This window comes from Scardinius erythrophthalmus (assembly GCF_964197995.2).
Source record: "Scardinius erythrophthalmus genome assembly, chromosome: 1".
NCBI classification, from domain to species: Eukaryota; Metazoa; Chordata; class Actinopteri; order Cypriniformes; family Leuciscidae; genus Scardinius; species Scardinius erythrophthalmus.
Genome location: NC_138221.1, coordinates 34,908,168 through 35,011,506, shown reverse-complemented (window position 1 = coordinate 35,011,506; position 103,339 = coordinate 34,908,168). Strand labels below are relative to the sequence as shown.

The 103,339-nt window shown below is 38.6% G+C and overlaps 6 protein-coding genes and 2 long non-coding RNA genes across 12 annotated transcripts; 4 read left to right on the top strand and 4 right to left on the bottom strand.

Moving 5' to 3' along the window:
• Positions 1 to 3,335: 3,335 nt before the first annotated feature.
• On the bottom strand, positions 3,336 to 4,725 carry LOC308699799 (hemoglobin subunit alpha-like). The gene is made up of 3 exons (XM_081380839.1): positions 4,042 to 4,725; positions 3,656 to 3,863; positions 3,336 to 3,561 (listed from the first exon to the last, which is right to left on the bottom strand). Exons 1-3 carry the CDS (start codon positions 4,134 to 4,136, stop codon positions 3,433 to 3,435), a joined length of 432 nt encoding a protein of 143 aa, XP_081236965.1. The 5' UTR covers positions 4,137 to 4,725; the 3' UTR covers positions 3,336 to 3,432.
• LOC308699789 (hemoglobin subunit beta-2) lies at positions 4,297 to 5,929 on the top strand. The gene is made up of 3 exons (XM_081380818.1): positions 4,297 to 5,251; positions 5,355 to 5,577; positions 5,685 to 5,929. Exons 1-3 carry the CDS (start codon positions 5,160 to 5,162, stop codon positions 5,814 to 5,816), a joined length of 447 nt encoding a protein of 148 aa, XP_081236944.1. The 5' UTR covers positions 4,297 to 5,159; the 3' UTR covers positions 5,817 to 5,929.
• Positions 5,930 to 24,967: 19,038 nt separating this feature from the next.
• On the bottom strand, positions 24,968 to 26,505 carry LOC308699812 (hemoglobin cathodic subunit alpha-like). The gene is made up of 3 exons (XM_081380866.1): positions 26,197 to 26,505; positions 25,893 to 26,100; positions 24,968 to 25,695 (listed from the first exon to the last, which is right to left on the bottom strand). The coding sequence occupies exons 1-3, from the start codon at positions 26,289 to 26,291 to the stop codon at positions 25,567 to 25,569; spliced, it is 432 nt and encodes a 143-aa protein (XP_081236992.1). The 5' UTR covers positions 26,292 to 26,505; the 3' UTR covers positions 24,968 to 25,566.
• Positions 26,506 to 27,163: 658 nt separating this feature from the next.
• On the top strand, positions 27,164 to 28,504 carry hbba2 (hemoglobin, beta adult 2). Its single transcript, XM_081380826.1, has 3 exons — positions 27,164 to 27,870; positions 27,975 to 28,197; positions 28,290 to 28,504. The coding sequence occupies exons 1-3, from the start codon at positions 27,779 to 27,781 to the stop codon at positions 28,416 to 28,418; spliced, it is 444 nt and encodes a 147-aa protein (XP_081236952.1). The 5' UTR covers positions 27,164 to 27,778; the 3' UTR covers positions 28,419 to 28,504.
• A 4,308-nt stretch (positions 28,505 to 32,812) lies between these two features.
• LOC308690802 lies at positions 32,813 to 34,301 on the bottom strand. Its single transcript, XR_014030196.1, has 4 exons — positions 33,431 to 34,301; positions 33,250 to 33,349; positions 33,089 to 33,156; positions 32,813 to 33,007 (listed from the first exon to the last, which is right to left on the bottom strand). It is a non-coding gene; the product is annotated as an uncharacterized lncRNA (long non-coding RNA).
• Positions 34,302 to 44,221: 9,920 nt separating this feature from the next.
• nprl3 (NPR3-like, GATOR1 complex subunit) lies at positions 44,222 to 78,433 on the top strand. Of its 5 annotated transcripts, none has more exons than XM_081365994.1 (14): positions 44,222 to 44,908; positions 45,124 to 45,193; positions 47,198 to 47,236; positions 48,091 to 48,223; positions 49,195 to 49,269; positions 52,378 to 52,531; positions 52,634 to 52,715; positions 53,355 to 53,492; positions 53,928 to 54,084; positions 73,718 to 73,824; positions 73,989 to 74,118; positions 75,929 to 76,118; positions 76,224 to 76,416; positions 77,179 to 78,433. In XM_081365994.1, the coding sequence occupies exons 1-14, from the start codon at positions 44,713 to 44,715 to the stop codon at positions 77,342 to 77,344; spliced, it is 1,830 nt and encodes a 609-aa protein (XP_081222120.1). In that variant the 5' UTR covers positions 44,222 to 44,712; the 3' UTR covers positions 77,345 to 78,433. The 5 variants fall into 5 exon arrangements, with proteins under 5 accessions (XP_081222120.1, XP_081222122.1, XP_081222124.1 ...); XM_081365997.1 differs by lacking the exon at positions 47,198 to 47,236 and having other exon boundaries at positions 44,255 to 44,402; positions 44,532 to 44,908; XM_081365995.1 differs by having other exon boundaries at positions 44,255 to 44,908; positions 52,637 to 52,715.
• On the bottom strand, positions 77,569 to 82,954 carry mpg (N-methylpurine DNA glycosylase). The gene is made up of 3 exons (XM_081366043.1): positions 82,367 to 82,954; positions 79,243 to 79,447; positions 77,569 to 78,942 (listed from the first exon to the last, which is right to left on the bottom strand). Exons 1-3 carry the CDS (start codon positions 82,577 to 82,579, stop codon positions 78,530 to 78,532), a joined length of 831 nt encoding a protein of 276 aa, XP_081222169.1. The 5' UTR covers positions 82,580 to 82,954; the 3' UTR covers positions 77,569 to 78,529.
• Positions 82,955 to 89,965: 7,011 nt separating this feature from the next.
• On the top strand, positions 89,966 to 90,413 carry LOC308691704. The gene is made up of 3 exons (XR_014030274.1): positions 89,966 to 90,023; positions 90,096 to 90,208; positions 90,300 to 90,413. It is a non-coding gene; the product is annotated as an uncharacterized lncRNA (long non-coding RNA).
• The last annotated feature ends 12,926 nt before the right edge of the window (positions 90,414 to 103,339 follow it).

Here is a 103,339-nt window from a genome sequence, read left to right as displayed (position 1 = left end):
CTGTTCAGGGGAAAATCTAAATCAGCTTTTGGAGGTGGTCACATCAGAAATTAATAAGTTAAAAATATGGTTTGACTTAAATAAATTATCATTAAATCTAGATAAAACCAAATTTATGCTGTTTGGTAATCGTAAAACCGACACACAAGTAAAAGTTATGATTAATAATGTTGAAATAGAAAGAGTGTATGAAAATAAATTTTTGGGTGTGATTCTTGATCATAAAATTTGTTGGAAACCACATATCAAATATGTTAGAACAAAAGTAGCGCAGAGTATTGGAGTAATGGGGAAAGCAAGTATGTATTGAGTAAAAAAGCACTTTTTATTTTGTATTGTTCACTTGTGTTGCCGTATTTAAATTATTGTGTTGAAGTATGGGGCAACACCTACAAAACCACCTTACAAACATTAAGCACAATACAAAAAAAGAGCAATTAGGATAGTAAATAAGGTAGGATATCATGAGCATACTAATTTACTATATTTAAAATTGCACACTCTAAAGTTTAATGATCTTGTTAAATTTAAGACCGCTCAATTAATTTATAAAGCAATAAATAAACAGTTGCCTGGAAACATACAACAGTTATTTACAGATAGGGTTGGGGGTTATAACTTGAGAGGGGATTTAAATTTGAGTCAACATAGGACTTGGACAAAACTCAAAAGTATGTGTATTTCGATTTGTGGGGTGATTTTGTGGAATTGTCTGAGCAGTTCGATCAAACAAAGTGTTAATATGTTGCAATTTAAAAAAAGGTACAAAAGTTTTATTTTTGATAAATACAGAAGTGGAGAGGGTGAATGATAATTCATTAAGGTTGTAAATACTGCTTGAAATGGTATTTGTTTATGTTTTTTTTTTCTTAATATTAAGATAAAGCATTATTTACTTTTCTTGTTTAAATGTGAATTGGTATGTGTAGTTACTGGGGGTAGGTCTTGATAAGCCTAAGGCTTCTACCTATCCTTTTTCGAACAGGTTTATTATCATGCTAAAACTTGTTTATTTATTTGTATGGATATTTCATACGCATTGCTGTCTTTTTTAATTTTATCATTATTATTATTTTTTATTTTATTAATTGTTCGAAATAAAGATTTCATTACTCGTTACTCATTATTCTGGATTCTAGCTCAGTTGAGAATGTCAACCATGAACATTATCTCTGAGTTGAATGAACTTTTCTGGCTGCATTTTTGTAACTGATAAATGTAAGTTAACCCTGCTTTACCCCTAGATTCAGGTCATTTTAACCCTCCGATGTAGGGATGGCCCGATACCGATACTGGCATCGGGGATCGGGCCGATACTGTCCTCATATACTCATACTCGTACTCATAAAAATTCGCCGATACCACGTACATTTTGCAAAACGAAACTGGCCGCCGCGAGTGCTTTGTGGAGGTGAACTGAGGCATATGAAAGTATAATGTAGGCGGTTTGGGCTCATTTCACAGGGTTCGTACAAGGTGCGTGTGTATAGTAACAAAGCTGTGGTGCGCGAGCTGATAAGAGAAAAACGCGCAGTGGATTAAGTGCGCAACGGCACAGACGCGCGAGCTGGTCGAGCACATCACTTTAAACAGACATCAGTGGAAAGTTTGTTCAGTCGGATGTCAATGGCAAAGAAAAGAAAACGAGGCATGTAGCTTATTAACGTTAACTGACCAAAGAGAGAGAGAGAGCGAGAGAGAGCGAGCGAGAGAGAGCGCACTTCTGTTGAATGCTCTTGATTGCTGATCGTTCACTCAGCACATGTTATTTGGATGAAAACTAAATCGTTTAAGTAAAGTAAAACATGAACTGTTACCTGATTTAAGTATAACGAGTATGAATTCAAACATCCAAAGCGCGCGTAAAACAAAGTCGGTTATATCTCAAATGAACGTAGCATGTTCAAATGCGGTCCGTGCGTTCGGTCTTAAATGGGCAGCAGTTTAATAAACCTGCTTCTGTGTTTTAATGTTAATCACACAAAGGACAAAGAAATTACTCACTGCTCTTGACTAAATAGGCTACCCTTTTCAACTTTACAAAAATATCTATCTATATATAATTTATACAGTAATGAATATGCTTTTTTCACATTTGATTACTTTATTCAAATTTCTGTACCTGTTAGATCTACCCGAAAAACTCTAAAAACACTGTTTATTTCATTTGTAGCCTTTCTTTGCTCTATTTTATTTATTTGTCCTATTTCTAATTCGATTGTTTGTTCTTATTTTGTCACTGACTGCTTGACTTGTTTTAAATTCACATTAATTAGGATGGTAGTTTTTGTTGTAGGATCAAGATTGGATTAAATAATTGATATTTCACTGGTTTTGACAAACATCTGAATATTTGAATTTGATGAACAAATTAAGCCAACTAATATGATGTATATTCTTTTGGTTTATCAACTAATACATTTAAAAATTACAAATGCAGTGTAAATTCAGGTATCGGTTACGGTATCGGCGAGTACCAAAAATCAAAGTATCGGTATCGGACTCGGTTCTGCAAAAAGTGGTATTGGGACATCCCTACTCTGATGGTCTTCGTTTGGAATGACACTCGTGGTCTTTGGGGTCTCCAGGGATTCCAGACAATAACATGTAATTTTGTAACATAATAACAGTTTTTTTATATATATATATAGTTTATTAATGTTTTTAATCCAACTGGAAAAACTTGTGAAAAGATATCTTTCAGTTAGTCAAATAGCAAATAGCAGTGGAGCTCTATAGCCATCTAGTGGATAAAATTATAATTTTTTACTTTTAAAACTACATTTTCCAAAAAAAATAACACTAAACCATGTCAAATTATCTATGTTATCCCATAAATGAAATTTAGAAATTTGGGTCTTTTTTAAAGTGAATTATACATTAAAAAAAACTGTTTTTGTAGCCTATATTTATTTATATAAATTTAAAATATATCATCCTCCAAAAACAGCACAAATGTGGAGTAAAAACATTAATAATTAAATAATTAACAAAATTACATTTTAGATTTGACCCCAAAGACCACGAGTGTGACTATTTTTTTCACGCTAACATAAAAACAGATATCATTACAATTTATTCATTTTTTGTTGTAGATCTAGAAAGGGTTGAGAGCCGTACAAATTTTTTTTAATTCAAAAAAATGAATAAAAAAAAATGTCATCATTTATTGATTGATTGATTGATTGATTGATTGATTGATTGATTGATTGATTGATTGATTGATTGATTGATTGATTGATGTCATATTGAGTAAGCCTATATCTGTAGCGTTTACACTTGGGAACACACGATCGACATTATCAAATACATGGATAAAAACAAGACTCAACTCATTCAGTTCTGTGCCTTTTATTGAGAAATGTTATTCAGACATCATGCATGAGTTGGTTAGGGATGCCGCACAGTCTTGCCCGGATGCCCACTGGAAGTTTAGCGGTACTTCTCAGCAAGAGCCAGGGCCAAGTTCTGAAAAAACTTGTCAACTGACACGTGAACATCTGGGCTGAAGTCTCCAGGGAAGAGCATGGCGATGACCACTATGATGTTGTGTGCGAGGATCTAGAAAAGTAATAAAGAGAAACACATTACCATGAGTAGACTATTACTACATGTCAGTGTTGAGTAGACTTGTAGTGCTACTGTTTTGGTGTACCTTGAAGTTGGCCGGGTCGATACGCAGCTTGAAAGCATGAAGTTCGCTCAGGGCGGCCAGACCTCCCACAAGGTCGTCTATTTTTGAAACGGCATCGCCGACTGCACCCATGATAACCTTGCCGTGCTTCCTCACTGGAGCAGAGCCGGGGCTCAGGTCAGCCCAGTGAGAGAAGTAGGTTTTGGTCTGAGGGTAGACGGTCAGCATTCTGAAGAAGAAAATAATAACAATAATCATTTGGGTAATCTAAACATTAGGCTATACTTGAATGTAGAAGAGATAAAAACATTAACTTTTCATGCTGTTTAGCAAAGTTATTTAACAAGTTTCTATAAAACTCCGTTAATAATCTTAACTTAAATAGAAAGACAATAGGTCAGTATTACCTGCCGAGGGCTTCAGCGCCAATCTCATCGGCCTTAGGGCTGATCTTACCCCAGATGGCCTTCACCGTAGCCTTGTCCTTATCAGAGAGACTCATCTTTTTTTCTCAAGTTAGATCGTCTTCAGAAAAAACGGTGCTGGCGAAAACGGGATTTTGTTCCACTTTTTATATAAAACTAAAGACGGGCACACCCATGCAATCGATCCAAACCACACCTCTTCAACGCTTTTCTGCTGATCTCTAACCTGTGGTGTCCAATCAAAAACGTGCCAATTTTGTGCTTCTTTTTTAATGAAGATAACGATTTTCAATTTATTTGAATAATGGTCACATATTATTCATATTATGGATTTAGAATTTTAAATAAAAAAATTAGAGATAAAGCTTAATAAAACATTTTTTTTTACAAATCTTAATGGAACAAGGGAATGGGTTTAGTTTATTCATAAATTAAAAAAACGAAAATGTGTTTTATGAATTTATGAATAAAAATCACATAGCCTACACTAAATGGTCCGTTCTCTTGTTCCATTAATATTTATACAAAATGTTTATTTAAGCTCTGCTTAACGGATTTAAAATTCTTAATCCATAATATGAATAATATGTTGTTCAATTAAATTAGATGGAATTTTACTATACAATTGAAATTCGTAAATCTTAAAAATGTATAATTTTTTGGAGTGTAGGTATTTCACCGAAAACAACATTTTATTGAAATTTATGAACGTTTGTTTGTTTGTTTGTTTGTTTGTTTGTTTGTTTGTTTGTTTGTTTGTTTTAAAAACATTTTTTTTTTCGTTTTAACCCTATAACAGTGGGGCATATTTGGGGAAAGTAATTGCATGATCATTGTTGGCACGACCAAAATTATGCATTTTTTTTTTTATTTAAAAAAATGCTTGTTCATGTTTACTTACTAACTTTTTGGACGGGGTCCGATCAGTAAGGTCCAGACACATATGCGTCACCTGCCGAGAGAAATTATCCAATAAGATTTTGCATATTTTAATGGGCGGAGACATCAGACATCAATAAATTGTACTTCGGTTTCTGAATTTCTACTAGTGATTCCTATTGGACTTAAACAAGCACCTAAGGACATCCTAAAGCGTAAACATGGTTGAGTGGACAGACGCCGAGCGAACTGCCATCCTTGGCCTGTGGGGAAAACTCAATATCGATGAAATCGGACCTCAGGCCTTGTCCAGGTAAAATAACTGCACCAGATTCTTAATAGACGCATTCTATCAGGACTCCCTCTGTTAGATGATCTCAGCTACGCAGTTTGATAAATGCTTCTGTTCTTTTAAGGTGTCTGATCGTGTATCCCTGGACTCAGAGATATTTCTCGACCTTTGGCAACCTGTCAAGCCCCGCTGCAATCATGGGTAACGCCAAGGTGGCAGCTCACGGGAGGACTGTGATGGGAGGTTTGGAGAGAGCCATCAAGAACATGGACAACATCAAGGCCACCTATGCCGCGCTCAGTGTGATGCACTCTGAGAAACTGCATGTGGATCCAGACAACTTCAAGGTAGGTTTGCCCACGACATTTACAAAACTGTTGTGCTCATATTATGTTGAATAGGCCTATTCATGACCGAAAAAAAGCAGCCACTTAATAGATCTCTTGCTCTGCAGCTTCTCGCTGATTGTATCACCGTGTGCGCTGCCATGAAGTTCGGCCCCTCTGGTTTCAATGCTGACGTCCAGGAGGCTTGGCAGAAGTTCCTGAGCGTGGTCGTGTCCGCTCTGGGCAGACAGTACCACTAGAGTCTCATCACCAATGAACACCAGCTGTATTGCAGAAGATCGCACCCCATGGAGCTGTTCACACAAAGATCTAACTCTTATACAACAAGATCAATAAAATAATGCTAAAAGCACTTTAATGTTGTTTGCTCCCATTTATTCCACAAAACATGCTGATCATAGTCTATGATCGTACATATAAACTCTTAAAAATAAAAATAAAATATTGATGGCAAATTAAGAAAAGAATCCCGTTCTTCAACAACATCATATTGGGGTTTTAACCATTTCTTAGTAAGTTTTTCTACAAGAACTAATGAGTCAGAAACTTCTTACAAATAAGCCTTTCAAAGACAGTTGTAATAGATTTGCAGACTATGGGTGTTAACCGCTTGAATTCGTTGATAAAAGAAATTAAATTTATCTCAGCCTCCATAAGCTGACACTCTTATCTAGTTTTATTAATATAATTATTTATTAGTCAGTTAGTTTCTATTTGCAAATGTGTATGCAATTTATTTTAATAGGAGAAAACAGCAAATTACCTGCAATATGCTTGAACAATATTTTTGCAGGGAACGGAAGAGTGCCTTCTTATTAATATGAAATAGTAAAAACAACATTCCAAGTTCCAGCAGACCAAGTTCTATTATGAGCCATTTTGTCATAAGTTAAAAAAATAATATGCCAAATAACAAATGTAACCCTTGTTAAATAAGATTTACAAATATTATTTATTTGTATGCTGCTTGAATATAATATGATTATTCATATATAAAAAATACATCTATATAAAAATACATCTATATAAATATATGTATATTTGATTGGAGTTCAGAAGTAACAAACAACAAATGAGAGTGCTGGGTTGTTAGCCCCGCCTCCTTGCTTACTGATCGCGTCGCGCAGATCACGTTAGAAAGCAGATGCAGAGTGACGGAGAAATGTGATCTGACGCGAGAGAGAAAAAAATAGAAACATATGTTCTTTAAACTGTTCAAAGTTCACAAATTCCCCCCGAATAAATCGGAGGGTAACCACGAGATATTAGAGGATCCAGTGTGATTGTGCCGATCGGGCATTTCAGAGGTTACATGTTAACTCGTGTGGTTGTGTCAGACCGCATGGTGTATTAAGTGTTCACCGCTGACGCCATTTTGAGTGCGTGTGCCTGTGAAAAAAAGAGAGACGTGAGTGAACAGGCCAGGTTTTTTTTTCTGTGTGAATGTTTTTGTTCAAGATGGATTTCATTAATTGATGGCGAGCCTCCCACTTCGATTGAAAGGATCACGAGCTTAGAGGAAAGGACCGTTTTCAGTTCTATTATTTCTTCCTGAGATAAGTAAGAGAACCCATTTACAGAGACTGATATTTTTTTTCTGGGACTGAAACATCTCAAGAACCCAATTGAGAGTAAAAGACTGATCAATATTCAAATTGTTATTTCATTTGAATTTGAAGTACTGATTTCAGTGGGTTAAATGTACAGCCACTGCTGATTGTTTCTCCAATTTGTGTTTTATTGAATACCTTGATTGTGATTGTGATTACTGATTTATTCAGAGGGTGCACCCAGGGTATAGTTATTTGTTTTGTTTGTTTTGTTTGTTTTGTTTGTTTTTATATTGTACCTTGTTTATGTGATTGAGGAAAAAAATAACACTAAAGAAAATCACTGAACTAAAAGTAAAGTGTTATTGGTTCAACTTACCTTCTGTCTCCGCCTGTTACTCAGTATCACCACTACCTCCTTTTACGTACCGTGCAGTCTTCTGATTTTATTTTTTTCTGGTCCGATAGTGAGTTAATACCTGCTACAACTGTGGCGAGCCAGCCAGGAGGTGGCGCTGTTGCTGAGTATTAACAGTTGAAATTAAATTAGCATCTTTTGGTCCGTAAAAAAAAAAAAAAAAAAAAATGGAGATAGTTGAGGCAGAGGGTATTAAGGTTCCAAACTCTGTGATTGTTAGTGGCTTGACTAAAACCGAGAGTGATGATGAGTTAATTGACATCTTGAAAAGCTATGGTTCTTTTGGCAGAACCATTTTCATTAGTGACAAACAATCAGAATTTTACCAGAGCGCAATAATTGAATATAACAGTGGTCAAGCGTTGGAAATGCTAGAACCCCAGCTACCCTATACTCACCAGCTGTCCAGTGATCCAGGTATCACTTACAACGTGAGGGCATTATCTAGTGTCTTTACACAGCAATTGGGCAGTAGTGTCACTCAATCTTACCTTGAAGGACTGAAAGAAATAGCTAAACTGAGTGGAACCAATTTTGAAGCAGTGTTGAGCCAAATGCTTTCTCAAATGAGTGCAGAACTCACACCAGCATCCACTGATCTTGAGGCTGGAGACGGAAACCCTAATGGCCATTCACCTCGAAAACTCCCTGGCGTGTGTGTTGGAGCAGCACCTGTTAAACCAAGTCAGGTAGATGAACCACAGTCACAGCCCATGCCTATTAAATCGAATGCCCCACCTCTCCTTACCTCTCAACAAATACTAAATCCACCTGAAGTTCAGAAATTCATTGTTGAACACGTTGTGAGGAGTGGTGAAGCGGCTGCCCAAGGGCCTGTACAGGCAAGGCTCAGGGTGTTCTCTGGTAAATGTCCTAGACCTGGAAATGAGGTTGATTATGACACTTGGCGCTCCAGTGTTGAGCTTGTTCTGAAAGACCCTGGCTTATCTGATCTGCATGTGTCCAGGAAGATAGTGGACAGTCTTCTGCCACCTGCCTCCGATGTTATAAAGCATCTAAGCCCTGAAGCTCCATCCTCAGCTTACCTTCAGTTGCTAGATTCTGCTTTTGGCATTGTTGAAGATGGGGATGAGCTCCTTGCGAGGTTTATGAATACCCTACAGGATGCTGGTGAGAAACCATCCGCTTACCTTTATAGATTGCAGACAGCCTTGAGGGCGACTATTAAAAGAGGTGGAATAACTCCTGAAGAGGCAGACCGGCACCTCCTCAAGCAGTTTTGTAGAGGTTGCTGGGATAATGAATTGATTACTGATCTGCAGCTAGAGCAGAAGCGCAACCGTCCTCCTTCTTTTGCGCAGTTTCTGCTCATGCTACGTACAGAAGAAGACAAACATACAGCCAAAGTCACTCGTATGAAGCAGCATCTTGGGTCTTCTAAACAGAGAGCTCTGATGCATTCCCAAAGAACGTGGGTCTCAGCAGAACTTGAGCAAAGGGAAGCTCCGGGAGTGGTTTCACTTGCAACGGAAACACAGGAGCTCAAGAAACAGATTGCTAAGCTACAAAGTCAGTTAGCCAATCTTATGACCAAGCCAAAGACCCAGAAGAAATTCCTACCACAAGAAGCAGTAGACAATCAGTGCAAACTGAAGATAGGAACTGCTGGCAATGTGAGTGCAAATCCAGTCAATAAGAAACCAACAGGCAGGCCGAGACCATGGTACTGTTTTAAATGTGGCGAAGATGGCCACGTTGCATCTTCTTGCACTTCTGAACCTAACCCTGCACTTGTCACTAACAAACGCAAGCTCCTAAAAGAGAAGCAGCTTCAGTGGGACGCTCAGAACCCCACTACCAATCCTGATTTAAACTAGAGCCAGCTCTTGTTGTGGGACAGACAGGGGCTGAAGTTAAAGCAAATCGTCCCACTACTAAACATGTTTCAAGCAAATGTCAATCTTCTAGTAAGCAAAGTTGTAGCCTGCCAAAAGGTTTAGTCGGTGCTAGGTGCATTGCGAAGGTCAGCATTGCCGGTGAAGAGTGTCATTGTTTATTGGATACTGGGTCACAAGTCACAACAGTCCCCAAGTCCTTTTATGAGCAGCATCTCTCAGAGTACCCCATTAACTCCATCAATGACATCTTGGAAGTAGAATGTGCCAATGGTCTGTCTGTCCCATATGAAGGCTATATAGAAGTAGACATTACCTTTCCTGAGGAGTTTCTGGGTGCGAGTGTTGAGGTGCCTACCGTAGCCCTAGTAGTACCTGATGTGAAATCTCACAATCAACCCTTGGTTTTAATAGGGACAAACACCTTGGATGTTCTCTATGAACAACTTTCGAATGCAAATTCCCCAACATACCAACCAACTTCATTTGGTTACAGAGTGGTTTTGAAGACACTTGAAACAAGATGGAAACAAAACACAAATGGTATTCTGGGTCCTGTGCGGTTGAAAAGTAAGGTGCCTGAGGTCATGGCTGCAGGTCAGACAGTAGTTGTGGAAGGTTCCGTTGCAGTGCCCTGTGGAGCTGAAAAGTGTGTTGTGGTGGACCATCCATCTAATTCATCTTTGCCTGGTGGAGTATTTGTGAAACGCTGCCTACTCTCCCTCTCTAAAACTCGGCCTTACCATTTACCAGTGGTCCTCACAAATGAAACCGAACATGAGATAGCTATCCCACCAAGGTGTATAGTAGCAGAACTCCATGCGATCAAATCAGTACTTCCTCTTCCAAACACCTCTGTAGATAAGCACCTACCTGCTCAGGAGCTCAATTTCACCTTAAATTTTGGTGAGTCCCCATTGCCACAGGAATGGAAGGACCGTATCACTAAAAAGCTCAGAGAAATGCCAGAAGTTTTTAGTCAGCATGATTTAGACTTTGGGCACACCCAGAAGGTAAAACATCGCATAACTCTGAACAATGAGACTCCTTTTAAACACAGAGCACGGCCAATCCACCCACAAGATGTTGAGGCAGTCCGCAAGCATCTTCGTGATCTTCTAGCAAGTGGAGTCATACAAGAGTCCGAGTCACCATTTTCCTCACCCATAGTGGTGGTGAGAAAGAAAAACGGAGATATCCGGCTGTGTATTGATTATAGGAAGTTAAACCTCCAGACAGTGAAGGATGCGTATGCACTCCCCAATCTTGAGGAAACTTTTTCTGCTCTGACCGGTTCTAAATGGTTTTCCGTACTAGATTTGAAATCGGGATATTATCAGATAGAAGTTGAGGAGTCTGACAAACCCAAAACTGCCTTTGTCTGCCCATTGGGGTTTTGGGAATTTAATCGTATGCCCCAAGGTGTCACCAACGCACCAAGTACTTTCCAAAGATTAATGGAGAAGTGTATGGGGAACATTAATCTGAAGGAAGTGCTGGTCTTTTTGGACGACCTGATAATATTCTCTGACACTCCAGAGGAGCATGAGAGGCGGCTATTAAATGTTCTATCTCGCCTCAAAGAGTACGGACTGAAACTTTCTTTGGAGAAATGTAAATTTTTCCAAACCTCCGTTCGCTATCTGGGACACATTGTGTCGGAGCATGGAGTTGAGACAGATCCCGAAAAGATACAAACTTTAAAAACCTGGCCGAGTCCCCAGAACCTAAAAGAGTTGAGGTCATTTTTGGGATTTTCCGGCTACTATCGCCGGTTCATTAAGGATTATTCGAGAATTGTGAAACCACTCAATGATCTTACGTCTGGATATCCACCATTAAGGAAAAGTGGAAAGAAGAGTGACAAAAAGGGTCAGTACTACAATCCTAAGGAGCCCTTTGGGAGTCGTTGGACGCCCCTATGTGAGGAAGCTTTTCAGTCGATTATCGGAAAGCTAACTAGCGCACCTGTCCTGGGTTATGCTGATCCCAAACTTCCCTACTTTCTCCATACAGACGCCAGCACCAAAGGTTTGGGAGCTGCCCTGTATCAAGAACAAGGTGGGCAGATGCGTGCAATTGCATTTGCGAGCAGAGGGCTGTCGCACAGTGAGTCAAGGTATCCCGCTCACAAACTTGAATTCCTTGCTCTCAAATGGGCAGTAACGGAAAAGTTTAGCGACTACCTTTATGGCAGTCAATTTACTGTCATTACAGATAGCAACCCTCTCACGCATGTTCTTACCACTGCAAGATTGGATGCTACTAGTTATCGGTGGCTTGCAGCTCTTTCCACTTTTTCATTCAAGTTGCAGTACAGAGCAGGCAAACTGAACATCGACGCTGATAGCCTATCAAGGCGACCTCAAGAGCCTTTTCCAGAAAATCCCTTGTCCCAAAAGGAGCACGAAAGGATCCAACAGTTCATACAGCATCAGCTTACAAACAGGGACGATTCTGTCAGTACCCCGGATGATGTAGTCAAGGCTATTTATGAGAAGCACTTGGTTAGGCAGTCAGCTGATGTTGGTCCAGGCATTGCTCTCGTAAGCTCCCTTGCAATATGTCCCAACGCTGTTCCCGACTGTTATGAACAAGAGGGTAGTTCTGATTGTTTACCTGTTATACCTCACCTTTCAAAAGACCTCTATGACAAACAAAGAGCCGATCCAGTTCTTCGAGAGGTGATTTTGCATTTGGAGTTGGGAGAAAAACCTTCACCAACAGTAAGGAAGGAACTTCCTGGTCTTCCCTATTTCTTAAAAGAGTGGGACCGCTTTGAGTTAAAGGACGGAGTACTTTACAGGAGACGGAAAGACAAGGATTCCACCACTTACCAGCTAGTGCTCCCTGAAGAACTAAGATCCTCTGTGATGAGCAGTTTACATGACCACATGGGTCACATGGGGATGGAGAGAACTTTGGATCTGGTCAGGTCCCGGTTCTACTGGCCAAAAATGGCTTCTGAAGTGGAACAGAAGGTCAGGACTTGTGGCCGGTGTGTGCGAAGGAAGTCCTTACCTCAAAAAGCTGCACCCTTGGTTAACATCCAGGCCACCAGACCATTACAATTAGTTTGTATGGATTTCCTTTCATTAGAACCAGACAGAAGCAATACGAGAGACATCTTAGTGATCACAGATTTTTTCACTAAGTATGCTGTGGCAGTCCCTACCCCAAATCAAAAGGCGAGGACAGTAGCAAAGTGTCTTTGGGAAAACTTAATTGTGCACTACGGGTTTCCCGAACGCCTTCATAGTGATCAGGGCCCAGATTTTGAGTCGCGCACAATCAAAGAACTTTGTGAGATATCAGGAATTAAGAAAATTAGAACAACGCCTTACCATCCTAGGGGAAATCCTGTGGAACGTTTCAACAGGACCCTGCTGAATATGCTTGGCACATTAGAAGAGAAGGACAAAACCCATTGGAAAGATTTCGTCAAGCCATTAGTTCATGCATATAATTGCACGAAGCACGAAGTTACAGGGTTTACCCCCTATGAATTGATGTTTGGGCGCCAGCCTCGGTTGCCTGTTGACCTTGCCTTTGGGTTGCCATATCAGGACAGTCCACAAAAATCCCATTCCGAATATGTCAAGCATCTAAGGTCTCATCTAGAAGAAAGCTATTCACTTGCCTCCCGTAGAGCATTAAAGAGTGCAGAGCGGAACAAAACCAGGTTTGACAGACATGTGACAAATTCCTCCTTGGAAGTCAATGATCGAGTGTTGGTGAGAAATGTTCGGCTGCGTGGTAAGCACAAATTAGCAGACAAGTGGGAGTCCGAGGTGTATGTAGTAGTAAAGCGAGCAGCTGACTTGCCAGTCTACACAGTCCGTCCTGAGAACAAGGATGGTCCTCTTCGGGTGCTTCACAGAGACCTTCTGCTCCCTTGTGGGTTTTTGCCAGTACCAGAAATCTCAAGCCCTACCTTGACCAAACCTACTTCTAAACCCAGAACGCGTCAGAACCCTGGTTTTCCACCACCTGATGATGATGACTCATTCGCAGATTCGGAGGATGAAGGTTTTAATGGAAGGTATAATGCAATCCCAGTCGTGGAAACAGTAAGGTTCTCTACAATCAATGATAACTGTAGATCAAAGGAAACTGAGGATGTTTCTCCTGATGCTGACTCAACTAACCAAGAACCCCCAGATGTTGACTGTCCAGTTGACGACTTACCTGTTGATACTCCAGTTGACGACTCACCTGTTGATGTTCTAGGAGTTCCTGAAGCAAGTAATATACCTGATAAAGACCCAACTGAAACAGAAAAAGACCTACCTGTTCGAAGTGAAGATGAAGTTGAAGTGACAAACGTTGCTGAAATCTCAGATGTTCCTGTTGAAGGGAGAGAACAACAGTCAGAAACTGAGGGGCATAATTCGGATATTCCACTCAGACGCTCTAGTAGGCAGAGAGAGGAACCTGAGAGACTTAAATACTTTCAGCTTGGAAATCCCCTGTCTTATGTTGTACAATCTTTGTTTCAGGGGTTAAACACTGCCCTTGTTAGCTCCCTCAATGGTGTTGAAAATCCAGGTTCCCTTTCCATTTTACCTGACGGTTCACCCAAAGTAGTAACTAATCAGCCACTCAGAGCATGCAAAGGGACTTGCATGATTTCAGGGGGGGAAAGTGTAACCCTTGTTAAATAAGATTTACAAATATTATTTATTTGTATGCTGCTTGAATATAATATGATTATTCATATATAAAAAATACATCTATATAAAAATACATCTATATAAATATATGTATATTTGATTGGAGTTCAGAAGTAACAAACAACAAATGAGAGTGCTGGGTTGTTAGCCCCGCCTCCTTGCTTACTGATCGCGTCGCGCAGATCACGTTAGAAAGCAGATGCAGAGTGACGGAGAAATGTGATCTGACGCGAGAGAGAAAAAAATAGAAACATATGTTCTTTAAACTGTTCAAAGTTCACAAATTCCCCCCGAATAAATCGGAGGGTAACCACGAGATATTAGAGGATCCAGTGTGATTGTGCCGATCGGGCATTTCAGAGGTTACATGTTAACTCGTGTGGTTGTGTCAGACCGCATGGTGTATTAAGTGTTCACCGCTGACGCCATTTTGAGTGCGTGTGCCTGTGAAAAAAAGAGAGACGTGAGTGAACAGGCCAGGTTTTTTTTTCTGTGTGAATGTTTTTGTTCAAGATGGATTTCATTAATTGATGGCGAGCCTCCCACTTCGATTGAAAGGATCACGAGCTTAGAGGAAAGGACCGTTTTCAGTTCTATTATTTCTTCCTGAGATAAGTAAGAGAACCCATTTACAGAGACTGATATTTTTTTTCTGGGACTGAAACATCTCAAGAACCCAATTGAGAGTAAAAGACTGATCAATATTCAAATTGTTATTTCATTTGAATTTGAAGTACTGATTTCAGTGGGTTAAATGTACAGCCACTGCTGATTGTTTCTCCAATTTGTGTTTTATTGAATACTTTGATTGTGATTGTGATTACTGATTTATTCAGAGGGTGCACCCAGGGTATAGTTATTTGTTTTGTTTGTTTTGTTTGTTTTGTTTGTTTTTATATTGTACCTTGTTTATGTGATTGAGGAAAAAAATAACACTAAAGAAAATCACTGAACTAAAAGTAAAGTGTTATTGGTTCAACTTACCTTCTGTCTCCGCCTGTTACTCAGTATCACCACTACCTCCTTTTACGTACCGTGCAGTCTTCTGATTTTATTTTTTTCTGGTCCGATAGTGAGTTAATACCTGCTACACAAAGGCATAGCAGAACCTATAAGTTTAATTTTGCACCTCTTCTTCGAGTTAACACGTTTAACTCTAAATGTCCGACTGAAATGTGGGCATCTCTGCTCTGTCGAATTTCTAAATTCTTTAAACTACTTTTACTACACCGGACATCTACTAAAATGAGCCGAAAGCAAACCGTGTAGATCTATCAAATAGGCCTACCTGCAATGTCGAAAGTTAGGTTACATGTAAGTTAATAGCCTGTAATAAAAGCTATACAATCGCATTACTTCTTTTAGTAGGCCCTATACCGATAGCAAACTATGACATATCGACTGTAATTTGCTTTCCCAGTTTGATAACACAGCTGGACAACCACAGAAACAACAAACAACAGATGGAAATGTATGGATTATAACTTAACAGCCAAAATAACTGTCACAAAATAACTGTTAAAAAAAAAAAAAAAAAAAAAAAAAAAAAAACTTCTGAAATAGAAAGCTATATGTAGCCTATTAAAAACGAAATGGATAACCCGGGGCCTCATCTATGGTTCAGTAATTTCTTTTGCAAATTTAACACAACACAAAAAGGTATGAGGAAGGAACGAAAAGTCCATACCATAAATAACTTTTCCTTAGATGTACAAAGCACTTAGATGTAGCTACAAAGCATGTACAAAGCCAATTTAAATGTTCACGACTCAGCGTTTTAAGCAAATCTGTGTCCAAGACTTTATACACGGATATGACAGGCTACAAGACAAACACTACCCCGGTCAATATTATTGACAATTTATTGAAATGTCATCTTAACGTTTACTTATTTTTTATATAGCCTATTGTAATATCAATCAGGCCTATTTAATCCGCGAGATCGTGTCTAAAGTTTTGGTAGTAGCCTAGGCCTTCTAGAGAGCAGGTTGACAGTCTGATAAAAAAAAAAATAAAAAAAAAAAATTGATTATTGCTTGATTAAGTATACTCTTTCCAGTGTTGTCAGCTCCCTTTAATAGCATGCTGCACTTTTGCTGTACCATTTAGCCAAAAAAATTAAGACATAAAATACAAAATAATAATAATAATAATTTACTTTTGTTTCTGAATAATTAATTAATAAAATCATCACGACTCTGACTTTATTTGGTCATAATTTATCCTAAATTACGAATAACAAAATGATAAACATTACATAATGTATAATTTAATGATGAAATATTTGAATATAGGCCTATCTGCAATGTGATTTCTAACGGATGGATGAGGAAAGTAGTTCTAAAATAATCTTAGAATCGTTATCTGAGGCTAAACGACGAACGAGGCGGACAGTATTGTTTTATTTAATTAGTGTAGCCTACATAGAAATCTGTGAAATGCTTATAGATCATTAAATGTTTTTCTTTTCTAGACCCCAATAAGACACATTTTTCAAATTACAAGACATGATTAAATATATTGCTGTCCATTTAAAATGGAGAGACACTTAAGATATATTATACAATTTATATAAAGACACTAAGGCTTACTGTAGTGGTATGAAAAATAAAACAAACACTTGTGTTAAACTGCATGCCTATACCTATAGCCTATACCTTTAAGGCTCTTTTCCTTTTTAAAATATATTTCTATATAATATAATCAAAATAGCTCATAATAGAACTTGGTCTGCTGGAACTTGGAATGTTGTTTTTACTATTTTATATTAATAAGAAGGCACTCTTCCGTTCCCTGCAAACATATTGTTCAAGCATATTGCAGGTAATTAGCTGCTTTTTCTTATTAAAATAAATTTCAAATTTGCAAACAGAGAAACTAACTGACTAATAAATAATTACATTAATAAAAATAGATAAGAGTGTCAGCTTATGGAGGCTGCGCCTGCGATACATTTAATTTCTTTTATCAATGATTTCAAGAGGTTAACACCCATACCATATAGGCTACACTATCTAACGTTTTTTTAGAAATTAATCAGTCAATACATGATCAGTCCTTCTTCCAATACGTTTTCTTTTTGTCTTACCCTGATTCATATGGTAATAGACCTGGGCCCGGTTCCCCGATAACGCTCACTCTTAGCGCGCTAAGAAGACTCGAGATATATCTTACCAAAGTTGTTTATGTTCCTAAGTGTGTTCCCCGAACCATACCTTAGGAAGCTGCTCAAGATATACCTTCTTACGTGCGACGTTACCGGGTGCTGTCCGTGGCGATGGTGCTGAATTGGTTGATATCGATGGCTCGAGAATCAATTATTCTCTCGTGCAGGGGCTGTTTATGTGAGAAGTGTTCTTTATAAAAGAAGCACTTCAGAAATAGTTGAAATTGTATTTATTAGGACTCATGGGATATTATAAAAAAAATAATCCAAACTATAATAGCCTACAATAGCCTAGCTTACATATTTTTAAATTGTATATTGCTGCCATAATAACCATTTCAAATTTGTACGTGCTTTCTTCTCTTTCCCATTTTTGTTCGCTGAGGTGGAGCTGCGATGAAATATTGTTCTTGGAAATACTTTCCAGCATTTCAGTAACAAAAGTTGTTTACATGTTACTACGTACGGTGCTCGGCAGTGATCAAAAAGGGTTTAAACAGTGGATTTTGAATCTCTTCTTGTAAACTCAGAGATGTAGATTCAGACGGCAATTAAATTACCACATGACTTGTTTGTCAAAAAACAGTAGGTACTAATTTGGCCAGGGATTTTTACACGGGTTGGGTGAGAAAAAACACTGATATTATGGATCCAGACGGCACTAAAATCACCGACTCACCCCTAACAATGTTTAAAATACCATACAAGCCCATGAGAAACAATATTAGCGTCCGAATAGAACTTAACTGACAGTAGCCTATGCTTTCACTGGCCTTTAAAAGCGCTTTTTAATTAAAATAATAATATTGTATAATAATATAATTAAAAATCTAACAACAATCAGTGTAATGAGAATTTTATTCTTTGCATGAAAACACTTGAATTAGCCTAATTTAATACTGTCTGGGTGTATTAAAACTTCTGAATTATATAGACCTGGGGTGCGTTCTCCGAAACTACCTTAACGCTACGTCGTTCTTAAGTTGTACCTTAAGAAGTACCTTATCGTTAATACGTGGTTTCCGAAACCTTCTTAGTTAAGTATACCTTCTGTAAGTCATAGGATCTGGAGCGCTCTTAGCTATACCTTATCGCTGCTGACGGTTCATACCGCTAGTGGCCACCACTACGCAAAAAGCTTTTTTACATCGCAGTTTAATTACACATAGAAAATGTTATATGAACATTTAATATAAAATCTGATTTAGTATTAAAATTACATTTTTACTTTACTTTAAAATTTTACACATAAAATACTTAAGTTGTTATAGCCTACACCCAGTGTATGGAAGTGTTTTCATTAATAAAGTTTCCATACACTAATGGTTGTTAGCTTTTTTTAATTACTATCCTAAGGCACATCAGCTGCCGAACCATTTGACAGAAAAGGCTTAGGAGTCTATATAAAGAAAGATGAGTTTACACAAACTTTATAGCTATGGCAGCGAGACAGCGAGTACTCGTTTTAAATCAAAGACGGCGCCGTCCGCGGAGCCAGTTAGTGTATGTCAACTACATGGCTGGTGGATAATCAGCATACGTTGTGGAGAACATTAACACACTTATGGCCGTGAGGGTTTGGGATTGCACACTTGCTAAATTATAAACACATACTCATATTTATTTCTGCATGTACATATTTCAATGAGCCCCGATAAATGCAGTTTGTACTATTTCTAAAACGCTTCTTTATAAAGAACATTATTTTCTCAATACTTTACCTATACCGCTGTGAAGGAAAGAGCGCACAATCGATCATCGAGGCATCGATATCAACCTATTCAGCGCCTCCACCATGGACAGCGCCTGCTAAGGTCGAACTAAAGAAGGTTTACCTTAAGCAACATCCTAAGGTATAGTTCGGAGAACACACGTAGGAAAGGTATACCTGTAGTTAAGGTGTACCTTTTGAGTTTTCGTAGCGCGCTAAGAGACAACGTTATCGGAGAACGCACCCCTGCAACAGTGATAAGGTAAAGCTAAGAGTGGTCCAGACCAACCTTACGAAAGTGTGACTTACAGAAGATATACTTAGCGTACGAACGTATCGGGAATCGTGCCATAACGTTAAGAGAGAGGTTAAGGAATAGGTTAAGAACTACTTAGCGATAAGAACATTTTGGGGAACCGGGCCCTGATGGGATGGTTTTTGCGGAAGCATCATAAAATCATGAAACTGCTTGTTTGCTCAGAATCACTTGTTATCCATATCATATGTACAAAGTTTTGAGAAGTTTGGACTTTGTGTAGCCTACTCCAAAAAACCGCAGTAGCCAAATTTCATAAGGCAAGTCCTTTCAAGCCACCTTTATTTTTTATATAAAGCACAGATGTTTCAAAGCAGATTTACAGTGATAGACAGGAAAATATCGATTCAATGATGCAAAAAGAATTAAATTCTGCTCTGAAACAGCTCTAAAAAGACATTTGTAAAAAGTCACTATTCAGTTGAGATCAGTTTAATTAAAATCAAAATTCATCTGAATGCTTGCTTTAATCCAGAACATTAAATGCACAGAATATTACATTTCTAATTTTGATTTAATCTAATTTATTTGTCTCCTTGGCTGTTTGTGGTCCATTATGACGATATGGCTATGGCTATGTCTTTTTCTTGTGTAGCCTATCCGATTCATATATGGTAGGAAGTCCGAAGAAGATGCGTACCAAGTTTGCAGAGTAATTTTTATTTATTTTTTATTTTTTTTGCGCCACCTATAGACCCCTTTTGCGCCGACGTCACAGTTACGTCACGGCGCTAGCTGGAGGCAAAACAAACGGAAAACTGGAGGCGGCCAATACAAACCAGCACAGATTCGGCTACATAATAAGGAGCTTAAATTATTATTTTTATTATTAAAAGTCATCTTGTTGTGTTCTTGGGTGCAAGAATCGATGAAAAAATTAGTATGCTGTATCTGGAATTTTTATTTCTAGAAAATATTCATATCATTAAAATTGCACCGTAGTGTCACTCTTTACATTGTCGTCTTGGCGCTGGCTAGGCGGAACTGCGGATTGAACCACTCAAGTCTTTACATGACCATTCAGCACATAGTTATATTATTATAGGCATCTAAATATATTTATATGTCCTCAGTTTCTCTTTACCCTCAGTTTCTCTATCGGGTAGGTGTAGAAGTCAGGCCACTCAACCGGAGGTAGCGTTAACGTTAATCCTGTCAGTTCGTCCATTGACTGAGCGTGTACGGTCATCTGGTTCCGTCCGTTAAAATTAACTTTTGCAAATAACAATCGCGGTCCTGGACAGTGAGTGACCTTGCACATTAAGACAAAATCGGATTTTCTCCAGTCATTGTTAAAAAACAAGCTAACAAAACTTGCAAACTAACGTTAGTGAAGCGGCCAGAGGGATCTTTCTGCCTCCAGTTAAGCTCCGCCCACACAAATACGTCACCGTGTTTACCAACTGTAAAAGGGTCTATTGGGCGAGTTTTACGAAACTGCAGTGCGCAGGAAAAGTCTTAGCACTTACGAGCATTTTCTACGAGCGACTTTACGAACGTTCGTGTGCATTTCAACAAGTGCGTTTCACAAAAACGCACTTAACACGATCGCAAACAGCTGTGCTTTAAGTACTACTTCGCGGTATGTCAAGTGCTGAAATGTCACCTTGTAGAATAGAATTGTTTTAATCTGATGTGCATTTTCTACGAGGCCAATAAGCACAAACCTACGGGTGGAGACACCAGGGCTGCGTTTCCCAAAAGCATGGTAAGCCTAAGTTGATCGTAAAAACGATCGTACGACTGATCTTAATATTGTGGTCTGTTTCCCAAAAGCATCGTAGCTTAAGTAGCACTTAAAAATCTTCGTAGAACTACGAGTGCTCTGGAGTAATCGTACATCCCCAAGTGCATCGTAAGAAGACAGATTTATGAGGACACCTGCAGGACAACCGGCAGATTACACCTTTAGCTTTATTCAAATGCAATGTGATTATAATATAAGGTTTTGATTGTACTTTATTCATAGGCGGAGTTTGACATTCGAGCCAGGGGGGGCAAAAAAAAAAAAAAAAAAATCATTGTAGCAGCTGGGACCTGCATGGCCTATCAATTGGGGAACTCAGCACTAGCACATATGGACAAAACAAACATGCTAAATAAACACATAAATTGTTAACCCGATAAAAAAACAGTAGGCTACAACAATACAATCATATTTGTAAACAGGCCGTAGAACTTTGCATAAACAGACACTTGACTTCGCATCGCATCTTCGTTCGGACACAGTTAGGATCAATAAAATGTGGACCACTTTTGCACTGTTAAAATATTGTCTTTAACCAAAACGAAAAGATTTTTAAAGTGTTTCTTTCCTTTTTTCAAAACACATTGTTGGAAGCTTGTTTCTGCCACTGAATAATAAATAAATAATAGCGACTTTTTATCTCGAAATTCTGACTATTTTTCTCACAATTGCAGTCAGAATTGTGAGAAATAAAGTGGCAATTCAGAGAAATAAAGTAGCAATTGTGAGATATAAAGTCGCAATTGCGGGATATAAAGCAGCAATTCTGAGAAATTAAGTCTTAATTGCGTGTTATAAAGTCAGAATTGTGAGATATAAACTATTCTGAGGTAAAAAAAAAAAAAAAAAAGTCCGTCTTTTTTTCCCCTTAGAATTGGACTTTATATCTCACAATTGTGAGAAACGATGTCAGAATTGCGAGATATAAACTCGCAATTGCGTGTTATAAAGTCAGAATTGCATGATATAAAGTTGCAATTGCGAGAAAAAAAGTCCGAATTCTGACAATTATCTCGCAATTCTGACGGAATTGTGGCGGAAATACATTGTGGCAATGAGAGTGATTAAAAAACAAGATATATTTCGCATTTTGTTGTACTTCATAAAACATTTAAAACATTTTGAGACACGGGAAAAATGAACAGTCACTCAACACTCAATACTCTCCACTTTTGAAACATATTGAACAGCATATTGAAAGCAGTGTGTTGAGTTTCTCCAGCTTAAGCAGTTATTTGGAAGAGAAATAAAACTTACAGTTTTGGTGTAACGAGTCCGAGATAACTACAACGCTATTACATGCTATCTTTTTTTACTAAAGCAGTAGGCTATATGAAATCAGATGTATTACCTACCACCATTTAGTTGTTTTGTGTTATTTAAAATATGTATAATATATCTTTTTTTTTAAACAATGCAATTATAATTTTTTTTTTTGTTGAGAAAATGCAATTACGTTTCAGCCAACAGGGGGGGCAATGCTCCCCCTGCCCCCTCGCAAACTCCGCGCATGACTTTATTGTACACTTTATTACTCTTTTTTGTTGTTGGTTAAATTAATGTATAAATTAAATAATTAAAAAGGTCAGAAAACAAAACAAAAAATAGAAATAATTTAATCTAATAATTTTAATCAAAATTAAATGAATGAAAAAAAATCCTTTAAATCTGTTAGAAATTGCATCTTTGTTTCGCTCTATCTCCTCTAAAAGGACATTAATTTCATCTTTTTGAAAGGTATCTTTTCTTGTTTTTTGTTTTTTTGTTTTTTTTTCAGCCATTTTGTCAGTGCCTCCGCCTGTAGGTGCTTTATATATACTTGTCTTGATTGCTAATCCACAACAGATGACAATTATTAGGTTAAACATTCAAAATACGATTCCATGTAAGGTTATATTTCAGCACTTCGAGAATGGACAGCAACTCTTAAGTAGCACGTAGAGCGCGTTCTCGCGCGTTCATGTTAAGTGCATTTTTGGGAAACACTCGTGGAATTGCTGCGAGCGTTCGTAACCTTGCACGTAGAAAGCGCTCTTAAGAGCTAAGATACATCGTTATCGGGAAACCCGGCCCAGCAAAATGGCAGAACAAAAAAAAAAAAAAAAACGAAAATAAATTTTTCAAAAAGAGGAGATTAATGTAATTTTAGAGGAGGTGGAGCTACAAACATATTTTTTCAGCAGGTTTAAGGGCAGTCATACAAATAAACTAAAACAACTATAAATCTGGGAGGATATTGCTACAAAACTAACTGCAGCTAGGGGCATTAAAAGATCAGGGCCCGGTTCCCCAAAACGTTCTTATCGCTAAGTACTTCTTAACCTATTCCTTAATCTCTCTCTTAACGTTATGGCACGATTCCCGACACGTATATCTTCTGTAAGTCACACTCACCATGGTCAGGTCCACTCTTACCTTATCACTGTTGCAGATCTATATGAAAATAATTCTGAAGTTTTAATACACACAGACAGTGTTCATTTAGGCTAATTCAAAGGTTTTCATGCAAAGAATAAAATTGTCAATCACACTGATTGTTGTTAGAATTTTAATTATATTATTATTATATATTATATTATTAATTTAATAAAAGAGCGCTTTTAAAGGCCGGTGAAAGCATACTGTCAGTTAAGTTCTATTCGGACGCTAATATTTTTTCTCATGGGCTCGTCCGGTATTTTAAACATTTACAGGGGTAAGTCGGTGATTTTAGTGCCGTCCGAATCCATAATATCAGTGTTTTTTTCTCACCCAACCCGTGTAAAAATCCCTGTCCAAATTAGTACCTACTGTTTTTTGACAAACAGGCCGTGTGGTAATTTAATTGCCGCCTGAATCCACATCTCTGAGTTTACAAGAGATTCAAAATTCACTGTTTAAATCCTTTTTGATCACTGCCGAGCACCGTACGTAAGATGTACACTTTTATTACTGAAATGCTGGAAAGTATTTACAAGAACAATATTTCATCGCAGCTCCACCTCAGCGAACAAAAATGGGAAAGAGAAGAAAGCACGTAAAATTTTTGAAATGGTTATTGTGGCAGCAATATATGATACAATTTTAAAATATGTAGGTTTGGCTATTATAGGCTTTTATAGTTTGGATTATTTTTTATAATATCCAATAGTCCTAATAAATGTAATTTCAACTATTTCTGAAGTGCTTCTTTTATAAAGAACACCACTTTCTAGCATAAAGCAGTGAAACAGCGCCTGGACAAGAGAATAATTGATTCTCGAGCCATCGATATCAACCAATTCAGCACCATCGCCACGGACAGCGCCGGGTAACGTCGCACATAAGAAGGTATATCTTAAGCAGCTTCCTAAGGTATGGTTCGGGGAACAATCCTAAATGGTATAGCCTACCTTTAGTTAAGTTATACCTTATGAGTCTTCGTAGCGCGCTAAGAGACAACGTCTTGTTAAATTTAATTAATAATATTGCTTATAATCTGTTGCCTCAATTTTATTGATTAGATATAGCGTATTCATTTTTACAGACTTTTTTCTCTCTCTTGTTTTTATTTGTGCTGGAAACTTTATTTTTAAATATTATATAATTTATATTTTGACTTTTTTTTTTTAAGCCATACTGAGTAACATTTTCTCTAGGCTTTTATTTAAAGTCCCCCTGTAGTCAAAAAATGTATCCCTTAAAACTCATCTTTGATCACCAAAATTACATATTTAAACGTGTTTTCCCTTAAAACATTCCTCATGCCTTAAAATAGCTTGAATGTCACGCTACAACCTTGTCTCATTTAGTAAGCGGTTCTATGAATATGCAAATTAGCCCCGCCTCCACTGACTCACGCCAGCTCAGAGATCCAGTCGTTGATGATCAATTGGTTACAAGGTTTGTGACATCATAAACACCAGCGATTTCAAACCGCGTATTTTAGACGGTCTTTGGTTCGTTGCAATTTTAATGAGTAAATACTCAGCAATGCTGTTGACTTATGAATTTGTATATGGTTTGTCTTAAAGCATATTAAAAACACCACATAGACATATTACAACATAAAAAGCTTGACTTTCACCACATGGGGAAGTTTTTTAAGGCTACACCCCTGGATGTAGAATGTTTTTCTACATCCAGGTGTAGAAAAACAGAATAAAGAATGTTTTTTAAAGAATGTTTTTTAGAAATTAAATGACATCGATTAAATAGAACGAGCTTTACAATCACTGACATTTCTTTTGGTCATTTCATTATTGTCATCAATAAAATAAATGGCTGCTGATATTTTCAATGTGCTAAAATGAGAGTAACGGATTACCTTAGAGCAGCCATAATAAAATTAATAAAATGGAAAGATCCTGCTTTAAACTCCAAAGCACAATGAGAGGTGCTAAAGTTTTCCAAGGAACGTGTCTGAAAGGGTTAAAGGACAATCAATCATGCAATGTAACTTAGCATAGACTATTGATTTGGTTATCGTCCGGAAAAAATACAGGTATAAGAGACGTTTTGATTGTGGAAGATTTTATTGATTGCGTCTGATATTTTATTTTTCATTATTTGAGGTAGCCCCTGAATGATGATCTTATCTGTATTTATCGCCGATGGCTGAAGACACAGCCGCAAGAAACTTGTCCACGGCCACGTGCACTTCTGCCGTTAAGTCAGAGGGGAAATGAACTGCAAGAGTCACAAGGATGTTATGGGACAGAATCTGAAAAAAAAAAAGAACAGAAAAAAGAACAAATTATACACTATGAATTAATAATCCATATTTTATTTCACATCTTGAACGTCTCCTTTTAATTGAACTCAGAGTGCTCCACACCATGAGTGTGTCAGATTATTTTAACTCCCTAAATGTACACTCAAGTGAAAGGATTGAAACACTGCACATATAAATCATCTCACCTTGAAGGTTACAGGGTCAAGGCGAACCTTAGTGGCATGGAGATCACTCAAGCTGCTCATTCCACCAATAAGATCATCCATTTTGCCCACAGCATCAGTGATGGCTGACATCACAGATTTGCCGTGTTTCTTCACTTGAGGTGAGTCGAGAGAAAAATCAGTCCAGTCAGGAAAATATATTTTAGTCTGAGGGTAGACGATGAGCATTCTGTGGGAAAGAGAAAAATCCGTCATTTGGTTTGGCAAAACTCTTTGACATTGATTTGCTTGGTGTCAAAAAATAATTCAAATCTAGATCTCTTACCTTCCCAGAGCTTCTTGTCCTATGGCGTCGGCCTGACCAGAGAATTTACCCCAGAGGGCCTTGACTAAAGCTTTATCCTTAGCTGTCAAACTCATTTTTCGATTCTTTCTACTTCGGTATTAGGCTACAAGAGAAAAGTTTTAGTTGAATGATAAGGGGTCTTTTTTTATACTGCGCAGTTCTGCCACACCCAACAGCGCATCAGCTCCACCTCTCAGACTTCAGCCAACAATTAAAGACGCATTTTGTCAATTCATTTCATCATGCTTTAAAAAAAAACAGTGAATGCCTTATTCATTTATTCTAAATGAGAGAGAGAGAGAGAGAGAGAGCGAGAGAGAGAGAGAGAGCGAGAGAGAGAGAGAGAGAGAGAGAGAGAGAGAGAGAGAGAGAGAGAGAGAGAGAGAGAGAGAGAGAGAGAGAGAGAGAGAGAGAGAGAGAGAGAGAGAGAGAGAGAGAGAGAGAGAGAGAGAGAGAGAGAGAGAGAGAGAAGCGATGCCTATATATCCTAAAAGAATTACCAGAATACAATGTATTGAATGTCTTGGCCGTTTTTGTCTGAAAACATAAACAATACTGTCCTTGCTTTTTTTCTCCCCTTTTTAGTACTAAATTAACAACATAGGCCTATTTATCTGAACAATTTATATTCGGTCTGCTGTGTTTGCATGTAAAAGTTGCTGCCTTTAACTTGGTAAAAGGTTTAAGTAATTTAAGTAATTTAAGTAAGTAAAAGGTTTAAGTAGTAAAAGTACAATTAACTTGGATGTTTAATAATTTCAAGTTAAATTACATTAAACTGACTTTTTTGTTTAAAAAAAAATTGTTGAATTGAGTTGAATTTAGTATAACAAAAAAGGTGAGAATTGCTTATGTTATTACATTGCTTTAAGATGGTTCGGGGTCTTTTGGGGACACCAAATGGTACCTAAAGGGGTGGGTTAAATACAAAAAGAACAGGACATCCACGGTTATCGAGATTAAACAAATTAAGAACATTTTGAAATGGGAGGAACGGCTCTGAGTGTCCAGATAAAGCAAAATGAGCTGGCACTTGTTCAAATTAAAAACTTAAATTAGATGTTGAAAGCGATAATTTTATTTAATTTAACGTTAATTTAATATTAATAATTTACATGCCCGAGTTTTTCCCCTATACGGATTCAAATCTATGACATTGACTATGTGCCATCCACTGTTAATGGGACTCATGTGCCTAGTGTTTTTTAAACATAATGGCCAGCTATAGTTTTCAACATTTTCTGAGTATGGAAGACAAATTACAACATAAAGCCTTGATTAGATTTTGGACTCTTACACACAACAATACACACAATACGACATTCATTTTGATGATTGAATCCATATTTATTTTGAGATGTACGAAATGGGTTCAAATGGGTTCAATCTAAGTTCGCAGTTTCTAATCAAAATATAGCTAACTAGGATCGGATCCAAGTAGGCTGGGTACCAATCAGTCTCGGCGCCTGGTGTGGGTTGGAGAGTGCGAGTATAAAAATTCCGCGCGTATCTATCTATGTTCAGCATTCACACTTGTTGAAAAAGGAAAGAGATAATCACAATGGTGGAGTGGTCAGATTCCGAGCGCAAAACTGTTGCGAGTGTCTGGGGCAAAATCAACGTCGGTGAAATCGGACCCCAGACTCTGGCAAGGTAATGTGAAAGCGTGTCAAAGATTATAACACGCCGTTAATTCAATTATGTATTTTGAAAAGAGTTTGGATTTATAGAGCTATTTCCATTCCTTCACGTGACAGGGTGCTGATTGTATACCCCTGGACTCAGAGGTATTTCGGTACCTTTGGAGACCTATCCAATGCAGCTGCAATCCAGGGCAATCCTAAAGTGTCAGCACATGGTAAAACTGTGCTAAATGCGTTGGACAAAGCCGTGAAGAACATGGATAACATCAAAGCCACTTACGCCCAACTTAGCCAGCTGCACTGCGAGAAACTCAACGTCGATCCAGGCAACTTCAAGGTAAATGCTTTATTTTCTAAATTTGAGCGTATTAATAAGGATGTCACATACTGTTGTTGCCTAATAAGTGCACGTTTTCTTGACCCACGCAGCTGTTGGCCAATTGCCTCACCATTATCATTGCGACCGCATTTGGACCCGCTTTCACCCCTGCAGTTCAGGCCACCTGGCAGAAGCTCCTGTCTGTAGTTGTGTCCGCTCTCTCCAGCCAGTACTACTGAAGTCCTGCTCGACATCTCTGCCTCAATTCAATGATTCGATGCATTAAAGTGTTGAAAAGGTATATAAATAAAGCAATCAAACAAGGGCTGGATTGTGAGTCTGTTTATTCATCAAGTAAATTACTTTAACATACAGCATAATGATAAATGAGCATCAACATTTCTCTCCAAAATGAACAAAACTGTTGCCATCATATTCAGCATTATCAGTGAATAATTTTTCACCTTGCAATGGTTATAGGCCTAATATTTTCTTTTTCAATTTTTAAAACACTCAAAATGCTCTTAATTTGGTCACAATTGTATAAGCAGACTTTCGGACGGTAGTGATATGCTGCAAGTTGGGCCATATGAATGTGCATATAAATGATTGGCCATTATACATTAGGATGGTTCAGAGTTCTTTTAGCCTCAGGTTATGGCATGTGAGATGTTGCAAGAATGTACAGGATATGAGCCCCTCTCATAATTCTGCCACTATCCTTTTTGTTTTTTACACTCATTTTGGCACCAATTTTAGAACCTTGATGTAATTTTCCAAAACTGTAGACACAAAACTCAAAACAGTCATCACTTGTAGATAACACAGGCTGTCCGGTGTTCAAAACTTTGCATTGTGCATTCATATCTTTAAAGATGCCTTGCACTTGCAGAATCATTGCTTCAAATAACTAATTTATCATGAAATATCAGGAACATTAATTTAGCACTCTGTGGTTTATTTTTTTTTTAGTTTATTTTTAATAAAATGAGACACCCATTTATTGGTCAACCCTATCTCAGGGGAGAAGAACTCAAATACTAATCAATGAAAGTGCAAAAAAGGGGTCACATGGCCCACAGGGGTCCATTTAGCGTCTTGTTTCAGCACAAATGCACAGGTCACATAGGCCATAGCTAGAGGATTCAGGGCCCTCTGAAAAAATATTGATGTGGTGATTGACTCCACCAATATCATATATACTGTAATAATAATAATACATAAGTCTTATATAGCGCTTTCCAAGGAACTCAAAGACGCTTTACAAATGAAACAAACAAACAAACAACAAATGAGCATGGAGGCCCACATATAACAGAAGATGGTGATTTTGTTGTAAGACCTTTATTTTAAAAGTTAAATGTTTATATAAAAATTACAACTAATAAAAACTAACAAAAAGCAAGAAATTGTTAAATAATAATAAAAACAATTTTAAAAAGTAACCGCAAAATAATGTCCCCCCCCCCCCATTAGTCTGTTATAATTCATAAATCAAAAAGTAAACGTTTAGAAATTGACAAGAATGCAGTCAAATAAAAAAAAAATTATTGTCTTATTTTTAATAAAGATAATATGGAACTGGTATTATTATTAAATAAATCTAATAAATGTATGCATCCAAGTGCAGCGTGTTCCTGTTTTCTTGATAAATAAATACATCATCAGCCGACTGGCAGATGCATAATGCAATTCGTCCTGACTCGTGTACATTTTTTAACTCTATTTACAATAGTGTAAAAAGACGGATCTTGCACCCAGCGCAATTGACTTTGTACACTGACACATGTATCATTCCTATTTTGCACCCGCGCACAGCGGACTTTTCCCTCCACAGACACACGTCGGTTAACTAAAAAATACACTTGCTCGCGGGGCGGTTCAGCCAAAAAGGAGGCGTGTTCCGGCACAAACGTTCCCTCATGCTATTTTGCACGTTTAGAAAACAATTCCGCCACTATAACCGAAAAAACTAGTTTATAGTCAGTGGTGCCTTGCGCATGTTATTAATTATGCTATTTAAGGGCGCATGCGTAATCAATGTAGCGTGTGCACAACGCGCATACACTTTGAGGGCCCTATTTTAACGATCTGAACGCAAGTGTCAAAGCGCAAAGCGCAAGTAACTTCGTGGGCGGGTCTTGGCGCTGTTGCTATTTTCCCGGCGGGATAAATGACTCTTGCGCCAGGCGCAAATCTAAAATGGGTTGGTCTGAAGTAGCTTCATTATTCATAGGTGTGGTTTGGGCGTAACGTGAAATAAACCAATCAGAGCGTCATCTCACATTCCCTTTAAGAGCAGACGCGCTTTTTCTAAAGCGGATTCCTATTGTAACGGCGGATTTGCCAGGTGCGCGCCAGGAGCGGTTCACAGCCGAGGAGAGCAACACTCTCGTCAGGGACGTTGGGGATGGAGAAACCCACCCAAATTAACTTCGGTTAAAAAGGCGTATGATAATTTGGGTAAATGTGTAAGCTAGATGTATGCTTTTATAATAAATTGTCTATCTATCTATCTATCTATCTATCTATCTATCTATCTATCTATCTATCTATCTATCTATCGTAATAATGTATGATTTGCAAAAATGAAAACTGTTGCTTCTGTGTAGATGAGAGAATCAAAGTGTATGCGCGTTGTGCACACGCTACATTGATTATGGCCAAGCATGTGCCCTTAAAAATAGCATATGAATAACATGCGCAACGCGCCACTGACTTTAAACTATTTTTTCCTGGTTAGTGGCGCAATTGTTTTCTAAACCTGCAAAATAGCTTGAAGGAACGTTTGCGCCGTAACACGCCTCCTTTTTTGCGCTGAACCGCAGGGAGCTCAAGTTCATTCCCTGGTTTAGCGACGTGCTTCTGTGGAGGGAAAAGCGGCTTTGCGCGGGTACAAAGTCAATTGCGCTGGGTGCAAGATAGGGCCCTGATTCTCAGATAGATAGATAGATTATTATAAAAGCATACATCTAGCTTACACATTTACCCAATTATCATACGCCTGTTTAACCGAAGTTAATTTGGGTGTGTTTCTCCATCCCCAACCTCACTTCTCTGTGTTTTACGGCCCTGACGAGAACGTCGCTCTCCTCGGCTGTGAACCGCTCCTGGCGTGCCCCTGGCAAATCCGCCGTTATAATAGGAATCCGCTTTAGAACAAGCGCGCCTGCTCTTAAAGGGAATGTGAGATGTCGCTCTGATTGGTTTATTTCACGTTACGCCCAAACCACACCTATGAATAATGAAGCTACTTCAGACCAACCCATTTTAGATTTGCGTCGGGCGCAAGAGTCATTTATCCCTCCGGTATAATAGCAACAACGCCCAAAACCCGCCCACAAAGTTACTTGCGTTTCGCGCTTGATACTTGCGTTTCAGATGGTTAAAATAGGGCCCAGGGTTTTTACCGCGTAAAACAGGTAAAAATTCCCATTACAGGGAATGACTGCTTAATCATTCGCTAGATTATGGTGTAATCGAAAGTGACAGTAGGCCTACCCGGCAGGCTGTAGGTAGTTTTCTTATTCCCAGCGAAATAACAATGCAAACTAGCCTGGTTAAAACCAGACCATTCTCAGTAGTAACTGAGTTATGGTCTGGCAAAGCTTCATTAAAGGGATAGTTCGGCCAAAAATGATATTAAACCCATGATTTACTCACCCTCAAGCCGTTCGAGATGCATATGTCAATCATTTTTCTCAGACGAACACATTTTCAGTTATTTTAGAAAATGTTTTAGATCTTTCAGTGGTTATAATGTCAAGTTATGGGGTCCAAAAATGTGCATGCATCCTTCACAAAAGTAATCCATCCGGCTCCAGGGGATAAATGAAGGCCTTCTGAGGGTAATCCGTGCGGATTTGTCGTAAAAATATACATATTTAAAACTTTATAAATGAAAATAACTGGCTTCCGGCAACGGTCGACGCGCGTTCACGGGAGATGGATGCTGGCGTATGACGTAGGACGTAGCGTAGTAAGCGTTGTGACGTAGAACGAAGTATAGCTAAATCAAACGCTACGTCCTACGTCATACGCCGGTGTTACGGATCAACTGGGGATCATGTTAACTGGGGGAACGCGCGTGCACGCAGATAGTTTTACCTGGATTTCCAGCAGATGTTAGACGGCTACAGATTCGTCACAGCGAATTTTCCACTGAGTAGATTTAAAAGATTTTGGTAAATTAATGTTTGTATCATATCAGGCCTCTGTTGTTTCCTCTGTCGCTACTCCGCTGTATGTTTCAGAACGCCGTTTAAGGGAAGTTTTTTTGTTGTTGTTTTTTTAATTTCGCGACACACAGTCAGACCACGCCCACATCATTTTGTTACATTCGTTTCAATGGAATTCGTATCTAGATGACAATTGTTACATTCAATAAAGTATTTAAATTGTGTCTTTGCTGTGCGTGTGTATTCGCAGATTATTTTTGATGCATGGTTTGTGGCTTAATTTAAATTGAGCAGCAATGCACTGTAGTTAAAGGAACAAGTTATTTATTTAAGCTGAGGAATGAGTTAAAGCATACAGGACACTCCATAAATGTTCCTTAAAAGTGGAGAAAAGTGATAAGCCATAGTTATGCAAATATAATAATAATTTATAATGAATGACATACAGATAGGATCCAGTGAATTACCCACAGCATTTATTTAGGGGAATGTTCAATAAACATAACATATTGAAGAAACAATAACAGAAAATAAATAAATAAGGCAGGACAAATGCACTACATGCATGTAGGGCAGCTGTATTTGCCAACTGTGGAAGGTCTACCCACACAGTCCCAATGGTACCACCTTCCACATTCTGTACATTCAATCTAAGGAAGGAAGAACAAACATTAGAATAAATTACATGTTAAGTGTGTGTTTTGCAATGTATATTTATAAATTGTTCTTACCCATTGCACAGTTTGGCCTTCATGCCTGTGCTGCTCTCCACACGAACGACAGAGCTGTGAAAGGTCATCTATAATATGTAGAGGGAGTCATGTCATGCCCAGAAAACTTATAAACAAAGGTAGTCAAGGCTATAAAAAAAATTTAAAGGATTCTTTCTCACCAGTTTCTCTTAAAAGCCTTTTTGCAATTTCCAGACGCAGTAAAACAACGCCTTCATTTGAAAACGTCATTTCTTCCTCCATAAGAAGCAGCTCTGCTAGCTGATGTGAGCAGTTATGCCATACATGAATTATGTTTTATCAATAAAGACTGTAAAATTACTACAAGTACATATAGCTTACTTTGCAAACAAATGCACCACATGATGTGGAATCCTGTTGGGTAGGATGCACAACTGAGTGGCATCCCCACCTGGAAATGTTCAGACCTTTCATCCTAAGGAAAGATCTATTAAATAGAAGTGTGTGCAAGTGCACTCATCATTAAGCCACAATACATAATATACAACAGATAACTCAACGTTTTAAGAAACTTTGCATACAATACAAGCCTTGTAGCATCCTTGCATTTGGAAATTGCTGATTCATTAGCACCAAAAGGGTCAATATATATGGATTTTGACAATTGTGGGAACATTGCCTAAAAAAAACATTAACTGTCATTAGATAATTCATCTTAAGTCTGCATTACCATCAATTCATGTATCTACTTCTGTAGTAATTTAGAAAGTAACTTACTATAAATGTCCAATGGTTGTCGCTGACACAAACAGCCCCGAAAAGAACATAATAACTGGATGGATCAAGCTACAAACAATACATTAGCAGTTTTAAAAACTCTCAATATACTAAAACACTTTGAAGTTTGTGTTTAAATGAAAAAACCTTTTTCAAGCCCTTTTGGCTTCCTTTCCAGATTGCAGTCATCTGGTATGAATCAATGAAATATGCCTGTTTCATTCCTGACACATTTATTCGGTTTTTAAGATTGTGTAGGTAACCATTCACAACCTATTTACAAAAAGAATCAAAATAAGGGCTATTGAATTGATAAAACAAGGAACCAAAACAAAAAAAGGTAACCACACACTATTTGAGAATGCAACCCTACCTCACTTTCTAAACATTTACCTGGTGCCAGACCCATCAGGTTCTTGGTGAACAATTTGTAGGGGCCCATTTTGCTCCACAGCACTTCCTGTTTCTTGCCCTCCCATATATCATGTATCACTAAAATAAGCACAATAAATACAAAGTAAAATTCTGAGCCATGGCACAGTGAAATATAACCACACCACTTCATTTTTTACCTTGTTCTTCCGAATATGTTGACACAGGGAAGGTGTCTTGGGAGTGAGTAGTTGGTGAGCCTGGGTTAATTTGTGTTTGTGCCATTGTTGCAGGGTGAGGAGGATTGGCAGGTGATGGAAGTGTTGCAGGGTGAGGAGGATTGGCTGGTGATGGAAGTGTTGCAGGGTGAGGAGGACTGGCAGGAGATGGAAGTGTTGCAGGGTTAGGAGGACTGGTGGGAGATGGAAGTGTTGCAGGGTGAGGAGGACTGGCAGGAGATGGAAGTGTTGCAGGGTTAGGAGGACTGGTGGGTGATGGAAGTGTTGCAGGGTGAGGACTGGCAGGAGATGGAAGTGTTGCAGGGTGAGGAGAATTGGCAGGAGATGGAAGTGTTGCAGGGTGAGGAGGATTGGCTGGTGATGGAAGTGTTGCAGGGTTAGGAGGACTGGTGGGTGATGGAAGTGTTGCAGGGTTAGGAGGACTGGTGGGAGATGGAAGTGTTGCAGGGTGAGGAGGACTGGCAGGAGATGGAAATGTTGCAGGGTTAGGAGGACTGGTGGGTGATGGAAGTGTTGCAGGGTTAGGAGGACTGGTGGGAGATGGAAGTGTTGCAGGGTGAGGAGGACTGGCAGGAGATGGAAGTGTTGCAGGGTGAGGAGGATTGGCAGGAGATGGAAGTGTTGCAGGGTGAGGAGGACTGGCAGGAGATGGAAGTGTTTGCAGGGTTAGGAGGACTGGTGGGTGATGGAAGTGTTACAGGGTGAGGAGGACTGGTGGGTGATGGAAGTGTTACAGGGTGAGGAGGACTGGCAGGCGATGGAAGTGTTGCAGGATTAGGAGGACTGGCAGGCGATGGAAGTGTTTGCAGGGTTAGGAGGACTGGTGGGTGATGGAAGTGTTACAGGGTGAGGAGGACTGGCAGGCGATGGAAGTGTTGCAGGGTTAGGAGGACTGGCAGGAGATGGAAGTGTTGCAGGGTTAGGAGGACTGGCAGGAGATGGAAGTGTTGCAGGGTTAGGAGGACTGGTGGGTGATGGAAGTGTTACAGGGTGAGGAGGACTGGCAGGAGATGGAAGTGTTGCAGGGTTAGGAGGACTGGCAGGAGATGGAAGTGTTGCAGGGTTAGGAGGACTGGTGGGTGATGGAAGTGTTACAGGGTGAGGAGGACTGGTGGGTGATGGAAGTGTTACAGGGTGAGGAGGACTGGCAGGAGATGGAAGTGTTGCAGGGTGAGGAGGACTGGCAGGAGATGGAAGTGTTGCAGGGTGAGGAGGATTGGCAGGAGATGGAAGTGTTGCAGGGTGAGGAGGACTGGCAGGAGATGGAAGTGTTTGCAGGGTTAGGAGGACTGGTGGGTGATGGAAGTGTTACAGGGTGAGGAGGACTGGTGGGTGATGGAAGTGTTACAGGGTGAGGAGGACTGGCAGGCGATGGAAGTGTTGCAGGATTAGGAGGACTGGCAGGCGATGGAAGTGTTTGCAGGGTTAGGAGGACTGGTGGGTGATGGAAGTGTTACAGGGTGAGGAGGACTGGCAGGCGATGGAAGTGTTGCAGGGTTAGGAGGACTGGCAGGAGATGGAAGTGTTGCAGGGTTAGGAGGACTGGCAGGAGATGGAAGTGTTGCAGGGTTAGGAGGACTGGTGGGTGATGGAAGTGTTACAGGGTGAGGAGGACTGGCAGGAGATGGAAGTGTTGCAGGGTTAGGAGGACTGGCAGGAGATGGAAGTGTTGCAGGGTTAGGAGGACTGGTGGGTGATGGAAGTGTTACAGGGTGAGGAGGACTGGTGGGTGATGGAAGTGTTACAGGGTGAGGAGGACTGGCAGGAGATGGAAGTGTTGCAGGGTGAGGAGGATTGGCAGGAGATGGAAGTGTTGCAGGGTGAGGAGGATTGGCTGGTGATGGAAGTGTTGCAGGGTTAGGAGGACTGGTGGGTGATGGAAGTGTTACAGGGTGAGGAGGACTGGCAGGCGATGGAAGTGTTGCAGGGTTAGGAGGACTGGCAGGAGATGGAAGTGTTGCAGGGTTAGGAGGACTGGCAGGAGATGGAAGTGTTGCAGGGTTAGGAGGACTGGTGGGTGATGGAAGTGTTACAGGGTGAGGAGGACTGGTGGGTGATGGAAGTGTTACAGGGTGAGGAGGACTGGCAGGCGATGGAAGTGTTGCAGGATTAGGAGGACTGGCAGGCGATGGAAGTGTTGCAGGATTAGGAGGACTGGCAGGAGATGGAAGTGTTGCAGGATTAGGAGGACTGGCAGGAGATGGAAGTGTTGCAGGGTGAGGAGGACTGGCAGGAGATGGAAGTGTTGCAGGGTGAGGAGGACTGGCAGGAGATGGAAGTGTTGCAGGGTTAGGAGGACTGGTGGGTGATGGAAGTGTTGCAGGGTGAGGAGGACTGGCAGGAGATGGAAGTGTTGCAGGGTGAGGAGGACTGGCAGGAGATGGAAGTGTTGCAGGGTGAGGAGGATTGGCTGGTGATGGAAGTGTTGCAGGGTTAGGAGGATTGGCTGGTGATGGAAGTGTTGCAGGGTGAGGAGGATTGGCTGGTGATGGAAGTGTTGCAGGGTGAGGAGGACTGGCAAGAGATGGAAGTGTTGCAGGCTGAGGAGGACTGGTGGGAGATAGAAGTGTTGCAGGGTTCCATAAAGACATTGTGCGCCTCCTCGGGTGAAAGGACAACTTTAGCTAAATGATGACTCTTGTCCTTTTTTCTTCTGCAGATGTAATGCAGCTCTCCATCTAATGTAATAATGTTATAATAGTAAATAAAGGTCACAGTTGTATTACCTTTTTATGGCAAGACCAACTTAATACACCATTACCTTTCATTGTGAAATTTTCACATCTTCTCTTTAAGTAATAGCGCTCCTTTCCTGAGCAGCTATCAGGATATTGGTTATCCTGCAAAAAGTTTTTGATTTCTCTAACTTTAATTGCATCCATTTGCTGTGGCAGTATGTGGCCTAACAACAACACCAGTTGCAATAATGACATTTAAAGGCAGGGTAGGTAGGATTTTTCTAAAAAAAAAAAACATTCCAAATTTGTTTAAACTGTCTTTATATACCAATACATAATTAAAATGTAAGTACTCTGAAAAAGAGAGTATACAAATCGAGTGTCTGTAGACCTCTCACGACTGTTGTAAACACAGCTAATTATTTCCATTCACTCCACCCCCTCCCTTCTGAGCTCCTTCCAAAGCCACGCCCCCAAAACACATGAACGCGCGACGCCAAACGCTCAGGCTCAGCTGGAAGACGCATTTATTTACCTGAGAGGAGTGGAGAGGAAGGAGCGCAGTGCATGCAGTGACATCATGTCAGAATCACATGTAATAAAATACCTAACTTTATCACTATGAATATAAACAAGATTTCTTTTAGTACTCACTATCAAGCTAGCATATCGATACTGGTAAAGTTTAAAATATAGCCTACTTTGTTTGATTCGGTAACGAGCTATATTTATAGGTAATGAGCTATATTTATAAGGCAAAGCTAAAAACAGGTTGCACTGATACACGTTTTACCATTACCATAAGTTAAACTGTGATGAAGGTGAATTTTGTGTAAGATTCATAACATATACGGTGTTTTGCATGTAAGAGTTTTCATGATGAAAACATTGTTGACTCTAATGAGGACTACACTCCGGAGACAAGTACCGCATCGTCGGTTCGAGGACAGGTCCGGGGTCGAGGGCAACGCAGAGGAGGTCGTTCAAGAGTGTGGGCAACCAGGGTCCGAGGAAGTAGTTTTTGCCTTGTTTGCCTTCACTGACTGCATATGCAGGTGCTTTCAATTTTGAATGCTCTTTCTCTGCCATAATTTTACTCTTCGTAGGTTCCGCGCCTCTTGCACTCCTCAAATCAAACGGGTGCGCGCGCATATGGGCAGATCTAGCAACAGGGGTGGTAGCCATGTTTGCGAGAGTGAGTGACAGTCGCCCAAACCAATCAATTGTTTCGTCCCGAATGGAAATAATGAGCTGTGTTTATTGCAGATTAAAAGGTCTACTTTTTAAAAGATTATATGATTCTAAGAAGATGCAGTATTACATACAGAATTGTTCTCTTTTTCTATTTTAATCTTTTGGAAAAAATAAAACATAATTATAAACAATGTGATCTTATAATTCAGCCAAAATGTTGATTTAAGATCAGTAAAAAATCCAGGATGAAACTTCTCAACCATAAGTTCATTGGCATTATCACACACCTTGTATAATTCCAAACAAGCTCTGCAATCACAATATTAAAAGAACAATAATTATTCCCTCTTCAAGATTGAATTTTATCAAGACTTCTTGGCTTAATTCAGCTGGAGTCTGAAAAAAAACAAGGATAAAATAATTATTTATTGACCAGTCATTGAAAATGTTACAAGTTCATGAGATATTACCTTCATGACCCTATAAGCATAGCTGTTTTATGTCCAGGGAAATGGATACAAAGCTGGATTTTACACACAATCCAGAGCCCGAGCCAGAGCTGGTTGTACTCGCAAGAGATAGGTTAATATAATAAAATCAGCATTGTAAAATAAACTGATAAATGTTTTTATATAAATATAACAGATCCATTATAAAATTATAGGCTATGCAGGTCAATAAAAACAACTTGTTGAAAAAATGTAAATGAATTTGCAATTCACGTTTTCTTTAGGTAGCCTATGCCTATTGCTAATTTAACTTAATCTACATCTGTTGTTATTTGTGGGTCGAACAACACACTATAAGCAAGCAATATGATACATGAGACGTGTAAATTCTTACATTCTGAAGTGCGCTGACAAGTCCGCTCATCCAATGAAACCGAATGCCCCATGTTAACATAGGCGTGGTTTCTGAGCTTGACACTAAAGTATGTTAAACTTCTTTGAAATTGCGTCAAATACGCAGGAATATACACTACAAAAACAAATCGCTTTATTATACATACCAGTTTATACAACTGGTGAAACATACGTTTTTAATCATTGATCCGTGAAAAAATGGCAATTGACGAATCTGTAGCCGTCTAACATCTGCTGGAAATCCAGGTAAAACTATCTGCGTGCACGCGCGTTCCCCCAGTTAACATGATCCCCAGTTGATCCGTAACACCGGCATCCATCTCTCGTGAACCCGCGTCGACCATTTCATGGAGACTGTCCTCATGTACATGTTTGCAATTTGAATATAATGCATTTAAAAGTTGAACAGACATCCTCAAATGCCTCTGGGCGCAATTGGATAGACCTAAAACCAATCAGAGCGATCGTCATTGTGTAAAGCCCGCCCCAACGTTTCTGATTGGTGCCGCGATTTCGAGGATTAGAAATGGCCTTGAATCATAGAATGAGCTCTTTGCCAGACTACTTGCAGAGCAAATCTAAATTTGCCGGAAGTTATCTGGGTTTTCCCAGGCTAAATGCAAAGAATGCTTTAAGAATGTCTTGATCGACTGGGATACAACAACTCTCCTGGCCTCCCTCTCCTTCTTTTCATGGCGTTTCTGGTACCCTGATTTATGCTTTCTTTTCCCCGAAATTTTCAGTCAGTCAGTCTCCTGCTCTTCCACCAAGTTCATCGTTAACTTCAGGCACTGCCGCCTCAACTCTGATTGGTTCTGTTCACGAGCTGGGGAGGGACTTACAATGTTATTGGGTCCATCTGATGTTTGTCACTGACTGAGTAATTAATAAATACTTTAGATCGAACTAAACCATTTTTAGGGAGGTATGATTTGCATGTTTTTGTGGTTTTCATTTAAATCTCAGGCATATAACTGTTATAAATATTAGAATTATTCATACAACAGGGGCATAACTGCTGGATTTTTACCACCTTTCACCCCAGCGACGGCCCATGGCTCCATATTTTCCCCAATGAAAAGTGCATTTCACTAATTTATGTCCAGTTAACCCGCAAAAAAATATGAGCCACCTTCAGTAGTGAGTAAAGAGGTATTTTCAAGATCTTTACATTATATATCATCAAATGTTTTAAAAAAACTGAGGCAACATTATACCACAATGGAATCGCATAAAACCCCATACCAGGTTGGAATACAAAAATTCTAAGAGTTAGAATTATCTAAATATATATGCATGTTTGCATGATTTTGTAATGCACTCATAAGAATAGTAATTCATATACTATGTCTGATTGCACATATTATCATGATATGCACATATCTAAAAAGGTATAAAACACAACTGCCAGTTGATAGAATAGAATAGAGCTTTATTGTCATTGTAAACAAGATTACAAAAAGTCACATGCTCAGCAAACAACAAATATTAGAAAACAATAACTACACATGGGATTGACATCAAATTAAAATAAATTACAAAAATGTGGGATGAAAAAGAGTAGCAATATACAATGATGAGATTAACATGCTAGTCTCTGTGGACTTTGATTATTTAACTCTTGAGGTATGATGGATTGAGCAGAAGTGGTGTTCAGTAATGTCACAGCCCTGGGGAAAAAAAAAAACTATTTTTCTTCCTCGAAGTCCGAGCAGTGATATTCCTGTATCTCCTCCCAGGCAGAAGGTTAAACAGGTGATGGCTTGGGTGAGAAGGGTCTTTTATGATGTTTTGAGTCCAGGTCTCGTAATTGGGTCCCAGTGGTATCCTGTGCCGTACTTACAATTCTTTGCAGCATTTTCCTGTCAGCCTGATTACAGTTACCATACCATGACATCATACAGTATGTTATTGTAGTTTTGGTGGCACTGTAATAAAAGTTCACCAGCAGTTTCGGGTAGACCGGATCCTTTGAATGCCCTCAGGTAATATAGGCTCTGCTGGGCCCACCACTGTGGACATGTGAGTGGTCCAATTGAGCACCTCTGTGATTTGTACAACCAGAAATCCTCACTACATCTTCATTTATAAGGAGTGGGGCATGTTCAGTCCTTTTTGTTCTCCTGTAGTCGATGATAATTTCCTTTGTTTTCCTGATGTTGAGTGTTGTGTCCATCACACCATGTGTGCAATCTTTGTTCCTCTTATCTTTATGCTGTTTCACTGTTGTTTGTTATTAGTCCAATGACCGTGTGTGCAAACTTGATAATATGGTTTGTGGGGTTAGTAGCAACACATTCATGTGTGAAAAGAGTGTAAAGAAGTGGGCAAAGAACACAACCCTGCGGTGCTCCCGTATTCAGGGATAGAGTGGATGAGGTTTATTTTCCCAGCCTTACTCTCTGTGTTCGGTCTGTCAAAAATCCAAAATCCAATTGCATATGTGCATTTAGCCCCAGATGGTGTAGTTTCGTGATTCGTTTGTTTGGAACTGTTAAATAGTTCTATAAAGGAAATAAATCTCTTTATAGATTCAAAGAGAATCTTGGCACTGGCATTAGTCTACTTTAGATGCTCCAGAACAGTGTGTGGAGCCATGGAAAACGCATTACCGCTCGATCTGTTTGCCTTGTAAGCAAACTGCAGCTGGTCCATATTTCCAGGAGTGTAGTTCCTAATGAGTGAGAGGATCAGTCTCTCCAGGCATTTAGCTGCTATGGGAGTGTGTGCCACTGGCCTGTAGTCGTTGTGGCAAGTGATCACAGACTTTTTGAGAACTGGGATGATGGTTGATGTTTTAAACAGGCTGGTACCATGGCAGAGGACAGGGAGAGGTCCAGTCAGCTCAGTCAGCTCAGATCTCAGTCAGCTGATCGGCACAGTCCCTCAGAAGACGTCCAAGCACACCGTCTGGTCCAGCTGCTTTGTGTGGGTTGATGGTGCGCAAGGTGCATCTCACCTCGTTACCAGTGCTGTGCTTCCCTCAAGTGACAGGGCTGGCATCACTGTTCTTTTGTTGTCTCTGTCAAACCTGACAAAGAAACTGTTCAGCTCACATAGACTTCACCTCCTGCCTGGACAGTTTTGGTTTCCTTCAGCATATAACTTGTCCCACACACTCCAAAGGCCACACTCTAGATCTGATCTGTTGCTCTGGTGTCACTCCCATCAACATTACAGTTGATGAACTCCCCATAACGGATCATTTTCTCATCACATTTACAGCTGAACTTACCCTCTCAATCACCAAGACATCACGTCATATCACTTTTCACAATATAGAAAACATTAACCCAGCCACTCTACAACTATTGACTCGTCTGCCATCCTCAACATCCACAATCTCTTCACCCCTGATGATTTGGTTTCTCATTACAATATTGGACTTCTAAACATTCTCAACTCCCTCGCTCCGTTAAAAACTCGACCTGTTTCATTCACTGTCTCCGCCCCCTGGTTCACCGCTGAAAGTCGGCTCACATCCTACCTCTCTGGAGCACTCAGTTCATTCAGCTTAAGTCATTCAAATCCACTTCCTCTCCCGTCACTACAGGTGTGCCCCAGGGCTCTGTCCTGGGGCCCCTTCTCTTTATTATCTACCTTCTTCCCCTTGGTAATATTCTCCGTAAATTCAATGTTAATTTCCACTGCTACGCGGATGACATCCAGCTCTACCTCACCACAAAGCCCACAACCACTCTCCCACTCAGTACCCTCACCGATTGCATTGCTGAAATAAAATCCTGGCTTACCCTCAACTTCCTTAAACTTAACAGTGATAAAACCGAGTTTCTCCTCATTGGTACCAAATCCACATTAGCCAAAACTAACAGTTTCTCCATCACAATTGATAACTCCTCCGTCTCGCCTTCCCCTCAGGTTAAGAGTCTGGGTGTCATCCTTGATAGCACACTATCATTTCAATCACACATCAATAACATCACCCGTTCAGCCTACTTCCACTTACGTAACATTAATCGTCTCCGCCCCTCCCTTACCCCCCACTCTGCTGCCATTCTTGTCCACAGCCTTGTCACCGCCCATCTAGACTATTGCAATAGCCTACACTTCTTTTGGGCTTCCCTCACAAATCCCTCCGTAAACTTCAACTAGTCCAAAATTCAGCTGCCCGAATCATTACCCGAACCCCCTCCATCCATCACATCACTCCAGTCCTCCAGCAGCTTCACTGGCTCCCTATCCAGTTCCGTATCCAGTTCAAGGTCCTCTTGCTGACATTCAAAGCCATCCACAACCTCTCTCCCCCTTATCTATCTGATCTCCTACATGTTTCCACTCCATCTCGTTCTCTCAGGTCCTCCTCCACATTACACCTGTCTGTCCCACCTGCCCGTCTCGCCACAATGGGGAGCAGAGCATTCAGCCGCTCTGCTCCCCGCCTTTGGAATTCCCTTCCACTTCATCTCAAAAACATGGACTCTTTCCCTCATTTCAAAACTGGACTCAAAACCTTTCTGTTTAAACAAGCCTATTCACTGTAGTATCCATTCATCTGTAATTCTACTTGATTTTAATCTACTTTTTGTATAACTTTATTATTTGTTTATTGTATTAACTTTTATGTATGCCTGTACGGTGAACTTGAGTGTCAGAAAGGCACCTTTTTAAATAAAATGTATTATTATTATTATTAGTAGTAGTAGTAGAACAACAGTAAGATTATGACTTAATTTACATTTTAGGGTGAAATATCCAGGGAGTAGGGAGCATGTGTAGGGATCCTGACTCAGTCAACTTTAGAAGAAGAAAAAAATTCATTGGGGCAACTCTTCGTGGACAATAGTAGGCTATTTAGGCTACTTTTTGAATAACCGATATGAATAATTCAAACAACAGCATAAGTACTTTAGTATTATGTCAGTATTTGTAATTATATGGATTTGTAATAGTTTTTTTATGATGGATTTTCATAAGTAAAAATGTAAAACAATATAGGTTATAGCTACATGAAAGGCATTTAAAAATTGATCGAAAAAAATATTCAACGGTTTCATTTATTTATTTATGCATGCATGCAGGCATACATGCGGAACCATTGCATCCAGTCATTTGTATTTCTTCGGCGCACGTAGTGTAACACTAAACACTGCTCGTATGTTTCAGTAAAGAATTACGTTTATTTATTTAGCTCTCCGTTTTAAACTTCACTGTCAGATTAGTTGCACATATTCAATGATGCCAGCTGGTGACTGATGGACAAGCCATTTTGGTGAACTATATCTAATGAAACCATTAACTGGTTTGCGTCAGTGTTGTGCTTTTAGTTAGCTAGCAGGCTAACATAACTTGTTATACTGCCAGTATCTCCCATTTTCGTTTATGTCAGTTCTCTTTTCAGGTTATCAGAGATGCAGTTCATCAAGTGCATCGGATGTCTTACACTCATTCAGTTAAATTGTCATGCGGTACAACACTTGAGCTGTCCAAACTTGTATTGTAAATGTTACATTGCACGTTTTCAGCTCCAGATGCAACCTTAATTCGATTGAGATTATATATACTTCAGAATACGCGTCAGGATGTACAAGCAGTGGTCTCCAGATTTAAATGCAGATGCGAAGCTGATGTGGAAACAGTCTGAATCCAGCCTGCAGCCAAATGGTGAAAAGACAAGTCCCATAAGCGTTATACTAGTTAGCTCTGGCAGCAGAGGAAATAAACTGCTCTTCCGATACCCGTTCCAGAAGGTGTCTGAAAACACCTCATCAGCAGCATGTAAGTGTTCCTGCTTTCTCTTCTGTGTGTCATCCTGGCGTGGTTTGTACTGGGGACTGTAACATTTATGTCTGCATATGATAAGTTTTAACACTGCCACACCTGCTGTGATTGATACATTTCGACACATTTCTACTGTCAATCACATTACTTTACACATGCAATATGCACAAAGAATCAAACTTTTCAAGGTGTGCATTTTTATTTCATTAAAGCAAAACAGCGGAGTCCATATGTGTTGAATACATCAGGTGACTCCACGGAGGACCAGGATGGTGACTCAAGGTACTATGCAAAGCATTACTTTTCGACTTAAGTTGCTTTATAAGTGTGCATGTTGTCGATGTAAAATGTGCTTTCTGCTAATACACTACATATGACCCAAATTATTCTGTTGTTGTCAGCATTTTTCTGCATGGGATAAACCCTAGTGGCATGTTAAGAAATCACCAGTGTCACCAGAGTTCATGATGTCCACTGTTGGATGTTTCTATGTTGGATGATTTTAGACCACAATATATGTATGGCCTGATCCAGAAACGTCATTAAACTTGACTATAAATTTACATGTTATATGTGATAGTTTTAGGTATATGATTATACAATGTTTTAAGCAGCATAAACATAATGTAATAATGCATAATATTTGTACACATATTATTTAAATAATAATACATAACTTAATCAATGTGTTTAACAACATTATTGCGTGATATACATTGCCGTTTAAAAGTATGGGCTCGGCAGGTTTTTAAATGTTTTTCAAAGAATTCTCTTCTGCTCGCCAAGGCTGCATTTAGTTTTTTGTTTGATCCCATACTGTTGAAATCAGTTGTGAATTTTTTTGTTGATTTTTTGATTAATAGAAAGGTCAAAAGAACAGCATTTATTTGAAATACAATCTTTTGTAACATTATAAATGTATTTACTGTCACTTTTGATCAATTTAATGCATCCTTGCGGAATAAGAATATTAATTTCTTTCCAAAAAAAAAATTCTTACGGACCGTAATTTTTGTAATTTTCACAATATTACTGTTTTTGTTTTTTAAATAAAATAAATGCAGCCTTGGTGAGCAGAAAATACTTATTTTAAAAACATTAAAAATCTTACCGATCCCAAACTTTTGAACGGCAGTGTAGTAGGCTACATTTGTAGTATTATTATTATTATTATTAGGCTACTACTAATATTATTATTATTATTATAGGCTAAATTATAACCCTTTTATAAGCCATTATAATGAACAACAAATGCCTTATAACATCAGGTGTCCTTTGTGATAATATATTATCACAAAGGACATCTAAATGATAAAGTTAATTTATTATGTTAAATGAAAGGAAAAACAAATAATTAACAAATAATCACACTTTCAAAAGGCTATAATAGAATTCAGAAACCCTCGTTATTAGCGACACCGGTGGCCGTTAAGTGAACTGCAGCCAGCAACTTATTGCTCAGGCTCACGTTCGTGAACACGTAACGTACAAGAGACTGAACGTGACTCAAGGCTCTGATATACAGAGAAGTTGGAAATACCTTTTCAGCGATATCCTGACGCCATTCACGCTGCTGAGAGCGACGGTTAGATGAATATGTAAATATGTGCTGTACAAAAATGACAGCGGTGAGAAAGCAGCAGTTAAGAAAGCATCTAATCGTCGTGATTTGGAGATGTTTTCGCGACACCTGAAATTCACCGGCATCATGTCAACAGATGAAGAAAATAAAATTATAGTGTTATGATAGTTTGATAATTAAGTATATTTGAGACCATAGACTTTATAGATCTGGCTGAGACTATAGTTTGAATTAATCCCTTTTCTTTGTATGACACATTACAGTACAGAATGGCTCTTTTGGCATTATCCTGACACATTTGTTTCATGTGTCATAGAACGGAAGAGATTCTCTCGGGATCGTCACATCCTTTTGATTTTCCCAGAAACGTCCCGAGTCCATCACATAAAAATCAGTCAATAGGCTTTCAGAGACAACCTAGGAAGTCGGGGAAGGTTTCGTTAAAGGGCTGTTCATACATTGGCAATAAATAAAAGCGATTAATGCATGACAATTCGTACATATAGCCCCTTAAACATTGTAACCAGAATTAAATATGTAAAAAGAAACCAAACTTAGTGTCCTGGATGATCAATCTTCAATCTTAAAATTTGGTTTGTTTTTGTCACCCTTATGTCATGCATCCTGCCAACTTGTCTGCTGCATTTTTTTCTTTCTTTTTTTCCTTTTTTTTTTTCTTCTTTATGGCCCTATTCCCATTTCAGAGAACAAACTCCATTAACTGATGAACAGTTGGTAGCAGGGTAAGATTAAACCACCATTCTCTAAGTCTAAACCACCTCTCCTTTTTCCAGAGCACCACATCTTTGTTCATGTTTTCTTCCTGATAATTTTGTCTGACATGTATGTTCTATTTTGTTCACACTTATATGCATTTAAATGGCAAATGCAGTCTGTAAAATTTTGAGTAATTGTTGTGATAGCTTCTGTAATTTATGTCATAGATTATCAGCTTAAATCGGGTCATGGATTTGAATAAGTTGCAATGGTACGATTATGATTTTGCTCTTACATTCATTAAAATTAATTGAAATACAGCATAGCGGGAATCACCTGAGATACGTTTGCAATCAAGAAATGCTATTCAATCGAATGTGGGACAGGTGATTGGCCTGCATTAATGCAATGCTCATGAACTCAACACATTTCAAGACCTGTTTTCCTTTCTTTCTTTCTTTTCCCCTCACATAATTAAATGTTTGAATCAGACCACTGACTTTTGTGCCATGGGTCTTCTTGGGGTCTGTCTCACTCTAAAGGACGTTGTCTGAGTGGGTGAAATATATACAGTGAGCAATATAAACCAGCAGATTCATCACTCTGCCAGAGAGAGACAGTCACTCACTTATAAGTGCATTTTGAAGGTTTAGATCAGGGAAAAAAGTCCAGAGGCTTCACCAAATCATTTGCCCAAACACCCATCCCTTGTGAATCCCCTAGAAATATGTTTAGAGAGTGAATAATTCTCAGCTAGCTGCTAGTGTTAGCACTTGAAATCCTATCAGACCCTCTGCCGTAATTGCACCCACTGATTTTAGTTGTACTCCTCCTGTGATATCTTTTCTTTATTCCTCTTTTTATGCATTTACCTTCAAAGGTTTTCTGATATTATTCTCGCCACCATCTTGGCTACCAAGTCTGATATGTGCGGCAAGAAGTTTGAACTAAAAATAGACAATGTGCGCTTCGTCGGACATCCAACTTTACTGCAGCTTCCGCACAGTATTCAGGTGAGACGTACCAAATATCTTGTGAAATTTTATTGCAATTTAATATAACTCATTTCTGTTTTAATATATTTTAAAATGGTATTTATTCCTCCTGTGATGTTAAATCAGAATTTTCAGCATCATTACTCCAGTCTTCAGTGTCACATGATCCTTCAGAAATCATTCTAAGGATCTGTTTACTGCTCAAGAAACATTTCTGATTGTCAATGTTAAAAACTGTTAATAGTAATTAACTTAATAGTTGGTGAAAACCAAAATCCGATCAATAGACGTCCTTGATGAATAAAAGGATTCATTTCTTAAAAGTCTTTCTGACCCCTGAACGATAGTCTGTGCTGCGTTAGGTTAGGGAAGGATTTTGTGAACTGTGAAATTTGGCCATTTATTCCTCCCATAAATGGCTCAAATGTTTGAGCCGTCAGGAAGCTGCTGCATGTATGAAGAGCTGCTGATAATATTGCAAGGGCACTGACAACTACCATGATCACAGGCAAACAGCTCCACCTTCTGTTATTAGAGAGAAAATATGTTACTTAGGAGATCACTATGCATTTGTTCAATGAGAATTTAACTTGCTTTACTGCAAAGATTCATAAAAAATATAAACTCAAGCTGCAGATAAATTGATTATCACTTTTTCTGTAAGTTATCAACAAAACTCTTTAATACTAACCTGCACAATGAAAGTATAATCTACATGCACACATCACATTTATTTCTCAAATATAGAAATATAGTTGTCATGACTTATAAATAAGTCAAGATTGTACTTTTTAGAACTTGAACTGCAATACGCTTAATGCAACATTCAATTAAATTAATTTACTGTAATATACGTAACTTTAAAAGAAAACAAACATTATTTATCATTGCTCTAAAAATATCATCACGTGTCTACCTTTTGAAAGACATGTTTAATAATAAAATTAGCTTAATCTAATTCTACTTATTAATGATATTCTTTTCCCCAGGTCTCCAAAACCGACCCCTCCCCCAAAAGAGAACTGCCCACCATGATCCTGTTCAGTGTGGTTTTTGCTTTAAGGGTAAGAAAACATCATATTTAAATAAACTCTTAATAAAAACTGATATAATCTTACATATATATATATATATATATATATATATATATATATATATATATATATATATATATATATATATTGTGAGAAGTGTTTTCTTATCATTGCCACACTGCCCATCTATTCAGATCCTGACAAACACATTAATTATTATTTGAATCAATTATTATTAATTATTATCACTCAGTGACTCGTTTAACCATGCATTACTATGTCTCTTGAAGGCTATTGTCTTTCAAACACATGATGTGAATACAAATTCCCATAATTTCATATTTACATACAATGCAGGGATTCCCCAATTTTGTCATCAGCTTAACATCTTTCACCTAGTATATTCACTTGAAGTAACCCCTGCGATTTTCAGTTAATAAGTGCAATAATACAATTAAGTTCATGATTCTCTGATGTTGGATAATGGTGTAATGACATGCAGGTAAACAAACTAAAATATTTTTTTAGTAAGTGTTTTATTTTTATTTGGTTTTGTTTTTATTTTAGAATTATTTATTTTAATTTGATATTTTTACGATTGAATTACTTAATATCTTAAAACCACTGTTTGATATGTTGGCCCCCAAAGATATTAAGGTACACTTAAAATATGTGACTATCATGGCATTAGTGTTTTGTTCTAAATTAAGATTCAAAATGTCAGTGTCAGTCTCAGTGTATGCTTTATAAAGGACAGGACATATATGTGAACTAAGAGGGGAAAAAAAAACATCATTTGGATTGATCATTGTTTAATATGCATTGCAACAACAACAAAAAAGTATATATTTTTAATACAGAATACTTTTTGGAGCCCCTGCATAGTGAATCAGCTGTTTGTGAGGATATGTGAGGTCAAGAGTTTCTCAGAAAGGGTGTGGATTTTGATAAGCCTCCAGTGTGCTGTCTATCAGACAGCCTAACAGGGAGGCGGGACTCTGTTCTCCTCACAATCAGACCACACATGATCAGACCCACCCTGGTGCCACCATGACTTAACATGGCAGAGCGCCGAGTCAAAGCTCCAGCCGCAGAAAACACACACTCACGCTCCTATCAGTTCTCCAGCAATGCCCACTCCCTTTACTCGGGACCCTCCCTCTGTCACACTGCCCACCATTAGTCTGCAAATTTCCCATTTAATGCACTTCTGAAACAAGAAAATATTCTGCAAAATATTAGGTTGTTAAAGGGTTGTATTTTTGGTTGGGTTATTCTTTATGCCCCCTTAAAAATATCAAAATGCAGAAATGAAAAACATGTTAATCACACAAAAGGTATATTCAAGTCATTGTGTGCAATTTTTGCATGAATCAAATGAACAAAGACTGTTTTTATATATGCATCATGTACTGTATTTTTGTGGACTAAATAGTAATTTGTGGAATAATGTGTAAATTTAGATTTAAGTGGAACAGATTATAATTAGATTATATACACTTCAGATTTTAACTTTAAGAAGTTTAATAAAGGTTTCTTGTCATCTATAATCGTGTAACTACAGTACACTGCACATGCACATTGCAAATATTAGGGGAGAAAAAATATATTTATTTTGCTCCTTGTGAGAGGCATTGTAAACAGTAAATTAAAGATATTTGTCAAAGAAAAGTCTAGGAAAGGGATTTTTTTTAAATGTAATATAAAATACATGCTGATGTTTATATATATATATATGTACTATTTATATTAATATTTGTTTCATAGAGTTTTGAGAATTTTTATTTAAATTTAAAGTTAATGACTCAAAAATGTCATGTAGTGTAACCAAGCAAAAAGTACTAACATATTTTTTTCACACCTTGAATACATGTTGGAATACATGATTTTTATGGGTATTAAGGAAGCAGTGAAACAGTTTTATTTACATATACGATTATGCCAAATTTGTCTTTTTAAAAAAAATCTTCTTTTTAATGAGGCACTTTTTTTTTTATTCATTATGATTTCAGCATAGTTTGACATTTTTTACTTTGTCCCCAAAAAATCATCACCAGTGTGGGGGGAAGTTACTTTTTAAAGTAATTAATTACAATATTGTGTTACTTTTTAAAGTAACTCGTGTGAATTACTTTTTATGGAAATTAATATGTTACATTACTTAAGCATTACTTTTCTCTGCTTGTTTGGGTTTTTTTAATAACCAAAACAAAGAACAAAAGTTCTATTTTTGGCAAATTGGACACCAAAATTGGACACCCTTTAACACCAAAAGAGCAAATGCAAAAGGAAATGCAAATTTACTCCTGTAAAGTAGACGGCGCAGCTCAAACAAACCTTTCAGCTGTGCTGCCATTCTGGATCACAGAAGAATAGGACGCAGGAGAAGAAAGTTTAGCACTTTTACTTTAGCAGTAAAAAAAAAGAGAGAAATAAACACGTATGTGATGTTTTTGTGTTGAATTGGATCATCAGAGTTCAGCAGCAAAGACATTGGCCAATACAGTGAGATTAAATACATAAAGTATATTTGTGTTATTTACCAAATTTAATTATTGCAGGTTTGCGTAATATTCTTTTAATATTTTTAATATTCTTTTAATAAAAGTTTGCATTTTACTCTTTGTTCATTATGAGGAGTATTGAATCTGTTTTTGTGCATAAATGAGTAAATGCTCACATTTAGTCTAGTACTACAGTAAGCATCATGTTCACACACAGCGCACACAACGCCTCTGCACTTACTCCTGATTGGAGTAACTGAACATGGGGACAGGAGAGCTGTCAGTCAATACATGGGAAAACAAAGTAACTTGTGTTACTTGTTTGAAATAGTATAGTAATAGTATAATAGTAATAACTTTTAAGTTTAAATTTAAGAGCAATGTGTTACTTTACTAGTTACTTGGAAAAAAAATAATGATTACGTAACTTGCATTATTTGCAGTACGTTACCCCTCAACACTGCTCCTCATAGAAAAGGTTTATTACTATTGAAGTCATTGTACGTATGAATTGAATGTAATTTGGGACGAATTCATAGATAAGCACAAACAATGAGTGCCATGTCATTGCCCCACTCATTAAATAAATAATAACTGTTTATCTCTCTCTCATCTGCGTTTCCACCTTCTACAGGCCAATGCAGATGCCTCAGTCATCAACTGTATGCATAACCTGTCTCGTCGCATTGCCATAGCCCTGCAGCACGAGGAGCGCAGATGCCAGTACCTCACCAGAGAGGCCAAGCTCATGCTTGCAGTGCAGGACGAGGTCACCACCATGACTGAGAGTGAGACGTCCCGTCCCCTTGAGATGTGCAGTGTTTGTCCTGCTAATATATTCACTGAAGCTGTTATATGATTTTCACCATGACATTTACCTTTTAATATAGCAGACGGCACCCCACAGTCGCCGTTTCGCCAGATCCTTCCCAAGTGTAAATTAGCTAGAGACCTAAAGGAGGCCTATGACAGGTGAGTAGTGTTACGTCAACCGTCATTTACCCATTCCTGTCATCGGGTTGATAACATTCTTATCAGCAAATGTCCCTTTGATTTTTGGGGTACTAGGTTATGGTTAGGAGTAGAGAAAATGGATGTTTAGGGCAATAATTGTTCAAAAGGAACATGTCCTGCTGGGCTAAATCATGCAGCATGTTGTGTTTCAGCACTGTTATTGATGCTTTAACTTAAATTCTTATGCATGAAATACATCATTTTCATATATGAATAAATGTTGCATACAGTTGCATCCACCTTATTTGTAATGTAAGAGTGGATGCATCCATTTGTAACTGAAATGTGTGAGGCTTCCAGTTTCAGTCCGCTTTGCTGCTTGATATTGCAAAATGGTATTTATTGTCATATTATTTTAATCACAAACACGCTGGTTTGTAAACACACCATTTACTGCTCTTTGTTTGTTGTTGCTTTAGTTATTTCCCTATAGCGTCTAATGAATCAGAAGTCTCGCATATTTCACAGAATATCGCTTCTGCTTTGCAAAATTAGGTGGACCGACAAACATACTTGACTTGTGTCTCTATTCTTAACTGAAAGAAACACTCTTGTAATTTCTGTAATGTAACCTTATAGACTGTGTATTGTTTTCAGTCTCTGCACAACCGGAGTTGTTCGGCTTCACATCAATAACTGGCTTGAGGTCAGTTTCTGCCTTCCACACAAAATCCACCGTGTAGGAGGGAAACACATCCCACCAGAGGCTCTTGAGCGCAGCCTAAAGGCCATTCGGTGAGTTACAGCATAATCCAACACATTTTGCAACATTTTAAAGTCACAAATGCCCCCGTCATCATCATGTTGCATTTAATTCAGCAAGTTGCTGATATTTTCTTGAAAATAAAACGGCTAATTTGCTTTTTCTAAAACTCTTTTTCTTTCTTGTTTCATATTCACTATTCTTTCTTGGGATATAGTATTCCTCAGTGTGCTTTGTTATAAAGTGCTATTTTTGGCAAATATAGTAATTCATAAATCTATTCTTTGTGCACAGTATGTATACTATTTACTTCAGCAATAGTGTGGTAATATGATAATCTGACAATAGCCTTAGTCTCCCCTGCCTTTTTTTTTTTTTTTTTTTGCTTGCATGATCAAGTGCACTTGCTATTTGGCCAGAGTTTAGTTTGAACTGCAAGTATTGTTGTGGTGGTGTGCCCCCTGCAGGCCGTATCACGCACTGCTGCTGCTGGACAGTGAGAAGGCCTTGCTGGCTCAGCTCCCTCTGGACTGCTCTCCTGCTCTAGTGCGCCTCATCAAGACCTGCTCAGCCGTCAAGAACCTGCAGCAGCTGGCTCAAGATGCTGACCTGGCTCTCCTGCAGGTCAATGACTATATGACACTTTTATCAGCCATGTCCTTTTTTCATGTTTTCATCTTCTCTTTGGTTTGACAAAGACAAGCTCTAGTTTTAGTCCTGGCAAAAATAAAATGAAGAGTTACTTTCCACGTCATAGCATTTGTTTTTGTTATAGTTAGTCTTATACTGCCACCTAGTGGACAGAAAATAACTCTTTTGTAATAACATTATGTTCTGGATAGACTATATATAAAACAGTGGTTTTTAACCTTTTTGACTGTAATATTTATTGTCCACATCATTATTTAAAAGCCTGAGACTCATAGTTCATGGTTTACTGGTTAAGGATAAAATAAAATGTAATTATTATTATTACAAATTCTACTAAATAAAATATTTTAGAGCTTTGCATAACTAGAAAAATGTATATCCATTATAAAAATTGTTTTACGATTTATTAATTTACATGACCTGTAATCCAGGTCCAGAAATCACACTTTTACCTACAGGATACATCTCCACAGGTGTTCTAGTAATATGGGAATCCTGTTTCTTCGCGGAAAAGTAAAATAGTTTGAAAGGTTGAATTAAAGTAAGAAATCTCTTGATTTGTAGTTGTTTTGGCTTATTTAAAATCATTTAACCCTCCTAATGCATTCGGGTCCGTTTTGACCCGCAAGAGGTACATAATAAAAAAAAAAAAAAAATTATTAATAGTTTTTAGTACGAAAATTAACGAAAAATTGTGTTAAGACTGTCAAAATACACATCATTTATTTTTTAAATACAAAATGTAGGAGTAAATGTAGGTTATAAATGTAGGATATAACCATAACAACCATAAATTGTTACACCTTTTGCGTTCGGGTCCGTTTTGATCCGAAAGTGAACTGTGGCTTTGCATATGAAATTATGGTTATATATATATATATATATATATATATATATATATATATATATATATATAAATATAAATATAAATGATTTTAAATATATACAGTGAGGAAAATAAGTATTTGAACACCCTGCTATTTTGCAAGTTCTCCCACTTGGAAATCATGGAGGGGTCTGAAATTGTCATCGTAGGTGCATGTCCACTGTGAGAGACATAATCTAAATAAAAAAAATCCAGAAATCACAATATATGATTTTTTTAACTATTTATTTGTATGATACAGCTGCAAATAAGTATTTGAACACCTGTCTATCAGCTAGAATTCTGACCCTCAAAGACCTGTTAGTCTGCCTTTAAAATGTCCACCTCCACTCCATTTATTATCCTAAATTAGATGCACCTGTTTGAGGTCGTTAGCTGCATAAAGACACCTGTCCACCTCATACAATCAGTAAGAATCCAACTAATAACATGGCCAAGACCAAAGAGCTGTCCAAAGACACTAGAGACAAAATTGTACACCTCCACAAGGCTGGAAAGGCCTACGGGGAAATTGCCAAGCAGCTTGGTGAAAAAAGGTCCACTGTTGGAGCAATCATTAGAAAATGGACTAAAACATGACTGTCAATCTTCCTCGGACTGGGGCTCCATGCAAGATCTCACCTCGTGGGGTCTCAATGATCCTAAGAAAGGTGAGAAATCAGCCCAGAACTACACGGGAGGAGCTGGTCAATGACCTGAAAAGAGCTGGGTCCACCGTTTCCAAGGTTACTGTTGGTAATACACTAAGACGCCATGGTTTGATATCATGCATGACACGGAAGGTTCCCCTGCTTAAACCAGCACATGTCAAGGCCCATCTTAAGTTTGCCAATGACCATTTGGATGATCCAGAGGAGTCATGGGAGAAAGTTATGTGGTCAGATGAGACCAAAATAGAACTTTTTGGTCATAATTCCACTAAACGTGTTTGGAGGAAGAAGAATGATGAGTACCATCCCAAGAACACCATCCCTACTGTGAAGCATGGGGGTGGTAGCATCATGCTTTGGGGGTGTTTTTCTGCACATAGGACAGGGCGACTGCACTGTATTAAGGAGAGGATGACCGGGGCCATGTATTGCGAGATTTTGGGGAACAACCTCCTTCCCTCAGTTAGAGCATTGAAGATGGGTCGAGGCTGGGTCTTCCAACATGACAATGACCCGAAGCACACAGCCAGGATAACCAAGGAGTGGCTCTGTAAGAAGCATATCAAGGTTCTGGCGTGGCCTAGCCAGTCTCCAGACATAAACCCAATAGAGAATCTTTAGAGGGGAGCTCAAACTCTATGTTTCTCAGGGACAGCCCAGAAACCTGACTGATCTAGAGAAGATCTGTGTGGAGGAGTGGGCCAAAATCCCTCCTGCAGTGTGTGCAAACCTGGTGAAAAACTACAGGAAACGTTTGACCTCAAACAAAGGCTACTGTACCAAATATTAACATTGATTTTCTCAGGTGTTCAAATACTTATTTGCAGCTGTATCATACAAATAAATAGTAAAAAAAATCATACATTGTGATTTCTGGATTTTTTTTTTTTTAGATTATGTCTCTCACAGTGGACATGCACCTACGATGACAATTTCAGACCCCTCCATGATTTCCAAGTGGGAGAACTTGCAAAATAGCAGGGTGTTCAAATACTTATTTTCCTCACTGTATATATATATATATATATATATATAAAAAAAAATTATATATATATATATATATATATATATATATATATATATATATATATATATATATATATATATATATATATATATATATATATATATTGTCAAGTCAAGTCAACTTTATTTATATAGCGCTTTTCACAATACAGATTGTATCAAAGCAGCTTCACAGTATTAAATAAAATAGTACATCAGTGTTTGTTTCTGGTGTAAAACATCCACGTTTGGTAATGCAGATCAATAGCACTGGTGAATCGATTAATCAATTTAAGCATCCCCAACTGAGCAAGCCAAAGGCAACAGTGGCAAGGAACCGAAAAACTCCATTAGGTGACCTAATGGAGAAAAAAAAAAAAAAACCTTGGGAGAACCCAGGCTCAGTCGGGGGCCAGTTCTCCTCTGGCGTTTATGAAGTAGAGACCGGATTTAACTGTAAGATTAAAATATTATATGAATGCCTGGCTGAAGAGATGCGTCTTTAATCTAGTTTTAAACTGGGAGAGCGAATCTGAGCAACGAACAGTATCAGGAAGGCTATTCCAGAGTTTTGGTGCTAAATGTGAAAATGCTCTCCCTCCTTTGGTGGATCTGGATATCCTAGGTATGACCAGAAGCCTCGAATTTAGTGATCTTAAAGAGCGCGATGGATTATAGGGCGATAGAAGATCCGTTAAATAAACTGGAGCTAAGCCGTTTAGGGCTTTATAAGTCAGTAGCAATACCTTGTAATTAATACGGAACTTTATAGGTAACCAATGTAGTGATGATAAAATTGGTGTTATATGGTCAAACTTTCTTGATCTAGTAAGAACTCTAGCGGCGGCATTTTGGACTAACTGTAGCTTGTTTATTGAGGATGCAGGACAACCAGCTAATAAAGCATTACAGTAATCTAGTCTCGAGGTCATGAATGCATGAACTAGCTTTTCTGCATCAGAAACAGATAGCATGTTACGTAATTTAGCAATATTTCTAAGGTGAAAAAATGCTGTTTTTGTAACATATGAAATATGATTTTCAAAAGACAAGTTACAATCTAATATAACACCCAGGTCTTTTACTGTAGAAGATAAAGTAACAGGACACCCTACTATGTTAAAGTTGTATTGTAAGAGGTTTTGTGGGCGGTTTTTTGAACCGATAAGTATTACCTCTGTCTTATCTGGATTTAATAAAAGAAAATTGTGCGTCATCCAATCTTTTATATCTTTAACACACTCTGTCAATTTGGATAATTTAGCGTTTTCATCCGGCCGTGATGAAATATATAGTTGAGTGTCATCAGCATAACAATGGAAACTAATTCCATGTTTCCTTATAATATTTCCAAGTGGCAGCATATATATTGAGAATAATAGAGGGCCTAACACAGATCCCTGCGGCACTCCATAGTTTACTGGAGTTATGATCGATTTTTCTCCGTTTAAATAGACAAAATGGTATCGGTCAGATAGGTATGATCTGAACCAGCTTAATGCTTGTCCTTGAACACCGGTATAGTTTTGTAGCCGATCTAAGAGTATTGTGTGATCTATAGTATCGAACGCAGCAATAAGATCAAGTAAAACTAGTATTGAGATACAGCCTTGGTCAGAAGCTAAGAGTAAATCATTTGTGATTTTAACGAGCGCAGTTTCAGTGCTATGATGCGGCCTGAACCCAGACTGAAACTTTTCATAGGTGTCATTTTCTTGCAAGAAAGAGCCCAGTTGAGAGGACACAACTTTTTCTAATATTTTGGACATAAAAGGAAGATTTGAAATGGGTCTATAATTTGCTAGGTTATTTGGGTCTAATTGTGGTTTCTTAATGAGAGGTTTTATAACTGCCAATTTAAATGTTCTTGGAACATGACCTAAAGATAAAGACGAGTTAATAATATTGAGGAGAGGCTCTTCCACTATAGGTAACACTTCTTTCAATAGTTTAGTTGGTATGGGATCTAATAAACATGTTGTTGTTTTAGAGGAAATGATAAATTTATTTAACTCTTTTTGTTCTATAGTTGTAAAGCACTGTAATTGTTCTTGCGGGGTGATAATCGAGGCTGAATTATAAGGCGCGATTGAAGATTGAACGTTTACAATTGTGGATCTGATGTTTTCTATTTTCTCAGTGAAAAAATTCATGAAATCATTACTACTAAACTGTAACGGAATATTTTGTTCAGGTGACGCTTGTTTATTTGTTAGTCTAGCCACGGTGTTAAATAAGAACCTAGGATTGTTTTGGTTATTTTCTATTAGTTTGCGGAGATGCTCAGCCCTGGCCGCTTTTAGGGCCTTTTTATAGCGTGACGTACTGTCTTTCCAAGCGATTCTAAAAACCTCTAAATTAGTTTGTTTCCATTTACGCTCTAAATTACGGGTTTCTCTCTTTAGAACACGAGTAGTATTGTTGTACCATGGTGCTTTAATTTTCTCTCTGACCTTTTTTAGTCTCATAGGTGCAACAATATCCCATTTTCCAGAGAGAACGGTGCTCATAGTGCTGGTTAGTTCGTCTAGTTCATCGGTTTGTTTAGGTTCAGGCAGCAGCTGAGACAGATCCGATAAGCAATTTGAAAAATTATCTATGGTGGATGGAAGGATTGTTCTGCCTAATCGATAACGCGGCGCAGCATGATATATTACCGGGGTACGTAATATGCAAGTTACCATGTAATGATCAGTGACATCGTCACTTTGTGGAATGATATCTATATCGGTTGGATCGGTTCCATGTGATATAATTAAATCGAGTGTATGATTAAAACGATGAGTTGGTCCGGTAACGTTTTGCTTAACCCCAAAGGAGTTTAATAAGTCTATAAACGCAGCCCCTAACGTATCATTTTGATTATCTACGTGTATGTTAAAATCTCCAACAATTAATATTTTATCGACATTGACCAGGGTTTTTCCTGCATAGACAATTATGAGGCGGCCGCCTCCGTCAAATTTCGTGCCGCCTCCGCCTCTCGACAAAATACATACACGATACACTTTTTCCACTGTGACGGTTCTGTTGCGGTTCCCGCTTTTTCCACTGTGACGGTTCTGTTGCGGTTCCCGCTTTTTCCACTGTGACGGTTCTGTTGCGGTTCCCGCTTGTGTCCATAGTGCTGCACGGATCATAATCCGCGGGCCGAGCGGGCCAAGTAATAACAACATTCCATTTAATCAAAGGTGGAAGACAGATAAATCATTATAATGTGTTGAGTGTAATAAAGACACGGAACTCCCATCATGGTAACTTACCTAATGTACGGACGGTAACAGCGCTGTTGAGGTTCGCGCCGTTATTTATAACATATTAATTATAATATATTAGTTATATAGGCTACACACGACCAGGGGTGCGTTTCCCGAAAGCATCGTTGGCCAACTATGGTCGCAAGTTCCGTCGTTACCAATAGAGTTCAATGGACATTGCGATGAACTTGCGACCATAGTTGGGCAACGATGCTTTCGGGAAACGCACCCCAGAGTTCCGTTTTCCTGAATGCCATCACGATTGAAACCGAGATATTGATTTCATAACAGTTAAACAAATAGTTAAAATTAAGTTACTTACATTTTTAGACGCAATGACTGTTTTTGTTCTGTTTCAGCAGCGAAAATAGTTCCAAACAATAGAACCATAGCGCATCTCACAGCAACACGCATCTATGATTCATTACTGAATGATTCAGCGTTTTGAACTAATCACTCGAGTCAAAGATTCAATTACCCATTATTAAACCGCCTCATTCTGAATAAATCAGCCGTTTGAACGAATCGTTTAAATGAATGACTCAATGACTCGCTCATTAAGAGGGCCGCCTGCCGCCTCCTACTGGCGGTTTAGTTTCATAAAGTAGCATTCTTTTCAACATTCCTTAAAAAATATTTAAAACAATCTCTTAATCTCATTTAATACAGTTATAATTTTTCAATGTAAATTATTTAATTTGATTGGTAACAGCCTAGTGTCTTATTATTTTAATTGAATGTATTGATAAAATGTAAGCATTTGAAATGAAATTTAGAGCATACATTAAATAAAAGTAGGGGAAAATGCTCTTTATAAAAGGTACAAAAATTATTCCGATAAGAGTGTTTTCAAAAATGAAACATTGACAATTTAAGTTTAAAGGGAGTAAAGCCTCTGTTTAGGCTATAAAGGAAATGTAATTTTGCCAAAAGAACTTTTAATTTAAATAAATGTTAATTTTAAATCAGCCTACTTCAGTGTGATATGTTACCATATTATCATGCTTAATTGAATAATTGTAATGTGATGATCAGATGCAGATATCTAAATCAAAGAATATGGGTGGTTGGCGGGTGGATTATTATTCATTTTTAACAACAGATTCGAGTGACTCAAAGTGCACCAGATTAAGGAATTTATCTTTAAAATGTACAAAATTTTCTCCCGGGGGGGCATGCCCCCGGACCCCCCTAGTGTTACGATTTTACCACCTCCGCCTCATTTTGATCCAGGAAAAACCCTGGTGACCAATAGATCTGAGAGAAAATTTGCAAATTCTTTTAGGAAATCAGCGTAAGGCCCTGGTGGTCTATATACGGTAGCCAAGGCTAAAGATAATAGGGATGTTTTTCTATCATCTAAGAGCGTAACATTTAGTACAAGTACTTCAAATGAAATAAACTTATAACCCGTTTTCTGAGTAACATTGAGAATATCTCTATAGATAGTTGCAATACCGCCGCCACGACCAATCAGACGGGGCTCGTGCTTATAGGATTATCCTGATGGAGTAGACTCATTTAGACCGAAATAATCATTTGGTTTAAGCCAGGTTTCAGTAAGGCAAAGTACATCTATGCTATTATCTGTGACTATTTCATTTACAATAACTGCCTTAGGTGTGAGTGATCTAATGTTTAAAAGACCTAGCTTTAGAAATTGTTTTTGTTTACTAATAGCAACATTTTCTGTTTTAATAACAATTAGATTTTTCCTAGATCCTGCAGTAGATTTATTATTTGATCTCACTAAACGAGGAATAGACACAGTTTCTATGCAATGTTCTACACTAGTATTTATATCAGTTAATTTGGTGCAGCAGAGACTATGATTTGGACTTTTGGTTACTAGTCAAAAGGTATTTAACATTTTGGAGATGTTATCTGACAGAAGATCCGATCCGAATCTGTTTGGGTGTAAGCCATCAGCACGGTAAAGCCTAGGACGCTCCCAAAACAGATTCATATTATTTACAAAGAGCAGTTTCTGCTCATTGCACCATGACGTTAACCATTCATTTAGCGCGAATAATCTACTAAACTTGTCATGTCCTAGACGGTACGTGGGAAGCGGTCCTGACACAATGATCGTTATATCAGGCGATGTGCTGCGTACCGTATCGATCAGATTCCTGAAGTCTTTCTTCAGAACTTCCGTCTGGCGCAGCCTGATGTCGTTCACTCCCGCGTGCAATACCAAAGTTCCGACGCGCTCGTTATCGTTCAGAATCTCGGGAACGCGAGCAGCGATTTCAGAAACACGAGCACCAGGAAAGCAGTGACTGTGCACCTTATTTTTACCTGATGTAGCATGGACGTGCCGAACAATGGAATCACCGATGATCACAGCATCGCGTTCTGTTTCGCGAAGAGGGGAGAAGCGGTTTTGTGTGGATAACTCGAAAACCAGGAGGGTCGGAGAGGGTCTTGGTCTAGACCTGACTCGCGTCTTCCGCTGCGGAAATATCCAGGCTTCGTGATGGCATGTTGGAGCCGGAGTGAACGAGACCATGGCTGATCGCGACCTTGGCGCTCGGGACCGATGCCGAGTAACGCACGGAGTAGACGAGGTCGGAGTCAGCGGGTTAGTAACATTAAAGGGATAGTTCACTTTGAAATTAATTTTTGATATGTTTTAGCTTACCTCAAGGGCATCCAAGATGTAGGTGTCTTTGTTTCCGCAGTAGTTTCAATTTTGATATTTTTAGGTCAAACCGTTCTTGTCTGTTAGTCATATAATGCAGGTCTATGGTCACTGTCTCAAAACACAAGCACAGAGTCCAAATTAAAACAATTCCCCATCGTCCAAATGAAACAATTCCTCATCATAAGTACACATTGATGGCCTAAGACACGAAACGAGCGGTTTGTGTGAGAAAACGAACAGTATTTATATCGTTTTTATCTCTTGAAAACAGCACACGTCCAAATGGTCTGACGGCGCGGGCGGGTATAGATGTATACATAGATGTCGCCTTGGCTACTGCAGTTCATTGGAAACTATTGTAGCAAAGCGACATCTAGTGTATATATCTATGCGGGTATAGATGTATACACTAGATGTCGCCTTCGCTACTGCAGTTCATTGGAACGAAACCGTAGCCAAGGCGACATCTATGTATATATCTATACCCGCCCGCGCCGTCAGATCATTTGGACGTGTGCTGTTTTCAAGAGCTAAAAACGATATAAATACTGTTCGTTTTCTCACACAAACCGCTCGTTTCGTGTCTTAGGCCATCAATGTGTACTTATGATGGGGAATTGTTTCATTTGGACGATGGGGAATTGTTTTAATTTGGACTCTGTGCTTGTGTTTTGAGACAGTGACCACAGACCTGCATTATATGACTAACAGACAAGAACGGTTTGACCTAAAAATATCAAAATTGAAACTACTGCGGAAACAAAGACACCTACATCTTGGATGCCCTTGAGGTAAGCTAAAACATACCAAAATTTCATTTCAAAGTGAACTATCCCTTTAATCTCTGATTTGTGAGCAAGCGTGCCGCACAAGCCCTGAAAAGTGAAGCCAAAACGTCTCGATCGCCCCCCGGTGACTGGTCCTAGTATAGGTCATAAGTCCCGCCTCCCTGTGTTATTCAACGGGACGTGAGACCAACTAAACAATTAAATTACACTTCAAATATCTTTTTTCCAAATGCGGTTTCTTTCATTTGCTGTCGTTTTTATCACGCTGATGTAAGTTCAAGTGTCTGTTTCAAAAATAAGTTGTTTTTTAGTTAGTTACGTGATGCGGTGGTGTAACGTCATGATTGACAGCTGTGATTGACAGGTTCTCTGAGCAAAGTAGTCACTGAAGCACCAACGGACATTTTTTTCGGGATCTTCGGAGGACTGAGGAGATTGTATTTAATTTATTTTAACAAGCCTCTTGTCGTACTGCAATCAATTTTTTAAAAAAGTGTGCAGAATCCACTCTCCCTGAGTGTATTCTGCGAGAGTGAGGGCGGAGCGCTGATTTCGCGGCCTTACTTCCTGCTCGCTACTGCGCAGGTCTGGTCCCGAGATCGCTACTGCGCAGACTCAAGTTCCAATATGTCAGCGCCATATCGGGACCATAGACTGTAGATCGGGACTCTGGCGGCTTCAGTTCTCATCAATGGAAGAGAGCGAAGGGGCGTCGTCCATCTTTTTTTACAGTCTATGTTTGTGAGCATCAGCGCGTAGGGTGACCAGACGTCCCGAAAAATTCGGGACAGTCCCGAAATCTAAGCTGTTGTCCCGAATCCCGAATCCGGCCCTAATTGTCCCGAAAATTATAGCCTACTAAAGCAAATTCTTGAGTAGTTACCCAGTCAGCAAATTACCTTTGGCACAGATGTGGGCCAGATAAACAGCTGAGCTGTGGCCCAGATTAGTTTGTGTTTGCCGGCCCAAATATGGCCCACATCTCCTTTGCCAGAACTGAACCAAAGGACTGCCATAACTCCACCAAACATGAGCCAAATACTACAAATTCATGTGGCCCATATGTGGGCCTGGTATGCAACTTTATGACGGCAAATCAATGCCAATAATAAACGAGCGCACAACTGATGCGGGCGCGCGCGGTAAATGACTTCCGCGAGAGGATAACAGATCTACACGCGAAGAAACGGGAACTCGCGAGCTCATTCAAACCCTGCGCGCGCGCATAACATCATCTCTGCACGCGATACAAGCCCTCTCGCGCGCGCATGATCATTCCCCACGCGCTCGCGCTTGATCTGCTCTCGCCTGCTGCTTTTGCTCGCTCGAACAATTTTATTTTTGGCAGTCGAGGGGCGGGACTTACTGTTTTAATAACCTCAAATGTCATTGGTTACTTTTCCCCTTTTCCAGAAGTCAGTTGCGATTGGACGCCTGTCCAATGACTCGTAATTCACTTGACTTGAGACATGAGACATCACTTCATTTGTTTTATTCATTGTGGTTTATTGATGTGTGATGTGATTTAATGCATTGTTAATACAGAATAGATTCTTACCAGATAACTTTATTAACAGAAAGTGTTGTTGCATTGTATTGTCAAGAGATATTTAGGCTACAGACTATGACGCATTTCCATGGTTATTAGCATTGCAAATTGACCCAAATTTGTATACATTTTTACATTTTATATTTATAACACTGTGATTTGTGATATTGGCATTAAAATATCTTAAAGAAATTGGAGAAAAACGGGAATGTAAAGTCATACAAGTGAAACTCGAAAAATTAGAATAAGTTAATGTGCAAAAGTTCATTTATTTCAGCTTACAAGGTGAAACTAATTCAACCTACAAGGTGAAACTAATATATTATATAGACTCATTACATGCAAAGTGAGATATTTCAAGCCTTTATTTGTTATAATTTTGATGATTATGGCTTACAGTTTATGAAAACCTTTTCACAATATTCTAATATGGAATTTGTTTCTAATTTTGAACTATTGCATGATGTTCTAACTTTTCGAGTTTCACCTGTATTTGCTGTATATCACCACTACATTACCACTACTCTCATTCACCACTATTTACGTTTACCCAACCAAAATTATATTGGTTCTGTGAACCTCAGAAATGTAAAACGTGACCATTAAATAGTTGCAAATATAACAAGGGCTTTGGATGAAAGATACATTACTTGTTTATATCAATATTCAAGAGTTGTTGTGTAAGCTTTTTGTTATCATCCTGTGTATTACTATTATGTGAATTTTGAGTGGTTTATTATATTTTCTATTAAATGTAAAAGGGATTCTGGATTCTCAAGATACAGTACAAGGCATAAATAATTACACCCCTCTGAAACCCAAACAAATTCAGAATTTTTTTCTTTATCTAGGACATTTAAAAAAAAAAAAAGATATGTTATGTTCAGATGGGGTGTAATCATTTATATGGTGTACTGTACTTGCCTCATACTTTCTCTTATTAGGTTAATAGTTAGATGGTTAAGATCACTATATATTTTAATATCTAATTTGCTGGGTTTAATTTTGTTCCTCTATATTTTGTAGCAAATTCTGAAAAGGCATATGTAAGCTAATTCATGCTGTGTAGGCTACTGTATCTTAACTTGAAAAGCCAGAACCCCTTTTGCATTTAAAAGAAAACATAATTAACCACTTATATTACCTAAAAATGTATGTGTCATTAGTCTAGCCTAAATATCTCTTAACGACACAATGCAATAAGACTTTCTGTTAATAAAGTATCTGGTAAGAATCTATTCTGTATTAATAATGCATTAAATCACATCACACATCAATAAACCACAATAAATAAAACAAATGAAGTGATGTCTCATGTCTCAAGCATGGCCGTAACCAGGGTTTGAAAATTAGTGAGGTCCGGGGTGAGGTGCAGGGCCGGATTAAGAATTCGGAGGCCCCTGGGCACAATGTGTTGTAGGCCCCCCTTAGGCAGGCCAAATGTATAGTTTGTCGAAGGATATTTGAATTTTGCATTAACAGTTTTAGTTTACTGACTTAAAAGGAACTTTGTTATACTATGCTGGAGTAAATTTCATAAATGATCGTTCTTTCCCATAGGATTTTGTAAAACTATGATGGGTGGACCTCTGTCCCTCTAGGGGGGTTCGGGGGCATGCTCCCCCGTAAGAAAATTTTGTACATTTTAAGGCTAAATGCATCAATCTGGTGCTCTTTGAGAGCTCAAAATTAAGAGCTTCAACGGGCTTCAACCCATGAACTGTGCAAAAAGAAAAAACATTGACTTGTACCTGGACATTAAAGGGGGCTCAAACTTATTTTTTAGTTATGATATAGAGTTTGTCTACATTACATTATCACTGGTGTTTTAGTATGCCAAACAATTAGTGATATATATATATATATATATATATATATATATATATATATATATATATATATATATATATATATATATATATATATATATATATATATATATAATATGTATATATATATATACTGTATAAGAATATGACACATAGGCCTACTGATGATGAATAAAGTATAAGGCTATTAAATAGCAGTTCCAAAATAGTTTTTGTAAATACAAATAAGTTGGTATGTCAGACCACAATCATTTAGAAATATAGTGCAAAAACACAGTGAAAATAAGTGGCATTTTTGGGTTAAGGAAACAACAGTAACCATGGTAAATACACAATACTAACATGAGCTGTTAATGAACATGACCACTGATCCTGATGAATAGAATGAAAATTGAATGAACATAAACCTGCATGTAAATCATTCCAAACATGAAGTAAGTTGCGGAATTTATTGGCACTTTTTGGTAATTTCATGACTTACAAATTGACATCAACTACGATGTTGTTGCATCATGCTTGTAGTTTCTTTTGCGCTTTATTTATAATAAAGTGACATAAAGCGCTCTGCCGCATTTGCGCGTGTAATTGAAGAGGACGCGCAACGAGACTGACGGGACAGGAAAGTACGTTTTGTTTAGGTGAGAGACTTTTTATTTCGTAACAAGTTACAAATAACGTTAGAATAATGATACAGATCTGTATTATGCTATTGTTTTTGATAGTGTTGTAGCCTACATTTCTTACAGATAATCATGATCATTGCGTTTGTCTTACCGAATTTGGTATCTTCCTGTCAGCAATTACAGTTTGTCTAAGCTTCTTCTTTTTATTAATGCCACGAAAAACATTAAAAAAAAAAAACAAAAAAATAATAATAATGAGAAAAAAGTTCAAAGCTTGTGTTTTGGAAAAGAAAATTAATATATCACTAGCCCTAACATTCAACTTTCCACTTTATTAACGTCCTAAAGTGTCACAATAAATGGGAAAAACGAGTCCAAAAGACGTATAATAGGTGGATCTGGCAACACAGAGGCTGCACCCGCGCCCTCACTCACAACCATAGACTGTAAGCTCACAACGCGCTCTCAAGCCCCGTTCACTGTTCCTTCTCTCAGCGACATGAATTGCAAACACACATATGACGTAGCTTAAACGGCTAATTAATCATTCAGAGAGCTTGAAATTTTATTTTTGAATATAAAAAAATGACCGAGGTCCGGACCTCGGTGACCTCATAGCTGGCTACGGCCATGGTCTCAAGTCAAGTGAATTACGAGTCATTGGACAGGCGTCCAATCGCAAATGACTTCTGGAAAAGGGGAAAATAACCAATGACATTTGAGGTTATTAAAACAGTAAGTCCCGCCCCTCGACTGCCAAAAATAAAATTGTTCGAGCGAGCAAAAGCAGCAGGCGAGAGCAGATCAAGCGCGAGCGCGTGGGGAATGATCATGCGCGCGCGAGAGGGCTTGTATCGCGTGCAGAGATGATGTTATGCGCGCGCGCAGGGTTTGAATGAGCTCGCGAGTTCCCGTTTCTTCGCGTGTAGATCTGTTATCCTCTCGCGGAAGTCATTTACCGCGCGCGCCCGCATCAGTTGTGCGCTCGTTTATTATTGGCATTGATTTGCCGTCATACAACTTTAGTACGGTTGAGTTCTGTTAAAATCTAACGGCCCTTATGTGGCCCACATGCAGCTGACAGTATTTAAAGTCTTAACTCACAGGTAAATTAAACACTCAACAACAAATGGACTCAAAACTATTTATTTTGACAAGCATTTAAATAATTACAGCTAAAGTGTTGTACTTAATTACAGCAGTATTCAGTTGAAAACATTTCATAAAAATAAATATAATTACAGCAAGAGTTGAATAATAACAGTAGTATTCAGTTGAAAACATTTATCAAAATAAATATAATTACAGCAACAGAGTTGAATTTAATAATTACAGTAGTATTCAGTTGAAAACATTTAAGAATACATAGAATTACAGCTACTCAGTTGTACTTATTTTAAGTAGAATTCAGTTGAAAACATTCAAGAATACAAATTAATAATATAAATAGCATTCAAAGCTAATTTTTTACAACAAAGTTCGAAACACTCGATCAAAGCTTGTATTAATGTTATGTTTAATTAGTCCAATGAGAGTAATACAAATAAATCACAGTTGGTAAAGAGAACTTTAAAGAGAAATTGAGAAAGTTAAAGCAAACTTGAAAGGTAAAAAGTTGAGAAGTGTGTTGATGTGCAGAGAAGTCTCCAATGACGGTCGGCAATGTGTTGACCTTTTCTAGTATGGGGATTCTGCCTGACTGCACCTGCAATAAAGAAGAATTTAAATAATGTTAGCAGCAATACAACCTGGAAGCTAGAGCTGCAGGATAATACAAAAAATCATTAATGTAAATATCCTTTAATATTTTAATTGCAATTATTAACAAATTAAACACCTCTGAATTACCAGTGTATGAAAGTTTTTTTCCAGTAAATTTTCAAAAGGAATTGCAAATTGTATTTTTCAATATGTGGGCCAGAATTATACCGTAATTCCTTATGACAAATTATTTCGATTTTTAGAATACTTTTGCACCAACAACCGGATAAAATTTACATCACTGCATGTATTCTGCTTCTTTTTTTAAAAAAAAGACATGCACACTCTAATGTAAAAACACACCAACACAGATAGCATTAATGTCATGTTTGAGTCCAAAGACAGAGTCTACAAAAATAAGTGTTTTTACTAACACAAAATAATCTGCAATGATGCGAGACAATTTGGAAGCAGAAACACACAAACAATAATGGGCCAAGTACTGAATGCAAGGAGGAACATAAAGGGTTAGTTCACCCAAAAATGAAAATTCTATCTGTAATTACCCTCAAGTTTTTCCAACTCCTGGGTTGTACGTCAGAGCGTAGACTCACTATTGGCCGACGCTGGTCATGTGTGGAATGCTGGCCAGTCGTGAGCCTACGTTCTGACGTACAACACAGAAGTGCTGTGCTGTTACACTACATTGAATAAAGTCTTTATTTTAGCTTGTTTTGCGCACAAAAAGTATTTTCGACACTTGATAAACTTAAGGTTCAGCCACTGTATTCTTGGACTATTTTAACAATGTCTTTACTAACTTTCTGGGCTGGCAAGTTTCAATAACATAGAAGCCTATGGAGGAGTGAGACAGCTCTCAGATTTCATCATAAATATCTTAATTTGTGTTCCGAAGATGAACGAAGGTCTTACGGGGGTGGAACAACATGGGTGAGTAATTACTGACAGAATTTTCATTTTTGGGTAAACTAACCTTTTAAATACACAGTGATAATGAACTAAATACAGAAAGTTGTAGGCATGCGCTGGTATGAGACTTTGACAGAATGATAATCTTATATTGTGATTACAGCTTTAAAATGTATGATTGAAACAATATGATTCGCAATATATAAAAAATAACTTTCTTTAAAAACAAAACATAAAACTTCTAAATAAAAAAATGCAGTCACTTAGGCTAAGTGAGCCACGGATGTGATCAGGTAATGACAAAAAAAGTTGTTTGGTTCGATACTGAGATAACAGAAATAAAAATACAATGTTCTGTAAAGCGGTTTTGAAAAGTTGTGAATTGTGCAAAGTGCAATACAAATAAAAGTGACTTCTAAAAAAGGTCTCACCAATGACAACTTCCTTTACGACCAGGCGTTGGACACCAATCTTCCCATTGACTTCTCTCCGATTCATAACGTGCCACAGCAGTTGTAAAAGTGCCTTTCAGCACTCTCCACACGGTGTTATCCAGGTCAAAGCCACCAACCAAACCCACATAGGTAATCTGATACGAAAAAAAAAAAACATTCTGTAAGTGGTTGAAATATGCATTTAAATAGACCACCCTAAAATGAAAGTGCTTTTATATTCAAAAATGAACTATAAACTATTATTTACTCCATCTGAAACCATATTTTCTAGGTTTTTAATATGGAAATTATTGTCATTGCCCCACCCATACCACACATTAGGGCTGGGTGGTATGACAGTATACCATAGCATGGTATATAAACTATATCGTGAGAAATTAGAGTAATTATAAAAATGTCCTGCCTCTTCCAAGCTTTATAATGGCAGTGAATGGCTGCTCAATTAATTGATAGTTAACAGAAATACAGCAATTCATTGTTTGTTCATGTTAGTTCACAGTGCATACTAAAGTTAACAAGTACAATTTTTTATATTGAATGTGTTAGTAAATGTTGAAATTAACATTAACACATATTAATATATGCAGTAGAAGTGCAGTTCATTATTAGTTCATGTTAATGTTCAGGTATTGTATCGAAAGTCATAATTTTGGTATTGTGACTTGACACTAATAGCCTAACGTTAACATTACAACTTTAATTTTAAAGAGGGAAAGGTCATGAGAAAAAGTCTTGGTTGAATATCATTTCAGAGTTAAATAAAGATACATACAATAATGCACACGTATTAATGTGTTTATTCTTGTCATTTTTATATTATTATGATTAGTTGAATGATTGTGAACACAAATTAGGATTTAGGTTTTCTGACAAACAGTAACACCAACACCGACATTGGACCGCGTCGCCTTAATTCACAAATAGGCTACTACACAATGACAAACTATACTATTTTATTGTGTACGACAGTGAGCTGTTGATTTATAAACAAAAACATCTTAATTTAAAACGGCAAACCAGCGAACTGCTATAGCCTAAGTTAACGGTTAAGTTACATTAAACTTTATTGTAAGTTATAGCAGTAAACTGAAGAAAATATTAGCTAGTTCAAGCCCTTCCTCGATGGAACGAATAACTAAACGCATAATAACATGCAATATTGACACATAATGCTGTATATTTCATTTATATGACTTTAAAATGCCAAAACATCACTTACCTGAATGTACACAGTCGTGAGGAAAGCAGAGTAAAAGGCGTCAGCTGGCCAGCGTCGCAGTCAAACTCGTGCCGTAGTCTCACTCCACCAATAGGAGGGAAGATGCAGAGCAGCCTGAGGTGTGGAACGGCGGATGTTTGCCGCACTTGATTTCAGGATTCCTGTGTTTTTCCACGTATAAGCCAAATGTTTACCACAAGTCGGTGTTTCTCACTGTGTGCCATAGCTCAACCACATATGGTCCTCATGTGTTCGTTGTTATCTGGGCCATATACCTCAAAATCAGTTGTGAACCAAGAGAGCATTTCCCGCAGATTTTAAAGTTATGGCAAAACAAATATGGCTACGATTTGGCCCATATCTGTTCAGCCATGCCACATCTAGGCCATATGTGCCTGATAATACCCACATGTGGCCCACATGTAATTGCTATCTGGGTATATTGTCTGATAAAACATTAAAAACTGTCCGTGGAGGTTGAGTCGTCCTGCAGCCAGCCCCCGCCGGCTGCTTATTGGCTGCAGCATATTTTTCTTTTTCTTTTTTTTGAAGTTCAACAAAGATACCGTAGGCGCGAATTAAAATGCATTGATAAGCGAGCGCGAGTTGCCGCAACCGCGAGGACAGTGAATGTGCAGGCAGCCAGTAAAGGAGTGATTGATTGGTCGCGGCACTGTGTGCAAAAAAAAAAACTTCGGCCTAATGTCTGATGTTGGGTTACACAAAGCAAATCATCTACACAATTATTTAGTTTTCTTATTTAATGGCCGACAATTTCGTCATAATAATATTTTTGTCATAAGGCTTATTAGCGTTAGACTTTACTATAGCCTGAAATGTCTGATTTACGCACTGTTACAACAGTCTTTTTTTTTGGGGGGGTCACAATGACATTTGAGTTCATGATTTTAATATTGTTTTTTTGTGGCAGACTAAATATTAATGACAAACTGTTATTGATCTTTGAATAAAAATATGTTTGGTTCAGGTTTGAAAATTCATTTTATTATAGGCTATGTAGTCTAATATCATAGTAGGACTACCCCAAAACCTCCCCAAACAACGCCCCCCCCCCCCCCCCCCCCCCCCCCCCGTCCCGTCCCGTCCCGTCCCGTCCCGAATTTCAGCCAATCTCATCTGGTCACCCTATCAGCGCGTGATGTTTCAAGAGCCAAACGCCGGTCTCTCAGCTCGGCTTTTCTTACTAAAAGGTCGTGGATCTGTTTCTCAACAGCTTCCAGCTCAGACTGTACCGCGTGCAGCTCAAATGTGTCCTCACCTGCACCAAAAGGTAGACTACTTGCATCTGATATATTCGCCATTTTAACAGATGGACAGTAAGTTAGCAACGACACTACCAGTGATGCTATCAATTAATACTAATTTCTGACAAGCGTCTTAGATATAATCCGTCTTTTAAGTGGTACGGGTGTAGAGTGACGCACGATAGGTGAAAAATGTTTGTAAGTGAGTGTTGAGAAGACGCGTTCAGCCGTGATCCCCGGGAGTAACCTATAAGAGTATCCAGCGTAGAATCACTAACAGGCTTGAGACACGTCTGCTCAACAGTCCGCGTTGTAACTATGAGGTTTGAGCAGTAGTGCTTCTCAGTGAGGAAAAGTAGAAAATGTTTGTTGTAAGTAAGTTTAAAGAGTAAAATCAAGAATTATAAATCAAATCGATAGAGCTCCAAAGACAACGACGCGTTCAGACGCGACGCATGCGCATTCGACAACAGGAGATTTAGATTATTTGTATTATATATATATATATATATATATATATATATATATAAAAATAATATATATATATATATATATATATATAATTATTATTTTTTATTATTTTTTTATTATTTTTTTATTAGTCTAGACATTGATTTGTTAGATTTGTCTCAAATTACTTCTGTAAAATACATTTAACTTCTTTCCTACACTTACCTCTTACGCTGCATTTTGTTTATAAGCATGCTTGCTCGTACGCACACAATATTTCTGAAATTAAAATAAAATGACAAATTAATTTACCAACTGTATTTAGATCAGACACTAACACTGCCTCCCACAGGTCTTCCAGATAGCTGCGCATTTGGTGTACTGGGGTAAAGCCATCATTATCTACCCTCTCTGTGAGAACAACGTGTATATGCTCTCTCCCCATGCAAACATCTGTATGTGAGTATGTCCTTTCTAGAAAACCAATCAAAGCTCTTTTGCATTGTCAGTGTTAATGCACACACTGTAAAAAATTAAACTTTAATTAAATTAAAGTTCTTCTAATTCCTTCAAAATACCTCTCTGCAGACATTAATCGTGATTTTGTGTCTTCCTCCCTCCAGCTACTCTCCTCTGGCTGATGAGTTTGCCCTCCAATTTCCAGGTCATGACCTGCCTTCCATGTTAGCCAAGTTCTCACTTCCTGTATCTCTGTCGGAGTTCAGGAATCCACTGGATGCCCCTGTGCATGAGGTTAGTGTCGTAAGCCACAATTTTATCATCTCAGACAAACAACAAGCAGGAAGTCATTCCTTGTCAATGGGGAGTAGTACAGGAGCATTGTGGAGATTAGTACATATTCGAATGTGAAATTTTCTGACATGCGTTGAAATTTGGACTTTTACCCCATGCTTCTGCCTAGTCTGTATCAGAACTATCAGATTAGTAAATAAAATAACTAAAATGTTATTCTTTAAACTTTCAATTTCTGTAAAACAAATTATGAATAATTATGTAAAAAAATAATTGTTATAATTAATTATATACATTGATGAGTATGTTTTTCTTTCACATGTTTAGAGACTTTAGTCAGGGTAGGCCCCACATTGAATTTTACGTGGATGAAAATGAGGCTGTGAGGGAAAAACATAGTCTTTCCAATGGCGTGTGCTTTATAAAGGCCCTAGATCACATGTAACTTTCAAAACTTACCACTTTCAAAACTGTTTTTTAGAGTCTACAGATAGTCTTTTGGAAAGATGTTTCGTCAGCTGAACAATCTGTTATTGAATAATTACAGTCCATTGAACACTCTGCACTTCTATTCCTCAGCCTCATTTTCATTCCTGTCAAAAATTAAATATGGAGCTAACCTTACTAAGGTCTATTGGTGGTCAATTGTTTTGTGTGGACATGTTCATACTTTCATTATTCATCGGATTTAGTCACAATGGTCAGTAAGGGTCAAGGTTTATGTGGATAAAATGCAATTTTCAGCTTGTTTTGCACTGTTAAGAAGGTTTTTCAGCTTTTCCGTCGCAGCACTCTCTCCGTATTTACGATTCTTTGTAGCCTTTAGCCACTGCCTACAATGTGCTGGACCTTCACTGGAAACTGAAAGTACTTCACTCCCACTGAACATTTAATCTTTGAATTCTTGCAAAGGAAACAATACAAGTCGACACCATTGGGATTAAACGTTTGCTTAGAAGTATTTCCTACTAAAGCAAGGTGGCATTTGACTCTTGTCAAGCATATTTAGAATAGAATAGAATAGAATGAGGCATTTATATAGCGCTTTCATATGTACTACTGTACACCCAAAGCGCTTTACAATCATATCAGGGGTCTCTCCTCAACCACCACCAGTGTGCAGCATCCACTTGGATGATGCGACGGCAGCCACAGAACAACGGCGCCAGTGCGCTCACCACACACCAGCTATAGGTGGAGAGAGGAGAGAGAGTGATAGAGCCAATTCAATGTAAGGGGATTATTAGGAGGCCATGATTGGTAAGGGCCAATGTGTGGAATGTGGCCAGGACACCGGGGTTACACCCCTACTCTTTTACGAGAAATGCCATGGGATTTTTAATGACCACAGAGAGTCAGGTCCTCAGTTTTACGTCTCATCCGAAGGACGGTGCTCTTTGATAGTATAGTGTCCCCGTCACACTACACTGGGGTGTTAGGACCCACACAGACCACAGGGTGAGCACCCCCTGCTGGCCTCACTAACACCTCTTCCAGCAGCAACCTGGTTTTTCTCAGGAGGTCTCCCATCCAGGTACTAACCAGGCTCAGCCCTGCTTAGCTTCAGTGGGCAACCAGTCTTGGGCTACATGGTGATATGGCTGCTGGCTTTTATAACAGACTAGTGGGAGTGGCCTTGGACAGAAACATGCCCGGTGCATTATGGGAGTTGTAGTTATTCAATTTTTTTCACCTTTTTTACTGAATAGACAACCAGATTAAATTGAAAGCCCTTTTTGCCAGCAGGGAAGTACCCCTTTAAGGCTTGTAGATGAAGTAATTATTGTTACCATTATGTGTATCTGAGCAGGCCCAGCTCATTCAGATGGTGGTGTGGATGCTCCAGCACCGGCTGCTGTTTCAGATCCATACGTATGTTTATCTAATGGTCCCGCCCACTGAGGAGGAGCCTGGTTTGCGGGAGGAGGAGCCACCCATAGTCACACGCGTTACAGGCCGAAGTCTGAGCACTCCCAGTGCCCTGAGCTTCGGCTCTCCCAGTATGTAACCCAGTTAACCACAACACCACAGAGACTCACATCAGAGAAGAGACAAATAAATAATCAAATAAAGTCTCAGTAGTTTCTCTCATTTTATCTCTGCAGCAAGTAGCGATGACATGACCCTGACGAGTCCCAGTATGGAAAACTCCAGCGCTGAGCTGCAGACCGGAGGAGACTCTCCTCTCAATAAAAGAATGACGGAAACGCTTCTGGCCAGCCTGACCGAGCATGAGCGGCAGGCCATACTCCGTGTCCCAGCGGCACAGAACCCAGAGGATCTGCGCTTGTTTGCCAGGTGACTTTTTTCTTTTTCTTTTTTTTATCTCAAATGTGACTTTGTTCTGAACAGTAGGTACGTTTTCTTAAGTTCGCACTCATTTTCATTTTTCAGAATGAATCCATTCCAATTTCTGATTCTGAAAGTTGTTTATATTCACCCTTAAACACTGCAATTCGATTCACATATTTGTTTACGTGTGCATTACATGTATTTCAAACTAAATTTCAGCACATGCAGTGATCAGAATCAGACAAAATGAACCGATAATGTCATCTGAGCTACAGTACCGCCAGCATAAATGTAGTTTTTGCCTTGATGACACATCTAATATGAATGCTTGCACATGTGTGTTTTTTTTTGTAGCAAATATTTAGTCTCATCCTCTGACTAGGGCTGCATTTCCCAAATGCATCGTAAGCCTATGTAGATTGCAGAACTTTTTGGAAACGCAGCCCAGTTCATAAGTTGCGAGACATAAATAAAGATATGCACATTTATAAGACGTAAAATGTAAATGTGTATCACGGCACTGCACATGTGCACTTGGTAATTTTGAATCCGATTGAAAAAATAGTCAGATTCAAGCGTTTACGTGCTTATATTTGTCCTGTTTATTGGATTATTTATGGTCTACAACACCTTTTCCAAACCGATCAAGATTTACTTCGGATTGAGCTCAATCGCGTCGATTGAGCTGTTTACATGAAGTCCAATCAGTCTTATTTTATATGGATTATTTGGGTGCATATTAATGTAGATAGTGTTGTCATTCTTTAGGCTTCTGCATTCCTTCAGAGGCCATCATCACCTGGAAGAGATCATGTACAATGAGAACATGCGTCGCTCGCAGCTGAAAACTTTATTCGACAAGTTTCGCAGTGTTTTAGTCATAACCAACCATGAGGACCCCATCATCTCTCTGTTCCAGTCTCCACCGGAGTGAACGGATCAGTCAGCTCGCCGTGAGTCTGAGGACGGTGTGACGTGTTTGCTCATCATCAGTGGCTTAACCTAATTCAGGAGCAAAACGTGTTCTGCTGCAATAAAATAATGACCTGCTCAGTTTCAGAAGAGGCTTATGGAGCGAGCCTCGCATAATCTACTGTATATTAAATGAAGGTCTAATCGCTGTGTTGACCAAAGATTTTTATGTTGTCATGATTTTACCTCATAAGTGGTTGATTTCAATAAATGATTCAGGGGTCGTGATGTGCAGTTCATCTTCGGGCAGCCATTAAATGGATCGTTTAAGTATTCCACCCAAGCATCTCCTATTTTGATATCGTTCCCTGATGTGATATATCATCTCCTCAAGCAAACAAGACCAAAAACACATGCCATGATGGTAATTCCAGGCTATAAGACTGCATGCCCTGAAGACTCCAGTGCGGAGAAACCGAGATCGGGAAGAGAAAGAGAAAAAAAGGGGGTTGTAATTGCTATGAAGTGCAAATGGTTTTCCAAACATCTGTAAAATCAATGAGCACCAGGAATAACAAGACTATTTATTATATAAGAAACATGATGTTACAAAAACCAGACCTGTTCAGAAATCAAACTCCAAGGAATAGTTCACTCAAAAATGACAATTCTCATTATTTACTCGCCCTCATGTCTTTCCAAACCTGTATGATTTTCTTCTGTAGAAGCTTGTAATTTTTGCTGCTCTTTTTTTGTTCTCAAAACACTAAAAGTGAAGCTTTCAAGCTCCAGTAAAGACGAAATGATAACCATGATAGATTTATGTGCTATATTCTCAATCAGATGGCTTTGTGAGGGCAGTTAAGAAAATTATTGGTGAATAAAGACGTAAACTTCAGCCTTTTGCTCACACAACAATCTTAGAAGACTATAGAGAATAGCGTTTAGAATATACTTACATTATATAGAGAATATAAAGCACAACCACTTTGATACTTTTATGGTGCTTTTCATCGTTTTTTGCGCTAAACGATTCCTGGTCACCATTTATTTTATTATATGAAAAAGAGCAACTTGGACATTCTGCTAAACTTCTCCTTTTCTGTTCTCCAAAATAAAAAAAAATAAAAACATACACGTTTCGAACAACATGCGAGTGAGTAAATGATGACAATCTCTTTAAAGAGACCGAACAACATGAAGACCTTCAGGAGACTGTCTTTTGCGAATCAGTGGAGGATCGTGAATGCATCTGACGCTCTGCGTCTCTGTTCAGGACGCTCACACATGGGTGTCCTCTCAGGTAGAAGCGAAGCGGTTTGGTTGCCCATTCCCCATGAGACTCAACTCCAATCCGATGGGCCGACACCACCTCTCCAGCGGGAACAGTCTCTCGCTCTGGGTCTTTCTCAAGCCACACCTCGGCATCAGTGGCCAGATCCCTGCGGTCGAAGCAGCGCTGTACATTTAGCGCTTGGCACAACTTGGACGGGCCATTGCAGAGCTCTTTGTCCTTAAGGGTTTTGGCTCCAGCTTTGCGTTTGGCTGCTCGCAGGCCCCTCATGACGTCCTGACCGCTCAAAGGCTCCAGCGAGCGCAAAAGCACGGCCGCCCCCTCCCCTGCACACACACACACACACACATAGTAGAGTAGTTAGCAAGGCTCCTCACTGTCTCCTTCCTGTTGGCTTGTGTCTTTGTGCGTACGCTCCAACCTTTCTCTAGGTTTATGTAATGTGCCAACTCGACCTATAATGAGAAACAGTTGGAGAGAAGCAAAACGGCAGCAAAACAAAACACTTGTTTCTTGCTTAACTAGCGATGAGGGATCTGTGGTTACAGCCTTCCGGCTCCATCTCCGGCTCCAAAGCCTTTTTCCTACGTGCGTGTGGTCAATTAGAGTGGATTTTGGAGCCTCACCTTGGCTGGAGACGTTCATGCAGAGGTAGATGCCGTAGATGGGATAGACATAGATGGTTCCAGGCTTCATGAACATTGCAGTGTTCCTCTCTGTGCGTTTTCCCCCCGCTGAGTGGGACGCCTTGTCCTCCCCACCCAAATATGCCTCGGTTTCCACAACTCTTGCTCTGAGCTCAGTGCCGTCAGTTAGCTTCCTCACCAACACCTAATAAACAGAAACCAGATAACCTGCAGAAACACCATCTGTACAGTCATCTTATATCCAGCAGGTGGTGCAAATGTGACAAATTATAACGACTGAGGCTAGAATCACATGTTAACAGTTGGTGCTGGCTTATATGTAAAATCTTGTTGCTTTTTGAGTAAAGGTGGGCTATTGTTTTTCTAAACGACTGGGTCTATGATTGTTTTTGATAGTTTATAAAACAGGCACAAAAAAATTCATGTTCAAAAGTTTGGGGTCAATAAGATTTTTTGAATGTTTTTTAAAAAGAAGTCTCTTCTGCTTACCAAGGCTGCAAAAATACATTAAAACAGTAATTTTGAGAAATATTATTTTCTATTGTAATATATTTTAAAGTGTAATTTATTCCTGTGATCAAAGCTGAATTTTCAGCATCATTACTCCAGTCTTCAGTGTCACACGATCCTTCAGAAATCATTCTAATATGATGAATTGAAACATTTTTTGATTATTAGCAATGTTGTGCTGCTAAATATTTTTGTTAAACTGATCTTTTTTTCCCCAGGATTCAGAAAGTTGAAGGAAAAAACAGCATTTATTTAAAATAGAACTAAAATTGAACTTTTCTCTTTGACATTTTTCATGACAAAGCAAGGTTGGTTCAGGTCGTAAAATGTCATAGGTTGTGACTCCCCAAAAACCTAATAATATTGATATATATATATATATATATATATATATATATATATATATGTATTTTTAATGTGTAAAATGTTTTTAAAGGTGTAAGAGCAATATATTACATTATATTTTTTGAGTCATGTAAACTATGTAAAGCTTTTCAAAAACCATACATGAATACAAAGTCTAAATTTTTTAAGAACTTGACATTTGTGTTTTAAACTAGAAAACTAACCATCAAAGTACTAACACATTGTGTAACACTAAAGTCTGTTCATTCAAAGTGGGTTCACTTATCCTTTGAAACGTTGCTTAAAATGTGCTAAAAGATGCTGCAGCCAGTCATGCAGGGAGGTAGAGCAAATACAAGACAGCTGTGAATGATGTTTATGCAGTGAGCGCGACGGAGTGTGAAAGCCACAAGTGTCACCTTCTCCAATGTGGCTGCAGGCTGTCACGCTGGACGAGTGCTTGGTCACACCGAGCAACCTATTATGGGTCAGACCGGATACCCTTCAACATGATAATGGCTTTTCATGCTTCTCATTACACCCCCTTATTTACACACTGGTAAACTGAAAACAAACAAGGGCATACTTTGTGCTGGTGAAATCAACCTGAAACTCGGCACTGTCATGCAACGATGTGGCTAATTTTATTAGAGTAGCCTCGATGGTTTCAGCAGCCTTCTTTCCATTTTAAACCTCATTAAAATGCAAATTAGGCCTCTCTGTGTCCGGTCGAGCCTATTCTGTGCTCTGCATTCTGCATTTAACTCTGTCATTCAAATGGTTCCATGAGGTTAAGCTGTATTTCAAGTGTTGCACAATTGATATGCTGTCTGCAGTCGAGACAGGGAGTCTTTAAAAAACTCCTAGAAGCCAATATATCTATATTTATTGTAAAAATGGACAATTCTTATTTTTAATGGAATATTGCAGTGTTTATTATAACTGATTTATCCGTGCACATCACTTTTTTTTTTATACATGTGCCCTCATAATCCTTAAAACAAAATAACTTCCCCCTCCCTCTTGTAGTGGCATCTCTTCACTGATGACGTGTTTACTGACAACCTGTCACTCACATGAGATCGACCAATAGCAAACCACAACCATCCAATCAATTCCCAATGGACAAAATTAAATCCCGCCCTACATTTTTTCTTGTTTGGAGAGGCTGTTTCACTCTGATATATGTCACAATCGGAAAGAAAAAACTTTCGCAACTTGTTTCATGCCGATTTTAAGACATTTTTATAAGCATTAAAGGTAAATTGCGCAAGTCTCTGAGTTTTTGCAGAACTATGCCCCCTTCTGGCGACACGCGAAACTGCAACCAGAGTTGTGCACGCGGTTACGTGGAGTTTGCGTTGGGGTTTGGGATGAACTAGAAGCCGGTCTCTGAATCCATCTTCTACTTTTGCCAAAGTCGCTTGAGTTGTCTTCGCTGATGCGGATAATGGCGGCGAATACACAAACCTGCCAGACATAGCCAGGTGAGCGTGAACGCGCATGACGTCACGCCCAGTCGATTCCGTCCCGAATCCCTCTTATTTATTTTACTGTACAGGATTATAGAGGCAATCGCAGAGATCATAGAAGGGCTCATTCAGCCCATCAGGCAATTGTTTAAGCATGTATGGGTTAGAAAAACGGGTATTTTTAACATGAAAAGTTGCTTAATGCACCTTTAATGTATTAGTTCCAACTCAATTTTGTAGCATACAGATTTTTTTCTTCCATCAAGTCAGAATTAAGCTTCTGAACACTGACTCTTGCCAAGGAATGAGTATGTGCTTGGGATGCTGCTCATTTCTGGGTGTCACTCCATGATTTCATCAGTTTCTGTGAATAATTTTTTACAGGCTTGGGGTAAATTATTTTTGACAGAAGATGGCTCAGTTTTACACTCTTAACACTTTCCTTCATACTTTATGATAGAAATAAGATATGAAAATGATGATGCCATTTCTGACCATTTGAATGTAAAATAACTAATATTAAGTTAAACATTTAATGCAGGACTTTAATGCCATTTGTGTTCCATCTGCATTCCAGTGATCTAGTGCTGATATAATTAACAATATATGACAGAAAAAAGGCAACTAATAATATTAGAGAAAACTATTTTTTTTAATAGTTTTAGTTAACAATAACAACAATACCTGACACTTTAGGAACGTGATTTCTTGAAAGTTCAGCAGTAACCCTTTCATATGAGGTGATTTCCTGAGATCGGACCCTTCCCTCAGCTTACCTTGCCGAGAAAGGCCTTCGCCAGATCAACGCAGGACTGATGGAAGAAGCTGTCACTCAGTCTGACGGGGTCTTTCATTGAGAAATAAGGGCTGAGATGATGATGAAGATGATCCGCAGTGTTCGTGTCAGACTGAATGAGTCTCTTGCGAGGTTCATCATCGGCAGATTCTGACTGAGGTAATGATAAATTCTTTCTCTTCCGTGTTGTCATTATAAATATTACAAAATATTAGGCTATATTTTCCCCCCAAACCATAAGTTCATTCCAGTCTTTCTATCTATCTATCTTTTCTTTTTACTTTATAACGTTACTTAAATGCTAAATAAAATAAGACCAAAACAATGTCGCTTTTATAGGTGATATAGCCTATAGCAAAACTGCAACATGTTCCACTGTGCAGATTATTTTGAATAAGTGTAACTGCGGTCTTGAAGGGGGGCGGGGGGAACACTTAAGGCGTAACGTTATACTGTCGCTTCTGTGTTTAGTGGATGTTTGAATACGGAGTTGCAGCAGCTTTAACAAATTCATTCAGTTCAGTTTCAGCAGCAGCCCTGGTTTGTTTACCTTTAGCAAGCGCAAAGCACTCTGGGATACTTAAAGGGCCAGTGGCGTTTGTGTGACGTTAAGTTGCAGAACAACTGAGCTGTTGGTTTGTAGTTGTTTTGATTGATTTTCGGATGAAATAAGGTGCAAGTATGTTTCCCACTTCTCCCACAAAAGTTTATCACCCATAGAAATGAGTAGAACTTTTGGAAATGATTAAAATGGCAGTCACATTTCCCCTATTTCCTTGTCACCAAGAAGATTTAGGTGCATGAAAATTATGTCATGACATCACCAACACAGGTCCTGTTTACACCTGGTATTGAAATGCGTTTGGGTCGATCGGATCACAAGTAGACGAGGGAGACACATAACCGTTTACACCTGGTATTTTAATCTGTCTTTTTGTCCACTTTCAACCACTTCTGTCCTGGTTTCTTTGAGGGGAGGGTCTATGGACAGGTAAATGTATGGGCTTTTTCAGATATTTCGAACTAATGGACAAAGAAAGCTCACGCAATTTACATATGAACATGACCAGAGTCGACGGAAAAAATACGGAGATCAGCAGCTTTCGTTTCTGCTCTGACAGCTCTGATAACGCTGTGAATGTGTCAGAAATCAGGAATGGTGAGAGAACATTGTGCTTGGTATGTTTTTTGTCTTCAAACCAAACTTGGATCTTTAGCTGACAAAGCCTAAATCCTGTCTGGCTAGCGCGCTTCCCATAATGTTTATGCGTTAGGGCAGTAGGCGAAGAGCAGTCTTTTGCTGTTCGAACACATCGACCACATGAGCATTTACACTACGAAAACAATCCGGTCAATGCGTTTTCGACTTCCTCTGGAAGTGGTCGAAAGTTGACAAGCTAAAAATGTGTCCACTTGTGATCCGATCACATCTTAATACCAGGTCGCAACAGGGCCATAATCTCATGGCAATTCATAACTATTTTACATTTTGGCAAATTGGTGGCTAATTTATATGAATTATACCATCTCATTCATACATTTTCATTCAAAATCAAATTGCGCCCCAGTGACGGGTATGTTTAGGGGTGGGGTTCATGCTTACTTTTTTTACACATCATACAAATTCATAAGAAATCACCACCTCGTAAGTTACACAGATACGTTTTCCCGCGATATCAGTTTGGACTGGCTGGCTCGAACAGTCCCAAATTCATCAGAGACTACCTAAGCTGTGACATGGAAAGCTTTTAAATAACAGTTCACCCCATAATGAAAATTCTGTCATCATTTACTCACGCTCATGTCATTCCAAACCCATAAGACTTTTGCTCATCTTCAAAACACAAATGAAGATATTTTTCATGAAACCTGATTTCTGTCCCTCCAATGGCAGTCCATGCAACCCAAACTTGCTTCAAGACGTTCATAAAGAGATAGTAAAAGAAAATAAATCATTATGAATCGGAATTTCATTTTGGGTGAGCTATCTCTTTTAGGCCCCATCAAGAAGAATTGGGCACTGGTAAAATATAATATAAAAAAATAATGTTGCTTGCAAAGAAAATTTAGTCAGAATACACAGATATTTTTTGATTGATTATAAATGAAAAAGCTTTCATCTTAAAGGTAACCAACAACAAACTTACCTCAGACTTTGCTGTCGTAACGGTTGTTTAGAAAGAAAAATATAAAATGTAATGACTCGAAGCCCCTTTACAAATCTGCAACATTTCCACATACACATTCACAATATTGTATAATATTAGTAGACACTACTACTACTACTACTACTACTACTACTACTACTACTACTACTACAAAAATAAGAGCGGTTCTCACACCTGTTGATGCCAGTATTTTGAAAGAGGGTTATTCGTCTATCAATGATAACTCAAAGAAATGACAATAAACTGATATTTTATACCTGAAAAACTATTGCAAAATGGTTGTGGTTTAGTATATTCATTCTTTAAAAATACCTTTTATACTCTCCATTCCCCGAGAAAGCTTTTGATTTGCCAGAGCTCAGAGGAAGTGAGTGTCTGTGGTAAGGAAACATCTGATGGAGAACCACACCGATCAGATTTTAGGGTTCAGTTTAAGGTTAGATGTAGGGTTAGGATTCATAGCTTGAACAACATTATTTATATCAACAACAACAATCTTTTTCCTCTGGTTTTAGGGAAACCCTGATTTGGACCATGATTGTTTGATAGGAATGTTCCAGCAATGATCCAGGAATCCATGCATAAAGTGCAGACTGGATTATTTCTGTGTGTTTTTTATGGCTAAGACATCAGATGTATACCTATAAGTATTTTTTCTAAAACATTACACTGCAAAAGTTCAGAGTTGGCCACAGCGTGACACGCAGTGGCTTTAATGGGACTTACAGATTCAGGCTCTAACTGAGCCACTCATACGGTCTCAGCATGTCTGTCATCAGTAGCAGCAGGCCGACTCCTGAACACCTGGCTGATCGCCTGTGGACGCTCCCAGAGGACACAACCACCAGCTGTAAAGTTCTGTGAGACTGAGGAACAGACGACAGGATGGACAAAAGCCTGTCCCAGGCCTCCCATCTGACTCCTCTGAAGCCCGTCCAAAGTCTTTGAAGTGCTTGCAATATGTTACAGTGCTTAGGTGAGTTAAAGCAGAGTGTAGAGGCATATAGTATTATTGCTCAAAACTGGGTTTAGGGATTTTTCAAAACCTTTATCCCCAAGTATTAAGGCCCGTTCACACCAAGAACGATAACTATTGCATCTACACCAGCGGACGATAATGCTCTGTTTCACAAGTTCACACTTACAAATCTTCAGATAGAGTAAAGAGTATGCGTATTTGGCGTGTTGTCCAAGGAGAGGACTCCGAGCTCGCTATTTTGGCCTGAACCCAGAGTGCTCCCCCCGTATTCCTGGCATCGTCACATTTTTTAAAACACTCGGTACCGAAGTCGGTACTTTTGACAACACTATTGGATAGATCATTTGAACGTGTTCCCCCCGAACTTTGTTAATAAAACATCATTTATTGCAAGTGTGCGATGCAGTTTAGGTCGTCTGCCGCTTTAAATGCTCAAGCTCTTTAAAGCAGGATGGATTTTGATTGGGAAATCCCCCCCACCACCACCACCACTGTGGGTTAAAGGTTTGACTGAAATGCTTGAATTGAAATAATTTATATTTTACCAATGATGAAACTGTGCTAGATGTTACGTTTTGTGAGAGACAAACACTGAAGAAGCCGTGTTTATAAATGGGTTAAATTCAATTTGCATAACAGTGACTGTAAAATATGTATTTTAGGTATGGGAATGGCATATTTTGAGTTCTGATATTTGAGATATGGTCATTGGGCTACTTTTGATTGGCCATATTGAGCTAGTTTTGTTACGCAGACCTGGCAACACTGCTTGGCTGTCAATGTTTTTAAAGTTCATCTGCAGGAAGAAAATCATTTTGAAAGTGATTTCAAATTTCCAACGCTATCGTTCCTCTGTGTCGTTTATAGCCGTGGTGTGAACTCTTCTATTCTTTTACATTTAGAACGATTTTTAGAACTACATCTGAATTATTATCGTTGTAGGTATCGTCCTTGTTGTGTATGGGTCACTCTCTTTAGCCACTGAGATCTGCACGCTCACACATTGCTGCTCTGATGTGCAATGGTAGCAGAAATAGAAAGGGGGCACACTGTTGGCTGCCAATGTGTAAATCAATATGTTTAAGTAACTCAAGAATGCCATAAACATTCCAAGGTGAAATATGCTCATGGCTCATTTTTATGGTGCAGTGGAGTAACCAGCTGCACCTCTAAGGTCTTCCACAAGATTGTGTTTTGCACTAGAATCTTCTTTACAATGATTCTCCGTAAAGTTTTTAACACGGCTTTGTAAGTTTGGAATCACTGAAATGTTTTAGTTTTTGAAGAGTATTTATTGTACTATTTTTATTTTTATTCACCAATGATGCATTCAGCCGTGCAGAGCTTATGCATTCTAGTCATTGTAGTTCATGTCTCACTTCTCATATATGTATATATACTACTGTTCAAATTAAAGTTTGGGGCCACTAAGATTTTTTTAAATGTTTTTATGGAAGTCTCTTAAGCTCACCGAGGCTGTATTTATTTGATCAAAAGATACATTAAAAACAGTAATATTGTGAAATTTTATTACAATGTAATTTCTATTGTAAAACATTTTAAAATGTAATGTATTGTGATCAAAGCTGAATTTTCAGCATCATTACTCCAGTCTTCAGTGTCACATGATCCTTCAGAATTCATACATATATGCTGATTTGTAGCTAAATAAACATTTCTGAATATTATTTTTACTATCACGTTTGATCAATTAAATTAATTTCCAAAAAAGTAATTTGCTGAATACAAGTATTGATTTCTTTTTGGTGAAGCCAGAAGACTTACTGAAGACTTCAGCAATTGAAAAAAAGACACTGTATTATCTTTCCACACACCATTAAGCAGCACAACCATTTGCAACTGTGCTAATACTAAAAAGTTTCCATGACAACAAATCAACACATCAGAAAGAGCACATTAAAAATCACAATTTACTAATTAAAACATTTGTGTTGAATGATCCTTACAAAATGGATCATTTAACACAAGGCTTTTCTAGAAGATGTCATGTTGAAAATGTATATATACTCAAACTTTACTTTATTAGATGCACCAGTCCAACTGCTCGGAAATATTTAATCAGCCAATCACATGGCAGGAACTCAATGCATGTAAGCATGTGGTGAAGAGGGTCTGCTGAAGTTAAAACTGAGCATCATAATGGGGAAGAAAGGTGATTTAAGTTACTTTATATATCATTACATCTAATGTTAGATACATGAACTTTTCAAGAGAGTGTCATTCATGCCAAAAGATATTATGTAGCACACTGTACATCTATTTAGAGAACAATGAGAAGCATATGTGTAACACAGTATCTCAGTATGTGGCGAAGTGTTGCGCCGGGATGCTTGTTGTCTGCTGATCAACTGATCAAGTATGTGCTCCAACGGCCAGTTGGCATCAGAATCACGTCTGCATGTTGAGCCAAAGCTGGGGCCAGAGATACAAATTGGCCTGACATGACTGTAACTAAAGGCCAGAGATGGTTTGATGATGGCTGTGTCATATATCTGGTGGTTTGGCTGAAACCATTGTTGGGATGTTTTGGCTTTGGTCTCACGTACATGTCAGCAGACAGGAGGAGATCTGGCAAAGACTTCCATCATCAGCTCAGCTAAAGCTCTTCAGCTTTAGGCAGCAGGGCATGCCTGTGACAGACAGATGGATGCTCTCCACTGTCACGATCAGTGATACTCACTGATTATGACAGCAGTATGAGTCATCAGACCATCCACACTGAGCTGTCACCTTAAGAAGCAGGTAGAAAGCTTTATTTTCATGTCTGATAGGTCTTTTCACACTCTTTTAAATGGAAAGATTGGCTTGTTTGATTTGAGTTTCAGTGTTCCCGCATGGTTGCTCCCGCACAGGAAGCAAGCAGAAGGCAGCAAAAACATTTCTTGAAGCGATTTCTTGAGTGCGTCCACATGTCCATTTATTTTCAGTATGAAACTGAAGCAGTGAGATTTATTTGCAATATAAGGACCATATCCTAGCACAGTAAAGGCTCCATGGGAAAACTGGAAATACCAGTAATTGCAAAGCTGCAAACCTGTAGCGCTGAAGTTTAGGTAAGATTTGGTTTAGGTTTTGTCTAGAAACTCTGAATCAATCGTCTGTCAAGACCAGTGTTTATGCATTACAAGTACCCAGAGTTATGTGACTTTTTTTAAAGCTTGTAACCAGGAAAGTAACGCATTACTTTTAAATGTACAACAAAATAGTTGAGTTACTTTTCACGTAATTAACTCGTTACTTTGTTTTCCCATTTATTGACTGACAGCTTTCCTGTACCCATGTTAAGAGAAATCGTGAAGCTTTGTGTGTGCTGTGTGTGAACATGGTTATAGTTAAATGTGAGCATGTATTTACTCATCTCACTTGCACAAAAACCAATTCAGTATCCCTCAAAATGAATAAAAACAGTGAAATGCAAACTCAGAATATCACGCAAACCTGCAATAATTAAATATGGTAAATAACACAAATATACTTTATGTATTTAATCTCACTTTATTACCCAATGTCTTTTCTGCTGACCTTCGACGATCCAATTCAACCATACTAATAAGCAAAAATGACTTTGTTTTATTGCTGCAGTAAGATTGATGAACTTTCTTCTATTCTTATGTGATCCAGAATGGTTCAAGGTTTGTTTGACCTGCACCCTCTACTTTACAGGCCTGAATTTGCATTTCCTTTTGCATTTGCTCTTTTGGTGTGAAAGGGCCTTTACATTTGCCAAAAATACAACTTTTTTTTGTTATAAAAAAAAAAACAGACAAGCAAGCCCAGCCCAGGTGTGAAAAAGTAATGCAAAAGTAATGTATCACATTACTTTCCATTAAAAGTAACTAAGTAACGCAAATAGTAGGGAGTAACACAATATTGTAGCACATTACTTTTAAAACTTTTATAACTTTCCCCAATACTGTTCTTTTGAACTTTTTATCCATTAAAGAATCCTTCAAAAATATCAAGCAGCACAACATTTTTCAACATTGCTAATAATAATAAATGTTTCTTGAACATCAAATCATCCTATTATAATGATTTCTGAAGGATCATGTGACACTGAAGATTGGAGTAATGAAGCTGAAAATTCATCTTTGACATCACAAGAATAAATTGTTTTTTTAAATATTTTCAAAGAGAAAACAGTTATTTTAAATGGTGATAATATTTTATTATAATATTACTAATAATATATATATATATATATATATATATATATATATATATATATATATATATATATATATATATATATATATATATATATATATATATATATATATATATATATATATATATGTAGCGGGTCAGGTGGTGAGTTTGGGAAGTGTACCTTTACGGTTTGCTGATTATTGGGATCAGGTGGCGTAAGTGACGTGTCCCTTTAAATGTGGGGAGATATGAACAGAAAAATGGTGCGGTGGGAGTGAAGAGTGAGTCTCTTGGTGTATCGGTTGTGCGACGGGGAGAACGTGAGTCTTTTTGGGAGGTTATGTCTATTTGTTGGTAGTATTGAACCGCTCATCACGGCTCTTTGCTTGTAGCTCGGTTGGGCGTCCGCGGTTATGGTGTCCAGTAAATGGTACCAGCGGTGACGAGCTTACAGAAACTTGCTTTCATATAGCGAGTAGTAATCCTACATAGGTCTTGCAGTAACGTAAGTAACGCAAGTCTTTTGGAAGTCCATGCCTATGTGTTTTTAAATTCATTGAACCGTTCAACACGGCTCATTGTGTGTTTGTTTGTAGCTCGGTCTGGCGTCTGCGGTTAATGGTGTCCAGTAAATGGTACCAGCAGTGACGAGCTTACAGAAACTTGCTTTCATATAGCGAGTGGTGATCCTATAAGAGTTGCAGTAATGTAAGTTCACTGACTCTGTTCCTTTTAGATAGTGTATAATGTGTAGCGCTGATTATTCTCTTGTTAATTTTACCTATGAATAGAAACAACACTGATGTGAGTGTGCACAGTTATTAGTCATCCACACCACTTAATCGTATTGCTACGGGGCATACGGCGTTGATTTAAAGAAAAACGTAAGTTTGATCCTTGTCCTGTTTTAACCCTTATGTGCTGTTGGGGATGTTTTCATCCACTATGGGGTATTTTTTAGTCTAAATTTGGCTATAACTTTTTCTGTGTTTCAGCAAATGGAATGATTTTTGGTGACAAATCTTATTTTGACACATATTTTGGGAAAATGCTTTGAAATTTTTCAAAAACTCAACAGTACACTGTGGGCAAATTTACTACCCTTTCGTTATGTTTGTGGCTGAAAACAGCCACTACTTTAAACTGCTGTAAAAATTTATCAGATAAATATTTTTTTCAAATTTTTTTGCATAAATCTATTAATCAACCTCAGTCCTGCTCAAAAATACTAAATGTTTAAAAAAAAATCAGGATTTTAACTCTTTAATTGCCAAATTTGTAATTGATGTCACTGATTTGGGAAAAAAACACACACAAAATGACTCATTTTCAATATAAAATGTGATTGTGGACTGGATTTTTTTTTACCTTTTATCACAGTCTTGGACATGTCAAAGATTAGAAACAACATTGGTTTTGATGCATTGTTAGTTTTAGTGCAGCATTAGATTTTAACTTTTTCTCCCTCATTTACTGTTCGTGGCTGTTTTTGCCCCATTGACTTCCATTATAAGCACATTTTTTGATTGCAAAGCCATGACACCATATAATCATGCATTTTTGATTGTTGGTGGTTTTCCCTGTTGGGAAGAGGTAAAATTTGTAATTTTTACTGTTGATAACCGGGTGGCACCATTAACCCTTTAGATAGGCCTGTGCCAAAAAAAGGTGTGTGTGTGTGTGTGTGTGTGTGTGTGTGTGTGTGTGTGTGTGTGTGTGTGTGTGTGTGTGTGTGTGTGTGTGTGTGTGTGTGTGTGTGTGTGTGTGTGTGTGTGTGTGTGTGTGTGTGTGTGTGTGTGTGTGTGTGTGTGTGTGTGTGTGTGTGTGTGTGTGTGTGTGTGTGTGTGTGTGTGTGTGTGTGTGTGTGTGTGTGTGTGTGTGTGTGTGTGTGTGTGTGTGTGTGTGTGTGTGTGTGTGTGTGTGTGTGTGTGTGTGTGTGTGTGTGTGTGTGTGTGTGTGTGTGTGTGTGTGTGTGTGTGTGTGTGTGTGTGTGTGTGTGTGTGTGTGTGTGTGTGTGTGTGTGTGTGTGTGTGTGTGTGTGTGTGTGTGTGTGTGTGTGTGTGTGTGTGTGTGTGTGTGTGTGTGTGTGTGTGTGTGTGTGTGTGTGTGTGTGTGTGTGTGTGTGTGTGTGTGTGTGTGTGTGTGTGTGTGTGTGTGTGTGTGTGTGTGTGTGTGTGTGTGTGTGTGTGTGTGTGTGTGTGTGTGTGTGTGTGTGTGTGTGTGAGAAAATCCAAATATGCACCTCAGCTCTCAGAACTGCATGGAGTAAACAAAAACAAAGTAAGTGTATTTATGCACCTGCTGCCTTTTGATGGTGAGAAATGCAGACTAAACAAAAACAAAGCAAGTGGATTTAAACGCGTGCATGCAAGCCTGCTGGTCATTTGATGGTGGGAAGAGCAGCAAGCAACATGAGAAAGGGCTTGACTTGTAGTGAAGTTTTAGAGATGATTATGCAGCCTGACCCCTCCAGCGAGCTGCAGGATGTTTCGTCTTCTCCCTCTGACACCACAGACTCAGGAGAGTCAGATCCTGATTTGGATGTGGCACCCTCATCATCCTCTCTAGCTTCCACTGAAGGCGAGGAGGATTCGGAGGATCCTGGATCTGGGTGGATTGGGAGAAACGGCGAAGTGTGGTTTTCCACCAACGCGGAGACAACTCCCTTTCTTCAGCCTGCCAGAGGCGTGACTCCAGGGCTGACGCGCTATGCCTTCGCAAGGGTCCAGAACATGGATTCCGTGTTCAATCTGTTTTTTACGGAGGAGATGATTGACCTCATTGTCAGCATGACTTGCGTCAACACATACATGTTTGTACAGTCATACAAACATGACTATGCCTTGTGATGGCATAGCGCGTCGGCCCTGGAGTCACGCCTCTGGCAGGCTGAAGAAAGGGAGTTGTCTCCGCGTTAGTGGAAAACAACACTTCGCCGTTTCTCCCAATCCACCCAGATCCAGGATCCTCCGAATCCTCCTCGCCTTCAGTGGAAGCTAGAGTGGATGATGAGGGTGCCACATCCAAATCAGGATCTGACTCTCCTGAGTCTGTGGTGTCAGAGGGAGAAGACGAAACATCCTGCAGCTCGCTGGAGGGGTCAGGCTGCATAATCATCTCTAAAACTTCACTAGAAGTCAAGCCCTTTCTCATGTTGCTTGCTGCTCTTCTCACCATCAAATGACCAGCAGGCTTGCATGCACGCGTTTAAATCCACTTGCTTTGTTTTTGTTTAGTCTGCATTTCTCACCATCAAAAGGCAGCAGGTGCATAAATACACTTACTTTGTTTTTGTTTACTCCATGCAGTTCTGAGAGCTGAGGTGCATATTTTGATTTTCTCAGACGCATCAAGGTGAGTTCACACACACACACACACCACACACACACACACACACACACACACACACACACACACACACACACTTTATTATGCTGTCCATATAACTCCATGTAAAAGCCAGAAACTAAGCTTTTTTTGGCACAGGCCTATCTAAAGGGTTAATGGTGCCACCCGGTTATCAACAGTAAAAATTACAAATTTTACCTCTTCCCAACAGGGAAAACCACCAACAATCAAAAATGCATGATTATATGGTGTCATGGCTTTGCAATCAAAAAATGTGCTTATAATGGAAGTCAATGGGGCAAAAACAGCCATGAACAGTAAATGAGGGAGAAAAAGTTAAAATCTGATGCTGCACAAAAACTAACAATGCATCAAAACCAATGTTGTTTCTAATCTTTGACATGTCCAAGACTGTGATAAAAGGTAAAAAAAATCCAGTCCACAATCACATTTTATATTGAAAATTAGTAATTTTGTGTTTTTTCCCCCCCCAAATCAGTGACATCATTTACGAATTTGGCAATTAAAGAGTTAAAATCCTGAATTTTTTTTAAACATTTAATATTTTTGAGCAGGACTGAGGTTGATTAATAGATTAATGCAAAAAAATTTGAAAAAAATATTTATCTGATACATTTTTACAGCAGTTTAAAGTAGTGGCTGTTTTCAGCCACAAACATAACGAAAGGATGTAAATTCTAACAATGCACAAGGGTTATTTTTCCAATTATAGATTGGTTATTGTTTTAAATTGTCATAGCATCATAAACCACTTATGCTTGTGATTTACAGGAGGATTGCCTACGTCGGTCACTAGCCACTGTTTTTCCTGAGCTTAATCATTGTTTTATTTGTTTTATTTTTGTGTGCATGTGTGCATCCTGAGGAGCGGCTACCACCAGTGATGACCTGGATTTAGTTGGGCTTAAGTCATTCTAACATTCGGCCTATGGGCATTGTGCAATATTTCACTTGGAAACAGTATCCATTTTGTAATGTAATGTTCACTAGTGAAGTGTGAAATGCTGTGTTGTGTATGTCTGTATGGTAGTATTGGTTTGGAGTGTTTCTTGCAGTGCTTGAGTGTTTTGTGAGCAGTACTTATTTATTAGACTTTATGCACTGTAGATTTGATATTGTTAGACTTTATACCTTGTATGCATGCACTATGATGCTTTAACTCACTGTGATCTATTTATTGTAAAATTGCTTACTGCTACCTAGAGGGAATATTTGTCCATTTTTACTGCCAATTATCATATTGATTGTTTAATAAATTTATAATTGAGTACATCAGTCCCATGTCCTTTCCTTCAATGGATACCACCTGCCTCAATATCTAAGAAGGGAGCGTGGGTTTTTGGGGTTTCTAGTTTATTTACACAAATTTCGGTGTGAGCGCCCCCTAGGGGTTACATATACACACTATTTTTATGCTGTATTTTCAAATAAATGCAGCTTTGGTGAGCATAATAGAAAAAATCTTTCTATTAGCAACCCCAACATTTTGAACAGTATATGAGAAGTGAGACGTGTCCAATGCCATGTGGGAAGTGAAACTTCAGCTGAATATCTTCATAAACTGTTTGCTTATGAGGTCTGCACAGCTGAATGCATCCATGGTGAAAAAAAATATGAATACTATAAATTCATAACAAAAACAAATTCAAAAACATGAACACCCCCAAACTTTTGAAGGTTGTGTAATTTGTTAGTTTTTAAAATGATTTAATTTGTAGAATATTTATTGAAATTTAATCTAAAATTTATTTAAAAGTATACACTTCACAAGCCAAAAAATAAACTATTGTCCTGGCACAATTCTAAAAAAAAAAAAAAAATGTAAAAAGGCGGGTCTAATTTCTGTATGTATCCTTTATATTTACTTTTTTTATTTTATTATTAGTATTTTTTTTTTTTACTGTTTATAAGAGAAAACTTGATGGCTCATGTGTTTGTTTATGTGACATTCATGTGGTAATTGTATGCAGATTTCCCTACTAAATATTTAAACGGGCAGATTGTTTCCCTCTCTAATTTCACAACAACACCTGTTCAGCTCAACGGTGCACAGGGGGGCAGCGGGAATGAATTTTCAGTGGAACTTTTAAATCATGCATAACTTGCATCCATATCTGCCTCATTGTTCTAAGTGTCATATTGTAGCTGGCCAAGAAATAGTTCACTCAGAAATGAAAATGCTGTCATCCTTTACTGACTTGCATGTCTTTAGATGTCTGATTCATGAACGAATCATTCGTTTGAGTCAGATCTTTTCAATGAATCAGTTATTCTAAGTTCACAAAAACGGATGATTCATTCACGAATCAGAATGCTCACTGGAGGGAAAGATTATCACTGAATAACGATTTTGGTCTTTTCATCAGAAAGCTATCGAATGACTAATGCATGAGTTATATGAACCTTTGCACATTTATGGTACTTTTGTGCCCATTTAAAGTTTTAAAGCCTCACTCCTCTTTGGGACTAACTGTTTGGAAAAGAATGGCAATACCATTCTTCTTTTGTGTTCAGTGGAAGAAAGAAAGTCATAGGTTTGGAACAACATGACATAAAGGTGAGTAAATGAGGACAGATTTTAAATTTATATCCCTTTAAGGAAAGGAATTCAGGGAACATAAAAATGTCTTGTGAGCTGCGCATCTACATGAGCCTCGGTGAAACAAAACACTTGACATCCTATTATATGTTATTTCCTTTAGGCAAACCTCTTCCTTTTGAGTGAAATGGAAATGGGTTTAAACGTTAAGCAGTGTAGGAAAGGTACTCCAGCCTCTGGCTAAGTAAGTTCAAACAAACCCTGGCTGAAATATGAGGTCAGATAATAGAGACGGTGGGAGTGTTTTTTCTCTGGCATACACTGCTCTGTTTGCCTCACTGCTAAATTTAACCCGATATCTTTGTCAGCTGACATGCGGATCCAGGCGTTACTAATCAGAGCCTCCATAGTTTCTTTGGCTCTTTTCCTTCATTCAAAGTTCCCTCTCCTTCTGTTTCTCCCTCCACCACCTGCTCGCTGTCTTACTCATGTATCGCTCCCTCTATCTCATCACATGTTGCTTTGTGATTCTCAGAAACTCCTTTCTGATTCAAAAAGTTCAAAAGATGCTGTATTTTCTGTCACAGACTCCTGAAATAATATTGTTTGATTATTTTTCTGCTAAAATGGCTTAATTTTTTAATTAAAAACCTTTAATACTGTTGCAACTTGCTGACTTCAGACAGATATATGACATTTGAATACACGACCACCCACATTTACATGTCAACTGCCAACTCAGGACCTGTTTACACAATGTTTTCAACTGAAAACGGAAAACTTTTTATGCGTTTTGGCCGTATTTTTAAACGACAACGGCGTTTTATGGGCCTGAAAATGCAAACTTTTGAAAACGGGGTTTCAAAGTGCACGTTTTTGAAAACAATACCGTTATCGTCTCTGTGTAAACTACAAAAACGTGAATTCGTGAAAACAGTGACGTCATGCGCATGCATATCATGTGTTCAGTCTATTGAGAATGAGGACAGGTAGCTGTCACGTGACTAATTGAGCCCGCCCACCATTTTGGGAGGATACGCTATCGGTTGCTAGGGGCAACAGTGTAAGAGCGATAAAGAGACGGATACAAATTGTAACGGATATACGGATAGAAATTACAAGAAAATTAAGAAGAAATGGATAAGAATGTGGCAAAAGAAAGGGGTCCTTACAAGGAGAAACTTACTACCAATGTCAAACAGAGGTATTTAGAGAAGCTGGCTGATATTTAAAACGTCGACTCATACGAGCTGCCTGCAGCTGAATGGAACAGAGACCTAGACTCTTTACCACCTTGCACTTATATGGAAATAGCTAATTACTTGGTTTTTGGCATCAGCTATAACGAAAAAACTGTAACAAATGGTTCCTACGGTTTCCACGACAATCGTGTGAGACACTGGAGCAGTTTTTTTACACAGCAGTGTTTTCCAGGCATTCTAAAATAGTGCGACAACTCTACTACCAATACAAACAATGCACGGTGCTGCCGCGGGTATCCTCCCAAAACGGCGGAAAGGGGAGGAGACGCGGTCTCTGGGGGCGGGGCGCTGTGTCGTGACGACATCTCCTCATTCTCAATAGGCACATAGTGTTTCTTTACAAATTGATATCACCAACTACTGGCTTGGCTGGCATGAATAATACAGCATTTTTAGTCATTTGACAACTTTGTTGTCTGTAGCCTACACGAAAAACGCAAAGGAAAGACTTTTTCGTTTTTATTACATCATTGTCGTGTAAATGTAGGCTACACTAAGTCTAATGAGAAGTTGACTGTAATAATTTATACAAGATGTTGAAATCTCAATCTCCTCCTATTGGTTTTTGATAAGGCGATTGTTGTTTGAGAAGCCAGACTGCAGGACTGTCCATCAAATATTCTGACACTGACAGAATTTCATCTGAGGTAAAATTCGATCGCAATGGTAATTAATCGGCAGTCTGCGAACGTCAAAGTAGCGGTTAAAGTCTACAGATTTTGGCCTAGGATCAGAGAAATCTTTTAGGATTCACTCAATTTGTCTCAGGTGGCCAAATTGTAGCTATGCGAGCATCACCAGAGCTTGTGGATCATTCCGCACACTGTATGTCTTCGGAGCTCAAGCACACACACACACACACACCCGTGTCGCCCTAAAACTTTGACTTTCTGCAATTTTTTAAAGTATAAAAATCAGTCTCTTATCACAAGCCATTGCGTTATGCATATTGCGGTTTGTACGTTTGTAATATTTCAATAATTGTAATATATTGTGCAGCCTTTGTACTATTATTCCAAACACGGAATGCAAAGATATAATTGTAAAATTTAGAAAACACGCCAAACTTTCTACTTCCTTCAGAAGAGGTGTTAGGAGCTTTAGGGAAACCTGTTTGGAACAATTACTTTTTGCAAATCCATTCGGAGCCGCAAGAGGGACAAAAAGTGCACACTTCATCCTTAATAGAGCCTGGTGTGGTTTGCAACTACTTTCCTAACTGATCGAGGATCAGCTTTTCACATTGATGGAGTGGGTGTGAAATTTCTGTGGCTTTCAAGATTAGAACGCAGTGGATTTAGCCAATGTGAAAACTTCTACATGTAGTTTTCTTTCAGCTCTGTTCTCCTTTAGTCCCACCTGCTTTATCGCAGCTCTGCACATTTTTGTTAAGCTGTAAGAAAGAGAAGGTGAAATTAGGATCTGCCACAATATTCCCACTTTGTTCCAGGTCATCGTGCCAAAAGATAGTGTTTATTCTTTCTCACTCTCACCACCTGGCATTGTGGGATAACTGCACTTGGCAAACGCTCTCCACTGAAAGCCAGTTAAGAAAGCAGGATGAAAGATTCCTCAAGGGAAATATCTCTCCCTAGTCAAACTCAATTTCTTTAATTAAACCCGTCGTAATTTAAAGCTAATTAATGTTTAAAGGGACCCTGGCGGTGTTGTGTGGGAAGGTGTCAGGTGTTGGGCGGCTCTGCAGTAGGGAGAGGCGGGATTATTCGGGATACTCTGAGGGTGGTTTCCGCGGCTCATGTGGTCTTGCTCTGAAAGCCAAACAGCTGGCAGACACGCTCATGCTTATTCTTTCATCTGCTGAGGGCTCCTATGGAAAGGAGGTAAACGATATTGAAAGAATGTGGGGTCAAATGTTGCATGCAGAAATATGAGGTGAAAAACTGCTTTCCTTATCTTATGATACCTGTTCTTCTTCCTTTAAACTGTCATTTCTGTTGGGATGTTATTTAAATGAAACCTCTCTTTTCCATACAGTTCATAGAAACCATGTTTGTCAAGCTCTAAAAATAAATAATGCTCTATATTCCAAGTCTTCTAAAGCCATTCGAACCTTGTGTGAGGAACAGACCAAAATCCAAGTCGTTTCAGATCCGAAATCTCAACCACTTTAAGATAACCTACCGTGCCAAGCTCGACATCGCAAAATATCATGGGATTTGTCATGTGCCGTAACTGAACACAATGTGCTGGTTTGAAAATGTGAGACGGGATGACGACTTAGAGCTGCAGTGGACTTGATGATCGTTTGTGAATTATGAGCTGTGTGGTCCATCATATGCTCTTAAAAATAAAGGTTATTTATCAGCATCAATGGTTCCATGAAGAACCTTCAACATGCATGGAACCTTTCCATTCAATAAAAGGTTCTTTATAGTGGAAAAGGGTTAGTTAAGTGTTTCAAATGTTCTTAACACTAAGAAAAAAAGGGTTCACTGAAAGGTTCTTTGGGGAGAACTGTTCAGAATTGTTCTTCTGGGGCATTGTTTTGAAACCCCCCTGTTGGAACCTTTATTTTTATACTTTTCATAAAAACCACAGCATTTGGGTTTGGAACATCATGAAGGTGAGTAAAAAATGACAGAGTTGTTTTACAAGGGCTGAACAAAATTCCTTTTCTACTCCTGGACTCTCCTGACATGCAGCTGTAGAAGATTATTTACACTGTATTGATTGACCACAGTAGGTGCCATGATGCAAAAAAGGCCTCTCTTTCTGGCTGTGCTGTGTTATGCTTCTGATAACGGCCTCCTTGACCGCAGTCTAAAGCTCTACCATTAGACAGGAAGACTTAAGCGGTCTGGACTTTACTGATCCTGTTCTTATTTCACTGAGGAAGAGGAGGTCTGTTTAACTGACACATTTCCCCCTGTTCCATCTTTAACCTGTTGTTTGAATCTCACAGTGCAGCATTGTTTTCCTACTACAGTGTATAATGAATCATTAAGGTGAATCATTCACTTACTCTCACTCTCCAAAAAGTACAATAACTGTCTCTGGGTTGGTACCCTTTCAATAAGGTACTAAAATATACCATTTAGGTACTAATATGTACACTTTAGGCACTAAGACAATAAAATGCACCCTTTTAGAGGGTAATTAAGGTACAAAGGTGTACCTTTGGAAAGGAACGCCCCAGTGACAGTTTTTGTACCTTTTCTTCTGAGAGTCGCCAACCTGTGTGCATTTCTGTAGAAAAAATGTCTCAATGTTTTTGTCCATGTGGTTCAATGTTTTTGACTTTCATTATATGGGCAAAAACTTCAAAATGTCTTCTTTTCGTGTTCCACTGAAGAAATTGGGTGAATAAATTATGACACAATTCTCATTTTGGGGTGAACTATCCCTAATTTGCTTGTAGTACAGTTACAAAATACTGGATTTGCTGGACATAAGATTTATGATGAGTTCATATTTAAAAAATGTGGATTGTGAGGTTTGGTTAGACAAAATGGTGAGTGGAATGTAAATGGCTGTTCTTGTGTTTGATTACTGTTTTACCATAATGACATGGTTTGATGCCAGTGGTTTGTGAGGGAAGTAACATGTGACCGAAGTGGACCACATGCTATTGCATCAGCAACAGAGTTTCTGAGGCTCTGCAGGGCTTTCTGACACATGAAGAAAAGTTAGACTCCCACAATCCTGGAATGGGCTATTTATTTTATTTTTTCTTATAGCCTACTTACAATCACCAGATCCGGATCTGTCAATATGTTTTCCTAGCCAATGTTTTCCTAGCCTAAAACTGGAATTAACATAGAAAGCAAACATAGACTGTCAAAATGTAAACATATTTGATGCTTAGGAGTGCTGATGGAGATTACTGTGAGATTATTTTTGGATAATTATTTTGTAGTGTAAATTTTCTGTTGATTCATTTTGACAATTATTGTGTTGTGATTGTGAATGGTGAGAATTGGCATAGCAGAGGGAGACAATGAGAGTTCATGTTCTCTAACTTGTGTAAAAAAAAAAATTGTTCAGGCAATAAAGTACATTTTGTCAATTTAGTCAAACCCATCTGAGGACCCTTCATTTCACCCCTTTTTTTCAATCCCTTAAGTGTCATGTGTATGTCTGAAGAATATCGAGTTGTCACTCTCCATATGTCCTTTCTTTTTGCCCTCAGTAATTCAGGGCCAACCGTGACTTCCGAATTGAGAGTTGCTCCTGCAGCTTTGTGGACAGTTAACACCAGAGGAAATCCTTTATGGCTTGTCTGACTCTCTGTTCCTCTGTTGAAAGTGGGTCTTGTGCTTAGCTCTTTTATCTGGGACTGATTGATGGGGTTTCCACAGAGCTTGAGTGCTCTCCCAGCTTCACTACTGCAGTTTAATCGGAGGCCGTGCCTTGCCCTCAGCCCCCCCTCTGCCTTTTCTGTGACCCACAGGAGTATTTCAGAATCTATTCGTTACTACTGGCCCATGGTAGAGCAGTCAGATGTTCCCCATGAGCCTCCTACATCACAGTGAGCATTTCATACATTTGGGTTCGGTCTGTGTTATTTTTGTTCCGCAAGGTAAACTTCACCCGAAAATGAAAATTATGCCATTCACAAAACAGAGATGTTTAGCTGAATATCCATGCTGCCCTTTTTAATAGAAAGAAAATGGATGGTGATTTATACTGTCAAGCTCTAAAGAGAAAAAAAAAATGTTTAAACAAGTCTTTTGAAGCCTTAGCTTTGTGTGAGAAAAGACTGAACTTTTAATTGTTTAAAGTCGACGGAGCCCCTGAGGGGACATGATGAAAATATCTATATAAGGCGGTTCACGAGTTCACACTTACATATAATTAAATAGAGTAAAGGTTATGTGTATTTGGCATGCTGTCCGAGGGGAGGGCTTCGAACTCAGAATTTGTCCCGAACCCAGAGTACTCCCCTCATCCCAGGCTGGGATAGGAATAGTTAGAAGTGAGGAGATGGGGTGGTGGAGGGAAGCTGGAAAACTGTCATAGCGAATGCAAAGTTTCTTGGGGAACGCAAAAGTATTGACATGTCATTTTTCCTCCCATCTTATTTATTTTTTACCATCACCATGTCCCTTTATGCACTTCATCTTAACGTCTTTACTTCTAAAATGTGAAACTAAAAACTTTCAATAGCAATGTTTTTGGTACCAAAATGCACAAGAACCAATAACTCTTGACATCATACAAAGCCCTTGAAAAGCGTAAAGCGTCTTAAAGATGCATGCAAGCATGAATGACATTTGAAAGCCATGTAAAGATTTTCATGAGCCACATAAAAATGCAGCTTGGACATTCTGCAAAATGTCTCCTTTTTTCTTATAGAGGTTTGGAATGATATGAGGGTTAGGAAAAGATGACTCTGGGTAAACTATTCCTATAAATGGGTTTCCACATCAGGGCACAAACATAGTTTAATCACCAATATGTTATTATTATTATTATATATTGTTTTAGGGTGTGTTCACACTTGGCAGGTTTGGTTTGATTAAAATGAACCCCAATTAACAATGCTGTGTAAAACATACAACTTACGGTGTCTCCAAAGTTGATGCAGGCACTGATCAGGACAATCATATTCTTCTTCTCCATTCATGCATGATTTTATGTGGACAGACAATCAGGTAATAAGGCCGTGTGGAAAACTGAACACGTAAGCCTTAGAGGCACTCTGGAAAGTCCCCGAAGGCAAATACGGGAAGAATCTCAACAATGTCGAATGAGAAAATGGAATGCTATGCATGTCAATGCAGTCTCTTTGTCTTGAGTTTGAACTCTGGAGTTGAGGAGGAACCTGCTGTCCAGAATTAAAACATCTCTCTGCCTGATTCTGCGGTTTAAGGGCTGAAAGGGAACTGACATCAGAATGGATATTTCCCAAACTGACAAATCAAGACAACCACAAATGCTTCTTTATTTTGTTGCCTTGCTTTCTCTTAAAACGATTTAATCATTACTCGTTGCATTCTTGAGGAATTTAAGGGAACTAGGGTGTGTTTGTGAATTTCAGTAATGCTTCCCTGATTAATAATTTACTAAAACATTCAGTGAAGATAGTGTGTGGTTTTGTGAATGCAGTTTCATATCCATAATTCTCTTTAAATGCAGCCTCTACTTTTCAAAACAAATCCTTGTCCCATTTCATAATCCCATGGTGGCTTAGTTTAATGTCATAATTTAACATCATTGTTATGGCTGCCAATGCATGTTGTTACATTTACTTTCACATCTTTGCTGCCAAGGTCATGTCTCCGGAGCTCCAGATGTTCTTGGGCTGTAAGAAGGCCATTCTTGCTTTGCCAATCCTTGCCTTGACATCTGCATCTGTGCCGCCCTGTTGGTTAATGATTATGTGCAGGTATAGGTGAAGGACTGGACTTCATCCAGGGGACTTCCATTCAGAATGAATGGATCCCTGCTTGTAGGTTTTATCTTGAGAATCTTGGTCTTATCTCTGTTAACGTTAAGGCCAATC

Excerpts from the sequence above, each read along its gene's own strand:
- LOC308699799 (XM_081380839.1), bottom strand. The coding sequence starts at position 4,136 with ATGAGTCTCTCTGATAAGGACAAGGCTACGGTGAAGGCCATCTGGGGT. Across the intron at positions 3,864-4,041 it reads GGCGCTGAAGCCCTCGGCAG|AATGCTGACCGTCTACCCTC; the intron begins GTAATACTGACC and ends TTTCTTCTTCAG. Across the intron at positions 3,562-3,655 it reads TCGACCCGGCCAACTTCAAG|ATCCTCGCACACAACATCAT; the intron begins GTACACCAAAAC and ends TTACTTTTCTAG.
- LOC308699789 (XM_081380818.1), top strand. The coding sequence starts at position 5,160 with ATGGTTGAGTGGACAGACGCCGAGCGAACTGCCATCCTTGGCCTGTGG. Across the intron at positions 5,252-5,354 it reads GGACCTCAGGCCTTGTCCAG|GTGTCTGATCGTGTATCCCT; the intron begins GTAAAATAACTG and ends TGTTCTTTTAAG. Across the intron at positions 5,578-5,684 it reads TGGATCCAGACAACTTCAAG|CTTCTCGCTGATTGTATCAC; the intron begins GTAGGTTTGCCC and ends CTTGCTCTGCAG.
- LOC308699812 (XM_081380866.1), bottom strand. The coding sequence starts at position 26,291 with ATGAGTTTGACAGCTAAGGATAAAGCTTTAGTCAAGGCCCTCTGGGGT. Across the intron at positions 26,101-26,196 it reads GGACAAGAAGCTCTGGGAAG|AATGCTCATCGTCTACCCTC; the intron begins GTAAGAGATCTA and ends TCTTTCCCACAG. Across the intron at positions 25,696-25,892 it reads TTGACCCTGTAACCTTCAAG|ATTCTGTCCCATAACATCCT; the intron begins GTGAGATGATTT and ends TTTTTTTTTCAG.
- hbba2 (XM_081380826.1), top strand. The coding sequence starts at position 27,779 with ATGGTGGAGTGGTCAGATTCCGAGCGCAAAACTGTTGCGAGTGTCTGG. Across the intron at positions 27,871-27,974 it reads GGACCCCAGACTCTGGCAAG|GGTGCTGATTGTATACCCCT; the intron begins GTAATGTGAAAG and ends TTCACGTGACAG. Across the intron at positions 28,198-28,289 it reads TCGATCCAGGCAACTTCAAG|CTGTTGGCCAATTGCCTCAC; the intron begins GTAAATGCTTTA and ends TGACCCACGCAG.
- nprl3 (XM_081365994.1), top strand. The coding sequence starts at position 44,713 with ATGTACAAGCAGTGGTCTCCAGATTTAAATGCAGATGCGAAGCTGATG. Across the intron at positions 49,270-52,377 it reads GTGTGGTTTTTGCTTTAAGG|GCCAATGCAGATGCCTCAGT; the intron begins GTAAGAAAACAT and ends CACCTTCTACAG. Across the intron at positions 74,119-75,928 it reads TGGATGCCCCTGTGCATGAG|GCCCAGCTCATTCAGATGGT; the intron begins GTTAGTGTCGTA and ends GTATCTGAGCAG.
- mpg (XM_081366043.1), bottom strand. The coding sequence starts at position 82,579 with ATGACAACACGGAAGAGAAAGAATTTATCATTACCTCAGTCAGAATCT. Across the intron at positions 79,448-82,366 it reads CGAAGGCCTTTCTCGGCAAG|GTGTTGGTGAGGAAGCTAAC; the intron begins GTAAGCTGAGGG and ends TCTGTTTATTAG. Across the intron at positions 78,943-79,242 it reads CATGAACGTCTCCAGCCAAG|GGGAGGGGGCGGCCGTGCTT; the intron begins GTGAGGCTCCAA and ends GTGTGTGTGCAG.